We start from the raw sequence: 143,624 nt of genomic DNA on the forward strand, positions 1-143,624 counted from the left end.
TAGACAAATATTTATCTTCCCCATTTCACAGAGGAGGAAATATGCATAGGCAAGTTGTGAATTCAGCATTAATGACATACACAGTTTCAGGCAAGAAGTGATGAAACAAGATATTAGTGAGATAGGCAGGGGCCAGCTCAAAGCTATGCTGAAAATACTACCTTTTGTCCTATTCCATGGAGAGCCTTTGAAGGTATATGTATCTTCATGTAAACAATTTAGAAAATAAGCAAAAAAGAAAATTTACCTGAAATCCCCCATGTGAAGATAAAATTTCACATTGTTGACTAGGTGTGGTGGCTCATGCCTGTAATCTCAGCACTTTGGGAGGCTGAGGCGGGTGGATCACGAGGCCAGGAGTTCGAGACCAGCCTGGCCAACATGGTGAAACCCCGTCTCTACTAAAGATACAAAAAATTAGCTGGGCGTGGTGGCAGGCACCTGTAATCCCAGCTACTTGGGAGGCTGAGGCAGGAGAATTGCTTGAACCCGCGAGGCAGAAGTTGCAGTGAGCCGAGATCGCACCACTGCAGTTCAGCCTGGGTGATAGAGTGAGACTCCATTTCAAAAAGAAGAAAAGAAAATTTTCACATTGTTGAGCTCAGCATTTTGTTATATACCCTCCCAGGCTTGTCTCTACGTGCAAGGTCTCCCCTGACCCTGGGCCTGACAGGTTCTCAAAGAATAATCACAAGTTAAACCATTGTAGGTCATACCCTTGTTAAGTGCACTCTTATAAAAGTAGGGCTCCATTTTGGAAATTCATCTTTTTTTTTTTTTTTTTTTTTTTTTGAGACGGAGTCTCACTCTTACCCAGGCTGGAGTGCAGTGGCGCGATCTTGGCCACTGCAACCTCCGCCTCCTAGATTCAAGCGATTCTCTTGCCTCAGCCTCCCGAATAGCTGGGCCTACAGGCGTGCCCCACCATGCCCGGCTGCTTTTTGTATTTTTAGTTGAGAGGGTTTCACCATGTTGGCCAGGCTCATCTTGAACTCCTGAGCTCAAGCGATCCGCCTGCCTTAGCCTCCCAAAGTGCTGGGATTACAGGCGTGAGCCACCGTGCCCGGCCTTGTTTTAGTTTATTTTTGATAAGCTTTGGCAGTTTTATAAAATAAGATGAATTCCCGGCCAGGCGTGGTGGCTCACGCCTGTAATCCCAGCTACTCAGGAGGCTGAGGTAGGAGAATCGCTTGAACCTGGGAGGCAGAGGTTTTAGTGAGCCGGAGATCGCACCACTGCACTCCAGCCTGGGAGACAGAGTGAGACCTTGTCTCAAAAGTAAATAAATAAGTGAAAACCAGTACAAATGTTACAAAACAAATATAGATGAAATAATTATGTGAAAACTACATTGTAAATGTTCCTTTGGAGTGTATTTCTGAGGCATCATGGGGTTTTCCTGGTCATCTCTGTCCACTGAATTCATTCAATAAACATTTACTGAGCACATTTACTGAGCATCTTCGATTTTGCTAGGTCCTGTGCTAGGTGCCGACTGTGCCTCCCTCACAAAGCTAGTGCAAGGGTTGGCAAACAGCTGTTTTCGTATAGCCTGCAGGCTAAGGATAGTTTTTACAGTTTTAAATTGTTGGAAAAAATCGAGAGAAAAATATCTCATGACACATTAAAAATACATGAAATTCGGCCAGGCACGGTGGCTCACGCTTGTAATCCCAGCACTTTGGGAGGCCAAGGCGGGCAGTCACGAGGTTAGGAGTTCGAGACTATCTTGGCTAACGTGGTGAAACCCCGTCTCTACTAAAAAAAAAAAAAAATACAAAAAATTAGCGGGGCATTGTGGCGACCGCCCGTATTCCCAAATACTCCGGAGGCTGAGGCAGGAGAATGGCGTGAACCCAGGAGGCAGAGCTTGCAGTGAGCCGAGATCACACCACTGCACTCCAGCCTGGGCAACAGAGCGAGACTCTGTCTCAAAAAAAAAAAAAATCATGAAATTCAAATTTCAGTGTCCATTAACAGCTTACTCCTTCTTGTACGAATTGTCTACGGCTGCTTTCACACTATAGCCACAAGGGGGAGGAGTTGTGACAGAGACTACATGGCGTACAAGCTGAGGTGCCTGACAGAAACCTCACTGATGCCAGAGATAGTGAAAAAATTCCGCACTACTTGAAGGACTTCTAAACCGCGCTGAAATTTAGAGCCATCTCAAAAAGTTCCATTGACAGGATTAGATGAGTGCCCTGAAAATGACTGGGTGTGTGTAATTTTCATATGTGTTCTTCATTGTTCCTGTGCCTCTCCATTTTCACACACTAATTACCATGCTGTGAGAATGGGAGTCTAGTAATTCCACCACATCGGCAGGGAATCATTCTGGCTGCTTTCCTGTTGTCGACTGCAGTTGTTAGTCCTACACAGATCAAAGTTTGATCTGAACCGCAAAGGTGATATTTTGGGAAGGACGTACAGAGGAGAGGCACATCTCCAAGTAGAACCACAAGTTGGCTGGCGCCTCACACATACACACATGTCTACACTGGGGAGGTATTTTTCTATTTATTTCAATAAAATTTAAATGTGCTTATATTGCAGGTAGGGGGAAAGAAATACCTTTTCTTCCCATCTTAGGTTCATAGCTAAGGCCCTTATAACAAAAACCAGATTCACAAGAGAAAAGCATGCAAACTTATTTAAAAGTTTAACATGACATAGGAGCCTTTGGAAATGAAGACCCAAACAAACAGGGAAACTTGTGCATTTTTATGCTTAGGTTTGATGAGTGGACAACATGCGGAAAGGTATGACTGGACAAAGGTCTGATCTAATGGTAATAACTGGGGGAACTTGGTAAAGCCTGTTTGTTCAGACTCTTCTCTGTGGCCCTGTGTCTTCAGAGATAAGGGTGTTTCTTTCCTCCAGGTATGGGGAAGGCATCTCTCAAATGAGGGTCTTATGACCTGCTTTAGGGGAGAAGGGTGGAAGAAGGTCAGAGAATGATCTTCCTGCTTCTACTGTGTTCTCAAATGCCAAGGTGTCACATTTTGGGGTGGTAAGTCCTAAACCCTGTCACTGCACACACTATTTTTTATTCTATAAGGTGTACATGATGTTGACATGTGTATGCATAGTAAACTATAGTCAAGCAAATTATCATATCCATTATCTTCCAGAGTTACCTTTTTTGGGGTTTTTTGAGGAAAGAGTCTATAAAATCTCCTCTCAGCAAATTTTTGGGATATAATACAATGTTGTTAACTATAATCCTTATGCTGTACATTAGATCTCTAGACTTATGCATCTTTTGTAACTGCAACTTTGACCTAATTCTCTGCACATACTATTTTTAACCAAACTGCTTTTTAGAAAATTTGCACGAATATTTTCCTACATTGTTAAGTGTTCATTACTCACGTCCATATGTATTCTTTTAAATATAGCTTTTCATAATGCTTTTTTTTTCAGACTCAGGACCTTAGTATTTTTTTTTCAGTTTTCCATAATGTGGATGCACTATAAATCTAGTTGACAATTTATGTTACTTTCTACTTCCTTCACTATTATAAACAATATTGTCTTTATTATTTGATTTTTTTCACATAAATTTCTAAGGTGAAATTGCCAAGTAATTATAAGGCTTTTTGATAGAAATTGTCCTCTTAAAAGATTGTACTTTTACAATCCCACCAGATAGATATGTAAGCAGTGCTTGTTTCCCCACAGCCTTTTCAGTATGAACTGCTACCATTTCTTTTTTTCCACTCTGTTGCCCAGGCTGGAGTGCAGCGGCCGATCTTGGCTCACTGCAATCTCTGCCTCCCGGGTTCAAGCGATTCTCCTGCCTCAGCCTCCTGAGTAGCTGGGATTACAGCTGTGCACCCATGATGCCCAGCTAATTTTTGTATCTTTTTTTCTTTTCTTTTTTTTTTTTTTTTTTTGGAGATGGAGTCTTGCTGTGTCGTCCAGGCCGGAGTGCAGTGGTGCAATCTCAGCTCCCTGCAACCTCTGCCTCCTGGATTCAAGCGATTTTCTGCCTCAGCCCCCCCGAGTGGTTGGGACTACAGATGGGTGCCACCACGCCCGGCTCATTTTTGTATTTTTAATAGAGACAGGATTTCACCATGTTGGCCAGGCTGGTCTCAAACTCCTGACCTCGTGATCCGCCTGCCTCGGCCTCCCAAAGTGCTGGGATTACAAGCGTGAGATATGCACCCGGCCACTGTTACCATCATAAAAAAACATCTTTGGGAGGGTAGGGGGAGGAAGAGCATCAGGAAAAATAGCTAATTCATGTGGGGCTTAATACCTCGGTGATGGATTTGATAGGTGCAGCAAACCACCATGGCACATATTTTATTTATTTATTTTTTTTTTGAGAGAAAGTCTTGCCCTGTCACCCAGGCTGGAGTGCAATGGCACGATCCTGGCTCACTGCAACCTCCGCCTCCCAGGTTCAAGCGATTCTCCTACCTCAGCTTCGTGAATAGCTGGGATTACAGGTGCGCACCACCCCACGCCTGGCTAATTTCTGTATTTTTAGTAGAGACGGGGTTTCACAGTTCGGCTGGTCTCGAACTCCTGACCTTGTGATCTGTCTGCTTCAGTCTCCCAAAGTGCTGGGATTACGTGCGTTAGCCACTGCGCCCAGCCTATTTACTTTTTGAGACAGAGTCTCGCTCTGTTGCTCAGGCGTGAGTACAGCGGCATAGTATCAGCTTACTGCAACCCCCACCTCCAAGGTTTAAGTGATTCTCCTGCCTCAGCCACCCAAATAGCTGGGACTACAGATGCGCACCACCACGCCTAGCTAATTTTTGTATTTTTAGTAGAGACGGGATTTCACCAGGTTGGCCAGGCTGGTCTCGAACTCCTGACCTCAGGTGATCTGCCCGCATTGGCCTCCCAAAGTGCTGGGATTACAGGTGTAAGCCACCGCCCTCAGGCTCTAACATTCCTTTATTAAATTCTTTTAACTACCTAGCTTGAGGGTACCATCTGTTTTCTCTAGGACTTTTTCTTTTCTTTTTTTTGAGACAGAGTTTTGCTCTGTTGCCCAGGTTGGAGTGCAGTGGCGCCATCACGGCTCACTGCAACCTCCACCTTCCTGGCTCAAGCAATTCCCCAGCCTCAGCCTCCCAAGTAGCTAGGATTACAGGTGCACACCACCATGCCCAGCTAATTTTTTGGTATTTTTAGTAGAGACGGGATTTCATCATGTTGGCCAGACTGGTCTTGAACTCCTGACCTCAGGCAATCCACCTGCCTGGGCCTCCCAAAGTGCTGGAATTACAGGCGTGAGCCACCACGCCCGGCGTTCTCTAGGATCTTATTTGACAGAGCCTAAAGGCCCTTCATAGTCTCTCCTTATTTCTCCAATTTCCTTTACTTTTAGTCTTTCAGGTTGATTTGTCTGTTTAAAGTCCCTGGTTCTAATCCCAGCTACTCAGGAGGCTGAGGCTGGAGGATCACTTAAAGCCACAGGAGTTTGAGACCAGCCTGGGAAATATAGCAAGACCCCATTTTTTAAATTGTATTTTTTTAGAATTTAAAATAAAATTTCTTGGGGAGACAGGGTCTCACTATGTTGCCCAGGGGCTGGTCTTGAACTACCGGCCTCAAGCCATCCTCCCACACCTTAGCCTTGCAAGATTCTGCGATTACAGACGTGAGCCATTGTGCCTGGCGGTGAGACCCCATTTCTAAAAATGTATATATAAATAAAAAATAGGCAGGCGTGGTGGTACATGCCCATGGTCCCAACTCTGAGGCTGAGGCAGGAGGATCACTGACGCCCAGGTCAAGGATGTGGTGAGCTTTGATCACGCCACTGCACTCCAGCCTGGGCAACAGAGTAAGACCCAATCGCTAGAAAAATAATAAAGTAAAATAAAAATAAATAAAGTCCCTAGAATGCACCAAGTCCTTTGCTGCTTCAGGACCTTTGGCCAAGGATCCTCTGCCTGAAATATTCTTCCTCGCATTCTCTTATGCTTCATATCTCAGGTTAAATGTCCTTTTCTCCCAGAGGCCTTTATAGACCTCCATCCAAAAATAGGTAGCCCCAGTGATTCTCTCTCATACACTTTGCTGTTTTATTTCATAGTACACATCTCAGCTTGTAGCTGGATATTTGTGTTCATTTTTTCAGTGTCTTTCTCGTTGGTCTGTAATCTCCATGAGAGTGGGACCCATTGGGCTTTGTTTAGTTATAAACCTTAGCACTTATCACATAGCCTGACAAATAGTAGGTACTCACTAAATCCATAACGAATGGATGACTTTTAGTGCTGTCTGCTCACTATCCTTCAAGTCATACATTTGGACTCCAGGAAAGTTCTTGCTCAAAGGTGCCGGCAAGTCATTCTAACTCCTGCAAACAACAGCTTTTACAATAGGATGGTGGGGAAACCACTAACCAGTCCAACAAGGCACAAGAATACAATTGATTCCACCAATCCTCTCAGACACAACTATTAATACTCTTTATTGCCTATTTCACACCCCTCCTTGTAAGGATGAAACAGGAGGAAAATGCACTGGGCTCTCAGAGCCCTAAGACTCAACAAGCTGCCAAGTTGGATTAGACACCCAGGTTGGAGAAGGAGTAAAGCAGCTAGCCTATGGAACCTTGGCAAGATAACTGCTCAGATGCCACTGACATGCATAGATCGATGACTGGCTTCCCAGGGGAATGTCAACAACTGACACCCACACTGTGGTCTCCCACATGTGGATACATCAATGTTTACTTAACCATCCCCTTATTTCAACACGTGTTGAATGAAAGTCTACTATATGTCTGTTACTGTGTGCCACAAAGGTAACAAAGTCACTGCTCCTGCTGCTTTTAAAAGACATTTACAAGGAGGTACTTGAGAGACAGTTATGAAAACAAACTATTATGCAGGATAAAAATACAGTCTACACAAAGGAGCAGAGAGGACAAAAAGGATAAGGGGTATCTAATCCTGTGGAAGGTTTCACTGAGAAGGCAGCACAGAACTGACTTGATGCGTAAGGTAGGCGCCTTCCGGACCAACAAGGCACAGAGTGCATTCCAGGTGAAACATGTACATGCGCAATGGAGGGGGATTTGGGTTTTTAAGTTCTTGGAATGTGGAGTACAAGTGGGAAGTGGTGGAAGTACAACACGGACAGAAAAGCCAACCTTAGATCACATAAGACCTTGCAAAGGAGCTTAGCAAATAACTACTGGCAATGGTCAGCCACTGAAGCATTTACAGGCCCAAGAGCAGCATTAGGTTTGCCTTAATTCATTGGGTTGGCACTGAGAAGATAGAGTGGAGTCAGACTAGACACAGGTAAGGAACCATCTCCCCGTCTCTCGTCTCTCCCACTCCCTCCCGCTGGCAGTAAAGAGGCTACGCAGTGGTTGAAGAAAAGTACCAGAACCAGGGCAGAGGCGGTGCAAATGTGTGATCTAATACAGATACGTAGGAGCTACAACGTATACCAGGATCTTAGGGTGGAGGTAAGTGTGAGGGATGACTGCAGATAGAACTCCTCTCTTTGCCTTGGACAACTGGCCAGTCTTACCAAGCTGGGACAGAGATGGTGGTAGAAGAGGGGTCCTAAAAGGAAAACATGAATGTGCTTTTCATAAGCGGATTGTGAGGAGTCCGCAAGACTTACAGGTGAATGTGTCCCCTAGGGAGCTGATTTGATAGGGGTCTGGGGGTTTTGAGCTGGATCCAGGTTAGAGACACGGATTTATGGCGTCATTAGCGTGGAAGAAACTGTGCAAAGTTGAATGGGAAAATGGCAAACCTAGAAAACAGCAAATATCACAGTGCGATACCAGTGTCAGCTTTACAAAAGGCTTTTCTCCGTCCTCAGCTTGGACTGAGGAACATCTTTCATTTCACAAGAGTCTCAGGAACTACCAGTGTGAAAAGAGGCTGCGTTCAAGTTGCTGGAGGGCCAGTTCCAACTAGGAGCAGTCAAGAAGGAGGCCTGGCTTTGCGGCTTCACGTCCCTGGAAGCTCTGCACTCCAACGGTTCTGGATCTGCGGCCACGGGCCGCCTTCCCGACCTCCCCCGCGGGCTGGGCACCGCCCTTAACGTCACGATCACGCCCCCGCCAGCGCTCCTACCGCAACTCGCGAGAGCCACTGCGTTTGACGTCATCATCGCGCGCCATCCCTCCCCTTAGGTGTTTAATCTCCGCGGGCAGGCCGCGCTGAAACCCGACGGCCAGATCCCTCGCCGTCCAAGTCTCTGTTCCTTCGAATCATGTTCCCAGCCGCCCCTTCTCCGCGGACCCCGGGTCCCGGGTCCCGAAGGGGCCCCCTGGCCGGACTCGGGCCCGGCTCCACGCCCCGGACGGCCAGCAGGAAGGGTCTGCCCCTGGGGTCTGCAGTCAGCTCTCCAGTGCTCTTCTCACCGGTGGGCCGGCGTAGCTCGCTAAGCTCGCGGTAAGTGATCTCCTTGGTTGGGTCTGGCAACCAGCAGGCTCACGGGCCGCAGTGGGCCGGATCGGTGTCTTCAGAAGCCTTCGGAACCGGGGGCGGCGGAAGAGAATGCCAGAGTATTGGAAAATAGACGTTTTCCACTCTTGCAGGTCATACCTGCTTCACTTTTTGAGTTGATTCCCCACTTTGCATTTTTCGTGGATACCTTTGTGCAGAAGTGAAGTACAAACCGGATTCGCATCAATGGTTACCCACTTCCCACCTACTACCGCTGTGATCGGGCGTAAGTCACTCGTGATTTTCTTCATCTGTGAAATGGCGATAATATGTGTCACCTGAGCCAGAGGAGTTAGTATGAATTGCCACGATGCAGATGTAAGGTGATGGTGATAATGAGGACCTGCAACCCTGAAATATAATTGTTTAATGCCTAATATACCAACTGACATTAATATCTGATGATTGGTAATTGAAGGGTTTCTAGCTACGGAATTTAACTTTCTAGGTAAATTATAGGGAAAAGGCTTTACATAAGTGAGATAAGAGTACTGTGGTAATTTAGTTACTAAAACTGCTGGTTTGGAGCACCAGTAAAATCACACACACCCTTCCCCCCGCCCCCCAACACACACCATGTTCACAATTAACCTAAAACTTTAGAAGATAACGTGTTTCTGCATAGTTTTGTCTGAATTCATCTATAATAAATGAATTTTTCCCTGCAGGAAAACACCGAGTATTGTGTCTTGAAATTATGGTTAAAATTTATCTGTAAAATTTTGCAGTACTTTAAAGGATAAGTGGTTTTTAAAGAATGCACCATATCTTTGTGACTTTTCTTGGGCATATTTTGAAAAGTACAAAGTGCAGATCTTGGCATTGTTTTCTATTCCTTTAACGAAAAGTTGGAGAATAAAAGCGTACTTTATTTACTATGTATGTTGTTTTATTTAAATCTCTTCTTTCTGATGATCATTTGAATAAAAACCTTTGTTATCCTCTGTCAAGAAACAAAGCCCTCAGCCATTCTGTATGTGCATCTCCTCATTTAATTCTCATAAGACATAGAATAACTTATTCTGGTGGCTTTACAGTATTCTAAATGTTAAGAAGAGTGTGAGCAGGAAATAGTTTTTACTCTGATATCTGCTGTTGAAGACCATGTAACAGCTGATGCTCGTAACCTGTTTGATTTCTTGCTTGGTTGTACAGATCTGATAGATTTTTTTTTTAAGAGACAGGGTCTCACTCTCTGTCGCCCAGGCTACAAGCTGGTGCCACAATGCCTGGCTAATGTAAAATTTTTTTTGTAGAGACAAGGTCTTGCCATGTTGCCCAGGCTGGTCTTGAACTCTTGGTCTCAAGTAGTCTTCCCACTTCAGCCACCCAAAGTGCTGAGATTATAGGCATGAGCCACTGCCCCAGCCAGATCTGGTAGATTCTTAAAACCCTAAAGCCAAATGAGAACGTAAATCTCATCTAAGCCAATATTTGTAAAATATATTTGACCACAACATATGGTAAAAGCTGATGTTTTATATTCTGTCTTTCAAAAATATTGATTGAGATCTGCAAAACGACCCACTGTTTGAAAAAAACACTGGTCTAGTTAAGCCTTATTTCACAGCTAAAGAGGCAGAATTATAAGGAGTTTAGGTGAATACAGGCATGCATTTTATTACTAGAGCATATGGAATTGAAGCCTAGTTTTCCTAAATCCTGTCTTTTTACATGAAAAATATTACATTTAATTACATGATAAATATGAGCCAGTGTTAATTTTTTTCAGAGAACTCCTTATTGTGAAAATATATACATAAATAATTAGGATAATGGAAAATTTTAAGTTATAAGTAAGGTAATTAGACTTTTTTCTTTAGAGGAACACCAACACGAATGTTCCCACACCACTCCATAACTGAGTCTGTGAACTATGATGTGAAAACGTTTGGATCTTCTCTTCCTGTTAAAGTCATGGAAGCGCTAACATTGGCTGAAGGTAGGTGTCATCTTTCCGTTTACCTATATTAGCAATTTAGGATGGAGCCTAGATGCGGCATAGAGATTAAATTTATGTTTTCTCACGTATACCTTTATGTAAATGGAGAGAGATGGGTAGCCTCTCTAGTTTTCTTTTTTTTTTTTTGAGGCAGAGTCTCACTCTGTCACCCAGGCTAGAGTCCAGTGGCACGATCTCAGCTCACTGCAACCACCGCCTCCCAGGTTCAAGCGAGTTTCCTGCCTCAGCCTCCCAAGTGGCTGGGATTATAGGTGTGAGCCACCATGCCGGGCTAATTTTTTCTATTTTTAGTAGAGACGGGGTTTCACCATGTTGACCAGGCTGTTCTGGAGCTCCTGACCTCCGATAATCTGCCCACTGTGGCCTCCCAGAGTGCTGGGATTACAGGCATGAGCCACCACACCCAGCCACCTGTCTAGTTTTTTATTTTATTTTACTTTTTTTTTTTTTTTGAGACGGAGTCTCGCTCTGTTGCCCAGGCTGGAGTGCAGTGGCGTGATCTCGGCTCACTGCAAGCTCGTCCTCCTGGGTTCACGCCATTCTCCTGCCTCAGCCTTCCGAGTCATTGGGACTACAGGTGCCCGCCACCTTGCCTGACTAATATTTTGTATTTTTAGTAGAGGCTGGGTTTCAGTGTGTTAGGATGATCTTGATCTCCTGACCTCGTGGTCTGCCCGCCTCAGCCCCCCAAAGTGCTGGGATTACAGGCATAAGCCACGGTGCCCAGCCCTAGTTTTTTACTATAATTGAGATATATAATAAATTTGAGAAGGAGAATGAGTTCATTTGAACACAATCAAATTAAGTCTAATGGTTTTAGGTACTGTACACTAGTCCTCCATTATCTTTGAGGGATATTTTCCAAGATTCCCCAGTGGATGCCTGAAACCTTGTATAGTACCAAACCCTATATATACTGTGTTTTTTCATGCGTACACTCCTATGATAAAGTTTAGTTTATAAATTAGGCACAGTTAAGAGATGAATAGCAATAACTAATAAAGTGGAACAATTATAACAATATACCAGCACTACTCTTGTATTTTGGGGTCATTAAATAAGAATACGAGCATTGCATTACTGCAACAGTTGATCTGGTAACTGAGACAGCTACTAAGTGACAAACAGCTGGATAGTCTCAGGGGTGTCCAATCTTTTGGCTTCCCTGGGCCACACATAAAATACACTTACCCTAACAAGAGCTGATGAGCTATAAATAAATAAATAAATGGATCTGTGTGTAAATCTCATAATGTTTTAAAAAGTTTACAAACTTGTGTTGGACTGCATTCAAAGCTGTCCTGGGCCACACGTGTCCCTGGGCCGTGGGTTGGACAAGCTTGGTGTATACAGTATGGAAATGCTGCACGAAGGGTTGATTCACAACCTTTAGACAGGACAGCATGAGATTTTTATCACTTTCCCCAGAACAACATGCAATTTACAACTTAGGAATTGTTCATTTGAATTTTCCATTTAATATTTTCAGACTGCAATTGACCACAGGTATTTGAAACTGCAGATAAAAGGGGGAAATACTGTATATGCAAAATTCAGTCTTGTTTGAAGAGTTGATCAAGTTTATGAAGTTTACCGTTAAAAAAAAAACCCCAAAACTGGCACTTTATGTTATTGGGTTTAATAATATAGTAAAATCAAGTCCTACCTCTATTTCTGGATCCTATGTAGCATCCCAGAGGCTGTGTGCACAAATTTATGATGTTACCATTGTGGTGGTGTACCTTTAGAAGAGTCTGTTGGCAGAGAATTAGTGTGGAATTTTGACAGATACAATCAACACAAGCTTAGGCAACTTTAAAGATGAACAGTTGGATGACACTGAAAGAGCAAAGTTCAGAGCATCCTTAATATCTGCTGAAGTCATTTTTATTGAGGATTGAATTCTAGATCTTTGTGATTTTTCTGGAACAGTGTTTTTCAAATTGTAGGAGTGACCAAAATTTAGCGGTTCTTGACCAGCATTTAAAAAAAGAAGAAATAGAATGCATCTCATATAATGTTTAGTAAATTTTTGTTTGTTTTACTTAAATTGTATATGGGTGTATCATGATGTAAAATGTATTACACTGTGAATAACTCTATTTACTGTATATATTACTGTTGACAGTAAAAAAAAAAAAGCTGAAAGTACTCTGTTTTAGAAGAAGGAATATATCTCATCAGCTGGAACTTGCACATCTTGCCTATAGGTCCTTGGGAGCTTTAGGGATAGTTGTTTTCAGACAACTAAACTACCAACCTCTATATACATTGTTCTGTTTTAAATAAATATACATATTGTGTATATATATATGTATATTTTTCTCCTCTAAAAATTTCATTTTAAATTACATTTAAACCTTTTAATGTACTCCTGCTATTTTAACAGACTAGATTAAATAACACAGCCCCATATCTAGAAATTCAGAGTCCCTAGGAGTCCGAATATATAAAACAAAGAGATATGTCAACTTGAAGAACTCTTCCGCACTTAGAAACCTGCCAACTACTGTTAAGTCAGCCCTTAAGGGCACACCAGTTGAAGATCTGGAGTCGTTGTAGTGCTTTCAAGAAAAAGGAAATTACTGAGCAGATAGTTCAGTTGAGCAAAAAGTCCTCACTCAGCCTGGGCTTGGTTTGATATTTTCGCTTGTACATTGTGCCTTTTACTTCGCCCTTCTACCTTTCTTTAAAGAGCAAAGTTCGACTTAATAAAATTTCCAGGGCTGTTAACACGTTTGTGGAGGTTTACCACCAATACTAAGACGTATGCTAATTTAGTTTTGTCACTTAATAGAGAATGAAACTCTTTGTCTCCATATAATAAATAATTTATCATTTCTTTAAGGAGCTCTTATTTGAAAATTATGTGTGTTTGAAGGAACATTATTTTCCTTGAAATGTTTTATATAGTTAATGAGTTTATTATTTATCGATATAAATGTTGCTAAATATTTCTTTTTTGTTTGTTTGTTTGTTTTGAGATAGAGCCTCGCTCTATTGCCCAGGCTGGAGTGCAGTGGTGCGATCTTGGCTCATTGCATCCTCTGCCTCCCAGGTTCAAACCATTCTCCTACCTCAGCCTCTAGAGTAGCTGGGATTACAGGTGCACGCCACCACACCCGGCTACTTTTTTTTTTCTGTTTTTGGTAGAGACAGGTTTTCATCATGTTGGCCAGGCTGGTCTCAAACTCCTGACCTCATGATCTGCCCACCTTGGCCTCCCAAAGTGCTGGGATTACAGGCGTGAGCCACCTCGCCCAGTCTTTTTTTGTTTTTGTTTCCGTTTATTTATTTTTTGATGTGGAGTCTTGCTCTCTTGACCAGGTGGGAGTGATGTGATCATGGTTTACTGCAGCTTCAGTCTCCTGGGCTCAAGTGGTCCTCCTGTGCCTCGGTCACTCTAGTAGCTGGGAAGTGCACCACCAAACCTGGCTGGGTTTTTTTTTGTTTTCTTTTTGTTTTTTTTTTTTTTTAAAGAGATAGGGTCTCACTTTGTTGCCCAGGCTGGCCTCAAGCAGTCCTCCCACGTTGGCCTCCCAAAGTATTGGGATTTATAAGCTTGAGCCACCATGCCTGGCCTAAATATGACTTACAGGAAATAAGGTATCTGGTCTGTTTGTAACAAAAAATTAAGGAATATTAAATGTCCCAAATACAACTGTTGCCTTTAGATATATTTCTTTTTTTTTGAGATGGAGTCTGACTCTGTTGCCCAGGCTGGAGTGCAGTGGTGCGATCTTGGCTCACTGGAACCTCTGCCTCCCAGATTCAAGCGATTCTCCTGCCTCAGCCTCCTGAGTAGCTGGGACTACAGGCATGTGCCACCACACCCAGCTAATTTTTTGTAGTTTTAGTAGAGATGGAGTTTCACCATATTAGCCAGGATGGTCTCGATCTCCTGACCTTGTGATCCATCCACCCTGACCTCCCAAAGTGCTGGGATTACAGGCATTAGATATATTTCTAAAGCTGGTTATCAGAGTTAAATAGATTTGTTGTTTTTGGTGTTGATAATTTTGGAATATTCAAAAGTATTTGTTGTGAATTAGTCCTTTCTGAGTGTGCCAATTACTTTTTTTTTTGATAAAGTGTGTGGTGATAAAGATTTATACTATATGATTAGTCACTCACCTCATTTTTTCCTTTAGTCGATGATCAGCTGACTGTTAACATAGATGAAGGTGGATGGGCTTGTCTGGTGTGCAAAGAGAAGCTCATTATTTGGAAGATTGCTCTGTCACCTATTACTAAGGTAATGGCTCTTCAGAGAGCTGGAAGGAGATAGAGGAGAGGAATGCCAATTGACTTTTAATTTTTACCGTAATTTTTTTACAGTTGGAGGATAGTTAATATGAAACTACTTAGGTGTTAAGGGTTTGCATTTTCATAGTGATGTGAAATAATGAGCATGCATACACATTTGTATATTGGGAAAAAAGTTTCCCCCTTTTAAAGATCTATGTTTACATTTAATAAAATTAGAGACATTGAAATTTTCAATGAATATTGTGCTAATCCGTCTGCCTAATAAAGTATCAGACTAAATGCCACCTATATAAGCAAATGAACTTTGAGTTTGCATATTTCCGAGAAGATAGAACTATGTTTTGTTGAACCTACTGAATAATACTTAATAAAATAAGAAAATATGATACTAATTGCTAGTTAAACTTTTCACTTGTCCACTTCCAACAGTGGGTTATCATTTGCATGTCTAGTAACTTATCCTCAGCGACCTTTTTCTGTTCGTTACAGCTTAGATGCACTACTCTCTTCCACCACTCATTACTCACTTGGCCACGTTCCATTGGAACTCAGGGCTCCTGCTTACCTCAACTCTTCACTTCTGCTGAACTGTGTTACTGCTGTCTAGAAAAGGGTATATGGGGTTAGGAGTAATAGGTGAGGGAGAAGTCCTAGGGGACATACTGAGTTAGCTGAGGGATCCTGATATTTGGCTGAGAGTCTAAGAAATATTTCCTAGGTAACTTGGTATAATTACTGTTTGTTTGTGCTAATTTTAAATGTCAAATAAACAAATCAATAGTAGATTGGGAAAGTTCCATAGGAAGCCTAAGTACTTCTCTTAACCTTATTTAGCCTTCTCTTGAGTGGACTTTTCTAGCCGGGGAAGAGGTTAGGATAGTTGTTCTTCAGAGTTTGGTCTAGCTTTAAGTTTTCATGATTCAATATCTCTTAAGATACTTTGTTTTAAAATTACTGAAAGCCTGATTAAAAGGAGATGTGAGAAGAAAGAATATTTGTAGAATGGTGTTTCCAGCAATGAGTCAGAATCTAAAGTATGTAGGGAAGGGAAATCAGATGCATCTTCAAAATACTGGATTTGATGTGAAAGATTTTCTGTTTGGGTTTGTTCTACAGTTATCAGTTTGCAAAGAACTTCAGCTGCCATCTAGTGATTTCCACTGGAGTGCCGACTTAGTGGCTCTTTCTTACTCTGCTCCCTCAGGTGAAGCACATTCTACTCAGGTAGGTGACTTAAAAGCTTATTGAAATAAACTTTTTACAGTAAGGACATCCAAAGTTGAAGGAATCATCCTATTTGATTTTGAGACATAACTATAAAGCTATAGAAATCAAGACATTGCGGTATTGGCAAAGAGAGCCACACACATAGGGCAATGTAACAGAATAGAGAATACAGTTACAGATCCACATAAAGGCGCCAATTTGATCTTTGATGAAGGTGCAGAAGCAATTCAGAAAGGATGGTCTTTTACGATGACTTTTCTCTGTATCAATGCATAGTGTAGGAACATTTGTAATTTTAAAATTACAGATGACCAATTTGTATTGTATTGAATTTTCCCTTAAACCTCATACCTTGTTATAAAGATTAATTTGAAATGGGTCATAGATCTAAATGTAAAACAGTAAAACTTTTAGAAGAAAACAGGAAAAAATCATGATGACCTGAGATTAGACAGAGTTCTTGGAAATCACCAAAAGCATGATCCATAAAAGAAAAGTTTGATAAAATTAATATTAAAATTAAAGTAAAATAAAAATTTAAAGCGTTGCTTTGCCAAAGACAAGAAAATGAGGAGACAAGCTACAGAGTGGAAGAAGACATTTGTAAATCATGTATCCAGTAAAGGACTTGTATCCCGAATATTTTTTAAAATTCTAAAAACTTGATAAGACAATGCAGTTTAAAAATAGGGACTAGGACTTGAACGGACACTTTGTGAGGATATAAGGATGGTAAATAAGCACATAAAGAGATGTTCAGCATTATTAGCCATTAGAGAAATGCAAACCAAAACCCCAGTGAGTTCTTATTTCTGATTTTTCTTGATCAAATAGTAGATTGTCCTGTTTTTTCATATCAGTGTCATCAGACTCCTGGTTTTGGGGTTCTTGTATCGTGATTGCCGATTGTTATGATCTTGTTTTGAGGCTGTTGCTGTCATGGTTGCCACCAGAGAAGGATCCATCCGCTATTGGTCAAGCCTTGCTAGTGAAGATACCTACACAGAGACTTTTGTTGATTCAGGAGGTGATAAGACTTACAGTTTCCTAACAGCAGTGCAGGTATACCATGGATATTCCTTTATATTTATTGGAAAGCTGTGATTTGGCTTGGAAATGAGATTTTTATTTATTTTTTAAAATAGAGACCAGATCTCCTTATGTTGCCCAGGCAATTCTCAAACTCCTGGGCTCAAGCAATAACTCCTGCTTTGGCCTCCCAAAATACTGGGATTACAAGCATGAGCCACTGCACCCAGCTGTAGAAATGAGATTTGATGACTGAAAATGTGGAGTTTTGAAGAGACTGTAGAGACCAGGGAGGAATCAAAAAGAGACAAGGAAGAGAAGAATGTAAGGATCTATGATCTGAACAGTTAGACGAGGGAGGCTCTTCTCACAGGGCTCTAAAATACCAATTTCAGATAGTAGTTTGTGATATGCATTTCTTTTAGAAACATTTTATGAGAGTGGCTTGTTTTTAAGCCACCATCAGACACTATAAAGAATAGTTTGCATTATCTTCTTTGTAGGTTCACAAAGAAACAAAATCTGGCTGAGCATGGTGGCTCATGCCTGTAATCTCACCACTTTGGGTAGCTGAAGTGGAAGGATTGTTTGAGGCCAGGAGTTCAAGACTAGCCTGTGCCACATAGCGAAACTTTGTCTCTACAAAAAAATTTGAAAATTATCTGGACGTGGTGATGTGTGCCTGTAGTCCCAGCTGCTCAGGAGGCTGAGGCAAGAGGATCTCTTGAGCCCAGGAGATTGAGGCTGCAGTGAACTATGATCTCACCAATGCACTTCAGCCTGGGTGACAGAGCGAGACCCTGTCTCTGATAAAATAGCAGACAAAAAATATAAATAAAAATAAAATCTGATAACCTAATTTGTTGAATCTGAAATATGAGCTTGTAGTTTAAAAATCAGAATTTAAAAAACATGGACTTTTTTTCTGCTACAGAAGTTTTGTGTTTTTTTTCTTTTTTTTTTTTTCTTTTTTCAAGACACAGTTTTACTCTGTCACCCAGACTGGAGTGCAACGGTGTGCAATCTCAGCTCACTGCAACCTCTGCCTCGTGGGTTCAAGCAATTCTTGTGCCTCAGCCTCCCAAGTGGCTGGGATTACAGGTGCGTGCCGCCATACCCAGCTAATTTTTGTATTTTTAACAGAGACGGGGTTTCACCCTGTTGGCCAGGATGGTCTCAATCTCCTGACCTCGAGTGATCCACCCACCTTGGGCTCCCAAAGTGCTGGGATAACAGGTGTGAGCCACCATGCCCGGCCAGTTTTTCTTTTTTCTTAGAGAGTTTTTCTATGTAGGATTAATGATATCAACTGAATGGATTCTGAAATGTATTACTTTAATAAAATAACAACATTCTATTTTGTATTCTTTTAGATTTATTTCAATTACAATGATTTTTCTCTGTATCAAAGAATTTTTTGTTAGCTTTCTTTATCTCAGCATTAGATGCTAAACTGAACTAATCTCCTATTTTTTCACAGGGAGGAAGTTTTATTTTGTCCTCGTCGGGAAGCCAACTAATTCGGTTGATACCTGAGAGCTCAGGAAAGATTCATCAGCATGTCCTGCCTCAGGGGCAAGGCGTGCTTTCAGGAATTGGTCGAAAGGTTTCCTCTCTTTTTGGAATTTTATCTCCTAGTAGTGATCTCACAGTAAGTTTATAAAATAACTATTTTACAAGCTTATTTCTTAGTTAAATCAGTAAGTTGAAAGTATGCTCTGAAGTTAGTGTTGCCTCCATATGGACAATAGTTTATGCAAAATAGAACCTTTGATCTTTTTAGTGAACTATTTTTATTATGATGAAATGAGTTCATACTAACCTTCTCCCATAACTTGTAACACTAATATCTTTAAATCAGATTATCTCACAAGAACATTTTTGGAACTAAAACTATTATGTAAAATTTAAAATGTGTTTCTTAAAGATTAATTTGACTTTTTAGATTTAACCGGAAGCGTGTCTCTACTGCCATGCCTCCAGCTGTCTGTGTGGATGACTGAAATCTAGATCTGTTGGTTGGATTTCTCTGCCCCATACTCTAGTATAGTGAAGGGAGGATGATGGGAACTAATATTTATGGACCATCTACTCACTGCTCGGTGCTCTGTAGTTGTTATATTCATATTGTGTAATCATTGTGACAACCTGTAAGATAGTGCACTTTCCCTCCAGTTTACAGATGAGGAAGCACCCTCAGCGGGAAGGTGTGTAACTGCTGAGTGGCAGAGCTGGGAATCATACCCAGGCCTGCTCTTTTTACTGTGCTGTTTCCCTCTTGTTTCAGATAATTATCATCACCTGCTTCCTTGAATGTTCTTTAAACCTAAACTTAACATGTTTAAAAACAAATTTATTGTATTCTTTCATCTCTCCTATTGACTGCTCACCCCTATAAAACTCATTTCTCTTTTGCTCTGTTTTTGTTAAGAGCACCATCACTTTTTCTCAGTGACCCAGGTATAAAACCTTGTTATTTTTTGTGTCTCGCTCTCCTTCTATAGCAAACTAGTTATTTACCAGGTGCTGTAGATTTAACTTCTGTCTAGTCTGGTTTCCATCCCCATCTTTCTGCTTTTGATGTTATGCCCTAACCTATATTCTTGATAAATTTCACCTAAGTTCCTGGTACCTGCTCAGTTTGCTTGCTGTTGACCTTTCTGCCCCATCACTGATGGGTTTTAACACAAAGCAATCATGTATATCCAGCTTTAAAAAGCCAAATACCTATACTTCATGATTAAGCATATACTGAAAAGGCAAAATAATACTCTTGTGTATGACTACATACATTCTGCCAAATGCATTCGAACACAATTCTGTGTTCAGAAGCTATTGATAATATCTCCCTGGCTTGCTACACTTACAAATTCACATTCAACACTCTCTGCTGTATGTCCCTGATTTTTCATTATTTTTTATTTTTATTTATTTTTAAAAATAGAGACATGGTCTCACTATGTTGCCCAGGCTGGTCTCAAGCTCCTGAGCTCAAGTGAGCCTCCCTCCTTGGTATCCCAAACTGTTGGAATTATAAGCATGAGCCACCACACCTGGCCTCATTTTTCAAAAAATCCTTATTTTTGCTTCTTTTTGACTTGTCATCTACATTCCGATGTTAGAGGATGACTTCTTATTCTCTAAAGACGCTGTAACTTTCCCACCTTTCAGCTCTGCTCCTCCTGGGCCTTCCGCCTGTATCCTTCTTCCTCTAGAGTCCAACGTTGCCCTCAAACTCTATTTCAGGATCACTTCTGCTGTTGTTGTTGAGATGGTGTCTCACTCTGTCAGCAGGCTGAAGTACAATGGTGCGATCTCGGCACCTCTGCAACCTCTGCCTCCTGGATTCAAGTGATTCTCCTGCCTCAGTCTCCCAAGTAGCTGGGACTATAGGCGTGTGCCACCACACCCGGCTACTTTTTTGTATTTTAGTGGAGATGAGGTTTCACCATGTTGCCCAGGGTGGTCTTGAACTCCTGAGCTCAGGCAATCCACCTGCCTCAGCCTCTCAAAGTACTAGGATTGCCGGGGTAAGACAGCACACCTGGCCCAGGATTACTCCTTTCTTTAAATCCCAAAGGAAGAATTCTGCTAGGATTACTAATCACATATGTGAAATTTGAGTTTTAAAACAATATTTCCTTAACATTAGAACTTAATCTATGAATTTGACTTCTTTTTCTTTTCTGAATAGCTTTCAAGTGTTCTTTGGGATAGTGAGAGATCAAGCTTTTATAGCTTGACAAGTTCAAACATCAGTAAATGGGAATTAGATGATTCTTCAGAAAAACATGCATACAGTTGGGATATAAATAGAGCCCTGAAGGAAAACATTACCGATGCTATTTGGGTAAGAAACAATAATATTCATCTCTGTAATTCACGCTCTGGTTGTATGATAATGCTGGTTCCGTTAATTATTTATTTCAACACATTTCAGTGTAATAAACAACATAATGTACAGTTATCAGATTAAGTGGAAATGGGGTAGTCAATCTCTGTAAATATTGGAATGTACTGGTTTACTTAGCAATTTTTTTAAATGTATACATTATTCATTCATCAACTGAGTTATGGGTGAAGCACTTCACTAGGTGCTAGGGGTATAAAGGTGAAAATAAATCATTCCTACACTCAAGCTTACATTACTGATATTTTCATGTAGGGATCTGAAAGTAACTATGAAGCTATTAAAGAAGGAGTCAACATTCGATATTTGGACTTGAAACAAAACTGGTAAGCAATTAATTTGTCATAAAGAACATAGATAAGAGTTTGGAAAAAATAAGTTGATGTTTATTATAAAATGATGAGCAATCTCACTGCTCTTTTTTTGGAGACAGGGTCTCACTCTGTAACCTAGGCTGGAATACAGTGGCGCCATGATAGCTCACTGCAGCCATGACTTGCTGGGCTGAAGTGATCCTTCTGCCTCAGCCTCCCAGTAGCTTATACTGCAGGCGTGTGCCGTCGCACCTGTCTGATTTTTAAAATTTTTCGTAGAGATAGGGTCTCACCATGTCACCTAGGTTTGTCTTGAACTCCTGGGCTCAAGCAACCCTCCTGCCTCAGCATCCCAAAGTATTGGGATTACAGGTGTGAGCTGCTGTGCCCAGCCTGTTCTTTTAATGCTGATCTTCTCATGCTACCTATTAAGCTTTACTGAATGGTCTTGCTGTTGTTTATTGAGTGATGCTAGTTCATTTGGGAAATTGAGACATTTGTCAGCCTTAAATGGTATAATCTTACGTTGGTATCTCATTCATTAGAGACAAAGCTTTTCTGCTCTTACAAGTAGAGCTTCTCTTCTTCACTGCCAAGAGATACCTGAGACCCTGTTATTGCCCACTGCTGTGGGTGCCCCATGGTGTGATCTTTCTCTTATTGGATGTATCAGGCACATGTTTCCCACCCTCTGTTGCTCAAGGAGCTTTCGGCCTACGTTTGTGGCTATGCTGAGTTAAGGATGGGATAAGGCTTTGTCTTGTTAGTACAAATTAGAACTTTGTCATAGTTCATACTCAGAGTAAATTTCCTCATAGAAGCAGTGCTCTAAGTGGTGCATAGGATCCCGGGTTAGTCTGATAAAGCTAATTATCCCATGTTACTATTTAACTTGAATGCTCAAGGTCACATGGAACTTAAAAACCATTTGTAACATTGCTCATAATGAATCCAAATATATAACTAGTAATCCTTCAGAAGACAACTTCTCAGAAGTTGAAGACTATTTTTTATGAGTTTTAGAGTAATTTTTACTGTTCTTGTTACACGTTTTGGGTTAGTAGAACGAATTCTACTTGTTCCTTGGAGAGAGATTGCAGTTGTACTGCTTTGTGTAATTTTTCTCTCTGTTGGGCTGTTTAGACTATTAGTAGGCTCCTTTACAGTCTGGAAACCTTATAAAAGCTATCAAAGAGGTAAAAGTAATAGTACTATTTAATTTCTGTAAGCATTTTAATTAAATACAATTTACCTGTTTTTATTTGTCTTTACCAGACTTTTGGAAATGTAGGACTACTGCTAGGACAGCCCGCTGTGGGCATATAACGCAGACATTTTTCTTTTTTATTTTTTTTTTGAGACTGAGTCTCACTCTGTCACCCAGGCTGGAGTGCAGTGGTGTGGTCTTAGCTTACTACAACCTCCGCCTCCTGGTTCAAGCAATTCTCCCACCTCAGCCTCCCAAGTAGCTGGGACTACAGGTGGGTGCCACCACTCCCGGTTAATTTTTGTATTTTTAGTAGAGACGGGTTTTCACTGTGTTGGCCAGGCTGGTCTCGAACTCCTGACCTTGTGATCTGCCCGCGTCGGCCTCCCAAAGTGCTGCGATTACAGGTATGAGCCACCGTGCCTGGCCATGCAGACATTTTTCACGTAATTTTCTGAACTGGAGACATGGGGTTGAGAATGAGAAGCATGCTTAGGAATTGCTATGCAGGGTCCACCCAGGGCTTCTCTCCCTCAGTGTCATGCTGACCAGCAGGGTCCCTGTGAGGTGCAGCCCTCATCCTCCTTGACCGTCCTCTCCACTTTTACTCAAAATGATCCAGTTAGTACTCTATTATGTCTTTGAGGCTTCATGATCAGAACTGTACAGAGAATTTCTCATATGGGTCCATTTTCTTTATTTTAAGAATAGTGTCTGTCTTCCTCATAGTCACTCACACCTACTGATTTGTTGTCCATTTGGGCAGAGCTACAATCTGAGCTTATAATTTCGGTGAGTAGCTGGGCTGGGTGGCTCAGCACTTTGGGAAACCAAGACAGGAGGATTGCTTGAAGCTAGTAGTTCAAGATCACCTGGTCAACAAAACGAGACCCTATCTCCACGCAAATAAAAATAAAAAATTAGCCAGGCATGATGGCGTGTACTGTAGTCCCAGCTATTCAGGAGGCTGAGGCGAGAGGATCACTTGAGCCCAGGAGATTGAGGCTGCAGTGAGCTATGATCCCACCACTGCACTCTACCATGGGCAACAGAGAAAGACCTTTTTTCTGAGACAAATAAAACAAAAATAAATAAATAATTTTACTAGATGATTACTAATACAAAGTTTAGATATCTTCATTTTAGATATAAAGTTTGGAATTTTTTTAACCTTAACTTCATTACTTTGGATATACTTACATAAAAACTTAACTGGTCAAGCAGGAGGATCACTTGAGGCCAGGAATTCTAGGCCAGCCTGGCATTGTAGAGAGAGAGACACTGCCAACATGTTACAAGTTTGGGCCAATATTCTTTTTTTTTAAATTGATTTAAAAAATTTTTTTTATTTCAGTAGTTTTTGGGGTGGTTTTTGGTTACATGGGTAAGTTCTTTAGTGGTGATTTCTGAAATTTTAGTGCACTTGTCACCTGAGCAGTGTACACTGTACCCAGTAGGTAGTCTTTTATCCCTCACCCTCCTTCCCACCCTTCCCCTTCAAGTCCCCAAAGTCCATTATCATTCTTATGTCTTTGTGTCCTCATAGCTTAAACTCCCACTTATAAGTGAGAACGTATGATATTTGGTTTTCCATTCCTGAGTTACTTCACTTAGAATAATGTGGACCAATATTCTTGAATTCCTTTCAAGAGTCCAAGCAGAAATGATAAAGTTTGGGGAGCTGGGGGAAGAGAACCGTGAAGAAGGAAAATGAGAGCTGTGCTAGGATTGCTTGCTTTGAAGTGTCATGTCATTTAGTTACTTGCTTGGTTTCTTGTTTTTAATTGTCAGTAGAGGGTGCTTTGCCACCCTTTTAATATTTCTGAGACTTGAATGAAAGTTGCTAGTGATAGGGCTGGGCGCGGTGGCTCATGCCTATAATCCCAGCACTTTGGGAGGCTGAGGTGGGTGGATCACCTGAGGTTGGGAGTTTGAGACCAGCCTGACCAACATGGAGAAACCCCGTGTCTACTAAAAATACAAAAATTAGCCGGGCATGGTGGTGCATGCCTATAATCCCAGCTACTCGGGAGGCTGAGGCAGGAAAATTGCTTGAACCCGGGAGGCGGAGGTTGCAGTGAGCCGAGATGGCGCCACTGCACTCCAGCCTGGGCAGCAAGAGCGAAACTCTGCCAAAAAGAAAACAAAAAAAGTTGCTAGTAATAGTATTAGATGTTTTAGAAGAGCTAAAATAGGAACCATTTAATTTATTGGGGGCAGCAAGTTTGCTAGACTTAAGGGACAAATAAGCTTTAAGATGCAAAATGGTTTGTTTTTACATATACAGCAGTTTGAAATTTCTATAACCGATTGTTAAAAATCATTTACATATATATGTATATTTTTAAACATTAGAGACAGAGTTGCCCTGTTTGGTCTTGAACTACTGGGCTCAAGCGATCCTCCTGCTTCAGCCTCTCCCAAAGTGCTTGGATTAAACACATAAGCCACTGTGCCTGGCCTAAAATTATTATTATTTTTTTTTTAGTTAGAGTCTCCCACTGTTGCCCAGGCTGGAGTGCAGTGGTATGATCTTGGCTCACTGTAACCTCTGCATCCCAGGTTCAAGTGATTCTCATGCCTCAGCCTCCTGAGTAGCTGAGATTACAGGCACATGCCACCATGCTGGGTGTTTTGTATTTTAGTTGAGATGGGATTTTGCCATGTTGGCCAGAGTGGTCTCGAACTTCTGGCCTCAAGTGATATGCCCACCTCGGCCTCCCAAAGTGCTGGAGTTACAGGTGTGAACCACAACACCTGGCCTTTTAAATTTATTTTAGAGATACATGGTCTCACCGTGTTGCCCAGGCTGGTCTTGAACTCTTGGGCTCAAATGATCCTCCTATCTCAGCCTCCCAAAGTGTTGGGATTACAGGTGTGAGCCATCGCGCCTGGTGGTAAAATTTTTTTTTTTTTAATGTTTTTCCTCTGGACAAAAGCGAGTAACCTTTAAATAACTGAGTACATCAGGGATTGGCAAACCTTTTCTGTAAAGAGCCAAAAGTAACTGTTTTAGGCTTTGGTGGCCATATAGTCTTTACTGCAGGTACTCTATTTCACCAATAGTATCATGAAACATCCCTAGAAAATGCATAAATGAATGTGTATGGTTGCCTTCCAACAAAACTTCGTTTATAAAAACTGGTTTGAGATCAGTTTCACTGGAGGGCTGTACTTTGCTAATCTCTGGATCAGATAGTTGTTTTGATCTTTTTTTTAAAGTCCGGTTTATTGAGCTATAATTTATATAGAGTAAAAAATTTACCCTCTTTAGTGTATAATTCTACAAATTTTTTTTCTTCTTTTTTTTTTAAGATGGAGTGTTACTCTATCACCTAGACTGGAGTGCAGTGGTGTGATCTCAGCTCACTGCAACCTCCGCCTCCCGGGTTCAAGCAGTTCTCCTGCCTCAGCCTCCCAAATAGCTGGGACGACAGGCATGTGCCACCATGCCTGGCTAATTTTTGTAGAGACGGCTTTGCCACATTGGCCAGGCTGGTCTTAAATTCCTGAGCTCAGGTTATCTGCCCACTTTGGCCTCCCAAAGTGCTGGGATTATAGACGTGAGCCACTGCACCCGGCCCTAATTCTACAAATTTTGACAGATACATAGTTTAGTCATTTAATCACAACAATCAATACAGAACAGTTGTATAACCCCCCAGATTCCCTTGTGCCATTCTGTCATCGACCCCTCCATCCACCCTTAGCCCCTGGAGACCACTGATGTGGTTTCTGTCTCTATAGTTTTGCCTTTTGCTTAATGCCACAGAAATGGAACATACAGTTTAAAGCCTTTTGAGTCTGGCTTCTGTCACTTAGCATAATATATTTCAAATTCATTTGGTTTTTTTTTTTTTTTTTTTTTTTAACTACTGAATAGTATTCTTTTGTATGGAGATACCACCGTTTGTTTGGCTGTTCAGCAGTTGGAAGACACTGGGTTGTTTTCAGTTTTAGGCAATTATGAATAAAGCCACTACAGTCATTGGTACACAGGTTTTCGTGTGAACATAGTTATTGGTTTTTTGTTTTTGTTTTTTAATTTTCTCTTGTATAGGTATCCACGAATGGGATTGCTAGGTTATTGGAAGCGTATGTTTAATTTTATAGGAAACTCCTAAGTTGTTTTTTAGGGAGGCTTTACATCTTTATTTTTTATTGATTAGTGATGGGCTGGTGATTCTGGCAGCAGCATGGCACTCAGCAGACAATCCGTGTCTCATCTATTACTCTCTGATAACAATAGAAGATAATGGTTGCCAAATGTCAGATGCAGTTACTGTAGAAGTCACTCAATATAATCCACCTTTTCAGGTAAGATTTATGTTGGTTAAATTACAAAGCAGTAATATGTTGAATAGTTTTCTAACTATTTCAGGGTCTTATTTGTTTATTTATAGTTTTGCTCTGTCACCCAGGCTGGAGTGCAGTGCCTTGATCTCTGCTCACTGCAACCTCTGCCTCCCCTTCCAGGTTCAAGTGGTTCTCCTGCCTCAGCCTCCCGAGTAGCTGGGACTGTAGGCGTGTGCCACTATGCCCAGCTAATTTTTATAGTTTTAGTAGAGACAAGGTTTCACCATGTTGGCCAGACTGGTCTCGAACTCCTGATCTCAAGTGATTCCCCCAACTTGGCCTCCCAAAGTGTTGGGATTACAGGCGTGAGCCACGATGCACGGCCCATTTCAGGGTCAAATTTCTTGACAGATTTCATCTGCAGGGCTTGGCAATATTTTAAAATAGCTTGTTTCTAGACATTGTTGCATTTTCTTTGCCATCTCAGGCTTGTTCTTTTGCTTAGTTTTGGCTAAAGGAAAATTAGAATGGAAGCAACTAGCAGAAAGCAGTTTGTTTATTCTGCTCTAGGTCTTTGGAGGGATTGTCATCTCTGTATTTAAGTAGAAAGAAGGTATTAATTAATTTCAGGGTGAAAGTAAGGAAGAAACCACGCTGGGCATGATGAGTACATGCCTGTAGTCCCAGCTACTCAAAAGGCTGAGGCAGGAAGATCACTTGAGCCCAGGGGTTTGAGGCTGTTGTGTGCCGTGTTCACACCTGTGAATAACCACTGCATTCCAGCTTAGGCAATATAGTGAGACCCCATCCTAAAACAAGAAGAAAAAGAAAAGAAGAAAGCTGGTAGGATTTAGGGTTTGGTTTAGAGCTTTGCATATTATAGAAAAATCCCCCTTTTTACCCAAAGCAAGATTATGTTTGTATTCAGCAGTGTTACATAGTCATCAAAGTTCTTTTAAACAACTGAAAGACAGCCTTTCTAATTTTAAATTCATTAATAGCAATTAAACATGTTTAATAACAGATATTCATGAAGAAAAAGCTGAACATCTATAAATTTATTTTATTTACTCTTACATGGTATCTGATTCTGTTAAATCCTTGTTTGTTTATTTTTGAAGAGGGAAAGTCTTGCTGTGTTGCTTGGACTGGAGTGCAGTGATATTCACAGGTCCGTCAATAGTGCATGGTAGCCTCCAACTCCTGGGCTCAAGCAGTCCTCTCAGGTAGCTGGGATTACAGGTGTGCACCACCGTTCCTGGCTTAAATCTTCACTTTTTTTTTTTTTTTTTTTTTAATCCTTACTCTTAACATGACTTGTTTAATTGAATCCTGTAAGAAAATCTTTTGATTTGTTCTTTTATGTCAAACAGAAATAAACTTTATTGTGTGTTCTGATTATGCAGTGTGGAAAACATGCTCAATGTTAGAAAAAAATTCAGCCAGGGCAGAAGACTATAAAGAGAATTTGAGGATTAAAAAACAATTCTAGGACCTCGCATTTAATGTTTCTATAAAATTACTTCTTTAATAACAGCTTATTTTTAGCATATTCTATTTTTTTTTCTGCCTCTGATTTTATATGTAAACAAATCAACTAAGTTTTCTTGTCATTAATATCTTGCCAGTAAGGTAAGAACCAAAATGTTTGTTTATCAGGGATCATTTATAAAAAATTGCCAGTTCTTAATACAATGAATTAGTGCTTTCATTTTCTCCCTTGAATTTGTCATAGGCTTCTAGTTATAGTCATCATCATGGAAATGTTTTCAAAATTTGTTAATTTTGGACATTAACAAATTAGGCCAGGTGTGGTGTCTCATGCCTGTAATCCCATCACTTTGGGAGGCTGAGGTGGGTGGATCACCTGAGGTCAGGGGTTCGAGACCAGCCTGGCCAACATGGTGAAACCCTGTCTCTACTAAAAATACAAAAAAATTAGCTGGGTGTGGTGGCATGCGCCTGTAATCGCAGCTACTCAGGAGGCTGAGGCAGGAGAATCGCTTGAACCTGGGAGGCGGAGGTTGCAGTGAGCCAAGATTGCACCACTGCACTCCAGCCTGGGCAACAGAGTGGGACTCTGTCTCAAATAAATAAATAAATAAATTTTTTAAAAATAAGCAAGTTAACAAAATATATGTCTAATTGATGTTTATAAACTTTGTAACATTTTGCTAATCATCTCATGGGTAGATTTTTAGAAAGAAAATAGGTGAATTATTTTATCATTTTTATGAAATGTACAAAAATGAATTTAAAAAATCATACAAACAAATATTTTTGTTTTACTTTTTGTTAAATGTAATCTTAAATTTAACTTTCAGTCTGAAGACCTGATTTTGTGTCGGTTGACGGTCCCAAACTTTTCAAACCAGACTGCCTATCTGTATAACGAAAGTGCTGTCTATGTGTGCTCCACAGGAACTGGGAAATTTTCTCTTCCCCAGGAGAAAATTGTCTTTAATGCACAAGGTATGGTAGCAGTTTTAGAAAGCATGATTGGTGAGCTCATTAGTCATTCTGAGTGCTTTTTTTCTCTTTTCCTGAGTGTCACTTCAAGCATGCTGCCCTCAAATGTTACTCTGAGACATTTCATACCACAACTACAGCAGCTGAAGTGACAACCCTACTAAGAAACCAAAAGGGTACTAGAATTTCCAAACTATTATATTTACAGGCAAAAATAGTAACATTTGTTCCAGGAGAAGATGCCAAGAAGCAAAGAACTAATGCCAAGAGAAGTAATTGCTCATTCCTAGTTAGTAAAAGTGACTTATTCTGAGTTGATGCTCTTTAACTTTTCCACACCCCTGGATAAGAGCCTCAGGTGCTGGACTCGTGCAGGGGGGCCAGTCAGGATTGAAGAGAAACCAAGCAGATACTTAGCTGAAGGGGTTGAGCAGAGGACAGAGTCCAGGTAGGCAACAGCATAGAACCCAGGTTTAACAGCATGGAACCCAGGTTTTCTAGTCCCAGCACAAGAACCTTGATGGAGGGTGGGTAGGCTGTTACTAAGGCGCAAGGTAGGCTTAGACTTTTTTATTTTTTTTTCAGTCCCCGTTGACTGATGTGGTAAGTTAAAGTCAGAATTAAGCAAGAGAACTCCACAGGATTGAAAAAGCTCTTCTAAGTTTTGCAGAATGAATAATTTTTTTTTTTTTTTGGCTTACTAGATTGCTCTCTGGCAAGGCTAGTTTTTGTTGTCTTTAAAGCTGAAAGACACAGAGCCTGCTTCTTCAAACAGCAGCCGGTTCTTAACATTTGATTCTGGGATTTAAAGGATGAGTTTGAAGTAGGAATAATACTGTAAAGGAAAAAATGTGCTTAATATATCATCAAGATGATTTTCTGCCCAGGGTGGTAGGTTTTACAAAGCATTTTGTTGTTCTTGTTAAATGTATTTGACTCTATGTTTTTCTTTCTTTTAGGAGATAGTGTTTTAGGTGCTGGTGCCTGTGGTGGTGTTCCTATCATTTTTTCTAGAAACAGTGGACTGGTGTCTATTACTTCACGGGAAAATGTGTCCATATTGGCAGAAGACCTGGAAGAGTCCTTAGCATCTTCATTTGCTGGACCAAACAATGAGGTAATGTGATTCTATAAGATTTTGAAGTTTGTATGTTATTTATTTTTTAGAGATAGGGTCTCACGCTGTCACCCAGGCTAGAGTGCAGTGGCACAATCATAGTTCACTGCAGCCTCTAACTCCTGGCCTCAAGCAATCGTCCTGCCTCAGACTTCCCAGTAGGTGCCTGGCTAATTTTGGTTTGGTTTGGTTTGGTTTTTGAGACAGAGTCTCACTCTGTTGCCCAGGCTAGAGTGCAGTGGCATAATCATAGCTTACTGCAGCCTCACCTCAACCTCCCGGGATCAAGCAGTCCTCCCCTCTTAGCCTCCCAAATAGCTGGAACTACAGACATGCACCATCTCACCTAATTTTTTATTTTTTGTAGAGACAGGATCTCCCTATGCTGCCTAACCTGGTCTCAAACTCCTGGGCTCAAGCATCCTCCTGCCTCAGCCTCCCAAAGTGCTGGGATTACTGGCATGGAGCCACCATGCCCAGCCTAATTTTTATTTTTATCAGATTATTTTATACAAATGGTCTCAACACTGAGACAGTTTCAAAGACTTAACAATGCAGACATTAGTTCTTCTTGTCTTCCTCATCCCCTCTGTCCTCTTTGCCTGAAGCAACTACGTTTAAGCCTTTTAGTGATTTATTCTGGTATTTTTCTCCATATATCTAAGTAATGTACATATATTCCTGTCTCCTGATTCATCTGTTGATTTTCTACTATAGAAAATGAGGTTTTGGGTTACCTTATACTCCTTCCTCTGCCTTTATCATTCTAACATACATTTTTTCCATTGTAATGACAATGTGAATATTGTTTATGGTTTGCTGAGCCAAATACTGATTACATTTCCTTTATTATACAACTTTGTGTGACTCTTGGAGTGTATCATGACCTCATTTTATATTTTCTCACTTTCCTTTCATATGTGACTTAATCTTTTTACACACTCCGGGAGTTCTGTAGAGTGCCCCTCAGTGTGGTTTTTCCCAAAGTCAAGTCTCCACAAACCTTCCATCTGCACAGCTGTCATCCCGGAACTTCTCTCTTCCACGGTCCTCAAATCCTTGGGAGCTGTCCCTGCACCATGCATAGGTGGCCTCATTTCCTGTCAGTGCTGCCATTTCCTGTTCCTTCTGCTTTCTGTCTTCCTTTGTTGTAGTTAGAATCACAGATATTTCCATGAAACTTGTATTTCTGTTTCTTTTTATTCTGGGATGATTTTTTTGAGAGGAATAGCCAGGTAAAAATTACCAATTTTTTTTCCTGTTGTCTTGAAACCTGAAATATCCCATCCATGAGGTTTTTATCATTCTTTTACAGAAGACTAAAAATAATTAATACTGTTTGGGGTAATTTCCATTTGAATAGTGTATGAAATATATAGACTACCTCTATAATTCAAAATTAAAATGATTGAGTCTAGTTTTAAAGGAAAGTAACAATTTTTTACTTTTTTTTCTTTTCACAAAAAGGATTAATACTTTGGTTATTTTGTAATTGTATGGTTATTGTAATACTGTTACACATTCTGAAGCAATTTTAGTGTTCCTTTTCTTTAAAATTTTTCTAAATCCTTGTTTAAATTTGTAATCAACCATTATGCTTAGGTAGTATACACGGTGGTGAGTCGTGTAAGAGCAAACCTATAAAAAGATTCTGTTAATTGTGATGAAATCTCCAAATTGTTTTACTTACAGCATAATCCCCGAATTACCTGTACCTTTTCTGTATGACTGGTTGATCATTTGGTGCTATTTATAGTGTTTCAATAAGTATATGAATGACTGGTATAGACCAAGCTTGGTCAACCCACGACCCATGGGCTGCATGTGGACCAGGATGGCTTTGAATGCAGCCCAGCACAAATTTGTAAACTTTCTTGAAACATGAATTTTTTTTTAAAACTCATCAGCTATCATTAATGTTAGTGTATTTTATGTGTGGGCCAAGACAATTCTTCCAATGTGGCCCAGGGAAGCCGAAAGATTGCATACCCCTGGTACAGACAATATGGCAAACCGCTTGTGTATATGCAGAGTTGCTGTCATAGGATGGGTACAGTTTTTAGTCCAATAATTAAGAATATTCAGATGCCTTTACCTCTAAACTATACTTTGTTATTTTGCAGAGTATGATTTTTGAGACCACTACAAAGAATGAAACTATAGCCCAGGAAGATAAAATCAAGTTGCTGAAAGCTGCCTTTCTGCAATACTGCAGGTATAACATGTTTTTTAAGTTATGGATTATTTTATGTGTGAGGACATGTTTTACTGACATGTGCTACTTATTTATTGACTGGTGGGAGCAAGTTGGAGGAATGATGCTATCAAGAGGAGAATTTTTTTTGAGCTTTAGCACTTTAATAGACTGTTCTTCTGAATTTAGTAGCCATGGGAGGTTTCCAGCTAGCTAGGCTAGGGGAAAAAACATGGGATCTAACATACTCTCTCCACTTCATGAAAAACAACGTACCATTAAAAATGGTGATCATGAAGACATCTTGCAGGCGTCTTTTATGAATAATGTTAAGGTGCAAATAAGTTGCTTACAAAGTTTTCTTTTTTTTTTTCTTTTTTTTTTTTTGAGACACAATCTCACTCTGTCACCCAGGCTAGAGTGCAGTGGCGTGATCTCAGCTCACTGCAACCTCTGCCTCCTGGGTTCAAGCGATTCTCCTGCCTCAGCCTCCCAAGTATGCGGGACTGCATGCGTGTGCCACTATGCCTGGCTACTTTTTTTATTTTTAGTAGAGACGGGGTTTCACCATGTTGGCCAGGCTGGTCTCAAACTCCTGACTTTAGGCTGACTCCTAAAGTGCTGGGATTACAGGCGTGAGCCACCACTTCCAGCCGCATACAAAGTTTTATTGGTAATATGAAAGAATTATGGCCTGGTGTAGTGGCTCACACCTGTAATTCCAGCACTTTGGGAGGCTGAGGCAGAAGGATCTCTTGAGCATGGGAGTTCAAGACCAGTCTGGACAACATAGAAAGACCTCATCTCTACGAAGAAAAAGTTTAAAAATAATTAGTGGGGATGGTGATGCATGCCTCTAGTCCCAGCTACTCAGAGAGGCTGAGTTGGGAGGATCATATGAGCCCAGGAGGCCAAGTCTACTGTGAGCCATAATCACACCACTGTACTCTAGCCTAAGGGACAGATCAAGACCCTGTCTCAAAAAAAGCAAAAGAATTAGACCTGGCCTATTAAGTTTTGCTTTATGCAAAATCACCACAAACCTTAGTGACTCATTTAACATAGCTGATGATTCTGCAGTTTGACTCTTGGGGCTGGGCTTGGGGGGTAGTTTTATATTCTGAGTAGACTCACTCATTTTGGTCTGCTACTGGGCTGGCTGCTCTTTACCGTACTCACATTTTTGGGCCATTGGCTGACCAGCTCGCTCTCTACTTTCTGTGACATCTCCTCAACTAGCAGGCTGCCCTGGTCTTATTCACGTATCACAGGGTTCTAGAGTGGCAAGAGAGCAAGTGTCACTGCACAAGCACTCTTAAGTCTTTGCTTAGATGGCGTTTGCTAGTGTCCTGTTGGCCAGAGCAAGTCCAGTTGTAGTGAAAGCGTGCCTAAGCAGATGCGTGTATGGAGTGGGGAGTGATTGTCCTCACTTGGTCACACTTGCTGCTCTAATTCTCTTCTGGGTTTAAGGCGAATGCAGATTTCAGTTTATCTTAGACATGTATTCTGCTCATGTATTCTGGTACTTTCCTTAAAAGGTATGGCAAATTCACATTTGAATAAATAGTCAGGAAAATGGTGATCCAGCCCCCATGCGCTACCTGTTGTTAGCTGTGGGAAACTTTGGACAGATTGCTGAACATTTCTGCCATTCTGTTTGTATTTCTTCCTTTTTGAAGTGTTGAGTGGGGAGCGAGTTAGAATGGCTAAAGGATCATTAGTTTATCGTCAGATCTTTGTTTTGAAGGAATATGCTGAGTTTACTACCTTCATTTCCCCCAGTTCTCAGCCCATGATTCCGTAATCCCACTCATACTGGTATCTGAGGCATAAAGGCTCACTCACAGAGACAACAGATTCCGAAGTGCTTTTACAGTTCTAACATTCTGTGTCTCATGATCTACTGAGCTTAGTTTGTCGCCAGAAGGGGGCATCATTAGGCAAGTTTTTTGTTTCCGTTTAAAATTTTGTTCTTTTAATCTTGTTCTTTTACATGGTTCAGTCTTCAAAAATCTTGGTTGAAATGCTGAGTTTTTATCTTTCACAAGTTTATCCTGTAATGAAAATTCTTTACATTGTGGCATCTCAAAATGTAAATGATAATGCAGCAAGTGACTAGTCATTAGATTTGTTTCCTGTGGCTGCCGTAACAAATCACCACAAACCAGGAGCTTCAAACAACAGAAGTGTCTTCTCTCACAGTTCTGGAGGCCGGAAGTCTGAGAGTGAGGCATGAACAGAGCCCTCTCTCTGAAGGCTTTGGGAAAGGACCTGTCCTCACCTCTCAGCTCCTGGTGGTTGTTGGCAATCCTTGGCTTGTAGATGTGTCACTCCAGTTTCTGCCTCCATTGTCACGTAGCTGTCCTCACATTCACGTGGCCTTCTTTTTTTTTTTTTTTTTTTTTTTTTTTTTTTGAGACAGTTTCACTCTGTCACCCAGACTGTAGTGCAGTGGTGCCATCTCGGCTCACTGTAACCTCCGCCTCCCTATTTCAAGTAATTCTTATGCCTCAGCTTCCCAAGCAGCAGGTGTGCACTGCCATGCCTGGCTAATTTTTTGTATTTTTAGTAGAGACGAGGTTTCACCACATTGGCCAGACTGGTCTCAAACTCCTGGACTCGAGATCCGCCCGCCTCAGCCTCCCAGAGTGCTGGGATTACAGGCATGAGCCACCATGCCCGGCCCACATGGCCTTCTTAGAAGGACAACAGTCATTGGATTTAGACTCATCGTAATTTAACACATTGTATCTGCAAAAACCTTATTTCCAAATAAAGTTGCATTTTGAGGCACTGGGTAGATATGAATTTGTGGGAGACACTGTTCAACCTGGTGTAGTCATCTTAAGATGTTTTACAGGGGAAAATTAATTAGGCACAAGAAGGGACCCCTGATCTAAGTCCTGAGCAAGCAGTAGCCTCAAGAACAGTGTCATGGGCCCTGTAGCACAGCTGTGCTGAACTCATCCTGCCCAGCATGGGTGAAGTACTGTGGACTTAACAAGGGATGATTTCTGGGGGAGTGTCAGCTAGCTCTCTTAAAGATGTAGACTCCTTACAAACAGAATTGTGGTGCCTTTAAAGCAGGATTTCTCAACCCCATTAACATTGACATTTGAGGCCAGACTTGGTGGTTCACACCTGTACTTTCATCCCAGTACTTTGGGAGGCCAAGGCAGGCAGATCATTTGAGGTCAGGACTTCGAGACCAGCCTGACCAACGTGGTAAAACCTTGTCTCTACTAAAAAAAAAAAAAAAAAAAAAAAAAAAATTTGCTGGGTGTGGTGGCACGTGCTTGTAATCTCAGCTACTCGGGAGGCTGAGGCAGGAGAATCACTTAAACCCAGGAGGCGGAGGTTGCGGTGAGCCCAGATCCCGCCACTGCACTCCAGCGGTACAATGTAGGCTGTTTAGCAGCATCACCAGCCGTTTCCTCCTAGATGTCATTAGCACCCTTTCCCCCAACTTGTGATGACCAAAGTTATCGTCAGACATTGCCAGATGGTCCCTGGGGTCACAATTGGTAGATAACACTTTTAAGTGTTATTATCTGTTTAATTTTTTGCTAAGATAGTATTACTGTTTTTATAGCATTATTTCTTTGAAATTAATTTTTATGTTATTTCGGTTTTCATTTTACTTAGCCCAAAAAATACAAAATCTTTTGTTCATGAGAGTTTTGGGGAACTTTTTCTGTAATTTTTTATTAAATCTTGCCATAGTCACCTTTGTATTTCCATAATCTGTAGCATGACTGGGTCTCCAGTTTCACCCTGGCCTTTCATGTTTTCAAGAGTTTTTCTGCGTTTCTCCAGTCAGCTGTGTCTCCTGTTCTACCAAGGGACCATGACAGTCCTTTTCCAATCTCCTCCCACTTCCCATTTCTCTCCCACTTCCCTCAGACTTAGCAGAGGACTTAACTTCATACTTCACAGAAATCACAGAAGCCCTTGATAAGAGCTCCCTGTACCTTCTAGCTTACTAGCTATGAATGTATCTGGATCCCAAATCCTCTTCCTCTTTCCCTCCCAATAAAGTAGGAAGGTGTGCTCTTCTCCCTATCAGAGACTGCTCTTTGTTATGAAGGCCACTGTCTCCTGCTTCACTTAAGACTACATCCTTTCAGTTCTCCCTTTCCTCTGTCTTTTGACCTTTCTCGTGCTGGCTCCTTCTCATCAGCAATTAATCATATGTAGTCTGCCGTTTGTAAAAAGAACAGTCTTTGACTTTGCATCCTTTGAGCTACCACGTTATCTGTTTGTTCCTGTTAATGGCTAAACCACCTGAAAGGTTGTCTACATTCGCTATTGTCGACCACATTCCCCCTCTCTCTACTCCCTTGGTGATCTTTTCTCCTCCATGGCTTCATTTGCTGAAGAAACAGATGTACCATGAGCTGGGCCATTATATGAAAATGGAGTGTCCAGCAGCAGTATATATTTCACAGGCACCTGCATTTCAACGTATCCAAAACCGAACTTATCTTCTCCAAAGCTTATTCTTCCATCCCTACCTCCTGCTCCAGTGACAGGCACTACCATCTCTTCAGTTCAAAGCAACAATAGAGGAGTCATCCTTATACAGGCATTCCCCCTTACCCACAGGGGGATATGTCTTAAGACCCCCAGTGGAACTGCATATAGTACTGAATCATATATATACTATGTTTTTCCTATACATACCTATAATGTTTAATTTATAAATTAGGCACCCTAAGAGATTAAGAACAATAGTAATAAAACAACGATAACAATATACAATTGACCTTTGAACAACACGGCTTTGAGCTGCGTATGTCTACATAATATGCAGGCTGTTTTCAACCAGATGCAGATAAAAAATTCACAGCATGTTTTCAACCAAAAGCAGATCAGAAATTCACTTACCTATACAGAGGGCTACCTTTTTGTACACTGGAGCTCCACACAGCCAGCTGCAGGACTTGAATATGGGTGGATTTTGGTGTATGTTGGGGGTCCTGTAACCATTCCCCTACGTATACTGAGAGATGACGGTACTGTAATAAAAATATGTGAATGTGGTCGGTCTCTCCTTCTCTCTTTCTGTCTCTGTCATCTGTTTTCAGACTGCAGTTGACTTCAGGTAACTGTGACTGTGGGAAGTGAAACCATGGATAAGAGGGGGCTACTGTACCTCCGATCCAGCAGTAACCTTCTAACTGGATTTTTCTCTTTCCTGTCTTCCTTTCTGCAGTAACCTCCTAACTGGATTTTTCTCTTGTCTGATCCGACATCTGATCCCCTCTCCATATGATAGAGCAATCTTTTGGGACACTGGAACAGACTGTGACACTCCTTTACAGTGCCTGTCCATCGTCCTTGGTATTAGGTTCAAACCCCATAACATGGTTTACAAGACTGTGTCCTCTAATTTTGTGATTCATCCCTTCTCAGTATCTCTCAGTTCTTCATATGTGCCGTGGTTAATCCCCTGGTGGGTTCATGGACACCCTGGTTGTCCCCTAATCTCTCTAAGTTAGAAGATTCTGCTGCTTTTTATGGGCTCACCCTTCCTTTAACTGGTTATCCTGCAAGCTTTTTTCCAAACTCTTGCTTCCTGCGTGATCTCAGCCTCTCCCGTAGGCTCAGTTCTCTCCTGAGATAGAGGCTTACTTGCTGATGAATGTGGATGTATGTTCTGTGTGTAGCTATATACCCCTCTCCCAATTCTCCCCAGCTTTCCATGACCTCCTCTTTACCAGTTAGGAAGTTTTCCCCATCTCTGTCAGTTTTTATCACCTGTGTCATTGGTTGCTCAATTGCCTGGACTATTTTTTAAGTCTTTTTGTCTGTCTGTGTCCAGAGCCTAGCACGTTGTAAGTATTCCATGTGTATTTATCGAATTAATGATTAATGGATAATAGTTTTCTCCCTTTTAATTAAATAAATTTTATTAAAAGTAACTTTGAGCCAAAACCTATAAATGGTTTTTAGGATACATTTAACTTCACAATTAACTTTAATTTTTTTTTTTTTTTTAATTTTTATGGGTACATAGTAGATATATATGTTTGTGGGGTACCTGAGATATTTTCATGCGGGCATACAATGTGTAATAATCACATCAGGGTAAATGGGATATCCATCACCTCAAGCATTCATCTTTTTTGTGTGTTATGAACATTCTAATTATGCTCTTAGTTACAGTACAATAAATTGTTGACTGTAGTCAGCCTGTTGTGCTGTCAGATACTAGCTCTTCTTCATTCTGTCTATATTGTTTTACCCATTAGCCATTTCCACTCCCCGCCACTGCCACTACTCTTCCTACCCTTCCTACCCTCTGGTAACCATCACTCTGCTGTCTATCTCCATGAGTTCAGTTGTTTTAGTTTTTAGCTCCCACGAGTGAGAGCATGTAAAGTTGGTTACATGCCTTTCTGTGCCTGACTTATTTCACTTACCATGTCCTCCAGTTCCATCCATACTGTTGCAAATGACAGGATCTCATTCTTTTTTTTGGCTGAATAGTACTCCACAATTAATTTTTTTTCTTGGTGACTTTTGAAAATATTTTGCCTTCCTTAATACTTGTGGTTTCTGATTTTATTTCAGAAAAGATTTAGGTCATGCTCAAATGGTGGTTGATGAGCTCTTTTCCTCTCACTCTGATTTGGATTCTGATTCTGAACTAGACAGGGCAGTTACCCAAATCAGTGTCGACCTGATGGATGACTACCCAGCATCTGACCCACGGTGGGCTGAGTCTGTCCCTGAGGGTAAGAACGTTTCAATTATGGAATGGTGTGTTTTGAACATACTCTGGTTTCTTTATTAGAGGCATCTCTTAAAGCGTGTTTTTTAGCTTCTCAAACAATTTAATACTAATTCAATATTTTTTAAAATATTGTAACCTTCCTTATAGTATGTTTTGAAAAAGGCTCAGAACAGGTCTAAATAACAGAATAAGAAACTAAAGGAACATTGGGGCAAATCCTAATTGTTCTATCTGAGGCAGATTAATTAGCTTTACTTAGCTTTCCTGGCTTTTATTTCGAAAACAAAATTGGTAGCATAGGTAGACAGTTGGCACTTACCTGCCCCCCAGTTTGTTTTTGTTTTTGTTTTTGTTTTGTTTTGTTTTGTTTTTTTGAGACAGAGTCTCCCTTACTCTGTCGCCCAGACTGCAACCTCCACCTCCTGGGTTCAAGTGATCCTCTCACTTCAGCCTCCCGAGTAACTGAGATTACAGGTGTGCACCACCACGCCTGGCTGATTTTTGTATTTTTAGTAGAGTTGTGATTTCACCATGTTGCCTGGGCTGGTCTCGAAGTCCTGACCTCAGGCGGTCCACCCACTTTGACCTCCCAAAGTGCTGGGATTACAGGTGTGAGCCAACATGCCCAGCCTACTTACTCCCAAATTAAATAATTTTGGCATAATCAGTATATTTGACTAATAGAAATGGTCCATTCCCCTAAGAGCAGCAGTGATCAAATGTCAATATGTAGAAGTAGGCGAGACATGTCTTGCTGCCTATCCCAGGTGACTGTCCCTCTTACACTTCCACTTCAGCAACTTGAGGGGAACTCTGGGGTCCCCAGGTGCCAGGGAACTGTCTCAAACATGTTTATCTCCCTAATTATCCTACTTCTTAGCAAGTTCACTAAGCTGCATTAGAGATTTAGGAAGGAAACATCAGAGTTCATCTCCTTTCTTTGACTGTTTTTGTTGGTGCTGTCAAGCTTAAATTGTTATAAATGATTAAACTAAAAATAACATATTTTGCCTTTTGAATAAATACAGTATGAATTATATCAAACCTCTAGAATTTTCTCCTAAATGTTTAAAACTCCTGAGTAATGTTATAAATAATTGTATTATGAGGTCGATAATTTTCTTTTGTATAGACTTTCTTAACTTCTTTTTTTTTTCCTTTTCTTTTTTGAGACAGAGTCTTGCTGTTTCGCCAGGCTGGAGTGCAGTGGCGCAATCTAGGCTCACTGCAACTTCTGCCTCCTGGGTTCAAGCGATTCTCCTGCCTCAGTCTCCTGAGTTAGCTGGGACTACAGGCGCATGCCACCATGCTCAGCTAATTTTTGCATTTTTAGTAGAGACGGGGTTTCACCATGTTTGCCAGGATGGTCTTGATCTCTTGACTTCGTGATCTGCCTGCCTCAGGCTTCCAAAGTGCTGGGATTACAGGCGTGAGCCACCACGCCTGGCCTTAGCTTTGTATTTTAATAGCAGTTGGCCACTAATATTAAAATAGCATAGTTGTAAAACCACTATGTTCTATGTTTAAGTTTTATCACTATGTTTTAACAGAAGCACCTGGGTTCAGCAATACGTCACTGATTATCCTTCACCAGCTGGAAGACAAAATGAAAGCTCACTCTTTCCTTATGGACTTCATTCATCAAGTAAGAGCCCGCGGTGTCCGTCTGCTCTGCCTTTGTCAGTCTCTCCAACACAGTAGGAAGTCCCTTCTCTCTATTTTGAGGTGTTTCATTGGTTGGGGCATGACTAGTGTTTTCCATTTTCTGTGCTAATTTAAAAGTCCATAATTCCTGGGCTGGGTACAAGCCTGTTAATCCAGGTATAAGAAGCAGGACTTCATTCGGATTTCCTGTGTGCATTTGTGGAAAAAGTTTTCATGAGTTGATTTTGTATTTGACAGATTTTTACATACGACTTTTAGTTTTGAGGTGCCATTAGAATCAAATGCTCATTTAAAGTATTCCTTTTCTTTTTTGTGTAAAGATTATCCTCATATATATTGTGCCTTAATTAGAAAATGTTTTTGCTACTGGACAGAATTGTTACATAAATTCACCCATTCTTGTCTCATCATTAAAAGTGACTTGCAGACATATTACATAGCCAAATGAATGAATTTCAACCTGTTTTGGATTTTGTTTATTTTTTGAGACAGGGCACTCTGTCGCCCAGTCTGGAGTGTAGTGGCACAGTCTTGGCTCACTGCAGCCTTGACCTCCTAGGCTCGAGCGTCCTCAGAGCCTCCTGGGTAGCTGGGACTGCAGGTTTGTGCCACCATGCCCATATAATTTTTTATTTTTTATTTTTATTTTATTTATTTATTTATTTTTTTGAGACGGAGTCTCGCTCTGTCACCCAGGCTGGAGTGCAGTGGCCGGATCTCAGCTCACTGCAAGCTCCGCCTCCCGGGTTCACGCCATTCTCCTGCCTCAGCCTCCCGAGTAGCTGGGACTACAGGCGTCCGCCACATCGCCCGGCTAGTTTTTTGTATTTTTTAGTAGAGACGGGGTTTCACCGTGTTAGCCAGGATGGTCTCGATCTTCAGCCTCCCAAGGTGCTGAGGTTTACAGGCATGAGCTACCAGTCTCTTCCCTGATTGTTTTTCAAACTCGGTAGTGCCTACTCACTACTACACCTGGCTAATTTTTTATGTTAAGGAGATTCTAGTGAGTGCTGTCCAATCCAGTGCTTTCTGTGATCATAGGAATGTTCTCCTAGTGTGACGTCTAGTGGGACAGCTGCTGGCCACGTGTAACCTGAACAGTTGAAATGTGACTAGCAACTGAACTGAATTTTAACTTATTTAAACAGCCACCATGGGCAGTGGCTACCTTAATGGACAGTGCAGCACTAGATAATTTCAGAAATGACTGATTGTTCCTAATCCCACATTCTTTTTCAATTTTGTGCATGGTTTGTCTCCTGTCTACTCTTGTATCGTCTTGGCAAGGAAACTAATCATTCATTTAGTCTCTCTCTTTTTTTGTTGGTATTTTAGGTGGGATATGGATTAATGAGGAAAAAACACATTTTCTCCCGATATGGTCGTTTAATTAGCCAGGTGTATCAGTTAACTATTGCTGCCTTATAAACCACCCCAAAACACGGTGGCTTAACACAATTCTGTGGGTTAGTCAGGCAGTTCTTCTGTTGGTTTCACCTGGAATCACTCGAACTCCATTTAGGATGCACTGAGCTGGAGAGTCTGCCTGCCTCTTCCCGCTTTCTGACAGTTGGTTCTGTCAGCAAAGGCTCTGTAGTTCTCCTCCATTTAGTTGCTCATCCTGCTCCGAGCTGGACTGGCTTCCTGTGGTCTCAGTGGATGAACATAGAAGCTGTAAGCTTCTTAAGGGCTCATCTCAGATGTCACATAATGTTACTTACAGTAAAGTGACATTGGTCAAAGCAAGTCACAAGCTCAGCTGGGATGAAAGATTAAATAATTGATTATACCTCTTTTTTTGTATGTGTGTGACAGGGTTTCACTACCACCGCCCAGGCTGGAGCGCAGTGGTGTAATCTCAGCTCACTGCAACATTTGCCTCCTGGGCTCAAGTGATTCTCCTGCCTCAGCCTCCCCAGTAGCTGGGACTACAGGCGCATGGTGCTGAACCTGGCTAAATTTTTGTATTTTTTGTAGAGAAGGGGTTTTGCCATGTGGCTCAGGCTGGTCTCGAACTCCTAAGCTCAAGTGATCTGCCTGCCTCTCCCTTCCAAAGTGTGAGATTACAGGTGTGAGCCACTGTGCCCAGTGTGATTATACCTCTTGATGGGAAGAGTGGCAGAGTCATTCTCATTGGAAGAGGATGTGCATATTGGGCCGGGAGGAACTTGCTCTGACCTGATTTGGCACACTGAGAGCATGGATGTATCAGAGGCCCGAAAGCCATGAGGGCGTGAGCACTCATGGCTCAGCCTTCCTGGGTTCCAGAGAACCCTGACAAAGTCCCACGGCTGCTGGTAGCAGTATCTGTCCCAAGGCAATCTGTAGCTAGTTCTGAAAACCCCATTCCAGCCATGCCTTTTATGTTTCTATTTCCTTTACTATTTAGAGCTCATTTTACTAATCGGGAAGAATTTATGTTAATAATCAGGAAAGCCGGGTGCTGTGGCTCACACCTGTAATCCCAGCACTTTAGGAGGCTGAGGCGAGCAGATCGCAAGGTCAGACCATCCTGGCTAACATGGTGAAACTCCGTCTCTACTAAAAACATTAAAAAAAAAAGTTAGCCAGGCGTGATGGTGGGCGCCTGTATTCCCAGCTACTTGGGAGGCTGAGGCGGGAGAATGGCGTGAACGCAGGAGGCAGAGGTTGCAGTGAGCCGAGATCGCACCACCGCACTCCAGCCTGGGCGACAGAGCAAGACTCCATCTCAAAAAAATAAAAATAAATAATAATAATAATAATCAGGAAAAAGAATAACTAGATACTTCTAAGGAAAGTTTTTTTGGATACAGGGTCTCTATTGCCCAAGGTGGAGTGCAGTGGCACTATCGCAGCTCATTGCAGACTCAACCACCTGGGCTCAAGCAATCTTCCCACTTCTGCCTCCCCAATAGCTGGGACCACAGGCACTCACTACCACGCCCGGCTAATTTTTTTATTTTCTGTAGAAACAGGGTCTCATAATGTTGCCCAGGCTTGTCTCAAATTTCTGGCCTCAAGTGATCCTCTTGCCTAGGCTTCCTAAAGTGATGGGATTGTAAGCCTGAGCCACTGCACCCAGCCCTAGGGAATACTTCTGAATATAGAGAAGTATTCCTTTTCTCCTTGAGCCAAACTTGGCATCTGCGGGGCCATATCCTCATTCTGAAGGGAGTGGAAGTAACACCAGTGCCTCAGAACAGTACCCTCGCCTCTAGTTTTCTGATGTTAAGGGAAGCCTCTGTGTTCATACATTGTATCTCCATACAATACAGAAGCAGGGAGGTAATCTGATCATATTCACTGTGTGACTAGAATGAATTTTTTTTTTTTTTTTTTAGTTTTTAAATTTTTTTGAGACAGGGTCTCACTCTTGTCATCCAGGCTAGAGTGCAGTGGCATGATCATAGCTCACTATAGCTACAGCCTGCCTGGGCTTAGCTGATCTTCCCATCTCAGCCTCCCAAGTAGCTGTGACTACAGGCATGTGCCACGAAGTCAGCTAATTTTTGTATTTTCTGTAGAGACAAGGTTTTACCACATTACCCAGGTGATGGCCTGCTTCTGCCTCCCACCAAGTGCTGGGATTACAGGTGTGAGCCACCGTGCCTGGCCTAGAGTAGTTTTAATCTAGAACTGTTGCTTCCCTGTCAGTGCCACAATCAAAGCAAAGTAGAGCAGGCAATTGGGATAACCCTGCGTGAAAACTACACCAAAAATTTTTTTTTTTTTTTTTTTTTTTTTTTTGAGATGGAGTCTTCTCTGTCACCCAGGCTGGAGTGCGGTGGTGCAGTCTCTGCTCACTGCAAGCTCCGTCTCCTGGGTTCATGCCATTCTCCTGCCTCAGCTTCCAGAGTAGCTGGGACAACAGGTACCCGCCACCACGCCTGGCTAATTTTTTTTTATTTTTAGTAGAGACTCCTACCTCAGCCTCCCGAGTATTTTTATTTTCACTGTGTCAGCCAGGACGGTCTCGATGTCCTGAACTCGTGATCTGCCTGCCTTGGCCTCCCAAAGTACTGGGATTACAGTTGTGAGCCACCACGCCTGGCCAACTACACATAAAATATTTTTGAGGGAACCAGGAAGTAAATTCAAGTCAGGAAAGACCATGTAACTTTTATTTTAAAATAATAAGGTGAACAGGTTGAATACATTAGGATTCAGTGAAGTATTCCACAGTCATTAAAAATAAAGAAGAATATCTAAATGTGTTATAAAAAATACGATACTATCAAATAAAACAAGGTACAGAACAATATATATAGTGTGACCCCTTTTGTATTATAAAAAAGATATCTCCTAGCATGTAAATACTACAAGAGCATGCAGAAAATGAAGGATAAGAAAATCAGATCACTTATTAACAAAAGAGAATTATACTTAAAATGTGAAAAAGTATTCATTATTTATGCCTGTCTTTTGGCTTCTTCCGAGTTCAGGTTATTGTAATGTCGTATGCAATGAGAAAGCTTAGGAAAACCCCTAGAAGATCATAACACAGCACAGATGGGCACCACGCAACTCAGTAGGAGATGCAAAGGGTTGAAGACGTCTTCACCCTCCCGGCAGCGTTAGGGGTATGGAATCAATCCTTGAAGGTGGAGGTTGCTGAGTTTCTGATTCCCGAAAGTCTGGAATCTAGGGGAGTTAACTGATACAGCTAGCAAAGGGCAATGTGAGGCTAGGTGCAGTGGTTCACACCTGTAATTCCAGTGCTTTGAGAGGCCGAGTCAGGAGGCTCACTTGTGGCCGGGAGTTCAAGATCAGCCTTGCAGAGACCCCCATCTCTACAAAAATAAAATGTAAAAATTATCCTGTTGTGGTGGTGTGCTGCTTGGGAGGCTGAGGTGGAAGACGGCTTGAGTTGAGGGTTCAAGGTTAGGGTGACCTGTGATTGTGATTGTACCATTGCACTCCAGCCTGGGCAACAGAGCAAAACCCCGTCTCAAAAAAGGCGAAAAGAGCAGTGTGACTGTTTTGATAACCATAAACAATAATTTGGGAAACATGATATGTAGAGACAATAGTAGTGGACAGAAGCCCTGGAGTGAGTGACCCTGCTCTTAGAACAGGAATGTCTGCACTTCCTTGTGGGTGTTACTGGCCTGGCTGAAGTGTGTCTGTGTGTTAGAAACAGCTAAAACAAGAGACAGCTGGAGGGACTTGCTGGGGGAGAGCTGGGGCCAGTGACTGCCCAGGGTGCTTCTGGGGAAAATACAGCTATGGTATTTTGCATGTTACCATATTGCTTTCTAAGAATATATGTTTGCCTTTTTGCAAGGTTGGCTTATTTGGACGTCTAGGCAGTTTTCCAGTTAGAGGGACACCGATGGCCACTCGATTGTTGCTCTGTGAGCATGCCGAAAAGCTGTCAGCCACCATTGTTCTCAAGAACCACCACTCCCGGCTTTCTGATCTCGTCAACACGGCCATATTGATTGCTTTGAACAAGAGGGAGTATGAAATCCCATCCAACCTGACTCCTGCAGATGTCTTTTTCAGGGAGGTATGATGAGTCCTCTTTCATGTGGCTTTGTAGAACTGTGCCATTTAGTGATCATGCCCTAGGCAGGAAAGAGGGTGAGGACAAGTTAAATCACAAAAGATCTCACTGAAATGTTAAATTGGACCCCAGATTTTCTGGCTAAAGTATCACTCAGAAGTATCATTTACCAGTTACCTATAAAGAAGAGCTTGCAAAGTTGACTGAGAAGTGCTCCCTGTTGACTTTTTTTCCCGTTAGTAACTATCTCCAAGTACCTATTTGCTTTGGGTGCTGATCTTCCCTTTTTTTTTTTTTTTTTTTTTTTTGAGATAGAGTCTCACTCGGTTGCCCAGGTACCTCCACCTCCCGGGTTCCAGCGATTCTCCTACCTCAGCCTCCTGAGTAGCTGGGATTACAGGTGCCAGCCACCACGCCTGGCTAATTTTCATATTTTTAGTAGAGGTGGGGTTTCGCCATGTTGGTCAAGGCTGATATTGAACTCTGACCTCAGGTGATCCACCCCTTCAGCCTCCCAAAGTAATGGGATTACAGGTGTGAGCCACTGCGTCCATCCTGATCTTCTCCTTACTTTGTCTCTCGATCTACTGTTTTTTTTTTTTGAGACTGAGTCTCGCTCTGTTGCCAGGCTGGAGTGCAATGGTGCAATGTCGGCTCACTGCAACCTGTGCCTCCCGGCTTCAAGCAATTCTCCTGCCTCAGCCTCTCAAGTAGCTGGGACTACAGGCCTGTGCCACCACACCCAGCTAATTTTTGTATTTTTAGTAGAGACCCTGTTTCACCCTGTTGACCAGGCAGATCTACCCTTGACTGTGCCACAGCCAAGTAGCCTTCCTGAGTGGGCTCCCTTGCCCTCCCACTTCTGCCAGGTCAGATGAATGGGAGGCCCTGCCAGAAGGCCGGAAGTTGTAGTAGTTATTCCCCCAGCTTTCTTCCTTGCCTGTGCCCACTTTACATTGGCTGTGCCCCTCTGTCAGGGACCATGCCTCCTGTCCAACTGCTTTCTCTTGTTTCCAGTAGCTGCCCCTCCTCTTGCCTCTTCAGGCCGGAGGTTGATAATGCCTCATCCTAGGGTGCTGCCCCATCCCCTTTTGGACCCCTTAATCTTGTCCACACCTTTGCAAACAGTCCCTTCACTGAACTCCTCAGCTACCTCCTAGGATCCTGTTGCTACACCTTACTTGTAAAATCAGATTTATTTTCAGAGAAAAAGTAAAGTCTGCTACAAACTTCAAAGACAGAAATGGTTAAGATGCTGGTCAGCCAGTGACAGCTGGACATTGTGGAAATAGTGGCACAGTCCTCACGGTTTTGTGAAGCTTCACAGCCTATTGAGGCAGCAGGGTAGACTTCGCTGTCTCCCTTTAAAGGTGTGACATTAGGGCTTAGACCTATTGTCTTAACTGAGACTGCAGAATGATCTAGTTTTAGAAACAGTGCCAACTCTTCCCTCAGCTCAGTGAAATTTGGAATTCCTTATGCATTTGAGGAGCTTCAAACTCTATTTGGTGTCTCAGATTTTGCTTCCTTCCTCCTATAGCCTAACTGTATTCTAGCATGTAACACATTATGCCAACAGGTCTCTTTTTCTTAATGTTTGATGTACTGTAACCTAAGTTCAGTCTTCTGTTGATTCCATAAATGCGTTTAGTGTGAATTCTTTGTTTTTATACGTTTGTGTTAGTAGGGAATGGAAGGAAAAGTGCTTTGTTATGTTTTGTTTTTAATCTAGACAGTATGCCAGAAATCTGAAAGAAAAACAAATCACCTCAAGTTTCATGATCTAACAAATCAAATTGTTGTCTTTTTTGTGTCCTTTTTGGTGTTTATTCATACATAGTTTTATATGATAAGGCAATGAATTTTTAAAAATTAATGACAGACTGCTTGTAAGAACTGAGCAAGAGCCTGGTTTATTATTCTGCATTTGTATCAAAGGGCAAAGTGTAATTGTCAATGCAGTGTATGTACATGTTTCAGTTAGCTGAATTATTAGAGAAGGGTCTGGAAATTATCAGTTGGATACATAATATAGAATAGTATTTTAGGACTATGATACAGCAAAACTAAAAGTGTGATTGGCTCCTCAAAAGAATGTTCCATATGAAAAATGGTAATGTTTAGGACTGTTCACGTCACTATTTATCTTCATTTCTCATGATGTTCATTGGTCTTCAGCTTCTCTGGGGTGTAGTTCTAAAGGTTTTCTCCCCTGTCATAATCATCATGAAAAGAGAATATAATAGCTATGTACATATAGTAGTTTTTCTTTTTACCTGTCCTTTCCCTTGGGGGTGACAAAGTACCTTTCTAAGGAGTATTTGTGTTTTGGGATGAGCTGGTTAACCAAAATCAATCTCTGATTGGTGGGCCATATAGAAAAATATTTTGACTTGGCAGCCCTGATAGAAAGTAAAACAATACAGAGCCTGCCTGAGGGTGCACTCTCCACTTTGCCTCTGTCTCCAGTTTGGGAAGGCCTTGTACCTCCCAGAGCTCTGGAAAAGCAGAGCTTACTGCTTAAGAAACAGACTATGTTGACACGGCATATGAGCAATATTTGAAATCACTGAATATATACATGATAAGATAATTTAACAAGTGTTTTGGCATTTTATGCACTTTTATTTTCTGTCTTTTATGCTTTCCTTTTTTTTTTTTTTTTTTTTTTTTGGAGACATAGTCTCGTTCTGTCACCAGGCTGGAGTGCAGCGGCACAATCTCTGCTCACTGCAACCTCCGCCTTGGTTCAAGCAATTCTCCTGCCTCAGCCTCTCAAGTAGCTGGGACTCCAGGTGTGTGCCACCACGCCCAGCTAATTTTTGCATTTTTAGTGGAGACAGGGTTTCACCGTGTTTGCCAGGATGGTCTTGATCTCTTGACCTCGTTATCTGCCCACCTCCAAAGTGCTGGGATTGCGGGCATGAGCCACCGCGCCTGTCCATTATATAGGCTTTCATTGTGTTTTTCATGTTAACAATGTAAAATATTCTTATGCTTAATCTTACAAATTAAATATGCTGAAGATTTCTTGCCTGGGCTGTTAGAATGCCTTTGGCTAACATCAGAAATGCAAAAGGAAGAACAAGGTTTGCAAAAGGGAGGGATTTTGTTTGGGTCATGTTTTATCTGTGACTGTGTGTCTTGTTCCTTCAGCCAGTTTGTGAGGTCCTTGAGGGCAGCTGATCTGATTTTTCTTTCCTATTATCTCCATTGCTATGCAAACTCTAATAACGGGGGCAAGCTCAAATGCAGACTTGAACTTGAAACAGGAGTTTCAGTGCCTGATGGTATTTTTGCATTGTTACCTCCATGTATTAATTAATGACAAAGGAAGAGTTAGAAGTTATGTATTTAGTTCATTATTCTCTTATGTTGCTTACTTCTATTCTGCAAACATTTCTGTTATGTCTGAAGAAGGGGAATTCCTCAAAGAAAGAAATTAGCAAGTTCATGTTTTGAGGTCATTATTTTAGTCTAGTAGTGCATTAGTTTGGGGTATGACATTGTAAAGTGACGTCATCTGTAACCTAGTGCCATTTAAAGGTGCCTGGAGCAGAGTAGCTATAATAAATAATGTTGTTTAAAGAAAAAAATCTACTTGGTAACAATCCAGAATTTGCCTGTTTATAAGACTTACTTGGGCACTCTTAACTTTTAAAAGTTAGGAGATCTGACTTTTCTTGATTTTTGAATTTATTTTTACCATCAACTGTCAATAAATTTTCTTCCATCTATAGGTCTGAGGATATGGCTTAATGAGTAAAACTCACTGGGTAGTTGTTACCCATCACCATAATTTTTGTTGAAGTCATTGACTTCTGTGTATTCTCTCAGGTGTCCCAAGTAGATACCATCTGTGAGTGCTTACTGGAGCATGAGGAGCAAGTCTTGAGGGATACACCTATGGATGCCGTTGAATGGGCTGAAGTGGTGATCAATGTGAACAATATTCTCAAGGTACAAAAATATAGTAAAGGTTTCAGCATTTCAAAGCCCAGAGCATAGATAGACAAGGAAGTGGTTTCCATATTCCTACTCTGTATTGCCAATAATTTATAAGGTTGTAGACATTTGTTAATCCCAAAAAAGTTAGAAAAATGTCAGTCATCTTATTATTAATCAGCTAGTGAATATTTTGAATGTTAACCTGGTGCCTATTAATAAATTCCTATAATCCTGAGTTTCTATTTGGTAGAATAGTAAACCTTTCATTTGGGAAGATGTGTTTGTATCTTTGCAGTTTTTTTAGTTGGTTTTTTTTCGGAGAAAAGGTCTCACTGTCACCCAAGCTGGAGTGCAGTGGCACCATCATAGCTCACTGTAACCTTGAACTCTTGGGCTCACAAGTTCCTCCTGCCTCAGCCCCCAAGAGTGTTGGGATTACATACCTGAGACACCATGCCTGATTGCAAACGTATTATTAATGTAACTGTCTAAATATTTCTCATTTCTATTTTTTTAATTACTCAAAACCTTGCTACTTTTACTGTTGACTAAAGTGTTGCATTTAATTTTAGCTAGTGGACTTATAGTAATGATTTTCCTACTTTGGTAACTATCGTTTGCCAAAACTTGAAGTTAAATTACGGAGTAAAACAAACTTCAGAAGCAGAAAGAACCAAAAAGTAATCATGCAGATCTGTGCTGACTTTTTTCTTTTATTTTCTTTTCTTTTTTATTTTTATTTTTTTTCATTTTTTCATTTTTTTTTGAGACATGGTCTCACTCCATTGCCCAGGCTGGGTTTGCAGTGGCTTGATTATAGCTCACTGTAGCCTCCACGTCCTGGGCTCCAGCAATCCTTCTGCCTCAGTCTCCCAAGTAGCTGGGACTGCAGGTGCACACCACAATGCCCAGGTAATTTTTAAAATTTTTTTGTAGAGAGGGGCTCTCACTATGTTGTCAGGCTAGGAGCAATCCTCCTACCTCAGCCTCCGAAAGCACTGGGATTACAGGTGTGAGCCAACATTTCTGGCCCCTGAGTATTTTTTCTTACTAATTTACTTTGATGTCTTAAATTATCTTCAGAAATACTGTGATCCATCACCTTTTGCGTGTGATAACACATTAATTTTTTTTCCAGGATATGCTGCAGGCTGCTAGTCATTATCGCCAAAATAGAAACTCTTTGTATAGAAGAGAAGAATCACTAGAAAAAGAACCTGAATATGTTCCATGGACGGGTAATATACTGATTTATTAACGGTTGTTCAAAATACATTTCTAATGACCCATCATTTTTAGAAGTTGTGTTTTTCCCCTAGTGTAGGTTTGTAACTGAAATGAAAAAGTGCCATCTCCAAAATGAGCAGCTCTTGTCAAAATCACTTTATTCTTCCCTTGCTCTTATTTATTGATCTCTCTATAATGTATGTATTTAACTGGTACTTTTGCATTTACTAGGTTTTAGTTCAAATAGTTATTCATAGAAGCAGGTCCTGCCCTCAGAGGTATGAACTATATTTTGTGTTGATTTAATACAAGAAAGTAAGTGGAGTAGTGGAGTTGCATTAAAGGAATTTAGATGGAAGAAGAATCATGTTTACCTGGCTTTGCTGAAGAAATCTCTTTAGAGAAGATGGGGTTCAAGCAGGGCATTGACAGGTATCACCTGAATCCCTGTTTGATTTAATTTTCCAGCAGTGATGAAGAGGCATAATTTTTATGCAATTAGTCTTTCCTTTAGCCGTCACTAGAACCCTTACTTAACCATATTATTTTGTGTAATTTCACAGCAACGAGTGGTCCTGGGGGCATCCGAACGGTAATAATACGCCAGCATGAGATTGTCCTGAAGGTGGTTTATCCACAGGCAGACAGCAACCTCCGAAACATCGTGACCGAGCAACTGGTAGCCCTGATCGATTGCTTCCTGGATGGTTATGTTTCTCAGCTTAAGTCGGTGGATAAATCCAGTAATCGGGAAAGATATGACAATCTGGAGATGGAATACCTACAGAAAAGATCAGATCTCTTATCTCCTCTTCGTAAGTTCATGATACTTGGCAAGAGTTTTAAATTTGCTGAATGGATGAAAGGATCGAATAGTTAATGCAATATATTCAGTGTAGTCATGTTAATCCAACTGTAATAAAGAACTTAAAGCAAATATGCGCAGCTTTCTGTTCTCATTTATTCAACTTTTTTTCCAGTACTATCTAGGTATAAGTACCATAGATGATACTGAAGATGATTAATGAATACATAAATAAACAGTATGTGGAGACTACCCTTAAAGAGCTTAGCATCACAGACCTTTACATGAGTAACTGGATTGCAAAGTACAGCCTAATGAGGGCTGCTTGAGGGGGACAGATAAATAGTATGGCTCTTCAGCCAAGGACACATTATACTCCAGGCTAGGATTGGGAAGAGTTTGCTTTACTCTTACACGAAGGAAGGGAATAGCGTTTTGGGGAGGCAGTGATGAAACAAGGGTCTGAATTTGCATCTTTTTTTTGTCAAGGCAGAGTATCACTCTCTCGCCCAGGCTGTAGTGCAGTGGTATAATCTCAACTCACTACAGCCTCTGCCTCCTGGGTTCAAGCAATTCTCCTGCCTCAGCCTCCCAAGTAGCTGGGATTACAGGTGTGTGCCACCACACCTGGCTAATTTTGTATTTTTGGTAGGGACGGGGTTTCACTATGTTGGCCTGGCAGGACTTGAACTCCTGGCCTCAGGTGATCTATCCACCTCACCCTCCCAAAGTGCTGGGATTGCAGGTGTGAGCCACCACACCTGGCCTGAATTTGCAGCTTTAAGGAATTGATGTGAATTGTGAAACTAATTGCCAGTAAGTGGGAAGGTTTCCATTCCCTTAATGATTCTTGATTTATAATAGGAATAAAGATAACATTTCAAGTCATATTTTTTATTACAGATTTTAAGTTTTGTTAACAGGATTTTTTCCCATCTGTTCTCATTCCCACAGTTACACTAGGCCAGTACCTGTGGGCTGCTTCTCTAGCAGAGAAATACTGTGACTTTGATATCTTGGTACAAATGTGTGAGCAGACTGACAACCAGAGCCGACTGCAGCGCTACATGACCCAGTTTGCTGATCAGGTGATGAGTGTTGGGTGTGTGGCCACTGAGTCCTTTAGTAATCAGGGCTTTTGGAATCTGATACGATCTTTTTGTAGTTAACTTTGATGAGAAAATACTAATTCGTATGTTGTGTTTCTTTGTAAATTTTGTGCAGTAGCGAGATCACAGCTCACGACAGCCTCAACCTCCTGGGTCCAATCACTTCTCCCACCTCACCCTGTCCCACACCTCCTGCCTTCCAGTTGATGGGACCACAGGAGCTCGCTACCACGCCTGGCTAATTTTGTTTATTTTTCAGTAGAGACAAAGTCTCACTATGTTGCCCAGGCTGGTCTCAAACTCCTGGGCTCAAGCGATCCTCCTGCTTCAGCCTCCCAAAATGCTAGGATAACAGGCTTGAACCATCGCCTGGCCACACAATTCTTTATATATAAATATTACTGAAAGATTCTTTGACCTTCGGAAAATATGTTATAACTTTCATTTCTGTTTATATATTTTCTAGTTATTATAAAAGTATTTAGGTATATGAATGTTGATAAAGTTCTTAAAAATTGGATAGAAGATATTCGGGAGCATAGAACACTACTTTAAGAGAGCTTAGCTTTACATACACCTAACATTCTCATTTTCCTTGAGGGATATTATGCTTCCTGTTTAAAAAACAAAGTTCCCAGCCAGCCTCAGTGGCTTATGCTGTAATCCCAGGACTTTGAAAGGCCAAGGCAGTAGGATCACTTGAGGCCAGGAGTTTGAGGCCAGCCTGGGCAACATAGTGAGACTCTGCCTTTACCAAAAAAAAAATTTTTTTTTTGAAACATGCCAGCACACGCCCATGGCCACACCTATTCAGGAGGCTAAGGTGGGAGGATCATTTGAGCCCAGGAGGTCAAGGCAGTGAGCCAAGATTGTGCCACTACACTATAGCTAGGTGACAGAGCAAGACCCTATCTTTTAAAAAAAAAAAGTTTCCATTGTGACACTATCTGAAGTGAATTTAAAGTTGTTTCTTAAAGCCAGTCTAGTCAGTTGATTACTATGAAAAGCTTATTTTTTTATTACTGTAAAAGTGACACTGTATAAAATTTAGAAAACCACTATAAACAGGAAAGATAAAAATCACTCAAAATGCCACCACCCAGAGAGAACCTTTTAAACATTTGGTTTATATTTTCAGTCTTTCCACTCTATGTATTATAGACAAACATGTTTTGTCAATTGCTTTTTTCACTTGATACATTGTAAACATTTGTTCATGTTATTAAATATTCTATAGCAGCATTTTTAATAGCATTATAGAATTTCATTGACTGGGTATGACTTACTTGATTAACGATCAGTTGGGCTGGGTGCGGTGGCTCATGCCTGTAATCCCAGCACTTTGGGAGGCCGAGGTGGGTGGATCACCTAAGGTCAGGATTTCGTGGCTGGAGGTTGAGGCAGGAGAATCACTTGAACCCAGGAGGAGGAGGTTGCAGTGAGCCGAGATTGTGTCACTGCACTCCAGGCTGGGCAACAGAGCAAAGACTCCGTCTCAAAAAAAAAAAAGTCGTTGTACATGAACTTATTTAGTATTTCAAAACATTGCTAAATAAATATTTTTTGCACTGATCATGATTTTAAAATTATTTTTATGGATTTTCTTTCTCTTTTGACATTTTGATGCATTTTTGCATTTTTTCTTATATTTTCCTTAACATGTTTAAATGTTATTTTAAAGTCCTTTTGTGCTTACTCTGATCATCTTTGAGTCTGTTTCTGTTGCCTGCTTTTATGTTGCTTGAATCATATTTTTCTGCTTATATCTGGCAATGTTTAAATTGTATTTTAGATATTGTATATTTTTAAAACTCCATAGTATGGAAATCGATGTTATTTGTTCCCTAGTGGATTTTTCTTTTTCTGTGTTAGGCAATTTAGAGGAGAGGAAGATTACTCAGTCCATTAAGAATAGAGGTGGCCCAGGACTCAGTCTCAGCTTTTTTTTTTTTTTTTTTTTTTTTGAGACGGAGTCTCGCTCTGTCGCCCAGGCTGGAGTGCAGTGGCGCGATCTTGGCTCACTGCAAGCTCCGCCTCCCGGGTTTACGCCATTCTCCTGCCTCAGCCTCCCGAGTAGCTGGGACTACAGGCGCCCACAACCGCGCCCGGCTAATTTTTTGTATTTTTAGTAGAGACGGGGTTTCACCGTGGTCTCGATCTCCTGACCTTGTGATCCGCCCGCCTCGGCCTCCCAAAGTGCTGGGATTACAGGCGTGAGCCACCGCGCCCGGCCTCAGTCTCAGCTTTTGTAATATTCATTTCATTTCTGGTTTCAGAAGTCTTTCATGGCAGGATCCCTGCTTTAGGGGAAGTCTCTTAAACACTGTGAGACTGTAGGACGTCTTGGTCTTCCTCTCCAGCTCAGCCTCCACACCACCCCAGCACTCCACAAACAGCCAGTGAGGAAAACTGGCTGGGCATTTGGGCCTTTCTAGATTCTGATGTATCGTGCCAGCCCATGTGGCCAGCTGGCACATAATTGTGGAATGTTACAGTCTCAATGCTGTCCCACAGAACTTTCTGTGATAATGGAGCTGTTGATATTTGCTGTCCAAATGGGAGCCACTGGCCAAATGGGGCTACTGAGCACTTGAAATGTGGCTAATGTACCTGAGGAACTGAATTTTAAATTTCAATCTAATTTTTGATTTAAGTTGCTACCATATTGGCCAACGCAATCTAGAGTCTGCCATTAATCTTGTCAGTGATCTTGAGCGAGGTGCCCTTTCTGAATGTGAATGTACACATTTGTCAAATGAGATGATTGAATTAAGTGATCCTACAATATAGGAAATCATTGTTTAGAACAGGTTTTCTGTTTTGGAGGCCTTTAGAACAAAGTTATGTTTTGTTATCAGAAATGTATTTTTTAAAACTATTATGAATAAATTATATGTTCTGTTATTTGTAGAATTTTTCAGACTTTCTCTTCCGTTGGTATCTGGAGAAAGGAAAGCGAGGCAAATTATTATCTCAGCCCGTTTCTCAGCATGGACAGTTGGCGAATTTTTTGCAAGCTCATGAACATCTCAGCTGGTTACATGAAATTAATAGCCAAGAATTAGAAAAGGTAAGAAGGATTTTTATATGGAGCAGATGTGTGCAATTTAGGTAGTTTTAATTAGTTTTGTTTTTAGTAATTAAAATACTGTTTACTGTCATACACCTGAGAAGGGGTTACTATCCAAAATATATATAGGAGCTGGGCATGGTGGCTTATACCTGTAATCCCAGTACTTTGGGAGGCTGAGGCAGGTGGATCTCTTGAGTGCAGGAGTTCAAGACCGGCCTAGGAAATATAAATAGAAAAACATTAGCCAGGTGTGGTGATGCACACCTATAGTGTCAGCTACTTGGGAGGCTGACGCAGGAGGATCACTTGAGCTCTGGAGGTTGAGGCTGCAGTGAGCTGAGATTGCACCATTGCACTCCAGCCTGGGCAACAGAGTGAGGCCTTGTCTCGAATGAATGAATGAATGAATGGCAAAAGACCTGAATAGACATTTCTCAAAAGAAGACATGCAGATGACCAGCAGATGTGTGAAAAAAATGTTCTGCATCACTTATCATTAGGAAAATGCAAATTTATACCACAATGAGACATCACCTTACATTTGTTCAAATGGCTATTATCAAAAAGGTGAAGGTAACAAGTGCTGGAGAAGACACGGAGAAAAGGGAACTCTGATGCACTCTTGGTGGGAATGTAAGTACAACCATTATGGGAAACTGTATGAGGGTTCCTGAAAAAGTTAAACTTAGAAATACCATATGATCTGGCAATCCCACTTGTGAGTATATATCCAGAGGAGTTGAAGTCAGTATGTTGAAGAGATACCTGCACTCCCATGTTCATTGCAGCATTTTCACAATAGGCAAGTTATGGAATCTACCTAAGTGTCCATCAATCAGTGTAAATGATAAAGAAGATGTATGTAGAATACACAAAGCAGTAATAGCCTTAAGAAAGAAGGACATTCTCTCATTTGCAACAACATTGATGAAGCTGGAGGACATTACACTAAACCAAATAAGCCAGACACAGAAAGGCAAATACCACATGATCTCACTCATATCTGGAATCCAAAACAGTTGAACTCATGGAAGCAGAAGAACGGTGGTTGTCAGAAGGGTGAAGGGATTTTATATACACACACATACACATATCCATATATACATATATAAGGAACTCAGCTCAATTGCAAGGAAACAAATAACCCAATTTAAAAATGGGCAAAAGGGCCAGAGAAGTTGGTCAAAGGGTACAAGTTTCAGTTAGGAGGAAGAAGATTATTTTTGTTTTTGTTTTTTAGAGACAGGGTCTCACTGTGTTGCCCAGGCTGGTCTCGAATTCCTGGGCTCAAGCGATCCACCCACCTCAGCCTCCCAAAGTGCTGGGATGATAGGCATGGGCCACTGCACCCAGCCAGGAAGATTTTTTAAATACATTGCACAGTATGGTGGCTAAAGTTAATAATAGTGTATTGTACATTTTAGAATTTCCAAGAGAACAAATTTGAAATGTTCTCACCATAATAATAGGTATTTGAGGTGATGGGCATGTTAATTCACTTGATTTAATCATTCCACATCACATACATATAACATTACTTTGTATCCGTAAATATATACAATTATAATTCGTCAGTATACAATAATTTTTTTAAATTTTAAAGCATTTATTATGGATTATTTAGAATGTGTACTCCTATTCTCTCACATAATTTGCATAAAACGTTCTTAATTTGTGATGATATTGCCATTACGTCTAATATCTCAATGAAAATACGCAGTCCAGGCTGGGCGTGGTGGCTCATGCCTGTAATCTCAGCACTTTGAGGGGCCAAGGTGGGTGGATCGCTTGAGCTCAGGAGTTTGAGACCAGCCTGGCCAACATGGTGAAACCCCGTCTCTACTAAAAAAACAAAAATCAGCCAGGCATGGAGGCACATGCCTGTAATCCCAGCTACTCAGGAGCCTGAGGCAGGAGAATCACTTGAACCGGAGGTGGAGGTTGAGTGAGCTGAGACTACACCACTGCACTCCAGCCTGGGTGACAGAGTGAGGCTGTCTCTCAAAAAAAAAAAAAAAAAAGTAGTCCATCATGATTTGACATCACATTAAAATCACAAAAATTTTAATGATGTGTCTGTAACAGTCATTGGCCTTTTTGCAATGAGCATATTGTTGTAATAAATATGCAAATTATGAGTAAAAACACACACATTAATTTTAAAATTTGTTCTTGACAGGATGTTCAGGTGAATATGTAATTGTTTTAGAGCAAATGTTTTGTACATGTCTCTTTTCCCAATGCTTAATGAGGATGGTTGATATTTTGCTGTGTGATTACTCTCAATGTTATGGTACTGCTCAGTTTTTAGGTTTGCTAACTGTTGACTTTTCATTCATTGATATGGCTTGGGGAGAAAAACAAGTTTGGGGTTTACTTACCTTTGTTTCAGCTTGAATTGGTACTCAGTATGTTACAATGGTTTGCATATTTTATTGTAGGCTCATGCAACACTTCTGGGTTTGGCAAATATGGAAACTCGTTACTTTGCAAAGAAGAAAACCCTTCTTGGCTTGAGTAAATTGGCTGCATTAGCTTCAGACTTTCCAGAGGATATACTGCAAGAAAAAATTGAAGGTGAAAGAATTTAAACAGAAAGATTTACAGATTGGTCATGCCATCAATTAACTCATGATGTATTCCTGTCATCAGTTAGCAGGATCTGTCTGTTAGAAACAGGACCTGTCTCTAAGAGGAATGCATTTAGTTAATGTCCAGGTGTAGTTACTCAGTTATATACTTGGAATTTTTTTAGAGAAAAGTTATTTGTATTTTAAATAAGAATTCCTAAAGAATAGATTCAAATGGTTTTGAATGGAGAGGTCTGATTATGTACCCTTAGTGATACATATTCCAAGGTCAAAAAGAACTACAAAGCAATCTTGACCTTTACACAGTGGGTTTGTTGTAGGTAGTGTGGTATAGGTGCAATAATTCTGAACTATTTTGTGTATATTATAGATGAAAACTATTACATGTAGTACAGTTGACCCTCCATATTCTTGGATTCCACATCTGCAGATTTGACCAAACATCAAACATACTTGGGGAAAAAAAGAATTAAAAATAATTCAACAGCAGTTAAAATTACAACAACAAAAAATTAAAACAACAAAAATAATGCAAAATTGAAACAAAATAGTGTAAATTTTTAAAAACCAGTACAGTATAACAGCTATTTACATCGCATTGACTTTGTATTAGGTATTATAATCTAGAGGTGATTTAAAGTATATGGGAGGATGTATGTGGGTTATGTGCAAGTAACTACCATTTTTATATAAGGGACTTGAGCTTTTTGGTATTCCCAGGGGTCCTAGAACCAGTTGTCAGCGGATATTGAGGCATGATGGTATTATTTTCTGAACCAAGGAGAAAGGAGATACAAAGAGAAAGACAGTGAAGAAGAACTCTGTATTACTGAATTTGCATTGGAAATACCAGATAGAATCTGATTTTTAAAAACAATATATTTTCTTGTTTGAGGTGATGGATATTCTAATTACCCTGTGATCATTACACAATGTATACATGTATTGAAGCATCACATTGTACCCCATAAATATATATAATTATTATGCATCAATTAAAAAAATACATTGGCTGGGTGTGGTGGCTCACGCCTGTAATCCCAGCACTTTGGGAGGCTGATGTGGGAGGATTGCTTGAGCCCGGAGATTGAGACCAGCCTAGGCAACTTAGAACTTGTCTCTACAAAAAATTTAAACTTAGCCAGGTGTGGTGGTGTGCGCCTGTAGTCCCAGCTGCGGGGAGGCTAAGGTGAGAGAATCACTTGGGCCTAGGAGGTCGAGGTGGCAGTGAGATGTGATTGTGCCACTGCCCTCCAACTGGGGCAACAGAGTAAAAACCCTGCCTCAGGAAAAAAAAGTAAGTCTCTCTCTCTCTCTCTCTCTCTATATATATATATATATAAATAAAATATATATAATATAAAATATATATATAATGTAGATATAGATAGCAAAATGTGTGTATATATAATAAAATTGTATGTATATATACGTAATACACATATATATGCATTTTATTATATATACACACACACATCTTGTCTCTTGCAGTGACACACCAGTAGCATGAGTATACCTAGTTCCGTATTTTGGTTTCTGAGTACTATTTTCCAGTAAAAGAAATGAGGGCTAATTGAAGAAATCTTGGAGAGTCTTATTGGGCCAGAAAGCAAGGTTAATGTACAGATACTAAAAGAGTACAAGAGCCTTGAACAGCTCCCACTGTTCAAGTTTGGGGACAATTTTAATATCGAAAGAAAGGTAGTAAAGGGTATATTCCACAGTCTATAAAAGAAGAAAATTCATGAATCTACAGTGATTTTCAAAAAGGGAAAGGGTCAGTGAAATGCTTCTTTACAGGAGAATGCCAACTAATAATTGTGGAAAGAATGGCAGAAGTCACTATTACAACCACAGTGAATAACTGTCACCAAAGGGTACTGAGACCATTGAGTTTAGGGGCTAGGGGAACAAGATATTCCCGTGTTTTTGGAGTATCAGTAGACAGATCTGATAGACCCTGTCATCAACCACAAAACAAACCCACATTGTGTACTTCTGAAGCAGTGTACTACCATCACCTGTGTCCTGTTCTTGCCAAAATGTTCACCATGATTCTAATCACACAAGAACAATCAGACATAACCTGCTGGTGGGACATTGTATAATACAGTTGCCCTAGACTCTTCAAAAATTTTACCAATATGAAATGAAAGACAAAGACAGAGGCTCTTTTAGATGAAAGGAACCTAAGAGCCATGACACATAAGCAAATACAGGGTGAGATTCTCGATCCTGAATCACCCTCAGAATAACCATAACAGTTATGGTGAATGTTGTGGAAACAAGTGGGAAAGTTTGAACATACTTAATATTAGGTGATATAACTGAGTTGATGTTAAATTCTATAAGTCTGATAATCATATTGTGGTTGAATGTCCTTGTTTTTAGGAGACGATGCTGAATATTTAGAAAGGAAATGTCATGATGTCTGCAACCTTCATATGCTTAAAAAAAAAATTACCTATATACATAGTTCACAAAAGGGACAGAGTGTTAGCAACAGATGACTCTAGCTGGAGGATATAAAGTGCACATTGGCATTTAAAATTTTTTTTCTGTAGATTTGGACTTTTTCTGTTTTATTTATTTATTTATTTATTTATTTTCTTTGAGACAGGGTCTCACTCTGTTGCCCAGGCTGGAGCACAGTGGCACAATCATGGCTCACTGCAGCCTCGAACTCCTGGGCTCAGGTGATGCTCTTGCTTCAGCTTCCCCAGTAGCTGGGACTACAGGTGCATACTCCATGCCCAGCTAATTTTTGTATTTTTTTGTAGAGATGGGGTTTCACCATGTGTACCCAGGCTGGTCTCAAACTTCTGAGCTCAAGTAGTGTGTCCACCTCGCCCTCCCAAAGTGCTGGGATTATAGACGTGAGCCACCACACCCAGCCTGGAATTTTTCAAAATAAAAATTGGAGTGGGGAATCTCAGCTATGTGGTTTGGATCAAGTATATGCAGATATGGATATCTGGTTATGTGACTTATCCACAGAGTCCAGCCTAAGATCTGGGTTTAAAATTTACTGCTGTCATTTTTTTCCTTTTGAGGGAGTGGATATAGTAGAAAGAATTGGGATTTCAAATATTTTCTCCAGAACTTACTAGCTTTGTGACCTTGGATAGTTGATTTATGCTCCTTCATCTGAGTTTGTTCATCTATAACAAGGGTAGTTGTAAGGATTGAGGACACTGTCTTGAGAAAAATGGCTTACATACATTAAGTACTCAGTAAATTCTAGATATTAGCCCCTTTTATTATTAAAATTATTTTTCACTGTTTGGGATAATCTTCCTTCAATCTTTTTATTTTTTGCACTAGTAGTGTCTCTTCTAAAAAACGTGTGTTTATATTCTATAGGACTGGCTGATAGTCTGAGAGGGGAAGCCATATTTTAGCCTGGCCACCAGAGATAGATCATGTTAATCAAAGTATTTTACCACAGGGCTTTCCTGTTTCTTCTTTCTCCCTGCTTTGCATTTGATCACTTCTTAGCTTTTACTTCTTAACACAATGGGAACATTTGCAGGTCTCAGTGATTCTACGGACTGTTAGCACAGTGTATCTAATCGGAGGGGATAGGCTTTTTAAAAATAACTCTTGTGATTAAATAATTCCTCATGGAAAATGTGTAAATTATAGAAAAAATACAACAGGAAAAATACGTCGTGTATAGTCCCACCTCCGCAGAGATAACCACTGGTACTGTTTTGTAGGTATCCTCCCAGTCTGTTTTTCTAGGTATAGAAATGGACAAAAATGTTCCATTTAATTTTTCCAAAACCAGGATCATGGGAAATGCTGCCAGTATTTGAATGAAAGTATCTGTGCTTTGGTCACTGTTTTGCTGTGAATGCTACCTATTATGAGGCTACCTAGCAGTTCTCACCCTTTCCTGCAACTTGGCACATTCCCTGGGGTAGAGCCAGGTCATGGGCTGCAACCTGGGGAGTTTATGGCAAACAGAAGCCCGTTACCTCTTCCAGTGGAGATAACCCTTGCTACCTAGGATATGTGCTGTATATTCTTCCAGGTCTTGTTTTTCTTGATAGACTCATGGTAGCTTTTATATCATTTCCATTTGTGAATGAAACTGCAGTTAACCCTTGAACAACATGGGTTTGAACTGCATGGGTCCACTTACATGCAGATTATTTTCAATCAATATATTTCAGAGATTTTCAACAACATGAAAACACTCATAGATATACACCATGTATAACCGTGTAGCCTAGAAATACCAAAAACAAACAAACAAAAACAGAAAAAGACAGGTTATGAATACATAAAATATGTAGTCTATTTTATCATTTACTACCATAGAACATGCACAGATCTGTTATAAAAAGTTAAAATTTATCAACACACAAACACAGACCTCACATAGCACCATTCACAGTGGAGGCAAATGTAAACAATGTAAATACACAGCGTTAAATCACAACTGCCTGAAATTAACTGTAATACTGTCCTCACCATAATAATTTCATAGCCATGTCCTGTTGCTATTGTGGGCAAGTGTCCGCTTGTTCAAGTGTTACCAGTATTCAATTAAAACCCCAATTAAAGTGATGATCCAGTTAAAATGATTCTGATCATCTCTGTGTGAGAATTTTGTTTACACTCCAGTAAACTGCCTATTGCAGCAAGAAGTAAATTTCCTATTGCAGTAAGAATTGATTTCTCATAGTCCTCAAGTATTTTTTCCTGTGTTTAGTGCAATACCATAAACCTTTAATAACATCTTGGGACTCATATGAAGTGCCACTAAGTGATGCTTGGCATGCTCCCAAGAAGCATAGGAGAGTCATGACATTACAAGAAGTGGAATTGCTTGATAGGCACCTCAGATTGAGGTCTGCAGTTTTGGTTGCCCCCATTTCAATATAAATGAGTCTTCCTTAATGACCATTGTTTAAGAAAAAAAAAAAAGAAAATTTATGAAGCTGGCAGCAGCAGTTAAGTTTTTGGGAAGTCAAAAGTTACCCTCCCAGCACTTTGGGAGGCTAGAACAGGAGGATCACTCAAGCCCAAGAGTTTGAGACCAGCCTGGGCAGCATAGCAAGACTCCATCTCTTTAAAAAGTTTTGCTGGGATTTTTGACAGCACAGGAGCTTAGTGGCCCATCCTCCTTGTTATTTAAGGGCCAACTATATATTAAAAATTCCAGTGGGAAAAATTTTACTGAATTATAAAATATGATTGAGAGATCTCCACATTTAGGAAGTTTATACCTCATGAAATAGCTATCTGCTGTCCAACTTCTTCAAGCAGTAGAACGTATTTCCTTACCTGTTCTCTCCCCTCCTATTTCTCGTGGCTGCGATAATTTATAAGACTTTGATCAAACCATGGATATGTTGTAAACATAACCAGCAATCAAGAATAAGAATTAAAAGCATTCTAAGATCATTGAATAACGATGGGATTACCTCTGGAGCTATTTTTTTCTTTTAAGATTCAGATTTGTTTTATGACAGCAAAAATGAGAGCAAAAATCAAAGTTCCATCATTTTCTCTTTCCCTCTCTCTCATTTGAATACTAGAAATGGCTGAGCAGGAGCGCTTTCTACTGCATCAGGAGACCCTACCTGAACAGCTGCTAGCGGAGAAACAGCTACATCTCAGTGCGATGCCAGTATTGACTGCACCACAACTCATTGGTGTATGTGCTTTTCAAATCCTTAACACTGTTTCTTAAACTCAAAACATTGTTGGTGTTTATTGGGCCGTGTAGTATAGTTCCTAAGGGGAGTTACCATTCTACTTCCTACCTTCCAGAAAACTCTCCTAGAAAAATGTTTTTGGAAGCTGTTTGGGAACAGAAAGTTCATTAGAGAACAATTCATCAGCTTCTGCCTCCCCATACATTCCACCTAAAGGTGCTGTATCTAGGCGACCAGGAGAAATTACTGATATTTTACTTTTCTAGTGTAGGACAAATAAGTACCATGAGATAACTTTTATTTCCCCCACAGAATTATTTTTCAAGCTCTTCTATAAGAAAAAATAAATTAAGGAACTCAGTTTACATGGTCTGGCAGCGCTGTCCTTACAACTTTCATCTGCAACCCAACACATCCCCGAGGGCAGAACCGGAGTACGGGCTGCAGCCTAGAGAAAAAGCATCTGTTTGCCAGAATGATGTTGTAGGATCACCTTAAATTTGTCCTGTCTGTATGAAAAAGAAAGCAAACAATTAAAAAACGTTAGCATGTTAGCCATTATTAGTAGCAGATTTCCTGTTGTAACTGAATTTACAACAGCCCTTCCTGATAGAATATATATTTAATTTAGAAATGTAAGATACTATCTATTGCAACTCACCATTATATATCACTAAGAAAAAAGTAGTGCCAATTTTACTCTGATACATAATTTTAATACCACAGTCCAATTTCAGAGATGGTGGGGTAAAAAGGATGTTTAAGAACAACAAAATAGTATTTTTTGACTGCTGTAAGACAATGAAAACAAGCAGATAGCTTTTTTTCTGAAATGGTCTGAGTGTTGTTGCTATTAAAGGATTATATATACAATTTTTTAAAAATTGAATTATAAATAGTTTTTGGAAAAGGAAGACGGGAAAAATTCAAATTGATATTTTTAATAAGGCAAGTATTTTTCTGACCATAAAAATTACAGGAAATTTGAATACAGAAATGAATACGCGATCAGCTGTAATCTAACCAGGGATAAGTGTTGGCAACATGTTGATGTGTTTTTTTACATTTTAAGTAAATATAGATCAACTGTACACTTTATTGTAGGTCTCAATTTTTTTTCTTTTTTTTTTTTTTTTTAGAGACAAAGTCTTGATGTTGCTCAGGCTGTCAGGCTGGAGTGCAGTGGCACTGTCACAGCTCACTGTAGTCTTGACCTCCCAAGCTCAGGTGACCCTCCCACCTCAGCCTCTGGAGTAGTTGGGACCACAGATGTGCACCACCATATCCAGCTAATTTTTATACTTTTTGTAGAGACAGCATTTCGCCGTGTTGCCCAGGCTGGTCTCAAACTCCTGTTCTCAGGGAATCTGCCTGCCTAGGCCTCCCAAAGAGCTGGAATTATAGACATGAGCCACTGTGCTGTGCCTAAAATACGCGTTTTTTAAAAAGACAGTTTAAGGTAGATGCAATTCAGTTTCCAAATATGAGACTGTTTTTACTATAAAAATACAACTGGCCAGGCGCAGTGGCTCACACCTAAAATCCCAGCTTTTTGGGCCAAGGCAGGCAGATCACTTGAAGTCAGGAGTTTGAGACCAGCCTGGCCAACAGGGTAAAACCTCTTCTCTACAAAAAATACAAAAATTAGCCAGGTGTGGTGATGGATTCCTGTAATTCCAGCTACTCAGGAGGCTGAAGCAGGAGAATCACTTGTACCTGGGAGGCAGAAGTTTCAGTGAGCCGAGATTGTGCCACTGCAATCTAGCCTGGGTGACACAGCAAAAGTCTGTCTCAAAAAACAAAACAAACCGAAAAACTACAACTTCCTTACAAGACATAATGACTTCTTTTCTCCATAAATGTCTCTAGTATTAGTTATATGATTGTATACAGTAATCTTCTACCTTATTTTAAGACATAATGATTTCTTTTCTCCATAAATGTCTAGTATTAGTTATATGATTGTATACAGTAATCTTCTACCTTATTTTAAGACATAATGACTTCTTTTCTCCATAAATGTCTCTAGTATTAGTTATATGATTGTATACAGTAATCTTCTACCTTATTTTAACTTGTCATAGCTATATATCTGTGAAGAAAATAGAAGAGCTAATGAATATGATTTCAAGAAAGCTTTGGACTTGCTGGAATATATTGATGAGGTAAGTAAAACCACTTGAGATGATCTCAGGCAACTGAATACATTTATAAAAAGAGGGAGATGCCTCTTCTAGTCAATCATGAAAATGAATTAAGCAAAAAAGACTGTATCTGGTTCAACTACCTTTAATCCATAGAATGTATATAACTCTTGAGAAAAGCTGTCAAAGTCAAGAGACTCCTTTCGTGATAAGTCTCACACGTTCCTGGATATTTTTTTTTTATGCACAAATACTGCTTTTAAAAGTCCTGAGATTTTTTTTCTGTTTCATTTATTAAGTCATTAGTTTCTGAATCTAATATATGACTCTATCAGTTTATTCTGGCTGGGTGCAGTGGCTCGTGCCTGTAATCCCAGCATTTTGGGAGGCCGAGCCAGATGGATCACCTGAGGTCAGTAGTTCGAGACCAGCCTGGCACACATGGTGAAACTCCACCTCTACTAAAAATACAAAAAAAAAAAAAAAATTAGATGGGTGTGGTGGCACACACCTGTAACCCCAGCTACTTGGGAGGCTGAGGCATGAGAATTGCTTGAATCCAGGAGGCAGAGGTTGCAGTGAGCCGAGATTGTGCCACTTGTACTCCAACCTGGGTGACTGTCTCAAAAAAAAAAAAAAAAAAAAAAAAAAAAATATATATATATATATATATATATATATATAAAATCTTCATAGTATTAATCCTAAGAGTAGCTGTTTCTTGTGTTTCAATAGGTTATAGTGAAAATTCTGTAGGATAAGTAGTTCTATTACCTGTCCATGCAATTGAAAGTAATTTGGTAGCTTCTATAAAACATAATATGTTGACTTTTACATTACCTTATTTTAAAATGTTACCCCTCTCAGGCCGGGCGAGGTGGGTCACACCTGTAATTCTGTACTTTGGGAGGCCAAGGTGAGCGGATTGCCTGAGGTCAGGAGTTCGAGACCAGTCTGGCCAACATGGTGAAACCCTGTCTCTACTAAAAATAAAAAAAAAAAAACTAGCCGGGCATGGTGGCGTGCACCTATAGTCCCAGCTACTCGGGAGGCTGAGTTAGGGGAATTGCTTGAATCAGGGAGGCAGAGGTTGCAGTGAGATGAGATCGCGCCACTGCACTCCAGCCTGGGCGACAGAGTGAGACTGCGTCTCAAAAAAAAAAAAACACACAACTCTTAACCCCTCTCAAGGTTGCTGATAAAATCATCACAGAGTAACCTGAAAATAATTCATAGATATTAATTGGCTTCTATGTATGTAGTATTAGCATAATGAAAATTTAAGCACGTATTTCTTTCAAAGCCAGGATTTAATCAGGATTTTTTGTTTTGCTGTGAAGGAAGAAGATGTAAATATAAATGATCTCAAACTGGAAATCCTTTGCAAAGCTCTTCAGAGAGATAAGTAAGTGCTCATGGCATCGCTTCTTTGGAAAGTATAGAAACTGCTTTTCCTCTGCTGTCACCACACGACAGTCAATACAGAAGACTTCTGTGACCAAACGTGTTGGGATTTCCCGCCTCCCACACTGGGCAACCAGTGAGTTCTGTTGGTGGACACCTGCTGAATGTCCTTTAATTTAGTTCCGTCCTGACACTGTCTACAACCACAGGTTGAGGGCTCAGACTGCCCCCGACTTCGATGCCAGTCTAAGCCCCAGATGGTTTTGCCTGTGCTTCTCACCGACCAGCTATAAATTGGGGTTCCCACAACCCCCCCTTTGGGTTTGATTAATTTGCTAGAGCAGCTCATAGAACTCAGGAAAACGTGCCCACCGATTTATTATAAAGGGAATTGTTACCAGAAAGGGGTCCCGATCCAGACCCCAAGAGAGGCTTCTTGGATCTCGTGCAAGAAAGAATTTGGCACAAGTCCACAGAGTAAAGTGAAAGCAAATTTATTAGAGAAGAAAATAAAAGAATGGCTACTTCTTACACAGAGCAGTGGCATGGGCTGCTTGACTTGAGTATACTTATGGTTATTTGTTGATTATATGCTAAACAAGGGGTGCATTATTCATGAGTTTTTCTGGAAAAATGTGAGACGTTCCCAGAACTGAGGGTTCCTCCCCTTTTTTTAAAATTTTTATTTATTTATTTTGAGACAGAGTTTAGCTCTTGTTGCCCAGGCTGGAGTGCAGTGGTGTGATCTTGACTCACTGCAGCCGCTCCCGGGTTCAAGCAGTTCTCCCGCCTCAGCCTCCCAAGTAAATGGGATTACAGGCATGTACCACCACGCCTGGCTAATTTTGTATTTTTAGTAGAGATGGGATTTCACCATGTTGGTCAGGCTGATCTCAAACTCCTGACCTCAGGTGATCCACCCACCTCAGCCTCCCAAAGTGCTGAGATTATAGGCATGAGCCACCTCGCCTGGCTCCTCTCCTTTTTAGACCATATAGGGTAACTTCCCAACGTTGCCACGGTATTTGTAAACTGTTATGGCGCTGATGGGAATGTCTTTTAGCATGCTAATGCGTTACAATTAGTGTATAATGACCAGTGAGGACGACTAGAGACCACTGTCTTGGTTTTGGTGGATTTTGGCTGGCTTCTTTACCACAGCCTGTCTTATCAGTGGGGTCTTTGTGACCTGTGTCTTGTGATACCAGTCCTGCTGACCTCCTGTCTCATCCTGTGACTAAGAATTCCTAACCTTCTGGGAATGCTGATTCTAAGGCATCTGAAAGCCTCACATAGAATACAAATGAAGAATTCATAGGGTGAGGTATGAGGGAAGGGGCTTGGAGCTTCCAAGACCCTCTCTGGCCCTCCACCTTCCAGGAACCTCCACCTGTTCAGCTATTAGGAAGCCCTTCTAACCCTGTCCTTTTGCGTTTTTATGGAAGCTTCGTTATGTAGACATGATTGATTAAAGTTGGTGACCAACTTAACCGTCAGCCCCTCTTCCCTCCCTGGATATTGAGGAATAGGACTGAAAGTCCCAACTCTAATTATGCTCTTTCTGCTGACCAGCCCCTATCCTGAAGCTAGCTGGGGGCTGCCAGCTATCAGTCAACTCATTAGTATTAAAAAAAAAAAAAAAGACATCTCTGGAGAGCCTAAGGATTTTAGGAGTTGCAAAGCAGGGAGTAGGGTGAGGAAGAAGACTAAATACATATTTCACAGTATCACAGGAAGATTATGATATTATATGTCAAATGGTTTTATAACCTAAGTATTGTAACGTATATTATGACAATTTTAATGGTTATATTAGTAATATTTATTTAGCTTTGGTCTTCTCTATTTTAATAATTAAGAATAACCTAAAGACTTAGGACCACTGATATAATAAATCACTACTTTTGATTTTAAAATTTAGATTATCAGTTTGCATAGAAATACACATCGCTTATTTTCTTTATTTTTTGTGGTGGGGTTTCACTCTTGTTGCCCAGGCTGGAGTACAGTGGCACAATCTCAGCTCACCGCAACCTCCGCCTCCTAGGTTCAAGTGATTCTCCTGCTTCAACCTCCCAAGTAGCTGGGATTACAGGCGTGCACGACCATGCCTGGCTAATTTTGTATTTTTAGTAGAGATAGGGTTTCTCCATGTTAGTTTGGTCTCGAACTCCTGACCTTGTGATCTGCCTGCCTCAGCCTCCCAAAGTGCTGGGATTATAGGCGTGAGCCACCATGCCTGGCCACATCCCTTATTTTCACAGAAGCAAGGTTTATCATGCCAAACGAGACTTGAAGCTATGATTTTGTTTGTATTTATTTTTATTTTTATTTATTTATTTTTATTTTTTATTTTTTTGAGACAGAGTCTGGCTCTGTCGCCCAGGCTGGAGTTCAGTGGCACAATCTTGGCTCACTGTAAGCTCCACCTCTCAGGTTCACACCATTGCCTCAGTCTCCCGAGTAGCTGGGACTACAGGCACCTGCCACCACGCCTGGCTAATTTTTTTATGTATTTTTAGTAAAGACCGGGTTTGGCCGGGCGCGGTGGTTCACGCCTGTAATCCCAGCACTTTGGGAGGCCGAGGCGGGCGGATCACAAGGTCAGGAGATCGAGACCACGGTGAAACCCCGTCTCTACTAAAAATACAAAAAATTAGCCGGGCGCAGTTGTGGGCGCCTGTAGTCCCAGCTACTCGGGAGGCTGAGGCAGGAGAATGGCGTGAACCCGGGAGGCGGAGCTTGCAGTGAGCCGAGATCGCGCCACTGCACTCCAGCCTGGGCGACAGAGCGAGACTCCGTCTCAAAAAAAAAAAAAAAAAGACCGGGTTTTACCATGTTAGCCAGGATGTTCTCAATCTCCTGACCTCGTTATCCACCCGCCCTGGCCTCCCAAAGTCCTGGGATTACAGGCTTGAGCCACCATGCCCGGTCTATTTTGTTTCTTATGTTACTACAACTTGAGGGTCAGTGCCCTTTTCTAAGGCATTAAGTACTACTCTCTCTTTTTTTGTTGTTGTTTTGCTTTTTGTTTTTTGTTTTTGAGACAGTGTCTGGCTCTGTCACTTAGGCTGGAGTGCAGTGGCTCAATCTCGGCTTGCCGCAACCTCCGCCTCCCAGGTTCAAGCGATTCTCCTACCTCAGCCTCCTGAGTAGCTGGGAATACAGGCATGCGCCACCATGCCCAGCTAATTTTTTGTATTTTTAGTAGAGACTGGATTTCTCCATGTTGGTCAGGCTGGTCTCCTGACCTCAAGCGATACGTCTGCCGCGGCCTCTCAAAGTGCTGGGATTACAGGCCACCTCTCCTGGCAAGTACTACTTTCTCACTATCATATCCTTTCTGCAGAGGAGGACTTCCACCTATGGAAATGGTGTTTATGTTACGATTCAATGGCAAAGACTAAGAATAATCAGTTGAAGGAACGAATTCTTTCCAGGAAAAGAATTTTAAACAAAGCATGACTTGAATGCTAAAAGCCTTCTTCTACTCACAATTTTCCTTTTTCCTGTGGTAAAATATTATAGAGGAGCTGTTTTTACTAAACCATTTCTTCCCTCCTCTCATCACTCCAAAATAGTTAAAATTGCTGTTAAGTTTAGTCTTAGAGGTCACTCCCTGAAGCTTCTAGCTTTATGCCTACTTGATTGTTTTGTCCCTTCCCAGTCGTACAAAAGGATGCTATCATTTTGATTAGAATTCCTTGTCTTAGTTTCTTGTTTAAAAATTTTAAAAGTATCATGTCCATTGATTACAGAGCAGTGGTTTGGTATTTTTAATTTAGTAGTAGATAGTCACAACTACATAAAGAAAGCTTCTGGTTGGGTCCAGTGGCTCATGGCTGCAATCCCAGCACTTTGGGAGGCCAAGACAGGAGGATTGCTGGAGCCCAGGAGTTCAAGACCAGCCTAGGAACATACCGAGACTTTGTCTGTACACAAAAGTAAAAAATTAGCCAGGCACAAAGTGGTGCATGCCTATGGTCCTAGCTACTTGGAATGCTGAGGTGGGAGGAACGCTTGAGCAGAGGAGTTCGAAGCTACAGTGAGTCATGCTTTGGGGTCCATACTGAATATGTTACTTACTAATTGAATTTTCTTCAGAAAGATACCTCACTACTTAGTTTTTGAAATCAAATACATAAGAGTTATACTGAGTCAGTAGCTACCTTGAGTGTAACGTCTTTTTTTAAATGTATTTTCCTTGGCTTCTCTTGCATGTTTCCTAGAGTGTAACATCTTATATCTAATGTAGAAACTGTCAGTGTATTCAACATGTAAAGTGCCTTTATTTAAATGATTTGAAACAGTATCACAAAACTCAGATTCTCTATACCCCACAGCCATCAAAATAAAACCATGATAGCAAGCAAATCATTTATTTCAGCTATATCAGTGATTTCATTTTTCCCTCATAATGATTTTGTTTTCTAGCTGGTCCAGTTCTGATGGCAAAGATGATCCAATTGAAGTATCTAAAGACAGTATATTTGTGAAGATCTTACAGAAACTTTTAAAAGATGGTAAGTGGTTTGACTATACTGTTGGAAATTACAGTGTCACTCTTCAGTTTTTTGGGTTTTTTGTTTGTTTGTTTTTGAGATGGAGTACTGCTCTGTCGCCTAGGCTGGAGTGCAGTGGTGTGATCTCGGCTCACTGCAACCTCCACCTCCTGAGTTCATGCGAATCTTCTGCCTCAGCCCCCGGAGTAGCTGGGACTACAGGCCTGCGCCACCAAGACTGGCTAATTTTTATGTTTTTAGTAAAAGCAGGGTTTCACCATATTGGCCAGGCTGGTGTCAAACTCCTGACCTCGTGATCCACCTGCCTCAGCCTCTGTCTAAAGAATAAAAAAACCAAGAAGCTTTCATTTGACGTCTATTCACATTGATCTCCATGCGTTAGTTTTCAGATTTGTAGCTTCCATTTGTAGCTGTAAAAACGCCACAGACTGAATTGTGTCTAAGTATCTAGCGCTAATATTTAAGGGCAGCTTTGCAGTTTTTGTTATTCTTAGTGGATTATAAAACAGGTGAAAAACAGGAATGGAAAGTCATAATTTCATAAAGGACAAGAATAGTAGAAACTTTTTTTTTTTTTTTTTGAGATGGAGTCTCATTGTGTTGCCCAGGCTGGAGTGTAGTGGCTCAGTCTCGGCTTACCACAACCTCCGCCTCCCAGGCTCAAGTGATTCTCCTGCCTCAGCGTTCTGAGTAGCTGGGATTACAGGCACGCACCACCATGCCTGGCTAATTTTTGTATTTTCAGTAGAGACAGGGTTTCACCATGTTGGTCAGGCTGGCCTCGAACTCCTGACCTTGTGATCTGCCTGCCTTAGCCTCCTAGAGTGCTGGGATTACAGGCATGAGCCACCGTGCCCAGCTGAAATTTTTATTTAAATAAAAATATAGGCAGGTGCAGTGGCTCACACATTGGGAGGCCAAAGTGAGAGAATCACTTGAGCCCAGTAGTTCAAGACCAGCCGGAGCAACGTAGGGAGATCCTGTCGCTATATTTAAAAAAAAAAAGAAAAAAAGAATTAGTTGGACACAGGGGTGCATGCCTGTGGTTCCAGCTACTGGGGAAGCTGAGGTAGGAGGATTGCTTGAGCCCAGGAGATGGAGGCTGCAGTGAGCTGTCATGGTGCCACTGCACTTCAGCCTGGGTGATAGAGTGAGACCTTGTCTCAAAAAAAAAAAAAAATTATATATGTGTGTGTGTATTATATATGTATATTTTACCTATATAAGTCGTGTGGTTTTTTTTTTTTTTTTAAGAACAGGACAAATGTATTTTTAGAACCTTCTTAATAATATGGCTTTCATGCACAGTAGTGTTTTTAAAGGACAGATTCTGAAGGTAGGGAGATACAGATAACCTTGCGTTATATTTCATAGGCATTGACAGTGCAACAGCTACTTCAGCCTGTGCATTCGTCCTGCAGACATATTTCAATTACCCACAAGGTTTGTTTTTACATGTTACCTGAAATACATTATACATATAGAACAAAATGCCTGTCTCATTAAATGAAGTTTAAATTTTTTTCTACTTAGTCACCAACATTTAATAGTTGAGAATAGTGTTATGAAAGTCTTATTTTGCCAGGTGCGGTGGTTCATGCCTGTAATCCCAACAGTTTGGGAGGCCGAGGCGGGCAGATCATGAGGTCAGGAGATCGAGACCATCCTAGCTAACGTGGTGAAACCTTGTCTCCACTAATACTACAAGATAATTAGCCGGGTGTGGTGGAGGGCGCCTGTAGTCCCAGATACTCGGGAGGCTGAGGCAGGAGAATGGTGTGAACCCAGGAGGCGGAGCTTGCAGTGAGCCGAGATTGCACAAATGTACTCCAGCCTGGGCGACAGAGCGAGACTCCGTCTCAAAAAAAAAAACAAAAAGTCTTATTTTTCTGGCTTCACTTGAAAATCAAAGATTTGCCTATATGAGACTGAAACTGTTACACTTAGCAGTCAGCTTGGGCTGAAGAATGCTGCCCTCCTGCAGCCAGGCCATTGGCTTAAGTTTACCAAGATGCCCTATGGCTGCCTTCACTCATACAGTCTGTTACCTACCAAGCTTTTGCAAGCATTTGAGTTTTAAAAGTCAAATAAAATGTTACTTTTTAAAGAGAATTTATCTTTTACAAATTAATGTGGTATCTTTACAAGTATATCATTTTACAGAGAAATAACTTTTATTGAAAGTGTGTTTGTTAATCATAATAAATGATATACAAATATTTTGTTTGGATTTAGTCTCATAACACTTATCAACTCAGATTTTTCTTGTATAACAATTAAGTACCAGGTGTGGTAGCTCAAACCTGTAATCCCAGGACTTTAGGAGGCAGAGGCAAGAGAATCCCTTGAGCTCAGGAGTTCAAGACCAGCCTGGGCCACATAGCAAGACCCCACCTCTACAGAAAAAAAAAATTAGCCAGGCTTGGTGGTGCATGCCTATAGTCCCTGCTACTCAGGAGGCTGAGGTGGGAGGATCACTTGAGCTGGGAAGGTCAAAGGGTTGAAGTTACAGTGAGCTATGATCGTACCACTCCACTCCAGCCTGGGTGAGAGTGGAGACCTTATCTCAATAAAAAATAAAAACTACAATTAAGAACCAAAAAATAGGCTGGGCACAGTGGCTCACGCCTATAATCCCAACACTTTAGGAGACTGAGGTGGGTGGATCGCTTGAAGTCAGGAGTTCAAGACCAGCCTAGCCAACATGGTGAAACACCATTTCTACTAAAAATACAAAAAATTAGCTGGGCGTAGTGATGGGCACCTGTAATCCCAGTTACTGGGGTGGCTGAGGCAAGAGAATCATTTGTACCCAGAAGGCAGAGGTTGCTCTGAGTTGAGATGGCACCATCGCACTCCAGCCTGGCCAGCAGAGTGAGACTCGGTCTGAAAAAAAAAAAACAAAAAACAAAAACTGATGCAAGACCCTTTGAGGATTTTTTTTTTAAACCAGTATTTGATTTTGAGAATCTTATGGTAATGTAGCAAATTATAAAATACTATTGGCTTATTATTTTGAAAATTTTCATCCAGTTTTCTCTGTCAAATGAGAAAATTGTATATGCTTGTTTGTAACTACACAGATGTCAGACAATCCATTTAGTTCATGTTCATTGGCTTTTCAGCTCTATGGATGACTTGTGAGGAAATGATTCTTTTGCCTATCTAATTTTAGATTTATACTGTAAATACATTTTGAGATACTATAGCTGGCATTCATAACAGTGTTTCTACTAAATTATTCCCTAAATAGGGGATCCTATAAGTGTTTGAAATACTTGTTTTCAAGCTTGGGAATACATGAAAACGTTTCAGATCTTACTAAACACTTTAAATAGAATGGCTCTTTTGACCACTGGAGGGAAAAACACTCAGGCAGCCCCTGTGAAGAGTAAGTATCACATTGTTAGACTTGAAAGTATGTTTGACAGATGGAAGGAATTTAGAAGAGAGTATTTCCCAACAGCGAAGTGACATTATATTTAAATAGAAGCACAGGTGTTTTTGTCATCAATCATCTGAATTCATTTGAGAGTTTTATAATAATTGAAAAATGACTTCTTGTGTTTGTGTTTATAGGCATTCAGCTCAGTGAGTACTTACCGGAGGTGAAAGACCTGCTGCAAGCAGATCAGCTTGGAAGCTTAAAGTCCAATCCTTACTTCGAGTTTGTTTTGAAAGCAAATTATGAATATTATGTTCAGGGACAAATATAACTTTTTCTAAAAATGGCCATTGTTCATGAAATTTGTGTAAGTGTGTCCTTATAAAAATTTTAGGCCATAAACAAGTATAAGTTTGTACAATTTCAGAACATGTATAGCTGAGTTTTTACACTTTATATGTAGGAAGCTAATATAAAATAGTTATGTAACTGTGATTTTGGTTTTCAGTTACGTGACTTGTTTTTTCCACCTGAAATGTGTCAGTTGTTGTTCCTGTACTCGGTGCCCTTTCTTCTTCCTCTGACATGGCCCCAGGTTCTAGAGTTCTGGTCCTGGTTCTAGCTACTCACATGCACAAATCACTTGTAGGCCTCAGTTTCTGTGACCATGAAAATTACTAGATTGCACTAGCTTGTCTCTAAAATTCTGTGATTCCAGATACTTTGCACCAAAGAGAATCTAGGGTGTTTGGTATCTGTTTCACTTAGGGCTAATGGGAAATGTCCAGTAAGATAAGTGTCAACTTTGCTGACTTATTATGAGATGAAAAACAAAAGCAGAGCAGGCCTAACTCATGTGAGCTTGATAATTATGAACTCACTGGGAGCATTTTAAACTTTTCTACATAAATAATAAATGAGCACTAGTGAAAGTATTTTAGTGAATGAAACATTTACGTGGTTTTCTAACCTGTCTATAAATTACTGTTAATGTTTAGTTCTTTCAGTATGGGGATTCAGTCAGCCTCATGTATTTTCAGAATGACTTTCATGAATCTTGACCACAGTCGGCCTAGTTAGTCAAAAGCATGAATGATACTAGAAACCATTATAGGCTGTCCTAATATGGCAATCGATGTGACTAAAAGGTACTGTTCTCTCTGAGCTTTGTCCTGACCGGTGTCATCACTCACTCGGTGTTTATCTGAGTTTTAAATAAAGGCCAGAGGTTGGACAGGGAGTTGCTGGCATGTCCGCGCCTTGGCCCAGTCGAATGCCCACTAACCAGCTTGCTCCAGCATCTGAAAAGGTCAGAAGTTAAACATGGTGAAGAGTCCAGTTCCTGGATTCACAGAGCCCAGCATCAGGCCTTCTCCCCCGCAGACTGCAAGGCCAGCCCTTGAGTATATTTGGAAGATCAGGTTAATGGAACTGTTTGTAAATCAAAGAGAAGAAACTAGCAGCCTGGTCTTTTTCTCTTTGCAGCTCGTGTGTCAGGACAGCATTAGGGTCTGGGTTGGGAACATGTTGGAAGGTACTAGGAGAAGTTGGGAAGAGCAGCTTGTCAGATGGCCGGTAAGAAACCGCTGAGTACTTGTATTGTAAGATAAGGCTTTGTTTTTACATGGAGGTCAGCTGTCAGTGTTCACTTCTCACCTGTAGGACTCTGTCAGGTGATAATGTGCTCTGGGACACACAGGCTCCCACCACCCTCCTTTGCAGCTGCAAACCTAGTGATCCCTGGTGGATGGGACGGTACCACAGGAAAGCCGATCTGATCATGCCCCAGAACCCACTGATTGTGTGGATGTAAAACGACTGCTCTTATGGTGTGAAGTGGAGCATCCTGCCAAGGGAGGAAAAAGCTCACTCTTCTAATCCTCTTTCTCTCTATCTCATAGTTAGTGGCTATTACACTCAAATGGTTGAGTTTTTAAAAATTATTTTAACAGGGAAAATGAAATTAAGACCTAGGATTTTGAATAATTTTTTCTCTAGAATTTTAAAAAGTAGTTTCACAGCAGAGTCTTCATCAAAGAATTATTAATGGTTTTTGTATAAAGTAGCTGATAATTATACAGGTGCTGTGTGACATTTCTATGGAAAGAGACACTTTACTGACTTGGAAAAGGTTTGTGATCATGCCTGTCTTTAAGTGCTGCCCTGAGAGTCCCAGCTTGGGACCTTGACAGAATACAAGAGGAAAGTGTTGTGTGTGGTCGTGAGCAGAGGGGAGTGTGCGCAGGCGTGGGGACTGGCATGTCTTGAGAATTTGTGAACAGAATGGTGTCAAGGATTACGGCAGACCTGGAGACAGACAGTAAAAACTTGCTGAACTCCTGAGTGAGGTTAAGGCTACTGACACCTCTCTTTGAGGGCTTTCATTGTTTGTTTTTTTTGTTTGTTTTGTTTTTTTTGAGACGGAGTCTCTCTCTGTCGCCCAGGCTGGAGTGCAGTGGCGCGATCTCCACTCACTGCAAGCTCCACCTCTTGGGTTCACACCATTCTCCTGCCTCAGCCTCCCGAGTAGCTGGGACTACAGGCGCCCGCCACCACGCCTGGCTAATTTTTGTGTTTTTAGTAGAGCGGGGTTTTACTGTGTTAGCCAGGGTGGTCTCGATCTCCCGACCTCGTGATCCGCCCATCTCGGCCTCCCAAAGTGCTGGGATTACAGGTGTGAGCCACCGCGCCCGGCCGAGGCTTTCGTTTTTAATGATTGAACTGTGTTTCTTTTTTTACTTCAGAGGCTGAATTGTAGTTTTCCTAACATCACCCACCTACATCCTACACACCTGGACATTTTGAGGCTAACTTTAAAAACAGTGTAGCCTGTTCCTGACATGTTATCCTGAGGATGCCTGGGGAAAAAAAAAAAAAAAAAAAATATATATATATATATATATATATATATATATATATATATATATATACACACACACACACACCCGTGTAAACAAATCCACTGATTAAAAGCCAACATACATTAAAAAAAAATAATACTGGGTCAGGCATGATGGCTCACATCTGTAATCCTAGCACTTTGGGAGACCAAGATGGGAGAATCGCTTGAGCTCAGGAGTTCACAAGCAGCCTGGGCAACATAGCAAGACCCTGTCTGTACAAAAAAAAATTACAAAAATTAGCCAGGCATGGTGATGTGTGCCTGTGGTCCCAGCTACTTGGAAGGCTGAGTTGGGAGGATTGCTTGAGCCCAGGAGTTTGTGACTACAGTGAGCCATGATCATACGACTGTACTCCAGCCCGGGTGACAGATTAAGACCCTGTGTCAAATAATATGTAATTCTAAATTTTAAGAAAAACACTGTAGAAAATGAATTAATCACCCCTCCTGAGGAGCCTTTTTAGACAGTTTTTCCTAATCACCTCCCACTCCAAAGAAAGTGTAATACCACACACCTACTATATATCATTCATTCGTTCGTTCATTCATTTATTTATTTGGAAATGGAGTTCTTGCTCTGTCACCCAGGCTGGAGTCCAGTAGCATGGACTCAGCTCACTGCAACCTCTGCCTCCTGGGTTCAAGCAATTCTCCTGCCTCAGCCTCCCCAGTAGCTGGGATTACAGGCACTCGCCACCACGCCTGGCTAATTTTTGTATTTTTAGTAGAGACGGGATTTCACCATGTTAGCCAGGCTGGTCTCGAACTCCTGACCTCAGGTGATCTGCCTGCCTCGGCCTCCCAAAGTGCTGGGATTATAGGCGTGAGCCACCACACTTAGCCGACTATCTTTTAAATATACTGTGGCCTTTGGAAGCCGCAAACCTTTGTACTAGCTGAATTTTTTTCACTCCCTAAGAACCAAGTTTTCCCCCTTTGAGAATGCCCATCTTAATTATTCTTTAGAATACAATTTTTTAAAATGCGTGATACTTTACCATATGGCAGAACCATAATTAACGTAACAGCCCTTACCCTCTTGCTGTATCTCTCTCTCTCTCTCAAAAATTAAGACACACAGGGTTTTGTGTTTTTTTTTGTTTTGTCTTGTTTTGACCATTTTAAATACTAGAATAAATCTTTGTACAAAAATCTTTATGCCCTCCAAATACGGTGAACATGACATTGACTCTCGCTGCTCAGTTGTGACATTGATGTGTGTATACTGAGCAGGCCAATTTCTAATATTCTTTTCTCGCCTTTCCTGCCACTGCACTGTGTGCATCTGCCCCAAGCCCTTAGTTATTGGAAGCAAGACATGGCATCATGTGCTGAATGTTTCATATGTCTCAGGTACTCACCTAGTTTGTTGTTTTGTTTGTTTTTGGTTTTGTTTTTGTTTTTGTTTTTTTTGAGACGGAGTCTTGCTCTGTCCCTAGGCTGGAGTGTACTGGCATGATCTCAGCTCACTGCAACCTGTCTCTTGGGTTCAAGAGATTCTTCTGCCTCAGCCTCCCTAGTAGCTGGGATTACAGGCACCCGCCACCATGCACAGCTAATTTTTTTGTATTTTTAGTAGAGACCAGGTTTCACCGTGTTGGCCAGGCTGGTCTCGAACTCCTGACCTCAGGTGATCTGTCCACCTGGGCCTCCCAAAGTGCTGGGATTTCAGGCGTGAGTCACCACACTCAGCTCTCCCCTACTTTTAATCCTCAAATCAGTCTTAGGGAGTATCATGAGTTGAGAATGCTTTCTGGAAAGTCGCTTGTCCAAGATCACATAGCCAGTCAGAGGGGAAGGTAAATGTAGCTCTGCTTGACTCCAGAATGCAAGCTCCTAACCAGTTCTTGATATTCTGGGTATAAAGGAGGTTGAAGAGTAGGCACTGCTCCAATGAATCAACAGGCTCTTGGAGGTGGCCATGAGTGCACACACCACCAGCTTCAGGAGGAGGAAAAAGGAGAAAATCCAAGCCCTTTTTTTGCGACTGCCAGGAGTCGACCCAACCTTTTTTTTTGTTTTTGTTTTTGTTTTTGTTTTTGAGATAGGGTCTCTGCTGCCCAGGCTGGAGTGCAGTGGTAGGATCTCGGCTCACTGCAACCTCCACCTCCCAGGTTCAAGTGATTCTCCTGCCTCAGCCTCCCAAGTAGCCGGGATTACAGGCGTGCACCGCCACGCCTGGCTAATTTTTTTTTTTTTTTTTTTTTTTTTTTTTTGAGACGGAGTCTGGCTCTGTCGCCCGGGATGGAGTGCAGTGGCCGGATCTCAGCTCACTGCAAGCTCCGCCTCCCGGGTTTACGCCATTCTCCTGCCTCAGCCTCCCACGTAGCTGCGACTACAGGTGCCCGCCACCTCGCCCGGCCAGTTTTTTGTATTTTTTAGTAGAGACGGGGTTTCACTGTGTTAGCCAGGATGGTCTCGATCTCCTGACCTCGTGATCCGCCCGTCTCGGCCTCCCAAAGTGCTGGGATTACAGGCTTGAGCCACCGCGCCCGGCCTGATTTTTGTATTTTTAGTAGAGATGGGGTTTCACCATGTTGGCCAGGCTGGTCTTGAACTCCTGACCTCAAGTGATCCACCCGCCTCAGCCTCCCTGAGTGCTGGGATTATAGGCGTGGGCCACCACACCTGGCCAACCCGACCTTTTTAAGTAGCTTGTAAGGAGAATGAGTTTGTCTTTGTCTACCCAGTCCCTGGAATGTCTCTAACTTGGAGTGCCCAGCCAGCCCCTCAAAGCTGAGTTTCTGGGGAAGCCATGACTTTTCATATTAGGATGGCTTTGGCTCATTACTGGGAAAGATCCCTCAAGGGCCTGTTGTGTTTTGCACTGTACTCAGTGTTGGGGAAGATTAGAGAGAAGCCGCAGTCCTTGCCCTCCCTGGCCACTGGCAGTAGAAGGAAGGACAGCCCAAGCCTGTCTCCTCCACTGGCTGCTGTGGAACCTGGGGTGTGTTTTAACTCATTAAGCCTCAGTTTTCTTTTAAAAAAAAAAAAACTGGAATGAGTAATACCTATCTTATTTACCTTAGGATAGTTAAAAGGTTAATTGAAACATAAAAGCATATTATGAAGTGTTTTACCAATTCCTGTTTAAATTGATAGGAAACACAGTAGGGAAGACTGGGACTGAGCGAGATTGGGGTACGGTTGAGTGGCACGAGTGGAGAGAAGGGAAGTGCGAACACACTGGCGTAGTGGTAGCAGAAGGGCCCCACCAGGGTATGAAGAGCTGAGACTGCACCTGAAAACTTAGAAGCAGGAACTCCCTGTCAAGCACACCCTACATGGCTGACCTTTACTTAGTGACAGTTCTCAAAATGCTGTGCAGGGCGCTGCTGCGCTCCCCCAAAACATACATGTATGGAGACGTGGCTCTGCCACCCACCGTTCAGTCTATTCTCTAAGCCAATGAGAATGCAACAAGACCAGAATGGGACTGAGGGTGGCCTGTGGTGACCTGTCAGGGACTATTTAAACCAGCTGCAAATCATGTGGGCAGGGAACAGATGCCTGAACTGGCCACTTCAGGGGCCATCTCCCACAGTTTGCTGTACTAGCAGGTCTCTGTTCGCTTGTGAGTGTTTTTAATCACGGTCAGCATTTAGTGTGGGTTTGAATGTAACAGACTGAGCTTAGAAAAGCTTTCTGTAAGGAAAGGTAAGAGTTGGACTGAGCAAGAGTTTTGAAAAATAGTGACAGTCCCATTCTCCTTTGGAATGCGAACAGATATTGAGGTATCCAGTGAACGGCAGCAAATTTCCTACTTTCAAGGCCTAAATGTAAGCTAGTCCCCTTATGTTACATGCAACTCATTTGCCAGGTGGTTTTTTTCAAGTACCTCCACTACTCGCTGACACAGGAGGACACAGGATATTAAAAATGAAATACAGTTCTGTCAGTTATTCACTTATTCTCCAAAATACTTGGAAGAACTAAATATGATACCATAGGAGCCTTTATACTCACCACGTAGTCCCTATACTAGCCAAACTCCTTATTTTTTAATTGATTGTTTTTAGGAGGGTAGTATTTTATTCACTAAAACATTTTTGTTAATACTTCTTTATTTTTAGGATGAGCTGCCATGATGTGGGCTACAGAGGAGGGTCACATATGCTTCTATCCCCCTTTTAGAGAATCCGCACCTGTCCCAGTTGCTGATTTCCACTTCCAAATGTGAATTGCAACTATTTTAGGAGCACTTAAGCACACCAGAAAAATGAGTGATTCTGTTCTGGCCCACACCGTATCACTGATGTACCCCCTTAAAGCATGTCACTGAGTTCATCACAAAAGACTGCTCCTCCTGTGCCCTCCACAAGGTTAGAACTGTCCTTGTCTTGGGGAAAAGAGAGAGAGAGAGAGAGAGAGAGACAGGCACCAGCTGGGTAACCTCTGCTGACCCCCACTGTACTTTACCATAAGTAGCTCCAAATCCTTCTAGAAAATCTGAAAGGCATAGCCCCATATATCAGTGATATAAATAGAACCTGCAGCAGGCTCTGGTAGGTGATGACTCTAAGGTGGACTGGGAGGCAGCCCGGCCTTGGCAGGCATCATCCTCTAAATATAAAGATGAGTTTGTTCAGCCTTTGCAGAAGGAAAAACTGCCACCCATCCTAGAGTGCTGCGTACTTGCCCCCCTCTCCCCCCGCCCTTTATTGGCAGGAAGGACCAGCAAAGCCTCATCTAGGAAGAGCCCCTCACCCATCTCCACCTCCATTCCAGGTCTAGCCAGTCCCGGGTTATGACCCTCGTCTTTCAGCCCCAGGAGAGGGACACACATAGTGCCACCGAAGAGGTTGGGGGAGGGCCTCAGCCCACCAAAACCTGGGGCCAGTGCGTCCTAGAGGAGGGGAACCCTCACCCCTTCAATCCCTTTAGGAGACCCAAGTACTCTGCGCGTCCCTGAGGCGGACAGCTCCGTGTGCCCAGGCTTTGCGTCTGACGGGCCTATCCCCGGGAGCCCCCGCGCCTCTTCCCCGGCGCTCCGCCCTCGCCTACCCCCCCGCCAGTTGTCTGTCCTGCGACAGCTGCGCGCCCTCCGGCCGCCAGTGGCCCTCTGCGCGGTGGGGGAAGGGGTCGACGTGGCTCAGCTTTTTGGATTCAGGGAGCTCAGGGGTGGGAAGAGAGAAATGGAGTTCCAGGGGCGTAAGGGGGAGGGAGTTCGCCTTCCTTCCCTGCCTGAGGCTCAGGAGTGACGGCTTCTCCAATCCGCCCAAGCCCACCACTCCACACGTCTCCCTCCTCCCGGTAGTCGCAAGTGGGAGTTTGGGAATCTGAGCAAAGAACCTGAAGAGGAGTTGAAATACTGGAAGTTAGCAGTCAGGCACCTTCCCGAGCTCCCAGGGCGCTCAGAGTGGGCATGGGTGGGGAGGCCTTTGGAACAGGTGTGGTTCCCGGAGCGCAGGCGCACACATGCACCCACCGGCGCACGCGGTGACCCTCGCCCCACCCCATCCCCTCCAGCGGGCAACTGGGTCGGGTCAGGAGGGGCAAACCCGCTAGGGAGACACTCCATATACGGCCCGGCCCGCGTTACCTGGGACCGGGCCAACCCTCTCCTTCTTTGGTCAACGCAGGGGACCCGGGCGGGGGCCCAGGCCGCGAACCGGCCGAGGGAGGGGGCTCTAGTGCCCAACACCCAAATATGGCAGGAGAAGGGCAGCGACATTCCTGCGGGGTGGCGCGGAGGGAGTGCCCGCGGGCTATATAAAACCTGAGCAGAGGGACAAGCGGCCACCGCAGCGGACAGCGCCAAGTGAAGCCTCGCTTCCCTCCCGCGGCGACCAGGGCCCGAGCCGAGAGTAGCAGTTGTAGCTACCCGCCCAGGTAGGGCGGGAGTTGGGAGGGGACAGGGGGACAGGGGAATACCGAGGGGAACCTGAAGGACTCCGGGGCAGAACCCAGTCGGTTCACCTGGTCAGCCCCAAGCCTGCGCCCCGAGCGCTGTGCCTCGTCTCCGGAGCTACATGCGCTTTAAAAAGGAGACAAGACAGACTCTGGAAATTAGACGTCTCCAGATTTTTCTCTAGCCCCTCTGGGCTGCTTTATGCGGCATGTAGGATGTGCCTAGGGAGATAAACGGTTTTGCTTTAGTTGTCGCCAAGGCAGTTCCCTTCCGAACTAGCGCTAGAGCTAATGAGCGAGCAGCCAGGACCACCCATGCTCCGTTTCCAACAGGAAAAAGGCCCTTTCTGAGTTTGAAATGTCATAGGGTTCCTAACAGGTCACTCTTCTCTGGATGGGGTGCCAACGCCTTTCCCATGGGCATCTCCTTCCACCCTCACGCTGGCCCAGCGAGCAGGCAGTGCCCAGGCCTTATCTTCCTAGGTGACAGATGTGGTCAGGGAGGTGCAGAGAGCATGGGCACTAGCGTCCAGCTCCTGGAGCAGGTGTCAGGCAGGGAGGGCAGACAGGTCTTGGGGGACATGTTCCCCTGGCTGTGTGGACAGAGGACTTCTCAGTGTGGTCTCACGACCCTGTGCCCCTTTTCCTGGTGCAGGGCAGCCCTTAGCCAGGGGCAAAGCTCAGGAAGAGAACCCCTGGTCGCCGCCCTGGCAGAATTTGAGTGGTTCTGGCAGGGGATATCCCTAGGTTCCTGGGGAGGGAGGACGTCTGAGCCGGCCAGGCCTCCCCCGCTGCCGCTGAGACGTCTGCGCTGATGCACCGCGCCTCTTCGCGGTCTCCCTGTCCTTGCAGAAACTAGACACAATGTGCGACGAAGACGAGACCACCGCCCTCGTGTGCGACAATGGCTCCGGCCTGGTGAAAGCCGGCTTCGCCGGGGATGACGCCCCTAGGGCCGTGTTCCCGTCCATCGTGGGCCGCCCCCGACACCAGGTCAGGCTGCCGCTCTGCGGAAGGAGCCGGGTCGGGGTCCCCGCGTAACCCAGTCTGGTGCCACCCGGAGCGGCGTTAATGGGTGCGTGGTGTCTCGGATCCGCAGGGCGTCATGGTCGGTATGGGTCAGAAAGATTCCTACGTGGGCGACGAGGCTCAGAGCAAGAGAGGTATCCTGACCCTGAAGTACCCTATCGAGCATGGCATCATCACCAACTGGGACGACATGGAGAAGATCTGGCACCACACCTTCTACAACGAGCTCCGCGTGGCTCCCGAGGAGCACCCCACCCTGCTCACCGAGGCCCCCCTCAATCCCAAGGCCAACCGCGAGAAGATGACCCAGATCATGTTTGAGACCTTCAACGTGCCCGCCATGTACGTGGCTATTCAGGCAGTGCTGTCCCTCTACGCCTCCGGCAGGACCACCGGTGAGTGCCCGCTGCGCCCAGGCCCCTCTCCCGCCCCCGCCCCCGCCCCCGCCCCCGCCCCTAGCGCTGAGCGCCCAGCCTTGGCCTCGCCCCCAGCGACTTACTCTCTCCCGCGCGCACAGGCATCGTGCTGGACTCCGGCGACGGCGTCACCCACAACGTGCCCATCTATGAGGGCTACGCGCTGCCGCACGCCATCATGCGCTTGGACCTGGCGGGCCGCGATCTCACCGACTACCTGATGAAGATCCTCACTGAGCGCGGCTACTCCTTCGTGACCACAGGTGCGCGGAGCCCCGACACCCCGGGAGGGAGGGCCGGCGGCGGGCCCTGAGTGAGGGCTCCTCTCCTGCTTCTACCCTACGCAGCTGAGCGCGAGATCGTGCGCGACATCAAGGAAAAGCTGTGCTACGTGGCCCTGGACTTCGAGAACGAGATGGCCACGGCCGCTTCCTCCTCCTCTCTGGAAAAGAGCTACGAGCTGCCAGACGGGCAGGTCATCACCATCGGCAACGAGCGCTTCCGCTGCCCGGAGACGCTCTTCCAGCCCTCCTTCATCGGTGAGCCCCGCGCGCCCGCGCCCCCTACCCCAGGCCCCGCCGGCCCCCGGCGCCCGGAGCTCCCGCTCACGCTCCCCTCCGCGGTCCCCAGGTATGGAGTCGGCGGGCATTCACGAGACCACCTACAACAGCATCATGAAGTGCGACATCGACATCAGGAAGGACCTGTATGCGAACAATGTCATGTCGGGGGGCACCACGATGTACCCCGGGATCGCTGACCGCATGCAGAAAGAGATCACCGCGCTGGCCCCCAGCACCATGAAGATCAAGGTGGGCGGCGGCCTGCGCGGGCTGTCGGCGGGGTGGGCTCTCGGGTGAGGTCTCCCCACCTCACGCTCTGTCTTGCAGATCATCGCCCCGCCAGAGCGCAAGTACTCGGTGTGGATCGGCGGCTCCATCCTGGCCTCGCTGTCCACCTTCCAGCAGATGTGGATCACCAAGCAGGAGTACGACGAGGCCGGCCCTTCCATCGTCCACCGCAAATGCTTCTAGACACACTCCACCTCCAGCGCGAGACTTCTCAGGACGACGAATTTGCTCAATCGGCTGGCGACTGACCAGCCACCCCGCATTCACTTTCTTTGTAACAACTTCCTTTGTTGCCATCGTAAACTGACACAGTGTTTATAACGTGTACATACATTAACTTATTACCTCATTTTGTTATTTTTCGAAACAAAGCCCTGTGGAAGGAAATGGAAAACTTGAAGAAGCATTAAAGTCATTCTGTTAAGCTGCGTAAAGTGGTCGTGTTTATTTGCTTGGGGTGGGAGTGGAGCCAGAAGAGGGATTCCCATCCCCCCACATCCTCCTTAATCACTTTTCACAATACCCCAAATGAATGGGCTCCCTGGAAGACAAAAGTTACAACTTCCCATGCTCCCCTGCCGGTTTCCCCAGTGGATCAGATCCATCCCAGATCACTGGCAGCTGTTGGTGGCCTGACCTGACCCTCTGGGGCGTGGTGAGGCAGCTTTCTTCCTCTGCGCAGCGCTCCCAAGAGTTGCAGCCCTGCGGCGGCGGCCTCGGCTGGTGGCCCTGGGCCCCTCTGGCAGCGGGCGCTGACCATGGTGCTGGGGCCGGAGAGCTGTTTCTCAGAGGGCATCTCAGCTCCGCCTACGGTGTTCCCTTACTGAATCTCCAGATCTGAGAGGGGGCTGTGTTCTGTATTTAACAAGTCATTTTGTTTTTGTTTTTGTTTTTGTTTTTAATAGAGACAGGGTCTTGCCCCTGTCGCCCAGGGCGGAGAGCAGTGGTGCACTCAGAGCCCAACTGTATCCTCTAACTGAGCTCAAGGGGTCCTCCCACCTTAGCCTCCCCAGTTGCTAATATTTTCGTATGTGCCACCGCGTCCAGCTAATTTTTTATATTTATTGTAGAGACAGGGTCTCAGGATCTTGTTATGCTGCCCAGGCTGGTCTCGAACTCCTGGCCACAACCAATGCTTCTGCCTCAGCCCCCCGAGGTTCTGGGATTACAGTTCTGTGCCACTATGTCCAGGCTTAATAAATGAGTTTTAATTTGCAAGTGAAGACCGTCACTGTCTGTCTCCAATTGGAAGGCCTTTCCTTCACACCAGGTGCTGCTGGTAGAAAGAAGTACCCCCTCCTGCAGGGCCTGGAAAGGAAGCAAGGAAGGGCCAAGTGAGAGCTCCACAAAGAAGGGCAGCAAAGAAGCGTCGCAGGGTGGGAAGCTGAGGCTGGCACTGGAAGATGGAGAGGTAAGCAAGGGAAGGAGGTACACCCTCCCCCTCCGAAAAAAGTTTTAAAGGCACCAAATTTATCAACAGTTTGAATTTCTGTGGGAGAGTGCAATACCTATTCCTTAAAATGAACTTAAAGTTTCCTAGTCAATGTTCTCAAGAGCAGTGGCCCCTAAATACAACAAATTCAGACTCAAAGTAATAAACTCGTTTGTAAATAAGTTTATAGCTGCAATTGACAAAATAGCTATGTTATATGCCACATAGTCATATGTTTAATCCCTCATTTTCTGGCTTATTGAAAAACTTCAGAAATCTTTGAGGCCTCCAAGGGTGTGGTACTGTCAAATCCAGATATCAAGAGAATTGACAATAATCCTAAAATTTAAGATTTTAATAAAACAATTATATAATACCATGTTCATTGAAAACCTTGTATTGTCCCACTCGGGGTGGATGAAGGTTAAAAATGGGCTAAATACTAGTCTTTCAGAGAGATACCGCTTTTGCTGATAATATTAACCACTATAGACATATCTGATATAATAATACACCAGCATATTAGTAATATTGAATATGGAAAGGCATATCTGAGCAAACACAACCTATAAACACATAGCTTAAATATTTCATTCGTGGCCAGGTGCAGTGGCTCACACCTGTAATCTCAGCACTTTGGGAGGCTGAGGTAGGAGGATCACTTGAGGCCAGGAGTTCGAGACCAGCCTGGCCAACATGGTGAAACCCTGTCTCTATTAAAAATACAAAAATTAGCTGGGCATGGTGGTGTGCACCTGTAGTCCCAGCTACTGGGGACGCTGAGGTGGGAGAATCACTTGAGCCCCAAGAGGCAGAGGTTGCAGTGAGCCAAGATTATGCCACTGAACTCCAGCCTGGGGGCAGTGAGACCCTGTTTCATAAATAAATAAATAAATAAATTCATGCAGCCATCAGCCTGGTAAAATATCACTATTACATGTGTTAGCTGACTGTCATGCTAATGATGTTTGAACTAGAAACCTAAATCAACTGGGATTTAAGTAAGATATATAAGGCCTATTTCTCCTATCATAATCTGTAAATGACTCATAATAGTTTAGAACTGACAGAAGTTTTCAATATACTGTGATAGTATTTTGTCAAGCACCAATTTTTAAAACCCATTACTGACATTACTGTTTTACCAAAATAAGTGCAAAAATTATAAATTACATGTTTTCACTGGAAATGCACAAAATCTAAAAAATGTCATTTATTATTTATTTATTTTGAGATGGAGTCTCGCTTTGTCGCCCAGACTGGAGTGCAGTGGCTCGATCTCAGCTCACTGCAACTTCCGCCGCCTGGGCTCAAACAATTCTCCTGCCTCAGCCTCCCGAGTAGCTGGGATTACAGGTGCGCACCACGCCTGGCTAATTTTTGTATTTTTAGTAGAGACAGGGTTTCACCATGTTGGCCAGGCGGGTCTCGAACTCCTGACCTCAAGAGATCTGCCCGCCTTGGCCTCCCAAAGTGCTGGGATTACAGGCAAGAGCCACCATGCCTGGCCAAAATGCCATTTCTCTTCCAACACTTCTCCAAAAGGAAACAAGCATCTTGCATTTTATGAGTATTCCATATCTTTTCTGCTCTCATATTGGGTTGTGGCTATAGATATTTTGTAAATTGTGTTACCAGTATTAGGCCCGAAAGAGGAGTTTTTTCTGTGGTATGGTGTGGTCAGGAATGAATCTTTAAAAACAATCCAGAACATATACAAATATTTATACTATATGAGGACAAAAATAACTATTTTCTGCAGCTACACGGTGTTTGTGGTAACAAGAACCAAGACCCTGTGTGGCAACACTGTGCTGGGCCCTGCAGAGGGGATTATACCACAGCAGACTTCCCACTGAAAAGCCCTCTCAGAGAAGCCATTTAGAGCTATGATAGAAGTGAAGGCCACAGAGATTCCCCCCACCTATTGCTTATCGTGTTTCCTTAGACGTGGCAAAAGGACTCATCAAGGATCTAACTGGACTTATTTCCTTCTCATAAAAGCTCATTAAGTTGCCATTAACATTTTCCCCACTAAATCTATATTACTAGTGCACAGGAGGAGAAAGATAGGGGAAAGAAGAAAATGGAAAGAGGAAAGGTGTCAGGATTAAAGCGTGGGACTAGGATTGAGAAAAAAGACTGAAAGGTCTCAGGACTGGGGCGCACCCTGGGCTCTCTCATTTAAACCTTTGAAGATTAGAATTTGGGGGTATCAAGGTCCTTCCTGCTGCATCTGTCCCAAGGCCTATCACATTCACCTCAGATGTGGCCGAATGTACAAAGGGTTAGTGAACTATTGTATTGCTCAGCTTCTTGGTTTTTTGTTTTATTTTTCTGCAGACAGAGTCTAGCTCTGTTGTCCAGGTAGGAGTACAGTTATGTGATCATAGCTCACTGCAGCCTTGAACTCCTGGGATCAAATGATGCTCCTGCCTCAGCCTCCCAAGTAGCTAGGACTACAAGCATGTACCACCACACCGGCTAATTTTTATTTTATTTTATTTTTGTAGAGATGGGGTCTTGCTATGTTGCCGAGGCCAATCTGAACTCCTGGGCTCAACTGATCCTCCTACCTTGGCCTCCCAAAGTGTTGGGATTGCAGGCGTGAGCCACCATGCCTGGACATATTGCCCAGTCTCTATGAGCAAGGGGTACAGAGAAGGCCAAGATATGTCCCATCCTTAGGAGTCTGCTGCCATGATCCTTACCACGACTAGCCTCTCATGCCTTGGCTCTTCCTGTTAGAATTCATTTTTATTTTTTATATTTTAGAGACAGGGTCTCACTCTCTCACTCAAGCTAGAGTGCAGTGGTCCAGTCATAACTCACTGCAGCCTTGATCTCCTGGGCTCAAGCGATCCTCCTGCCTCAGCCTTCCAAAGCACTGAGGTTGCAGGTGTGAGCCACTGTGCTTGTCCCTTTGTTAAGACAGGGTTTCACTATGTTTCCCAGCTGGTCTAGTAGCTGGGATTATAGGCATGGGCCATGGCACTAGGCTCTTCTTGAGTCTCTTTTTGGCACAGAGCACACTGGGGGCTACTGGTGGAGAGGAGGTGGGGGCACACCCTGACTGTGAACTGTGTGGATTCTGTGGGTTCTGTGCTGTTTCTCACTCTGTTTAGTTAGCTGTGGCTGTGAGGCTGCTCCACGGCACAGTATTGCTTTCTCACAAGATGGGCTGAGTTCCAGATCCTGGTTCTTGTGGAGGAAACACATCCCTTATTGTGCTCAAGAAGGCCTGCTTCTCTCCCTGGCTCCAGGGACACAGAAAGTGGCATGGCCTCATCCAGCAGCGCCTCAGCCAGAAGGACTGGAGGGAAATGAGCTCTGCCCATGGGGCCAGCCTGCCTGCCTGCCTCTGCTCTTTGTCTCCCTTTCTGTCATTTCCATTTCCTTTCTGTCCTGCTGTGTCCTCTGGAAAGCATTCGTTTTGCCACTGTTGCTATGTCCCAGGGCTTTTGAGGAGCTACCATGAACTTTTGAGCTTCAATGTGGCTCTCAAAAAGAAGCTGAGGAAGCCTGCTCTGTTGTTTAGACAGGTGGCATGGTGGGAACACGGGGGTCCCATGTCCACCTGCATCCTTGTCACTCCCAGCCAGAGCCCTGTTCAGGCAGGCCATGAGCTGCAACTTCCAAAAGGGGTGTGAGGTGGCAGAAGCAACTGCAGGGTAGCTCGTGGGAGAAGGGAACATGGGTGGCTCCCCCAAGGCCATTCATATCACATAGGAAGCTGGAGGGCCTATCACTGGGTGAAGGATCCCCAAGCCCTTGACTGGCCCTGCCTTCCTTGTCAGTTTCTTAATGGCTTATTCTGATATTGAACCATTTCTGGGGATGGTGAGTGAGGGAAAGGGAAATTTTGAAGGGTGCAAAGATGATATTGGTGGTTCTCATGGGTGTGAATAGAATCAGGGTTGCCTTTTACCACCCCATTTTCTCCAGTTTCCTACGTGGTGCCTGTGTTCTGTTTTGGGTGCTGTAACAAAGTACCACAAAATGGGTGGCTTCAAACAACAGGAGTGTATTCTCACAGTTCTGGGGGCCAGGAGCCTAGAATCCCAGTGCTGGCAGGATAGGTTCCGTCTGAAGGCTCTGAGGGAGAAACTTTCCATCCTCTCCCAGCTTCTGGTTGTTGCCAGCAATTCTTGGCATTCCTTGGCTTGTAGATGCATCACTCCAACCTCTACTTTCATCTCCACATGGTCTTCTTCCCCATGTGTTTCAATGTATCTCTGTGTGTTCACCTGGCTGCCGCCTTCCTCCTCGCCCTCCTCCTCCTCCTTTCCTTCCCTCCTCTTCCTCTTCCTTCTCTTTTCTTCTTCCTCCTCCTCCTTCTTTTCTTTTCTTCCTCCTCCTCCTCTTCTCATCCTCCCTGCCTACTCCTCCTCTTCCTCCTCCTTCCCTCCTCCTCCTCTTCTTCTTCAATCAGAAATCTTAATTTTTTTACACCTATTATGCCACAATTTCATAGAGAATAGGTTCCAGCAGCTCAGGCTTCTTCGGTTCTCATGAAGTGTGCTGTTCCAGATGAGGTAGGCTGGTGTTTCAGTTGAACCTAGGTAACTTTCTCTTTGGCTTCTTTCTTTTACTGATTTTTTTTTCTTTTTTCTGCCTTTCTTTTTTTTTCTGAAACGAAGTCTCGCTCTGTCGCCCAGGCTGGAGTGCAGCGATGCCATCTCGGCTCACTGCAAGCTCCGCCTCCCAGGTTCAGGCCATTCTACTGCCTCAACCTCCCGAGTAGCTGGGGCTACATGTGCCTGCAACCATGCCCGGCTAATGTTTTGTATTTTTAGTAGAGACGGGTTTTCACCGTGTTAAACAGGATGGTCTCTATCTTCTGACCTCGTGACCCACCCACCTCGGCCTCCCAAAGTGCTGGGATTACAGGCGTGAGCCACCGCACCCAGCCATGATCTTTTTTTTTTTTCAATGTGTTTTAGGAATTTATCTTGTGTGCCTAATATTCTCAATAACCACATTTATTATCTCCGCAAGAATCTTGTCCTTAACTTGTTTGTTTGTAACAATGTCAACAGCATGCTGGGTAACGTTGTATTTGTGGGACATTCCCCCCACCCCTTTTTTTGAGGCGGAGTCTCTCTCACTCTGTCATATAGGCTGGAGTACAGTGGCATGATCTCGGCTCACTGCATCCTCCGTCTCCTGGGTTCAAGTGATTCTCATGCCTCAGCCTCCTGAGTAGCTGGGATTACAAGTTCCTGCCACCACGCCCAGCTAATTTTTGTATTTTTAGTAGAGACGGGGTTTTGCCATGTTGGCCAGGCTGGTCTCATACTCCTGACCTCAAGTGATCCACCCACCTCAGCCTCCCAAAGTGCTGGGATTACAGGCATGAGCCACTGCTCCTGGCTGACATTCCCTTTTGAACAGTGCCCATTCCCTTGATGTCATCAGAAAGATTCAAAATAAAAGATATATCAGACATTCCTATACATCCATGATTATGGCTAAAATTAAAAAGACTGGTAACACCAAATATTGGCAAGCATGTGGAGTAACTGAAATTCTCATACTCTGTTAAGTGGTAATATAAAATGGTACAACAAGTTTGGAAAGGCATTTGGCAGTTTCCTATAAAACTAAATATACAACTATTCTAATACCTGAGAATTTCACCCCTACAAATTTACCCATGAAGCATGAAAACATATGTTCAAACAGAGACTTGAGCAAGAATGCTAATAGCAGCTTTATTCATAAAAGTAGAAACTGGTAACAGCTTGGGTATCCATCAACAAGAAAAAGAAGAAACAAACTGTGTGTAGGCTTATAATGAATACTACACAGCAATAAAAAGGAACAAACCGGCCGGGCGCGGTGGCTCAAGCCTGTAATCCCAGCACTTTGGGAGGCCGAGACGGGCGGATCACGAGGTCAGGAGATCGAGACCATCCTGGCTGACACGGTGAAACCCCGTCTCTACTAAAAAATACAGAAAACTAGACAGGCGAGGTGGCGGGCGCCTGTAGTCCCAGCTGCTCGGGAGGCTGAGGCAGGAGAATGGCGAGAACCCGGGAGGCGGAGCTTGCAGTGAGCTGAGATCCGGCCACTGCACTCCAGCCTGGGCGGCAGAGCGAGACTCCGTCTCAAAAAAAAAAAAAAAAGGAACAAACCATGGATACACAAAACAACATGATGGATCCCTAGAATATGCTGAGTAAAAGAAAATTTACACAGAGAAGTATATACTGTAATATTCCATGTATATGAAATTTGAGAATAGGCAAAACTAGGAAAAAAAAATTAGAACTGTGGTTGCCTCTGGAAAGTAGAGAAGGAAATTAAGAACCGGCATTATGAAACCTTTGGTGGTGATGAAAATGTTCTGTATCTTGATAAAGGATTGGGATATACAGGTTAAATTCAGGACTATACTCTTAAGATGTGCATTTTACTTTACATGCCTTTTAATAGAAGCAAATTTTTTTGTAAGCAAAAACTAGGATGTCAGAACTTCCTGATATTCTTTACATTTTATTTAATTTTTATTTTTTATAATTTTTTTTTTGAGGCAGGGTCTTGCTCTATAATTTTTTTTGAGACTGGAGTGCAATAGCATGATCACAGCTCACTGCAGCCTCAAACTTGGCACAAATTATCCTCCCACTTCAGCCTTCCAAGTAGCTGGGACTACCGTTATGCGCCACCACACCCAGCTAAAAAAAAAAAAAAATGTAGAGACAAAGTCTTACTATGTTTCCCAGGCTGCTTACATTTTACAACTTTACAACTTCTCTTCTGTATTTTTATTGGGGGGTTTGGCTGAATGGCATTGTAGGTAATTTCCTCCAGCTGATCTTCCAGTTCACTAACTCTTCCTTTAACTTGCTTAATAGCCTGTTTACCAATATCATTGGGTTTTAAATTTCTAGTATTAAATTTTTTTGTTTTATAAATTGTTTTGTTATTTTCCAAATCAACTGGGTCACATTCTTATAGTTTTCTGTTCCCTGAAAAAATTTATTACTTTATCTTTTACTTCTTTAACAGAGCAAGCATAGTTTCTTAATAATACAGATATGAGGCCAGGCACAGTGGCTCATGCCTGTAATCCCAGCACTTTGGGAGGCCAAGGCAGGTGGATCACCTGAGGTCAGGAGTTCGAGACCAGCCTGCTCAATATGGTGAAACCCCATCTCTACTACAATACAAAAATTAGCCGGGTGTGGTGGCACGTGCCCATAATCCCAGCTACTCAGGGGGCTGAGGCAAGAGAATCACTTGAACCCGGGAGGCAGAGGTTGCTGTGAGCTGAGATCACACCACTGCACTTTACCCTGGGCAACAGAGTGAGATTCAATCTAAAAATAATAATAACAATAATAATAATAATAATAATAATAATAATACAGATATGATAATCCCAGTGGCTGAAATCATTGTGTTTGTTTCTGTCATTTCTGCTTTAGTTCTTACTCATGCTTCCTTATTTCCATGTGCACTTAAATGTGCCACGTTCATTGTCCTTGAAGAATTACTTGTGGGACACTTAGAATAAAGGTGACTCTCCCCAGAGAGGGTTTGAGTTTGCTTCTCCCAGAAAAACGCTTCTAATCCAAGACCATATTAAAGTAAATTCAAAGCTTTAGGACTCTTGGTCCCCCAGGTGATATGAATTATCAATCTGTCCTGCAACTACACATGAGAACTGAGTTTGTATTTACCATTTCCTAGAAGTTTGCATTCCATCCCATACCACGACCATCAGCATCCCATACCATGAGCATGCGCTCACTGCCAAGACAAGTTGCAAATTCCCTGAGTGTAGCTCTAAGGTAGGGTTAGCTTATAGTTCACTCCTATAAGCTTACCCAATGGTGTAGACTTTCAGGGTCTTAGTTTCCTGTAAGGAGATCACAGGCTTTGCAAAGCTGTTAAACCCCAGTGCGAGGTAGTTGGAATAAGCAAACACTCTCTGAACAACAGCTATTTCTAGGATCCTTGCACTTATAGCTTTTCTTAAATTTTGGCTAATTCTTTTTTTGGTCTGAATTTTTAAAAAATATTTATTTATTTATTATTTTTTAGAGACAGGTTCTCATTATGTTGCCCAGGCTGATCTTGAACTCCTGGGCTCAAACGATCCTCCTGCCTCAGCCTCCTGAGTAGCTGCCACTACAGGCACATGCCGTAATGCCCCACTCTGGCTTAGTAATTCTTTACCATCCATCAATTCTTCAGTGTTTATAAGAAGATTAAAAAAATATCTTAGGCCAGGCATGGTGGCTTATGCCTATAATCCCAGCACTTTGACTTTGGGAGGCTGAGGCAGGAGGATCATGAGCCCAGGAGTTCAAGATCAGCCTGGGCAACATAGTGAGATCTTGTCTCTACAAATATATATATATATATAATTTTTTATTTTTTACTGTAAATTCTGGGATACACGTGCAGAACATGCAGGTTTGTTATATAGGCATACATGTGCCATGATGGTTTGCTGCACCTATCAACCCGTCATCTAGGTTTTAAGCACCGCATGCATTAGCTATTTGTCCTAATGCTCTCCCTCACCTTGCCCCCCACCCCCTGAAAAGAAATTTTTTTTTTTTTTTAATTAGCGGGGGTAGTGGCATGCACCTGAAGTCCCAGCTACTCAGGAAGCTAAGGAGGGAGAGTCATTTGAGCATAGGAGGTGGAGGCTGCAGTGAGCTGAGATTGTGCCACTTCACTCCAGCCTGGGCAGCAGAATAAGACCCTGTTTCAAGAAAAAAAAAAAAAAAAGTTGTATCAAGCATTTTTAGTTGGTTTCAATAGAAGTGTTAGTCCCAAGAATTTAACCCACCATATCCCTAAAAATAGACCTCAACGTACCCTACTTTGTCTTTAGCCACTCCTGAAAAACATCTCAAATCTCACATGTAGGCTTTGGAAAGTGTGCCCCAAATTCTGATGCCTTATTTTAAAGCTGTTGCCTTTTTCCCGGGCCTAAAAATGCACTGAATCTGAAAATTTTCCCAGGATGACAGGCCACCAGCTGGGAGGCCGAGATGCCTGGAGTCCTTGCAGCCCAAAGCTAATGTGCCATGTGGCAACAGGGATCAGTTGAACCATGAACATAAAAAATAAATAAATAAATAAAAGAACGAAGGGCGAAAGGGACGAAGAAAGTAGGTCAAAGTGATAAATCACCATGACAGCTTCCGTGGGTGGAAGAGCGGGGGATTTTTTTCCTGACCTTTTTGTACCTCAATGTTTCCACCAATGTCATATTTTCAACAAATACGTGTTATGTTAACATTAAAAATATTAAATCAAAAGGCACAAATGAATAATTAAACAGAAAAGAAAGGCTCTACTAGTCCAGCAGCCCAGAATTCTCTTTCCAGTAGCAGAGACAAGTTTGGGCGGATCCATTCACAATCCTGCTGATGACCAGAGGCCAGGCTTCTGCGACAGATGGAGGAGCTTAGGGGCTTGGGCTGGGCAGGGGATCAGAGGATCATACACAGTCATACACGTGTATGACACACGGGATCATAGGTGATGCAAGGCGGCACCTGCTGGAAGGAGCTCAAGTTGCTGCTTTCATTGACCTGCCCTGTGCACCAGAGCAATTCTGGATGTACTCAGCAGACATCCGTGGAAAGAGAACACTTGGAGTTCAGGAGACTGAGTTCTAGTCCTAGCTCTGCCTAGCCCATTGGGTTTCCCCCTCCAATACCATTCTGCCATGGGAGAGGGAGGAGCAGATTTCTGCCGGATGAGGGAGCAAGCTAGAAGTGGGAGAGTCACATTTTTCCAATGGCACGTTCCTTGAAAGCTTCGAAAAAGGCTCCACTGTACTCTTTCTCCTTCCAATGCTACAGAGCTCAAGATTCTCCCCCACTTTCCTCCCTCTCTTTCGTTTTGTCCATTCATCAACACATACTTATGGAGTATCTCTACCATTGCAGGCACGGAGAGGCACAATATGGAATATAGTTATATGGAATAACTTAGCCCTACTTGAACTTCTTCTCAAGTAAATGCTTCAAAAGGATGCCTGTCATCCCTGGGCACATGTCAGGGCGCATGTCATCTGTTTCTAGAATCTGGATTTTCCACTAATGTTAGTTTCAGCCTCTAGGGCTCAGTGCAAGGCAGGCAGGTGGAAGCAAGTCCATGCAGGTACAGCGAGGCCCCAGGAAGACGCATGCTCAGATCTCCAGGTGCCCTGGGGCGGAACCTACCAGGGTCATTCTCCCCGGGTTGGGGGATGGGGGAGCTGCATGTGTTTTCCCACACCACGCTGGAACTGGAGACCAGGAATTTGAAAACCAGGAAACTCAGCATCTCTGAAATTATCATGGGATCTCTTCCCGACATGGGCAAAGCAAACACTGGTTCAGGCCGGGATGAGGATGAGATGAGAGGCCCCGAATCCGCACGTGCACTTGTACCACCAGCACAGAGGATGCGCCTCACTCCCCATACCTAGTCCCAGCCCTGCACTAGGTGGCTGTAGTTTTTCCAAGGGGCAGCCCTGGGCACCATGAGGCAAAGCAAATTGTTCCAGGCTACAGGAGAGCACAGGCACCGTGGCCCCCAGCCAGGGAAGTGTCTGTGTCCTTTTTCCTCCATGTACTTTCCTGGTTATGGGACTACATGGGAGGGAGCTGTGCTGCTCCTCAGCCTGAGAAATTATGCTTCAGCTTATTTTCCAAACGGATCCAGAACCCCCTCCCTTGCTATTGCCCTTCTTATTGACACCCACTCCAATCCTCCATTAATTCACCGATTTATTCAACCGACACTTGCTTAGCACCTACAAATCAGTGCCTGGGCCCTCAGGGAGCCGGCAGTCTACCTGAGAGGTGGATATTGATCAAACAGCAACATGGGCTGAGCGCAGTGGCTCAGGCCTGTAATCCCAGCATTTTTGGAGGCCAAGGCAGGTGGATCACCTGAGGTCAGGAGTTCGAGACCAGCCTGGCCAACGTGGTAAAACCCCATCTCTCTCTCTCTCTCTCTCTCCTCTTTTTTGAGACAAAGTCTCACTCTGTCATCCAGACTGGAGTGCAGTGGCGCAATCTCGGCTCACTGCAACCTCCGCCTCCCAGGTTCAAGCGATTCTCCCGCCTCAGCCTCCTGAGCAGCTGGGATTACAGGCATGAGCCACCACGCCCGGCTAATGTTTATAGTTTTAGTAGAGATGGGGTTTCACTATGTTGGCCAGGTTGGTCTCTGTCTCATATGTCCATGTGAAGAGACCACCAAACAGGCTTTGTGTGAGCAACAAGGCTGTTTATTTCACCTGGGTGCAGGTGGGCTGAGTCTGAAAAGAGTCAGCAAAGGGCGATGGATTATCATTAGTACTTACAGGTTTTGGGATAAGCGGTGGAGTTAAGGCGCATGTTTTGCGGGCAGGGGGTAGATCTCACAAAGTACATTCTCAAGGGTGGGGAGAATTACAAAGAACCTTTTTAAGGGTGGGGGAGATTACAAAGTACATTGATCAGTTAGGGTGGCGGCAGAAACAAAGTACAATGGTGGAATGTCATCAGTTAAGGCTATTTTCACTTTTTTTGTGGATCTTCAGTTGCTTCAGGCCATCTGGATGTATATGCACAGGTCACAAGGAATATGATGGCTTAGCTTGGGCTCAGAGGCCTGACAATCTTGAACTCCTGACCTTGTGATCCGCCCGCCTTGGCCTCCCAAAGAGAAAGGATTACAGGCATAAGCGACAGCGCCCGGTCCATCTCTCTTAAAAACACAAAAATTAGCCAGGTGTGGTGGTGGGTGCCTGTAATCCCAATTACTCGGGAGGCTGAGGTGGGAGAATCCGTCTAACCCAGGAGGCTGAGGTTGCAGTGAGCCGAGATTGCGCCACTGCCCTCCAGCCTGGGCAATACAGCGAGACTCCGTCTCAGACAAACAAACAAGTAATAGCAACTTGGACCTCTGTGCACATTTCACACATGCTACAAAGGAGGGGTGTGGCATGAGACAGCATTGACCGAGCCTCAGGTCAGGGAGGGCTTTCAGAGCAAGTGCAGCTCTGAAAGGCAGGTTGAACGGCTCTAGCAAGGTCCTGAAGGGAGGTCCGTGTAGCTGTGAGAGAGGGTAGGGGTGGCGTGGGGTTGTGGAGGAGGCACAGGTGGCAACCCAACCCATGCAGACCCTCCACTGCTGAATGTACATATAATTTTTATTTGAAGAGCAATGGAAATCCATTGAACTGTTTTAAGGAGAGAGAGGGAGAGAGAGACACACATGCACGTACACACACATACACACACATACACACAGAACCGGGCCTCGGTGGGTGTAGGAGGGAGAACTGAATGACAGCTCTCAGGTCTCTGATTCACACATTTGGATGCTCGCCGAGGGCACCTTCCTTTGGGAGCTTTGACTGGTGTGGGGAACCAGTCAGAATGGGAGCCCTGGAGATGGCGTGCCTAGTGGGGAGAGGAGGGCAGGCTGGGCCTGAGATTGCGGGATGACCTGGGTCCCAGGCTTTTTACTTCCTCTCAGTCTGTTGGAGCCTTGGGGCTAGCAGGGAGGGTCATTAGAATATTCTCTGCAGAAAACTCAAAAAGCCCACAGGAGAATGAGAGTCTGTGCTATTTCAGCATTCCCTCCCATTTGACTCACTGCCTCAAGGGAATGTAAATGATAAATGAGAAACCTGCTCAAATAGCCTGGCTGGACCCAGGGTCTGTTCGAAGGCCTGTGCTCTGGTGCTGGAAAGGGAAGGGGGGAGGGGAGAGGGAGGAAGGAGAGATGAAGGAGAGGGACAGGAGAAGAGAGAGGGAAAGGGGAGGAAACGGAAGGAAGGGAAGGAAGGGAGAGGGAACTAGGAGGGGAGGAGAGTGGAGGAGAGGGAGGGGCGGGAGAGGGGAGGAGGGGACAGGGAGAGATAGGTGAGGGGAGGAGGAGGCCGAGGGGGAAGGCAGAAGGCCTGCAGCTGTCTGCAGAGCCCCACGCCTGCCACACGGTGAGTCACAGTGCCAGCTCCCACTGCCTGCCTCTATTTTTATATCAGCGCCTGCTCATATCTGACTCGTTAACTAAGCCTTCCAACTGGTGGAGGGGAATCTGGTGGCAGAGGATGAGGGCTGAGGGAATAATTTAGAAGTCTACATAGGAATTATAAAGCGATCCCTCTCTCTTATCAGGAGCTCTTCGCCTTTTTAATAACCAGGCGCTTTCAGCTGCTGCTCTAGAGGGCTGTGGGGAGTTGCCAGCCCTCCCAGCAGTAATCAGGGTTCTGGGAAGGAGAACAGAGTGTCAACCAGAGCAACCGCCTGGGCTTTGGCACCAAAGGGTGGTAGCAGCTGCAGGAGGGGCTCAGGGAAGCTGTGCTAATAGGCACTTACATGTGACACCCACATAATAAGGATCCTAAACAGATGGTGGGGGGCTGCTGCTATCGTGCGGTGCACATAATAGATGATCAGAGCGAATGACAGGCACGAGGCCTGGGGCTACCCTTCTGCAGAGGGTTGATTCAAATGGGTTGACACCTGCTGGCTTAGGCAGGCATCCCTTTCCTCCCTCACTGCTCCATGTGAATCTCTCCTGAAGCTTCGTGCTGGCTGGAAGAGGAGGATCTTCTCTGACAGAGGACAAATGTTCTGTGGTCAAGTGTATACCATTCCCTGCTAGAACCGCGGACAAGCTCAAACCAGAAGGTGAATGGTGAACATGGACATCCTGCTGCCTTCAAAGTACTCAGAAGAGGAGAATTCAGAAGAGGATAATTCAGGTTTTCTTTTGCTAAGAGAAACTTGGGGTGAGCTGGGAGCTCTGCGGCACCGCCCTTTCTGCAATGCTCAGAGAGAGATGGGCAGCCAGAGCTGATGTGTGCTCCTGTGTGCCTGGGATGGATGCCGGCCCTGCTGTTCTCTCCCAGCTCCTGGGTTTGGTGGAGAAGAGGCATGGGCACATGTCTGATCTGTCCTCAGGAAGAATCCCCGTGTTCAGAGCAAGATGCTGGAGACGCAGGTTCCCAGGGCCTAACTGCATGCAGAAGCAGAGTCCTGGCCCCAGCATAGCTCCAAGGGCCCGAGGACCATGCCTAGAGTGGGGACATCTGGCCATGTCACAGACCTCTCCTTTCTGGAGGCTCCTGGGTGTCAGCTGTCCTCTCCTTCCCACACTCTGCCTGAACATAGAAGGAAGAAGAGGGCCTCTGACAAAGGGCTTGTTCTTTCCCCCAGCCGCTTTGACAATAAGCACAGCTTTAAACCCAAACGTAAGAGCCAGGAGAGCGGCTCTGGTGGGCATCTCCCCAGGGTTCTCATGCTCTGGGGGAAAGACAAGAGCATCCAGACCCTGCCTGGGAGCTCCCTGGGCCCACGGCCCCAGTGCATACCCTGTGCTCTCCTGTGCCACCCTCCCCCATCCCCTGCACCACCCCGCCCTTCTCTGCACTTTGGTCCCTTCTCAGGGACATTGTCTCTCAGTGCCTCAGGTGCCTGGCTCCAGGGAGGCCTGGGAGCTCACTTCACACTGTGCTCCCCACCCTTCTGATCAGGAATTCAAACTGCTTTGCCTTTCCTCCACAAGCACACGGAGCTGTGTGCGTGGGGTCCGCGACTCTGGGCAGAAGGTAGCCTTGAACTGCTTGGACACCCTCCCTCAGCACCAGCTTTCTGACTTACGTCTTGTTAATCTCAGGTACTCCTTGAGAGCAGTGACCAAGTGTCCTTTATAACGTGCCCCTTAGGAGCCCATGTAGGTCCTTACACCCAGGGCTGGCTCAGGGAGGGCCTGGTGACTGATCAGCGAGTCTCCTGGCATCTCTGTCCACCCTGAACTGGGTGAAAGGATCTTTCCTCCGGGGCCAAGAACTTAATGAGCCGCCTGCTTGGGAGGAAAGCTAGACGTATTCCCATTGAGTAGCTTTGAAAAACAAGGCTGATGGTTGATCATAAAGTCATGGAGCCTGTGTCTCTAGTGTCACGGAATGTTCGGAGGGGATGTGGTGGTGGGGATGGTGGGCAAGTCTGGGGCATGGAAGCTCTCAGACTCCTTCCTGGGTGGGAGATAAAAGGGAGTGTTTCCCTCTAGATCCCGTCAGTCAGAGCCAGTGTTGAGAACGGTACCCTCCACCTTCCATAAGCAGGTTTTTACCTTTGCTCGCCTCTAAGCGACCTCGACCTCCTCATGTTTCCTTTCACAGGCTCCCCATTATCAGGCTGCATTTATTCCCCTTCCCCTCCCTACAGCTGCCTGGTCCTCCTAACTAGGCTGACAGTGCCTGAGCTGGTCTGACCGCAGCTCCTCTGCTGGCTCCAGAGCCTGGGACAGGAAGGAGGCTGTGGAGTGGGAGAAGCCTGAAGCAGGCAGCCGGGGCGGGCCCACGGGGCTGTGCTCACTGTGACAGCTGGGCCACATGCCTGCCATTCCCTGCAGCATGCTCATCCTCTTGATATAGGGCGCTATTGGCTGCCCAGCCAGTGAGTCCTTGGGCTCTGGGACCAGACGCCCTGCTGCTTTTAGGGCAAGCCAGTGGGGACAGGCTAGGACAGGCGTCAGCTTTCTTTCTCTCCTTGCATGGCCAGGGCCTGCGGCCCGCTTTCTGATTTGTGTGTATAATTAGGTCCCAGGGATTCCTGCAGCCTGGGTGAGCCTCAGTGGGTGGGGCCCACCCGGATTCCCACCCGGATTCCCACCCCATTCTGTGGAGGAACTGTATCGGGAACCTGAGCTCTGTCCAGGGTCCTCAGCCCGGCTGAAAGAGACCTGGCCCACTGCCTGCTTCCAGGCAGAATGAAGAAGGTGCCACTTCTCATCCCCACTGTCCCTGAGGCCTCATGCGGCCTGCCTTGCTCAGATGTCCCTCCGGCACCCTGCACCTGATGGATCCTTTCTGTTCTCTAGATTATCTTAGCTCACGGCTGACAAGGGTCTAACAGCTTTCTCCTCTTGGTAACATACGGGCAAGTTTACCAGGGTGGATAATGTCGGGACCTACTGCTCCTGGAGGGGTCGGGGGGGGGGCCCATCCAGGGCAGAGGCCACCTGGCGCCACAAGTAGGTCCCTGTTAGGCTGAGCTTCGGGCTGGGAGGAAAGCGAACTCTCCCGCCCTTTCCGAAGCCTCAGGACCATTGACTGGAGGGAGAGGGGCCCTGCGTCTTTGCACGGGGGATACGGGCAGGGCCCGGCGTATTTAGGCAAGTGAACCCCCTTCATTGACTGCGTTTAGCCAGGGGAAGCGAGCCCTTGCCCAGGCCCATCCCAGGGTCGTAGAGGTAACGCTAAACAGGGCGCCTTGGAGCTGATCCGGTGGGGCGGGTTCGCGCTGCCTCGGCCTCTCCCGCCTCTGAGCGGGAGGGTGGGGGCTTAGGGCCCTGGCCAGGCCTGCAAAGCAGATCTGGTTGGTTCTGATCGCTCCTCACCTTGGTTCGAATGTTTGTGTGAAGAGCTGATTGCCCTGGAGGCGAATTCCCGAGAAGCCGCTGGAGAGCCGCGTGAGTGCGCCCAGCTGGGGCATCCCAGGGCGAATCCGGCTAGGGTGCCTTTCCTGCGGCGCGGAGCTGCAGCACCACAACCCGCGTGGGGCTGCGATCGCCCGCCCTCCCTCCACAGACCGCTTTCCCCAAAGCAGGCACCCGTCAGGCCAGGCTCATCTGCGTGCCCTCTCCACCCTAGGGTGTCACCTCCCCGCGGTAACCCCTCCGCCGCGCACGCCAGATGCTCAGTCCGCGGGGCGCTCCGGGCAGGGCCTGCTCCCCCTCCCCACCTCGCTCCCTCCCAGGACAGCCCCTCAGGAACCAGGGCTCCCTCTCGGGCTTTATCTGCCACATTTGTAAAGCAAGGGGCACGTTAATCACTTCCAGGATCTCTCTTTCCCCCCAGCTCTGAGCTCCTGCCTCAGTTGCCGCTCCACAGCTCCGGGACGCTCAGGTCCCCGAATGCCTGTTTCGATGGGGGCGGCCTTCAGATCCCAGAGGACGCGCTCGCTCTGCGTCCCCGACTGGCGGCGCGGTGCCCCCCTCGCCTATGCAGCAGAGTTAACTCGGGGCCTTTTTTGTGTGCAGGAGTTGTTCACGCCGTATTTTGCCTGTTGAACTCCAGACTCAGGGCACGTCTCTTCACTGTGGGGAAGAAAGGACACTTGTGAAAAACTTCTCCCCCGTGGCACGGACTGCGTAGGAGACAGTGGATGAAAGAAGCGACCAACCTCAGCATGAACTAAACCTAGAGACCAGGGCGGGAGGGGAGGAGAGAGGGGGGAGGGGTCAGAGGCCAGGCTCTCTGTCTGGTGGAGAAGCCCAACCACTGCTTCTGAAACAGCAGAGACAACTGATACACACAGAGGTCTTTTGTGAATGGCCTTTGTTTGGTTTTGGGGAGGTGTGTGGAGGACGCAACACTTTTTTTTGATGGTGATCAGAGCAGGGGCTGAGACCAACCTTGGTTGATATGGTGCCGACCACAGGCTATAAACACGAGCTGAGAGGTAAGATAGTAAGTGGAGGAGAATGTCCGGCTGAGCCAGACAGCAGCCGAGGGGTTACATGTGATAACAATACCACAATGAGGAATTAACATTTGTGCTGCACTTGGAACAGTGCCTTGAGCAGGTGAAGTTCTACATGTGAGTTCATTGAATGCATTTTTTAAAGGATACATTTTTTAAAACCTCAATTAGAGCTTGAGCTTTTATTCAAATAAACTTTTATTTTGGGCAAATTTGAGATTTGCAGAAAAATTTGAAGTTGCCCTGGTAGGACATAGGTTTCCACATATCCTGCACCCAGTTCCCCTTGTTGTTAACACCATATGTTACCTTGCTATAGCCATCACACTAAAGAATCAGTTGTGGTGAATTCTATTTGTTTGTTTGTTTGTTTGTTTGTTTTTGAGATGGAGTCTTGCTCTGTCGCCCAGGGTGGAGTCGGTGGCACAATCTAGGCTCACTGCAACCTCCACCTCCGGATTCAAGAGATTCTCCTGCCTCAGCCTCCTAGGTAGCGGGGACTATAGGCATACACCATCACGCCCGGCTAATTTTTGTATTTTTTAGTAGAGACGGGTCTTCACGTTATTGGCCAGGCTGGTCTCGAACTCCTGACCTCAAGTGATCCACCTGTCTCGGCCTCCCAAAGTGCTGGGATTACAGGCATGAGCCACCCTGCCTGGCCTATTTTTTTAATTATAAAAAAATTATTTGTAGAGAGAGGGATCTTGCTTTGTTGTCCAGGTTGGTCTATGGACTCCTGGCTTCAGGGGATCCTCCCACCTTGGCCTCTGAAAGTGCTTTGATCATAGGTGTGAGCCGCCATGCCCTGGCACATTCACATTACTTAAACTCCAGGTTTTACTTGGATTTTTCCTGTTTTCCCATAGAATGCCCTCTTTCTATTCCAGGATCCCGTTGAGAATGCCACGTTATACATAGCCATCATGTTTTCTTATTCTCCCTGGTCTGTAATAGATTCTCAGTTTTTCCTTGTTTTTTGTGACCTTGACCATTTTGAGAAGTCCCGGTAAGACTCCTTTGTAGATGGAGATTTGCAGAATGTCCTCAATGTGGATTTTCTCTGATGTTTCTCTCAATGATTAGTCTGGGGTTATGGCGTTTGGAAAGAACACTAAAGAGGTGGAGTGCCAGCCAGGCACGGTGGCTCACGCCTGCAATCTCATCGCTTTGGGAGGCTGAGGCTGGTGGATCACAAGGTCAGGAGTTTGAGACCAGCCTGGCCCACATAGTGAAACCCTGTCTCTACTAAAAATACAAAAAATTAGCTGGGCGTGGTGTGGTGGCGGGCACCTGTAATCCCAGCTACTTGGGAGGCTGAGGCAGGAGAATTGCTAGAACCCGGGAGGCAGAGGTTGCAGTCATCTGAGATCGCACCACTGTACTCCAGCCCAGGCGACAGTGCAAAACTCCATCTCAAAAAAAAAAAAAAAAAAAGAGGTAGAATGCCCTTCTCCCGGCATCCTAGCAGTGGGTACGTGGCATGCCATCCCTGGTAATGTTCACACTACTCATTTGGTTAAGGTGGTGTCTGCCAGACTCTCTACTCTTAAGTCACTATTTTTCACTTTTTCTACCACATTCTTTGGAACCCAGGCTTGTTGGGGGTGGGGAGATTAAACTCCACCTCCTGGATCAGGATGCATCTAATATACTGTTTGGAATCCTTTGTAGGGAGAAGCCACCCCCTCTCACTATTCAGTCATAATTTATATCAGTATAAACGTATATATATTTATTTTGTACCTTGGGTTATAATTCAATTATTTGTTCTTTATTTTGTTGCTTAAATGGTTCCAGCTTTGCCCATCTGAAGCTCTTTTGGATTGGCCCCTCTGTTCTTTTGACATGCCCTAATACTTCTGCTTATCCAGCACTTCCTTACTAAGGGTGTTGATCTGTCTCTCGGGCTGCAGTGCCATGGTGTGATCCCGGCTCACGGCAGCCTCAACTGTTCGAGCTCAAGCCATCCTCCCACCCCAGCCTCCCGAGTATCTGGGACCACAGGCATGCACCACCACACCCAGCTAACATTTTAAAAACTATTATTTGTAGAGATGAGCTCTCCCTATGTTGCCCAGGCTGGTCCTGAACTCCTGGACTCAAGCAATCATCCCATCTCGGCTTCCCAAAGTGCTGGGATTACAGGCATGAGCCACCACCACACCTGGCTGCTTATCTTATTTCTATCTCAAGAGGACATATGACCCCAGAGGACAACTAGATTACAGAGAGGACATCTGATTACTCTGTATTTTTACTTTTCACCCAGTTGCCTGCCAACATATAGCTACCAATGGAGTCAGACTGAAATGGCACATCCCCACAAAATAGCCCTCATGCCAGAGCCAGCTCTGGTAAGGATGGGAAGGCGTCCTTTCCTCATGCTCTGGCCTTTGTCTTCTAGGCATCCTTTCTCTGGTCTCTGGGTGCCACCCTTCCCCCTTACTATGCTGGTAGCTGCTTGGCCACTTTAGAGCTGATGCTGGCACCTCCTGCTGGATGGGGTGTCCTTGCTCAGGAACCTCTAGGTGCCCTGGCTGGATCATTAGAGTCCAAGGGTTCCCCTTTCCTGAGGGGGAGGCATGCCCACAGGTGCTGCTTTGGCCACATGGACCATGAGAAACCTGGTCTTCGCTCCTGCAGGAAAAGGTCATTCTAGTCTTCCTCCTTCGCAGCACAATCTCCTCCCACTGCCAGGTGCTATTGGCTTCCTGGTCCTGCAGTCCGAAAGTAGCCCTGAATTTAGTGTCATTGCCTGAGCTCTGCCTCCACCTTTGGGGCCAATGGCAGTGACTGGCCACTGCCCCCACAGCCTGTTTTAGAGGAGTTTGTGGTCAGGGTGGGAGCGGGCCCCGGCTCCCTTTCACCTGTCCCTGCTCTGCACCAGGGCAAAAGGGTCGTGTCACTGGAGCTTTGGGTCTCGCTCACTCGGTAAGTCAAAGACACAGAAGACATATCCAAGGGACATACAGGGCTCATAGATCCCAGACGCTTCTGGATTAAAGGAGAAAGAATCTTGGCTGAAAGAACCCTGGAGGATGAAGCATGAAAGGTTTTATGAGGACAGGCTGTGTGGAGAAGACGTCCTACTCTTCCTTCTGCTCAAGACCTTACTGGGTGGGGCCGTGCTGAGGGCATGTGGGGTGTGGTGCTTAATATGTACTCCATCCTGGTATGTAAATCTAAGGCAAGTAAGTCAAGGAGATAGGCTTTAATTGTGCACCCACTGTGTACCCAGCACTCTTGCTGGCCACCGGGGGAAATAACAGGGCAAGGGGAGACCTTGCTCCTGTCCCGAAGAGTTCATGGTCTTCAGGAGAAGGTAGGATGTGCAGGGACCACCCTGGGATCATGGGTCCTGGTCATGCAGTTCAGACGTTCAGGGCCCATGTGACCTCTGTGGGCTGGCACTGCTTGACAAAGGCTTCCCATAGGCTGGGGATTGGGAGGGTGGAGAGCGGGTCGTGTGTGGTGTTTAGGAGCAGATCCTGAGTCTGATGGTTATTGAATCTGTGTGATCACTCCCCAGATGTGTGATCTTGGGAGCTCCACCTTGCTCCTCCAAGCCTCTACTTCCTTGTCTATAAAACAAGAGAAATATTTGCAAGATTGTTGTGAGGATAAAGGTGATGTTGTCTACATAATGCTCAACTGGGTGTGTGGCACACAGTAGCCGTTCAGTTACTGGTAGTAGCCGTCATTGTTATTTAGAAAGAAAGGGCCTTTCTAAAAGGGTGTCGAGGCTCACACCTGTATTCTTAGCACTTTGGGAGGACAAGGTGAGAGGACTGCTCGAGCCTAGGAGTTCGAAACCAGCCTGGGCAACATAGCGAGACCTCTCCATCGCTACAAAAAATTACAAAATTAGTGGAGCATGGTGGCATGTGCCTTTAGTCCCAGCTACCTGGGAGGCTGAAGTGGGAGGATCACTTCAGCCCAGGAGTTCAAGGCTGCAGTGAGCTATGATTGTACCACTGCACTCCAGTCTGGGCAATAGAATGAGATCCTGTACAAAAAAAAAAAAAAAAAAAAACCCTAAATAAATAAAAAGGAAGGCCAAGTCCAAGGCCACCTGCTCCAGCTACTCTCATCCTCCACACTCTCGATGCTGCATCTTCCATGACGCTCCTGGAAGAACAGAACCACAGCCTTCTACGCTTGCCTCAGATTGGAGCAGGCACAGCAGTCTCCTTACCTGTTCCCTTGGAAGCAGAAAAGGCTACAGTTGAATGGTAGACACAATAATGGCCCCCAAAGATGTCCATGTCCTAATCCCTGGAATCTGTGAACTTGTTATCTTAATATGGCAAAAAGGACTGGTAAGGACCTCTGTAGGTGGGAGACCATCCTGTATTTTCTGAATAGGCTCAGTTTAATCACAAGGGCCCTTATGAGAGGGAGGCAGGAGGGTCAGTCAGAGAAGGAGGTGAGAAAATAGACACAGCGTTGGAGGGGCAATGGCAGAAGGAGACCATGAGCCCAGGAGTGCAGGTGGCCTCACTCCTAGGCTCATGGATTCTCCCCTAGAACACAGCCTTGTCAACACCTTGATTTGAGACCCATTTCAAACTTGTGACCTCTAAAAGTATAATACATTTGTATTGTGGAAGCCACTAAATGTGTGGTAATTTGTTACTGCAGCAATAGAAAACGAATACAAGTGTGTTATGAAAAATGACCCTTTCCTAGGCTGGTTTTCCTCTTCTTGGGATGGGCCAAACCTTCTGCAGAAGCTAAATAGAGACCATGTTGCAAAGGGGCATGTTTTTCTTTGGGATCCGTGTTACAAACTTGTTACCCTGGGGTAATTAACACTGACACTTTCATTTCCATCACTTCCACATCAAAAGCAAATTTGTTATATGCATCAGTCCTACTTGGATGGAGGCAAACTCGGTTTCCCTTCTTTGGAGTTCTTGCCAATTCTCCTTGGAAGGCAGTAACGATCTGCCTTTGCTATTTAGAGCATCTTCATTTCCTGAATATCAGGATGACAACAATATCCTATAGATAGATCCTCTGCAACCTGAAGATTTATTTTCACGGGTTGCTTTTTCTTTCCAAATAACAAAGCGTCTCCAAGGGAAAGGTAGCTTCCTGGAGCTGGGCATGCGGGACGGTGGAGTTGGTGTGTGTGTGTGCACGTGCCTGTGAGTGTGGGGGCTCCATGTGTTCTCAGCCCTTCCAGAAATAGATGGGCTGAGCTTTCAGTGAGTTTGAGGAAGCCTTGAAAAAAAAAAAAAAACCTGCTCTATTCTTTGGCATTGTAAAGCTGGTTTAAGATTAAACCAGAAATATGTCCCTTGATGTAAGGTTCCTCCGCCAGCCAGCAGGACTCTCCACAAATAGGAGTCCTCGGTTATCTCACAGACGTGGCCAGTGAAAAAACTGGCAGAACCTCAGTCCTTCATCTGGAGCTCATGAAGCCACGTTGAAATGGCACTAGGGAGTTTATGTAGCAGCACTTGCACATGTATAATCTCAAACCTATGAGGTAGATGTTATTATTCCCTTTCATGAAGAATAGTTCCTCTTTTTTTCCTTGTTTTTTTTTTTTTTGAGACAGGGTCTCACTCTGTCTCCCAGGCTAGAGTGCAGTGGTGCGATCCTAGCTGACTGCAGCCTCAAATCCCTGGGCTTAAGCGATCCTCTCATCTCAGCCTCCTGAGTAGCTAAGACTACAGGAACACACCACCATGCCCGCCTAGTTTAAAAATTATTATTTTTAGTAGACGCAAGCTCTTGCAATGTTGCCCAGGCTGGTCTCAAACTCCTGGGCTCAAGCAATCCTCCCACCTCAGCCTCTCGAAGTGCTGAGATTACAGGCATGAGCCACCGTGTGGCTTTTTTCCTTTTTCTTTTTTGAGAGCTTGAGATTTGGCAGGGCCTGTGTTAGGCTCCTTGCTTAGTTACTTAGTACAAGTACCTTATTTAATTAGTACAAGTTGAGCATCCTTAATCTGAAAATCCAATACCCAAATGCTCCTGAATCTAAAACTTTTTAAGCACTGACATAATGCCACAAGTAGAAAATTCCACGCCTGATCTGGCACGGTGGTTCATGCCTATAATCCCAGCACTTTGGAAGGCTGAGGCGGGTGAACTGCCTGAAGTCAGGAGTTCAAAACCAGCCTGGCCAACATGACGAAACCCCGTCTCTACTAAAAATACAAAAAAATAGCTGGATGTGGTGGCACACACTTGTAATACCAGCTGCTTCTCAGGATGTTGAGGCAGGAAAATTCCTTGAACCTGGGAGGTGGAGGTTGCAATGATTGTGCCACTGTACTCCAACCTGAGTGACAGGGAGACTCCATCTCAAAAACAAGAAAAAAAAGAAAATTCCACACCTGACCTCTGACCTCATGTGATGGGTCACAGTCAAAATGCAGTTGCACTACACAGAGTTTATTCAGTGTCCCCGAGGGGGAAAAGGCCTTCCCAGTCCCCTTTGGCTGCAATATGTCTTTTCCACACATGCCCAGATCCCCCATGCAAGCATGCTCACAAAGAGTAATGAAATAAAAGCTTTGTTTCATGCACAAAATTTTCTAAAACATTGTATACAATTGCCTTGAGCCTATGTGTATAAGATGTATATGAAACAAAAATGAATTTCATGTTTAGAGGTGGGTCCCATCCTCAAGAGATCTCGTTATATAATATATGCAAATATTTCAAAATTCAAAAAAATCTGGCTGGGCACAGTGGCTCACACCTGCAATCCCAGTGCTTTGGGAGGTTGAGCTGGACAGATTGCTCAAGCCCAAGTTCAAGGTTGCAGTAATGTATGGTGGCATCACTATACTCCAGCCTGGGCAACAGAGCTAGACCCTGTTTGAAAAGGAAAAAAAAAAAAAATTCCACATCCAAAACACCTCTGGTCCCAAGTATTTCAGGTGAGGAATACCCAGCCTGTATAGTGTTTGGGAGCCCAGACGTGGGAGCCAAACTGCCTGGGTTTGAGTCCTGGCTCCCACTCTTACCAGCTGCATGGCTTTGCTCTCAAACTTCGTCACCTCTTAGTTCCTTCGTTCCCTCCTCTGTTAGGTATCCTGGAGATGGCTGTGAGGATGACGTGAGATGATATTTGTAGGGTGCTCAGAATGGTGCCAGGCATGTAAGAGATGCTCACTGTATCCTTTCAAGGCGGGTATTTGTAGCTGGCGCTTAGGTTCCAGTTGGACTGAACTCACTTCGGTGTCTTGCTGGCCTCTCCAAGAAAGACTTCTTTCTCCCCATCAGAGAGAGAATTTCCTCCTATGTTAGGTTGTTTGGCTGTGAGGCAATAACTCTAACAGGATTAGTCTGAGTCTTGTATAATCTGTGATGACCAGTTGATTTTCAACAGAGGCGCCAAGACAGTTCAATGGGAGAAAAGAATGGTGCGGCTCCTTTGGAAAACAGTTTGCAGTTCCCCCCAGATTAAATATAAACTCATCATAGGACCCAGAAATTGCACTCTTAGGGATATGCCCCAAAGAACGGAAAGCACGGACTCGAACAGATATTTGCACACCCGTGTTCATACCAGCACTCTTCACAATAGCCACAAGGTGGAAACAACTCAATTGTCCCCACCAGATGAATGAATGGACAAAATGCGGTCTGTGCATACAATGGAATATTATTTAGCCATAAAAGGATTGAAGAGCTGATACACACTGTACCGTGGATGAATCTCGAAAACATCAGGCTAAGTGAAAAGCCAGACACAAAAGGCCACATATTGTATGAGCCCTTTTGTATGGGATATCCAAAACAGGTACATCCCCGCAGACAGAGAGCAGACAGGCAGCTGTTCAGAGCCCATGGGAGGAGAGGAATGGGGAAGAACTGTCCAGTGGAGGTGGGGTTCATTTGGGGTGGATGAAAATGTTTTGGAACCAGGGGTAGATGGTGGCTGCACAGCACACAACACTGTGAATGTACTAAATGCCACTGAGTAGATTGTTCACTCTAAAATGGTAAATCTTATCTTAATTTCATCTCAATAAAAAATTAAGGAGGGAAAATCGCTTGAACCTGGGAGGCAGAGGTTGCAGTGAGCCGAGATTGCACCACTGCACTCCAGCCTGGGCAATAGAGCAAGACTCCATCTTAAAAAATAAATAAATAAGACAATGATTACTCATGGGAGGATATGATGATGGAAAGAGGACAGCGAAGGACTTCCAGGTTGCCAGTTACGTTCTGTTTCCTAATTAGGGCGTGGAATATACCAGTGCCTTCACCGTGTGTGAAAATTCATCAAGCTATGCACATGATCTGATGCTTTGCTGAATGTATATTATACATCTATAAAAAAGTTAAAATGGAAAAGAAGTGCCCAAGACAGTGCCTGGAGCATATGAGGGCTCCACAATTCTTCATCTCCACCCCCGCCCCCCAGCTCCCTCACCAGTCCTCCTCCCTCACCTGTTGGTCTTCCTGATTTCTTTCAGAAGTGCAGTTTGGAGAGGAAAGAAGCCTGTCTCAGTCCTCTCACCAATAGCTGATGTGATCTCAAGACAGTTGCATTGCCCACAGTGGAGACTTCACACATCACAGCTAAATCCTCCAAGAGGACTCTGTTGTGGAATCCTAATGAAGAATGCAATAGGTAATCTACTGAGGGAAGAGTTTACTAGACTCCAGATGGCAAGAAAAATGGGCATGAACGTTTAATATTTGAAAGGTTCTTTCTGCTTCAATTATTAAACACCACGCTAACTGGTACAAAATATTCTCTTAAATCATTTTCATGAAAGTTTCAAAAGAATTTTCTCCTATGTCAGGTTGCTTATGAGCAGGAGCTCATGCAGTTCCTCTCCAGAGGTGGAAGGCCGAGAGCCCTGCTCGGGCAGTGGTGGGTGGCGTGAGCAGCTCCCAGTGGAGCCTTAGGAGGGCATTCTGTGTGGATTTGTATCACCGCTTTTTTCATCAATGACGCCAAGAAGGAGCTGTAAGTGCCACAGGCTTCCAGATCTTCAGGTGTGGCCTGGGACAGTGTTGCGTGCCCGTAGTCTCAGCTACTCGGGAGGCTGAGGAGGGAGGATCACTTCAGGCCAGGAGTTTGAGGCTGCAGTGAGCTAGTGTCACACCACTGCATTCTAGCCTGCGTGACAGAGACCTCACCTCTAGAACAAACAAACAAATAAAACACTTGTGGAGGATGCGCCTGCTGGTAGCTCCCTGTCCACCACATTCTGCCCACTGGGGTCTCTTTCAGACCCCCAACCAAGCAATCTCCTTCCTGACCTGAGGCCTTTGCACAGCTGCTCCCTCTGCCTGTGAGTCTCAACCTTCCTCCTTTCTGGGCATCCTTCCCACCCTTCAGAGATCAGCTGAAGCATTTCCTTGCAGAGAAGCTGTTTTAAGCGGACCCAGGATTTGTTTCCTCAGGTCTGGTGAGACACATGAGCACAGGAATGACTGTCACGAAGGAGGAAGTTTATATGCGCAGGTCCCTAGAAACAGGAGGCCCGGCACGCCACTCAGAGCCGCACGGGGAGGTTCCAGGTAGGTCAGGAGGCAGAGGGGGAGTGAGGGAGCAGTGGGCAAGAGTCTTTGCTGTGATTTCCATGGGAAGGAAGGAGGGGGCAGGATAAGCGGGCTGAGGATGGGCTGCTTTGGATCATCTGAGGGCTGTGGGGCTTAGGGACTATACATAATTGTCTGGCTAGGGTGATTAGGGCAGGAGAGAGTGGCCCAGAGTGTGACAGCCCCACAGAGGAGGTGGTTGGGGTGTTGGCTCTGGATGGGTTGGTTTGCATTTGAGAGGCTTGTTCACTTGCAGCCGAGTTGTTTACTCTCTCTAGGAATTGACTCACCCTGGGAGGGGCAGTCCCTCCAGGATCAGCAAGACCCCAGAGAAAATGCATCAGAAGTATCACAAATAAAAGGCATGTGTAGTCCAGAGACCTTCCCATAAGCACTCCATGTCTCTATGATGTTTATCGTATTTCCTCTGTCTCCTAGAGTTTTGTCAGCTTCCTTCACTAGAACACAAGGTCTGGGGAAAGGGGCCGCATGTTGTTTTCTAGTGCATCCTGTGTCTAGCTAATGCCTGGAACTTAGTAGATGCCTAATAAATAGTAGGGAATTAATGAATAAATAAATGAAATTATATGTTTGCTTTGGCAAATTCTGCATTTTTTTTTTTTTTTTTGGAAACAGAGTCTTACTCTGTTGCCCAGGCTGGAGTGCAGTGGTGAGATCTCAGCTCACTGCAACCTCTGCCTCCCAGGTTCAAGCGATTCTCCTGCCTCAGCCTCCCGAGAAGCTGAGATTACAGGCGTCCACCACCAAGCTCGGCTAATTTTTATTTTTTATTTTTAATAGATACAGGGTTTCACCATGTTGGCCTGGCTGGTCTCGAACTCCTGACCTCAAGTGATCCACCCACATTGGTCTCCCAAAGTGCTGGGATTACAGGCGTGAGCCACTGTGCCCAGCCAATTCTACAATTTTAAAGGCTATTCTACTAAACCCCTAATTGTGTGTGCGGTATATTTTTTAAGTTGGATATGCCAGTCTCAGCTGCTGACAGCTCTGAAATGAAGCATATTCTTTCCCTGTTGTTGCTCTGCCCTGAGTGCTGTCAAATTTCCCAAGTGTTTTGACAAATCTTCCCACCCATGACTTCAGCAATGAAGTGCTGCCTGGAGGGGAAAGTGAGGGAGGAAGTAGACTGGCGCACCTGTAGCCCATGTCTTATTTTCTTTCTTTATTTGTTTTTAATTTGCATTTTGTATTTATTTCTTTGAAACAGAGTCTCGTTCTTTTGCCCAGGCAGGAGTGCAGTGGAGTGATCGTAGCTCATTGCAGCCTTGACCTCCCAGGCTCAAGCGATCTTCCTGCCTCAGTGCCCCTGAAGCAGCTAGGACCGCAGGTGCGCACCACCATACCAATGGCCAGGTTAATTTTGTAATTTTTTTGTAGAGACAGGATCCACTCTGTTGTCCAGGCTTACTATTTAAGAACTTTTTTTAGGGCCAGGCACGGTGGCTCATGCCTGTTATCCCAGCACTTTAGGAGGCTGAGGCAGGCAGATCACGAGGTCAAGAGATCAAGACTATCCTGGCCAACATGGTGAAACCCCGTTTCTGCTAAAAATACAAAAATTAGCTGGGCATGGTGGCATGTGCCTCTAGTCCCAGCTACTCGGGAGGCTGAGGCAGGAGAATTGCTTGAACCCGGGAGGCAAAGATTGCAGTGAGCTGAGATCACGCCACTGCACTCCAGCCTGGTGACAGAGTGAGACACCATCTTAAAAAAAAATTTTTTTTTTTCTTTTAGAGACAAGGTCTCGTTGTATTGCCCAACTTAGTAGACGAGGCTGGAGTACAGTGGCTATTCACAGATATGAAAATTGCACACCACAGCCTCAAACTCCTGGTCGCAAGTGATCTTCCCACCTCAGCCTCCGAGAAGCTGGGACTACAGGCATGCACCATGGCACCCAGCTCTCCTCTTTTCTTTTTGAATTGACTTTTTTTGGGAGTGGGACCCTGAAAATGGCAACAGAGAGTGGGAAGGTGACACTATTACCAAAAAGGTGTGTTAGGTGCACAGTCTCCAGCTAAATTTTTTTCTAAACCAAGTCTATACTGGGAAATAATATTTGTTCTAGTTCCTGTAGAATTAACTCTCTGACCACACAATTCTCCAAAGTAGCCTAATGTGTGGCTGGCATTTTCCAAACATAGATGAATTCCCTTTGGCTGTGGAGCCAAACAAGTGACTTCCTGGACCAGAAGAAAGTGAAGACTCAGGGGAGGTGGGCTGCCAGCCCCTAGCTGCACAAAAAGTGTAGAAAAGAGTCAATCAGTAAAACAAAAAGGGGGGCGGACATGGGAGTGGTGTGAAGGGGCCAACCCATCCCAACACTGGTTATTATCATTGTTTGGACCTTGAGAAATCCAATGTGTGAAAAAAATGTAATTGTTGACTTCACTTGTGTATTTCTTTGTTTACTAGTGAAATTGAACTTTACTTTTCTTTTACTTTTTTCTTTATTTTATTTATTTTTTTGAGACAGTGTCTCCCTCTTGTTGCCCGGGCTAGAGTGCAATGGTGAGATCCCAGCTCTCTGCAACCTCTGCCTCCCGGGTTCAAATGATTCTCCTGCTTCAACCTCCTGAGTAGCTGAGATTACCGGCTCCCACCATCACGCCCAGCTAATTTTTGTACTTTTTAGTAGAGATGGGGTTTTGCCTTGTTGGCCAGGCTGATCTCGAATTCCTGACCTCAGGTGATTCACCTGCCTCGGCCTCCCAAAGCACTGGGATTACAGGTGTGAGCCATCACGCCCAGATTATTTTATTTTATTTTTTAAGTTCTGGGATACATGTGCAGAACATGCAGGTTTGTTACATAGGTATATATGTGCCATGGTGGTTTGCTGGACCTATCAACCTGTCATTTAGGTTTTAAGTGCCACATGCATTAGGTTTTTGTCCTAATGCTCTCCCTCCCTTTGCCTCCCACCCCCCGACAGGCCCCGTTATGATGTTTCCCTCCCCGTGTCCATGTGTTCTCATTGTTCACCTCCCACTTATGAGTGAAAACATGAAGTGTTTGACTTTCTGTTCCTGTGTTAGTTTGCTGAGGATGATGGTTTCCAGCTTCATGCATGTCCCTGCAAAGGACATGGTCTCATTCTTTTTTATGGCTGCATAGTATTCTGTGGTGTATATGTGCCACCTTTTCTTTATCCCGTCTATCATTGATGGGCATTTGGGTTGGTTCCAAGTCTTTGATATTGTAAATAGTGCTGCAATAAACATATGTGTGCATGTGTCTTTATAGTAGAATGATTTATAAACCTTTGGCTATATACCCAAGAATGGGATGGCTGGGTCAGAACTTTATTTTTTGTGGAGTGTGTGTGGAAGATGCTTATTGGCCAGATTTTTTCTCTGGTGACTTGCCTGTTTGTATCCTTTCCGCATTTGTTGAAGGGCATGTCCATTTTCCTTATTAGTTTGTAAAGACTATTTACATTCTAATATCCAGGCCGGTCTGCATGTTGTACATTGTTTTTTCTGGTTCATCAGTGCCAGGCAACTTCTTTCTGAATGGCCACGTTGAGGTGGATGTGCAGTTATTTACACACTATCAGTCAGCGTAGGTGTGCATTTCTATGGTTGGAGCCAATTTTTGGATTGCATGCTGGCAAGGAAAACTCTTGTCACTAGGGATGATAAATTTGCTTCCCTCAAGTGTCTATGAATGAATGGGGCTGAGAGTACTTCATGGGCTTTACCAGCTGTTAAGACACTCTTGCTTGTTGAGTGTGAAAAGAAATATTGGGTGGTTCAAAGCCCTGGGTGACAGGGAGAATAATGATGAGGGCTTAGACTGGGAGATAGAAGCCTCGTAACTTGCAATGAGATCCTGGCAAGAAATGGAATTTCTCCAGGGCTCTTCTAAAAAGTAAGGCAGTGACGTTTAGGGGGTTCAGCTGGAAGTCTGCAGCAGTTGCCTTGGGGAGACCAGCGGGTGTGGAGAGCAGATATGAAAGGGAACTTGTACTGTTTCCTTTCTATACTTCTGTTCCACTTGAGTTTTATTTTATTTTTTTGAAATTGACTCTCACTCTGTCACTGCTCACTGCAACCTCTGCCTCCTGGGTTCAAACAATTCTCCTGCCTCTGTCTCCTGAATAGCTGGGACTACAGGTGTGGGCCACCACACCTGGCTAATTTTTTTTTTTTTTTTTTTTTTTTTAGTAGTGATGGGGTTTCATTGTGTTGACCAGGCTGGTCTCGAACTCCTGACCTCAGGAGATCCACTTATCTCGGCCTCCCAAAGTACTGGGATTACAGATGTGAGCCACCATACCTGGCCCTTGAGATTTATTTATTTATTTATTTATTTATTTATTTATTTATTTATTTTTGAGACAGTGTCTCACTCTGCCTCTCAGACTGGAATGAAGTAGTAAGATCATACCTCACTGCAACCTCAAACTCCTGGGCTCAAACGATCCTCCCACCTCAGCTTCCTGAGTAGCTGGGACTACAGGTGTGCATCACTGCGCCTGGCTAATTTTTAAAATTCTTGATTCTTGTGGAGATGAGGTCTAGCTATGTTACTCGGGCTGGTGGTCTCGAACTCTTGGCTTCAAGCTATCTTCCCATGGCCTCCCAAAGTGCTGGGATTATAAGTGTGAGCCACCACACCTGGCCCACTTGAGTTTTTATCACCTGCATGTATTTGTGAGTTTTCTCAATATTGTATTATGAAACATTTCAAGCAGACAGAAATGTTGCAAGGATTGTATACAAGCATCCTGCACTCAGCATCCAGAGTCAACTGCTGACATTGGCCACACTTGCTTTATCACCTATTTATCCACCTGTCAGCCCTCTACCCACTGATATTTACATGCATTTTAAGGTAAGTTGCAGGTATATAACTTGTCCAGATATTTTTGAAATTAGTTCCTCAGTCTGTTCATAAAAAGAAGTGTTTAAATGAAATGATCCTTAAGGTTACGTCTGACTTCAAAGATGGCAAATACGGCAATCTTTCAAGAAAAAGATTTCAGGCCCCCCCTCACTGAGGAAGGTATTTTTTCTTAATTTCTTTTTTATTACTTATAATTTTTAAAAAATGTCAGAAAAAGGCCGGGCTCAGTGGCTCACGCCTGTAACCTCAGTACTTTGGGAGGCCAAGGTGGGAGGATCAACTGAGGCCAGGAGTTTGACACCAGTCTGACCAAAATGGTGAAACCCCGTCTCTACTAAAAATACAAAAATTAGCCTGCTGTGGTGGCGCACGCCTGTAATCCCAGCTACTTGGGAGGCTGAGGCAGGAGAATTGCTTGAGTCTGCGAGGCAGAGGCTGCAGTGAGCCGAGATCATGCCATTGCACTCCAGCTCGGGTGACAAAAGCAAAACTCCATCTCAAAAAAAAAAAAGAAAGAAGGGAAGCAGAGAAGGGAAGGAGGTAGAGAGAGACAGGTGAGGGGAAGGAAGGGAGAGAGAGAGAATCACAGAGATCACAGAGTAAGTCCTCCTAATTTATTTGATATAAGTAATGTGTGTTTTTGTTGAAAAATGAGAAAATAGAGGCAAAAAAAAAGTGGCAATCACTCAGAGATCTGATTTTACTGTGTTTAAGTGTAGATTTTTTCTAGTGCAAGTAAATATGAGTAATTAAACAAATGGTATCATACTTCTGTAACCTTATCCAAAATAAATGATGAGATTGTGGATATCTTTCCACGTGGCTAGAGACATGCCTGCCACGCTGTATGTGAACCTGATTTCTTATGGCAACCTATTGAGCTAAGTGCCTCTTATCGTCATCCCTGTGTGAGACACGAAGAGGCTGAGGCTGGGAGAGGTTAAGAAACTTGTCCAACATCACCCAGCAAGTAAGTGGCAGAGCTGGGGCTTGGATTCAACTCTGACTTAATACAAAGCACATACGTTTAGCTATTATATTTATTTCCAACCAAAAAGAAATTGGCATTCCTGTACTTGTACTAAGAACTGGTTGGGTGCGGTGGCTCATACCTGTAATCCCAGCACTTTGGGAGGCAAAGGCAAGAGGATCACTTGAGCCCAGGAGTCCGAGACCAGCCTGGGAAGTAAGACCCCTTCTCTACAAAAGAAAAAAAAAAAATAGCTGAGCATAGTGGCAGGCACCTGTGGTCCTAGGTACTTGGAAGGCTGAGGTGGGAGGATTGCTTGTGCCCAGGAGGTTGAGGCTGCAGTGAGCTATGATGGTGCCACTGCCCTCCAGCCTGGGTGACAGAGTGAGATCCTGTCTCACCAAACAAGAAAAAAAGAGAAATGGATCAATGTTTTTGGGTTATGCAGATTGCTTTCAGCTATTTAATTAGTATTTGGAGGTGTTTAGCTACATGAAGAGAAGGAGGTATGTTAGAGATTTGATAGTGAGAACAGAGAAAGTAGCCCAGCTGGCTTCAGCAAAGCGGGGTGGGTGGGAGCCATGGTGAGGGTGCGGGAGGCCAGCCTCCAGCACTGGCCTGAGCACCGCTCCCCACTGCTGCTTTCTCTTGCCACATCTGCTCTGTTCCTCCCTTTGTCAGGTGGTTTCCTGGGCTCCTCCAGCCTCCCTTAGGGAATGGGAACCCTTCAGTTCCAAATTCACTTCCAGGTCCAGTCAGACACAGAGCTCAGCTGTCTCTCAGTTCTAGTTGATGATTCCAGGAATAAGAAAATCTAGCTGGAATCAAGATTCTGTCCCTGGTCCAGTAAGCAATGGCTGGGGAAGGGGATTCCCTAGCATAATGTGGCCGACGGGAGTTTGCTCTCACAGATAGAAGGAGGAGAAGAGAAAAGCTCCCAAAGAAGAGGGTCACTGGCCTGTGGGTGGGCAGGCACTCCAACAGATAACCCTCAAAAGAATGGGTGGAACAGATAGTTCAGCAATCCAAAGCCAAGAGACGCCACAACCTACCCACCCCACACAGTGCTGGATTCCTCTTCACCTGTACTGGGATGAGGGGGGTCCGTGAAGTCTTTGGTGGATGCATAGACATTAAAACACAATGGACTTCAGTCTGCTCAGGGCATCTGACATGAGACAAAGGGTTTGAAGGGCTCGAATTGGTGCCTGTATTCAATGTCTGAGGCTGCCGTAACAAAGCACCACAGACTGAGCGCTCTAACAACAGAAATGTATTGTCTCAGTTCTGGAGGCTGGAAGTCCGAGATGGAGGTGTCAGCAGAGTTGGTTTCTTTTGAGGCCTCTCTCCTTGACTTGCAGGTGGCCTTTTTCATCTTCACAGGACATTCTTCTTCTCTGGATGACTGTCTCCAAATTTCCCCTTTTTATAAGGACACAGGACATATTGGATTAAACCCCACCCTAAATTAGACCAACTTCATTTTAACTCCACTACCCCTGTAAAAACCCTAACACCTAATAAGGTCACACTCTGAGATACAGGAGATTGGGGTTTCAACATGTGAACTTGAAGGGAGCACAATTCAACCCATAACAGTTCCCCTCTGAGTTCCCCTCCAAATTAAGTGGAGGCAAGTGGACCAGATAACACAAAGCAAGGGTAGTATCCCCATTGGCATCACATTCAGAGTGAGCCCAAAATCTGTTCCTGAATGTTCCATGAGTGTCAGGGAGCTAAAGTCAACCCAGCTCAATGTCTCTATTTTGGAAGGGGTGAAATAGATGCACCACAACTATGTGTTCAGTGAATGAGTGAAAAAGGCCAGCAACGTCTCAGAGGCTCCAGGAGCCATGGTGCAGAAACTAGGATCGAAGTTGAGTCTTCTTGGCAGAGCAGGCCCTCAAGTCCCCACGTGGAAAATCTTTCTCTCCTCCGAAAGTGGTAGGAAAACAGGCTAAGCATGAGCCCTTCCAAAACGCTGTGTGTGTGCTCATGTATGCGTGTGCAGGTGCACGTGTGTGATCCTTTTGCCCGGAGTCTTCTTGTGAGATTTCAATACCCTTATTATTCGCAGGTAAGGCAGGTGCTTGCAAACAAAGATGCTGATTTTTGAAACTCTCTCTGGTGTGGGTTTTAGGAGCCTGGTTTCGAAGTCAAAGTGAGCACACACACACTCTGCCATCTCTCAGTTCCACCTCTTTAATATGAGAGTCATAGGGTGGAAAGGAAGTTCCAAGAATAGTGCTAATTCCAGATATTCTTCTGCTTCGGTAAGATCAACAGATGTAATGACTCATATGTCTCAGACTGTGTTCAAGGAATAAGAAAAAATCTGAAAGAACCAGAATTAAGCAACCTTGGTATGACGGTCTCAACTTCTCTAATGCAGAATGACAGATGTCACTTTTGTTTAAGTCACTTTTCCGTATGGTCCCATGAACTTCCAATATGAGTAGAAGAAAAAGGTGTCCTCTTAGGAATGACACTGATTTTGATTATGTATTTGAAGGGGCTGAAACGATATTGCAATGAGAAAAGAAATGGGTAAAAATGTAAACAAATGATTCATCATGTTGGAAATCGGCACGTGGCTCAGCCCTTCTTACAATGTGTGAGCAGATCATTTTCCACAGACAGGGATTAAAAAACACTTTGTGCCTTTATAGAAAACAAAAGTAATACCGCCACTCTGTCCAGCTTGGGTTTCCAAAGAACAAAATCTTGAGCATTTCCTGTGAGCCTGGACTCCCGAGCAGAAACCACCTCATCTCCGACTTTTGCAGGGTTGATGTTGGAGGAAGTAACACAGCGTTGTGCATGATAATTATGAGAGGACTTGGTGTTTGTCCACCATGAAAAGGTGGGTATAAACATGGTGATCTTGCGGGCTTTAGACACAAAACATTAAGGGCAGGTGCGGTGGTTCACGCCTTTAATCCCAGCACTTTGGGAGACTGAGGTAGGTGGAGCACAAGGTCAGGAGATCAAGACCATCCTGGCTAAGATGGTGAAACCCTGTCTTTACTGAAAATACAAAAATTAGCCGGGAGTGGCGGCACATAGTCCCAGCTACTTGGGAGGTTGAGGCAGGAGAATTGCCTGAACCCAGGAGGCAAAAGCTGTAGTGAGCCGAGATCACGCCACTGCACTCCAGCCTGGGCAACAGAGTCAGACTCCGTCTCAAAACAAAACAAATCCCAAAAAACGTTAACTACTTGTTGGACTTTTTGTTGGATGAGCTAGTCTTAGTGAAGCCTAGTTTTCTTCCCCTTTTTTGCCCACAAACTTTTCTCCTTTTGAAAGACTTTGTCTCTGAATATTCCCTTGTCAGATAAAATAAATGTTATGATCTGAATAGTCATACTTCTTCCAAATTCATATGCTGAAACCTGAATCCCTAAGGGGATGGTATGAGGAGGTGAGGCCTTTGGGAGGTAATTAGGTCGTGAAAGTAGAGCCTTCATGATGTGATTAGTGTCTTTCTAGAAGAAGAAGCAGTCCAGGTGCAGTGGTTTAACTTCTTGGTCTGCCTCTCCATCTGCTCAGATATCTCCAACCAGCTACCATCACTGTCCTGGTTGAGCAGAAGAACATAAACCGGGGCCGGGTGTGGTGGCTCATGCCTGTAATCCCAGCACTTTGGGAGGCCTAGGCAGGAGTTATTGCTTGAGGTCAAGAATTCAAGACCAGTCTTGGCAACATAGTGAGACCCTGTCTCCCCAAATAGTTTTTTTTTTTTTTTTTGAGATGGAGTCTCGCTCTGTTGCCCAAGTTGGAGTGCAGTGGCGCAATCTCCACTCACTGCAAGCTCCGCCTCCTGGGTTCATGCCATTCTCCTGCCTCAGCCTCCCATGTAGCTGGGACTACAGGTGCCCACCACCACGCCGGGCTAACTTTTGTATTTTTAGTAGCGACGGGGTTTCACCGTGTTAGCCAGGATGGTCTCGATCTCCTGACCTCGTGATCAGCCCGTCTCGGCCTCCCAAAGTGCTAGGATTACAGGCGTGAGCCACCGCGACCGGCCCCAAACAGTTTTTTAAAAATAGTTGGGTGTGGTGGTATACACCAGTAGTTCCAGCTACTTGGGAAGCTGAGGTGGGAGGATCACTGGAACCCAGGTGTTTGAGGCTGCGGTGAGCTGTGTTTGTACCACCTCTCCCTGGGCCACAGAGTGAGACCCCAAATTGAAATAAATAAAAAAGAAGAAATGAGAGAGCTTGCTCTCTCTCTCTCTCTCTCCATCATGGAGGATACAATGAGAAGATGGCCATCTGCAAGCCAAGAATGGACCCTCACCAGACACCAGATCTGCCCATGCCTTGATCTCGGCCTCCAGAACTGTGAGACATAAATATCTGTTGTTTGGAGCTGCCCAATTTGTTGGTTTTGTTATGGAAGCCTGAATAGATGAAGACAACTACCATTCCCGTTTCTCCAGAGATCTCTTTAAAGAAGGAATTCCTACTCACCCCTAAAACTTGCTGTTACATTCCAGGACAGAGCTATTTTCAACTAAATGTGTAACAAATACCCATTTATGACTGTACAATAGGAGGTCACGTTCATGACCTAGCTGCAATGCCTCTTTTTTTTTTTTTTTTTTTTTGAGACAGAGTTTCACTCTTGTTGCCCAGGCCGGAGTGCAATGACGCCATCTCGACTCACCACAACCTGCGCCTCCTGGGTTCAAGCAATTTTTCCTGCCTCAGCCTCCTGGGTAGCTGGGATTACAGGCATGCACCACCATGCCCAGCTAATTTTGTATTTTTCAGTAGAGACGGGGTTCCTCCAAGTTAGTCAGGTTGGTCTCGAACTCTTGACCTCAGGTGATCTGCCTGCCCCGGCCTCCCAAAGTGTTGGGATTATAGGCAGGAGCCACTGCTCCTGGCCTGCAATGCCTTTTTTATGAGCTGCAGGATGTTGTACTGTGGGGTTCATGATTATTTCTTATAAAATTATCGTATGTCTTTTTTCATAAGGTGCAAATCCTCGCAAGAGGCTGCAATGTTTTTCTTCTTTGTTTATTTATTGATACATTGTCTCATTCCAGGAAGGATTTATGATAGTTTATACAAGATTATAGAAGATAAAATAAGAATAACTAAGTGAAGAAACGGGATATAGAGATTGGAAAGCTAAGATGCATCTAGGAGTGGATTAGTGGTACACAGGCAGGTGCAGAGTGAACCATAAATTTGGTTCTGAGATTATTAACAGCTATGCTGAGAGGGACATACAAGCAGGTTTATGACTGATTTATCTTTGTGTGTGTGTGTGTGTGTGTGTATGTGTGTGATCGAGTTTCGCTCTTGTTGCCCAGGCTGGAGTGCAATGGCGCAATCTCAGCTCACCACAACCTCCGCCTCCCGGATTCAAGCGACTCCCCTGCCTCAGCCTCCCGAGTAGCTGGGATTATAGGCACCTGCCACAGGCCTGGCTAATTTTTGTATTTTTAATAGAGACAGGGTTTCGCCATGTCAGCCGGACTGGTCTCGAACCCCTGACTTCAGGTGATCCACCTGCCTTGGCCTCCCAAAGTGCTAAGATTTCAGGCATGAGCCACTGCTCCCGGCCAATCATGACTTTCTATTCTGATGCTTAGACATTTTGGGAGCCTTACTGACCCTGGAAGACTGTCCTCCCAGGGTTGGCCAGTTTCCAAAGATAGTAAAGGGCTAGGACTCTCAGCATGCCCTTCAGAAGCAAACCAACTACTCCAGAGCCCACAGCCCCAGCCACCTTCTCTGTGGGGCTGTCATCCTCTGGACCACTCTCCCTTACCCAAGTCACCGCAGGGCTGGCTACCAGACAACCGGGGACAGTTTCTATGTCCCAGAGTCTGCTGAAATAATAGACACCAGCCAAGCCCAAGCTTGCATGTGTTGCCTTTCCTTCCCTAGATACCACAGTCAAGGCTCTTCCCCATCGTCCTCTCCTGCTCCTTCCTCCTGACCCACGCTGGTGCTTCCCCAGTGGCCCTGCATCCTGTACCCTGCCTCCTGTTTCTGCGGACCTGTGGCATACGAACGGCTTCCTTCCTGACAGTCATTTCTGTTCCTGTTTTTCTTACCATCGCTGAGTAAGATAATCCAGGTACAGTTCGCAATAATTCATGGTGTCCAGTGAGAAAAAGAAGCCAATTGCTCAGAAGTACAATGGTTCATAAAACTGAGGCCAGATGTCACTGCCTCCTGTGAGCCCTCTTAAAGAAAGTGTCATGAAGTAAGCAACGTCCTCAAAGCCACATCCATAGTGGAGCCCCTCGGGACCCATTAGAATGCTTCCTCAACGAGGAATAGAAACTGACTAAAAGGGACTTAAACACGAAAGTTCAGAGGTAGAGTGGTTCCGGGGAATTTACAGCTCCAGTGGAGCTTGGCTTGTTTAGGATTTTTTGGTTTTTTATTTGTTTGTTTGTTTTTGCTTCACCCCTGAGCACTTTCTGATACCTAATAGATCTGTTTAACTTAATGTTATGGGAAAATACTCCCTCTGTCCCCCAGACTGGAGGGCAGTGACGCCATAATAGCTCATTATAACCTCGAACCCCTGGGCTCAAGTGATCCTTCTGCCTCAGCCTCCAGAGTAGAAGGATTGGGAGGCAGGAGATGAAACCCCTGCAGAAGGGCAAGTCAGGCAGAGGTGGACTGAGGCCAGCACCTGCTCCCTAAACCTGCAGCATTGCCTGAGTCTCCCAGAGTCTCCACACATCCCCAGGGCACAGCAGGGTGAGGGTGGGGGAATAGCTCAATTTAAATCCTGAAACAACTTCATCATTAATCATTTAATGGAGTTGGTATGGAAATAACACGATTATTTGCTCTTGGGAGAAAATAGGGGCTCAAAACAAAAGTAAAACTTGATTATAGAAAAATCCGGGGCCGGACGCGGTGGCTCAAGCCTGTAATCCCAGCACTTTGGGAGGCTGAGATGGGCGGATCACGAGGTCAGGAGATCGAAACCGTCCTGGCTAACATGGTGAAACCCCGTCTCTACTAAAAAATACAAAAAAAAAAAAAAAAAAAAAAAAAAGGCCGGGCGAGGTGGCGGGTGCCTGTAGTCCCAGCTACTCGGGAGGCTGAGGCAGGAGAATGGCGTAAACCCGGGAGGCGGAGCTTGCAGTGAGCTGAAATCCAGCCACTGCACTCCAGCCTGGGTGACACAGCGAGACTCCATCTCACAAAAAAGAAAAAAAAAAAAAAGAAAAAAAAAATCTGGTTTTGTTTTTGCATGGTTGAGCCCTCAGGTTCCAGGGAAGCTCGGCGCACAGTATTTTGGCATTTGCTGTGCAAACAGTTGTTTCGTGCCCACTAATACCCAGTTCTGTAGCTGTAGGCAGGACTCAGGATGAGCCTCAAATTTTCTTTTTCGTTCTATAGGAAAATAGTTTGTCTATATTTCTTCATTTTTTGACAATGTGCATTATTTCTGTGGCATTTATTTGGTAAGTAAACACTCCTGAGGCACCGTTCTAGTCAGTGGGCACAGGTGAGTGAATAAGGCGGAAAGTGTGCACCCTCATTGAATCCTCACACGTGCATGAGAAATAGTGTTTTAATCCCAGCTCAATCATTTACTAGCCGTAGAACCTTCGGCAAATTATCAAATCCCTCTGTGTCTTGGTTTCCTCATTTGCCAAATAGGAAATGGTAATAATCAAAATTTGTTGTTTAGAGTGAGTGAGTTACTATCATAACAGTGTCTGTTCTGTAGTAAGGAGGAATGAATGCTAGCTATTATAATGTGTAATCTTACGGCCAGGGGTAAATTTATTTGTGTTTTATTGGAAAAGTGTCAGATGATTAGGGATATTGTAATCCCTAATGGCATGGTACATCAGTTTGGATTAGATGCGACTGCGAGTAAGAGACACTGTTAGTGACAAGATATAAATGTATTTCTCCTTCCTATAAAAGTCTGGCAGTAGGTAGTCCAGGGCCAGAATTGTGAGTCTGCTCCACAGAGTCCTCAGACACCCAGGTTTCTTCTATGTTGCTGTCCATCATCTCAATTCATATGGTTGCCTCTTGGTCCAATATGGTTGCACAGGTCCAGTCATCACACAAACATTCCAGCCAGAAGGAAGGAGGAAGGGAAAGGACATGAGCGGCTGTCCTTATGGAAAACTTTTGGAAGCTGCCATGGGATACTGCCACTTACATCTCATTAGTCAGAACTTGGTCATATGACCATATGTTACTTCAAAGGCGACGAAGAAAAGTAATTTTTATTCTGGGGGTGCATATGCTCAAATAAAAAGTGGGGATTCAATGAAGATGGAAAAAAGGAGGGTGGTTTTGGATGGCAACTAGCAATCTCTGATGAACACAGTAGTTTAGGTATATTTTATGTATGTCCATTTACTTAAAAAAACATTTACTGAGACCAGCCCTGGGCAACATAGTGAAACCCATCTCTACAGAAAATACAAAAATTAGCGGCCGGGTGCGGTGGCTCATGCCTATAATCCTAGCACTTTGGGAGGCGAAAGCGGGTGGATCACCTGAGGTCAGGAGTTCGAGACCAGCCTGGCCAACACGGTGAAACTCTGTCTCTACTAAAAATACAAAAAAATTAGTCGGCATGGTGGCAGGTGCCTATAATCCCAGCTTCTCAGGAGGCTGAGGCAGGAGAATCGCTTGTACCCGGGAGGCAGATGTTGCCGTGAGCGGAGATTGCACCACTGCACTCCAGCCTGGGCAAGAAGAGCAAAACCCCGTCTCTAAAATAAAATAAAATAAAATAAAATAAAATAAAATAAAATAAAATAATTAGCCGGGCATGGTGGAATGTGCCTGTAGTTCCAGCTACTCAGGAGGTTGAGAATTGGGAGGATCACTTGAGCCCAGGAGGTCAAGGCTGCAGTGAGCTGTGATGGTGCCACTGCACTCCAGCCGGGGCAACAGAATAAGACCCTGTCTCAAGAAACAAACTTACTGAGTATCTAGGCAAGGTGGGTCTTAGAGGTTCCCTTCTGGGCAGTCTTTCCTTCAGTCTCTCATGAATGATCGAGGCAACATTTCCCATCTGATTTGCTTTTGCAGACAAATTTGTTTGTTTATTCTTTTTGGGGAGGTCATGCTAATCTTCTCCATATCGTTTCAATGTTAGTATATGTGCTGCTGAAGTGAGCATTCCGAGACAGATTTCTTAAAAAAAATTTTCCACTAGCGATGTTATCTGATGCTGAACTCTGAGGGTAAATCATTCCGTTTTACTTGTCTGATACTTTGATTTTTGCTGGGGAGTCACCCTTAGCCTATAATTACCCCTAGGCCTTGAGTGAAAATAATCGACCAATATTAAATTTCAGCCAGATGCCGTGACTCATGCCTATAATCCCAGCACTTTGGGAGGCCAAAGGGAGTGGATCACTTGAGTCCACGAGTTCAAGACCAGCCTGGGCAACATGGCAAAAGCCCATCTCTACAAAAAATACAAAAATTAGCTGGGTGTGGTGCTGCCTGCCTGTGGTCCCAGCTACTCAGGAAACTGAGTGGGGAGGATCACCTGAGCCTGGGAGGTCGAGGCTCCTGTGAGTTGTGATCACACCCCTGCACTCGCGCCTGGGTGAGAGTGAGACCCTGTCTCAAAAAAATATATATTATATTATTATATATATATTTAATATATTATTATATTAATATAATTAATAATTAACATATTAAAATAATAATTAATATATTAACATAATATATATTATATATTATATATAAATTTAATATATATATATTAAACCTCTCTGACCCAGAATCACAGAACCTTAAAGCTGGAATGGCCTACGAGAGCATTCAGCCCCTACCCTTCCTTGTTCACACGCTGAGAGAGGCAGTGGCTTCCCGGGGCTCCTCTTGCTAGTGCTAGGGGTGTGTGGCCCCATCAAAACCCCTCTGCCTCCTGACACCAGGGGAAGGGTCAGCAATCAGGCCGGGGCCAGCAGGCCTCAGTCACGAGGCACCAGGCTGCGCTCAGGGAGGTTGCAACTGACGCTTGATTCTCCCTTAATCCCCCAGGGACCTGTTCCAGTTCCACAGGTACACATTTCTGAGCCCTGCTTGAGGCAAAACTCCGCTTTGAACTTGTATCCTTTTGCTCTCTGAGCATCTCCTCCTCCTCCCTCCAGCCGCCCACTCCACTGTCTGCCCCACCGCACATGCCAACCTGTCATTGTACCCATCCCTGGGGGTGGGGAGGAATTCCATGCCCTCTGGCCAGGTCTAGGTGCTCCGAATAGCTGGATTGCCTGTAGTCTGTTGCCCTAATAGTAACCAATCCAAAGTGATTAATAGTAACAATAAACCATCTGCTAATGATTGAGCCTGTGTCTGATGGGTTAAGATGGTCCCTCGATTGATGCCATTCTGACTCGCATTCTAACTTTTTCAGGGTGGGCCAGAACGGCTGGAGTTAGCCTGGCACTGGCATCCCTGGACAGGCTGTCACAGAGGGGCACTCCAGCCTGCCTGGGTGACAGAGTGAGACCCTCTTCTAAAAAAATTTTTAAAAAGCAAATGTATGACCTGTTCTTAGAAAAACAACAGTTTTATAGTTACCCATGCTCCCAGTTAAAATATAACTCTATATTTAGAGTAAAAATATAACTCTAATGTAATTCAAATAAAAATACTAACATTAATTCCTTTTTGGGGAAAAAAAAAAACCCACTCTGGTTTGAACCATCCTTTAATGCATGGGGCAGGGAGGGACCTGATAAATGTGGGAGGAGAGATGGTGTCTATTTTGATCCAGAATGAGGTGGCGAAAGTGCTGCCTGATACGCTAGAAGCTCTTTTCCTCCACCTGCTGCTTGCTGTGTGTGTCAGCCCAGTGAGGGTGGTGTTTCCTGATGACTGGGCCTCAGGCCGCCTCATCAGAGTCCCCTAGGGCAGATGGGAGCATGCAGATTCCAGGGCTCCCATCCAGTCAGCAACTAGGGCAGGACACCTGGACCCTGCAGATTATCTAAGTCCTGGATGATCCTCAAGTGGATGAATGTTGGTGAATGTTTGCTCCAGGGAACAGAAGTGTCCCATCCCCAGCAGAGCCTAGGTTGCTAAGGTCCGTGGGCTTGTACTGCTGCTGTAGCCCCAGGTCTTGGCCTCCTGACTCCTGGAACTGGGAGATGTGCTTCCTAGGATGGCTCTGACAATTAGCACTTCAGATCTTGGGATAAGGAAGGCCTACAGGCAATGCTGCCTTAAGGAAAAAACAACTCAGAAGGGCCCGATGCGGGGACCAGATGGGGAGGGCCCTTCATGAACATCGCTTATAGTTCCAGTATTCGTCAAAGAGCAGTTACTCATGCGGGACACAGGCGGCAAGGCGGTGGCCCCTGCAGAGCTGGCAGGCAGGACCCTGGATGCTAACCCAGGATGCAGCATTGATGTCCTCTGAGGTGGCGGGTGGCAAAGTCTCCCAACAAATCCACCTTCAACACTGCAAAGAAATGCGTTTTAGCATGGCAGGCTCTGCTCCTGCCTAGCCCCTGGCGGGGCATTGTCTTGTGACACCCCTACGCCCCTAGGTGTACACACACTCTATCCTGTGCTTGTAAAATGTGGGTGACATGTCATATACAGATCTAATCACAGGCCCCCCAGAGAATCATCGAGCAGATGGTGTGGTCCCCTTGACATTCACACCTGGTGGCTGCTGAAACCCTAGAAAGAGAGTGCAATTAGCAAACAAACCACCTTGGCTTCATATATTCGTTTCTCTTGCCAAGTGAGAAATTTCACCCTTCAAGAAAGATTTTTCTTCCATGAAGGTTGTGTTTTTCTGCCTGCTCAGTGTGAGACTTTACAGATGGCTCCTACTTTAATTTTAAAGTAGATGATAGTAACAACCCCAATATGACCGCTGCCGCCAACAGCTACTAAGATGCCCTGCATGGGTAGAAGGACTCACTTTGCAAAGCACTCTTCTGTAACGCAAAATCTATAGAGACAGGGAGCAACCAGTTCTGCTCCCTCCCCTCATTCCTTCTGCAAATTTGCATTGCGTGCCTACTATGTGCAAGTGGGCTTTGCAAAGAGAAGAAATCCAGCTCCCGGTGCCAAGCCAGACACAGCATGTTGGCAGGACAGAAGCAAGCAAACAGTGCACGCCACTGTGATGAGGGCAAGGAGAGAGGTGCGTGTGGACAGAGGGAGACTTCCAGAAAGGGGCACTGCCTCCAGAGAGCCCTGGACATGGATCAGTAGCTTCACAGGGAAACATACTGAGCATAGAAGGTTTCTCACCCAGAGATCTGTGGATGTTCAACACAGCATTGCTGGAGCTTAGGCTAAGCGTGGGCTGGAGGAGATGGGGATGGAAAGGCAGGCAGAGGCCAGAGCGGGAAAGGTTTTTTGTATCCTGCCAATGGGTTTGGCTTTCCCTCCGCAGGAGCTGCCTAAGACCTTAAGCAATGGGGCACCTTAAGTAAGGTTGCTGAGGAAGATGCTGGAGGAGGCGTGTGCAAGCCTCATGCACAGCTGACAGCCAGAAAGAAAGACCTGGCAGATGAATTCGTTCTGCACTTGATCCAGTAGAGGGAAGTTTGCAGACTTAAGTGTCCGTTATGGATCAGTTTGCCCACTACCCTTCAGGCTGTGTTTCAAGAAAGATATCAGTGTCCTGGATAGATCTATTGCACGAAGACATCCCTCATGCCTGAGACAGAGGTGGCAGGACTGACAGAACCAGCCACCAAATTCATCTTCAAACAATCAATGGGGAAAACACTTGCCATAATCTGAGAGACAGTCAATATATTCCTACCTGAAGAAAACACAAAATTAACCTTAAAAAGACCCAAATAGAAAAGCAAACAACGGACATATGTAAACAAATAAGAGCTTCAGGTAAATAATATATAGAAGCACTGGGAACATAAAATAAGAAATCTCTAAATCAATGCACATGAAGAATATTTAACACTAGGAGTGACCGAGGTAGTGATCATCTAAGCAGCTTAATCAGTCCTTTCACAAATCAGATTGACAGACTAAGAACCAAACACAGACCTCTGAGACGTGCTGGGGAGCTGCAGTGAGGTGGGCCCTCCCTCACACTGCTGGGGGTATGGAAATTGGAAACGTTTCTAGAAAGCAATTTGGAAAATGAAAGCCAAAAGCCATAAAAATGTCTTATTCTGTGTTCTTACTTTCAGAAATCTATCTGAAGGGAATAATAAAGGAGGCAGCAAAGATGTGAATCTGAAGACAATGAGCGTCGTGCTGTTTATGCTAATCCTGAACTGAGTAGGAAGTGATGGGTCATGTAAGGATACAGCGTAGCATGATGGTTTATGGCCTGTGGTCTATGATGTACTGCTGTGTGGCCACTAGAGGCATATACTCAAAGGTTTTGAAGTGATATAGGAAAACGACTGTGACGCCATATTCTATAAAAAAGCAGCACATTACATCATAAAATCAGCATGCTCCCAATTTTATTTTTTAAAATGTGTATAAGCTGGGTGCAGTAGCTCATGCCTGTAATTCCAGCACTTCGGGAGGCTGAGAGCAGAGGATCTCTTGAGCCCAAGAGTTTCAGACCAGCCTGGGCAACAACATAGCAAGACCACATCTCTACAAAAACCAAAAATTAAAAAATTAGCCAGGTGTGGTGGTACAGGCCTATAATCCCAGTTAGAGGCTGAAGCAGGAGGATCACTTGAGCCCAAGGTTTCGAGGCTGCAGTGAGCTATGATCGCATCACTGCACTCCAGCCCGGGGGACAGAGCAAGACCCCTGTGTATCTTAAAATACATAAATTAAAATTTAAAAATAAAAAATAGGTCGGTGGCTCATGCCTCTAATCCCAGCACTTTGGGAAGCCAAGGCGGGCAGATCACCTGAGGTGAGGAGTTCAAAATCAGCCTGGCCAACATGGTGAAACCCCGTCTTTACTAAAGATACAAAAATTAGCCAACTGTGGTGGCCGGCACCTATAATCCCAGTTACTCAGGAGGCTGAGGCAGGAGAATTGCTTGAACCCAGGAGGCAGAGGTTGCAGTGAGCAGAGATCTCGCCGCTGCACTCCAGCCTGGGCGATAGAGTGAGGCTCTGTCTCAAAAATAAATAAATGAATAAATAAATAAATAAAAATAAAAATAAATAAAATGTGTATGAAATAAACTTAAATAAATACTAGAAGCACATGTCTCCACGTGGGGAGGTTATGAGTGTTTTCTTTTAAAGGAATGTTTCTATTTCTCTACATTTTGCCAGTTTTCTTTTTTCTTTTTCCTTTTTTTTGAGATGGAGTTTCGCTCTTGTTGCCCAGGCTGGAGTGCAGTGGTGCGATCTCAGCTCACTGCAAACTCCGCCTCCCGGGTTCAAGCGATTCTTTTGCCTCAGTCTCTTAAGTAGCTGGGATTACAGGCATGTGCCACCACACCCAGCTAATTGTGCCTTTTTAGTAGAGATGGGGTTCCTCCATGTTGGTCAGGCTGGTCTCAAACTCCTAACCTCAGGTGATCCACCCGCTGTGGCCTCCCAAACTGCTGGGATTATAGCCATGAGCCACCGCGCCCGGCCTTTGCCAGTTTTCTACAATAAATATGACCTCTCTAATAATTATTTTAAAAAACTTAACCTAAAATGCATTTTTACCACACTCAAGTGGCCCTGGTGAGTCCCTGAAGGCACAGCAAGCTGGTGCCGCCTTCAGCTGCGGTTGGGCCAGATGGAGTGTCGTGGGCTCTTTGGTCGGCCAGGCGGGGAGAGGGTTCTGCCCCTGCAGAGGGCCTGCGCAGAGGTGGCCACTCAGTGCTCCCCCATGGGTGAGGGAGAGACTGCCCTTCTCCCTGCAGGGGAGGCAGGGGCTTGGGTGCAATTATACCGCATGGGGCAGGTTCTCTGGGCCCTCTTGCTTCCTTTTCTGTACCCATCCCTTACTCCCTGCACCCTCTCCTACCCCACAGGCTGGCTTCCAGGGCCTTCATGATGCCACCTGGCTGAGAAGCACCCTCCTGCGTGTGCACCTGTGCCACCTGTGCCGCAGTGAGCCGGTCTTAATTTCCAATCACAGAGAAAAGGGAGCGGATTATACTCGCTCTGGAGAAGACATAAATGATAAATTGACTGACTTTACTAAGCCAGGGATTCCTTGTATTTTAGAGTGTTTCCCAAAAAACACAAAGGTCATGGTCTTAGTCCCTATAGGTGACTATAACAAAATACCACAGACTAGGTTGTTTATAAACAACAGAAATGGATTGTTGACAGTTCTGGAAGCTGGGAAGTCCAAGGTCAAGGTACCAGCAAATCTGGTGTCTGGTGAGCGCTTCTCTGCTTTACAGATGGCGCCTCCTTGTTGAGTTCCCACACAGCAGAAGGGGTGGACAGGCTCCCCTGGGCCTCCTCATAAGGGCACTGATCCCATTCATGAGGGCAGAGCCTATTCATGAGGGCAGAGCCTACTTCCCAAAAACCCTGGCTCTCAATCCACCACATTGCGGATTCGATTTCAACAGATGAATTTTGCGGGGACACAAATGTTCAGACCAGAGAATCATCTTTATGGAAGTATTTTAGGCCATGGGACGGGCCGATGAGAGCTATTTTGGAGCTCGGGCTGTGGGACAGTAGCTCATCACTCACCGCAGAGGACTGGAGGGAGGTTTCTCCTTACCTTTCTGCCCTGCAGCAGAGGCAGGAAGGCTGATGTCAGAGTGGACTCCTTACCTTTCTGAAGGGGTGAGGGAGTAGCTCTGAAAGCCTGATCCAGCAGGATAGTTTGAATGTTTGACCCTCCAAATCTCATGTTGAAATTTGATTTCCAGTGTTTGAGATGGGCCTGGTGGGAGGTGCTTTGGTCATGGGAGCGGATCCATCAGGAGTGGCTTCTGCCTTTCTCACAGTAATGAGGAAGTCCTCATTCTTAGTAAAAGAGCCTGGCACCTCCTCTTTCTCTTTCTCTCTCTCTTTTTTTTTTTTTATACAGAGTCTCGCTCTGTCACACAGACTGGAGTGCAGTGGCACGATCTCAGCTCACTGCAACCTCCGCCTTCCAGGTTCAAGCTATTCTCCTGCCTCAGCCTCCCAAGTAGCTGGGATTACAGAGGTGCGCCACCACACCCAGCTAATTTTTGTATTTTTAGTAGAGATGGCGTTTCACCACGTTGGTCAGGCTGGTCTCGAACTCCTGACCACAAGTGATCTGCCCGCCTCAGCCTCCCAAAGTGCTGGGATTACAGTCGTGAGCCACCGTGCCTGGCCTTTCTCTATCTTTTCTTTTCTCTCTTGACGTGTTATCTCTGCACATGCTGGCTCTCCTTCCCCTTCTACCATGAGTGGAGGCTCCCTGAAGCCCTCACCAGAAGCAGATAAATGGACTGACTTTACTAAGCCAGGGATTCCTTGCTTAGTGCCATGCTTCTTGTACAGCTTGCAGAGCCGTGAGCCAAATAAGCTTCTTTTCTTTATAAACTACCCAGCATCAGGCATTCCTTTACAGCAGCAGCACAAACAGGCTAAGATACCCAGTGACCCTGGGATGCTGTTGGGATTAGCCCTGGACCGCCCTGAGAAGTTGACTCTTATAGGGTGCCATTGGGTTTACATTAACAGTCATGAGGTGTCTGCCGAGTGGCAGCATTGTCACAGGCATTAGTAGTACCTATGGGCAGCTGTCTTTTCTGTTTTGCTCACTAGCTGGAAGAACGTCTGCAGAGTGAACATACAGTGACAGTCATATCCAGCTTCCACAGGCTCACAGCACAGACAGTTTTGGAGGGCTGCTTCTTCTTCGTTTTTTTTGATATGGAGTCTTGCTCTGTCACTCAGGTTGGAGTGCAGTGGCACAATCTCAGCTCACCGCAACCTCTGCCTCCTGGGTTCAAGTGATTCTTCTGCCTTAGCCTCCTGAGTAGCTGGGATTACAGTCACGCGCCACCACACCCGGCCAAGTTTTGTGTTTTTGTGGAGATGGGATTTCACCATGTTGGCCAGGCTGGTCTTGAACTCGAGACCTCAGATAATTCGCCCACCTTGGCCCTCCCAAAGTGTTGGGATTACAGGCGTGAGCCACCACACCTGGTCTGGAGGGCTTCTTTAAGAAAAGGAGACTGGGCGCAGTGACTCATGCCTGTAATCCCAGCACTTTGGGAGGCCAAGGTGGGTGGATCACAAGGTCAGGAGTTCGAGACCAGTGTGGCCAACATGATGAAAACCTGTCTCTACTAAAAAAATACAAAAATCACCCAGGCATGGTGGTGTGTGCCTGTAATCCCAGCTACTTGGGAGGCTGCGACAGGAGAATTGCTTGAACCGGGAGGCAGAGGTTGCAGTGAGCAGAGGTCTGGCCATTGCACTGCAGCCTGGGCGAAGGAGCAAGGCTTCGTCTCAAAAAAAAAAGTTTCAAAATAATTTATTTAGACTGAAAAATCATAACAATTGCAGATTTTAAAAAGCCTTGCAGGCCATGTTATCCTAAGATGTAGGACAATCACATATTTTTTATGAATTAGTTCACTTGCCTGTCTCCGAAGTGCTTGTCTGCAGACTAGCTTCTGGCACCATTGATTTCCACTCTGTTGTGTCACCTTTGCTCACATGCCCAGTGCTGGGCTCAGTAGGGGACATTCAGGCCATGGCACAGCTCCTGTGCTGCACCGTGGCCTCAGGGTGCCCAGGGAGTCAGCGCAGTGGGCAGGAGGAGGTGTGGGAGCTGTACCCGAGATGGCTACATGTGGAAGTGACTATCACTTCCTGCTCATCATCAGACAGCCCGCCAGACCCAAGTTAAAGGATCTCCATCCCAACACCCCTCTAGCTAGATCCTGAATCCCCCGTGGCTACCCCTATCCCATGTAGAGGGAAGTGTAATCCAGGGAAAGTTGTAGGAAAGATACCTTACTTTTGCAAACTTTACCAAAACCTGACCTTTTACATAAGCATTGAAAAGTTCCTCCCAGGGTCTTGATAGGTACCTGTGCAAATAAGGGTCCCTAAAACTGAAGCTTAATTAGCTTTACTATACAGTCACATTGGTGAATATTTGCTGCAAATATTTGTTGAATTGAGTAAAAGACATGGGCCCAGGCTTTGAAAAGCTCACACCACGGTGCAGAGACCCAAACTTGCAGAACCCAGGACATCTTGTCCCCAGCTAGGTTCCTGAGTCTACCTGAGCACGGCCTGTGCAGCAGACCGCAGAGCCAGAGAAAGCCTGGATTTGGCCTGACCGCTTAGAAAGTCAAACACTATTCACCCTTCTAGAGCCTTCTTTCATAGTGTGTCTTCATACTCAGATATCAGGACCCAAAGACTTGAAGCTGAGGGCTGCCGTGGAGAACAACAGGACCACTTGTCCTAGTTTCGCAAACAGTGTGTTTTTAAGCAGTTTTAAGGCGTAGACCACAGAGGGGGCCAGCAGTTTTGTTCAGAGGACTTGGTAAAGTGGCTTGTGTTTTTCCAGATGTTCCCTAAAGTGGCTGAATAAACCTACGCCTCAGTCCCTCATTTTGGTGGTCAGGTAATGTGTGTCATGTTTCAAACCACAGCCCTCGGTGTTCTATGAGCTGTGGATGGAAGCCGTCTGCCCGGGTTTAGGTGGAATACAACCAGGTAAGGATGTTTGTTCTCTGAATCACTTCTGCCGGGCACTCTCCAAGTAGACTCCATTCCTGTTTCTCGGAGAAGCCGGATCTAGACCTTTGTCAGTGGTTGTAAGAAGATGTTGTTGAGCTCTCCACTGATGTGTTGTGAGAGGACTGGGCTGAATGTAATAGCAAATCAGAAAGCTTAGAAAGGGGCCAGACACAGTGGCTCATGCCTGTAATCCCAGCACTTTGGGAGGCCGAGGTGTGTGGATCACTTGAGGTCAGGTGTTTGAGACCAGCCTGGCCAACATGGCAAAACCCCATCTTTACTAAAAAAAAAAAAAAAAAAAAAAAAATACAAAAATTAGCCAGGTGTGGTGGCACACACCTGTAATTCCAGCTACTTGGGAGACTGAGGCAGGACACTTGCTTGAACCCAGGAGGTGGAGGTTGCAGTGAGCCCAGACCACACCACTGCACTCCAGCCTGGGTGACAGAATGAGACTCCATATCCAGAAAAAAAAAAGAAAGAAAGAAAGAAAAGAAAAAGAAAAAAGAAAGAAAGAAAGCTTAGAAAGGGTTTCCAGCTTCTCAAACAAATTAGGTCATCAGTGTCTTTAGGAACTAAGTCATATATTAACATTCTATTTCGCATCTCAATTCTTTACATCTTCCCCTCAAACTTAGTTCCCCAACCTCTAAGGAATTTTTCCATCACGTGCTGACTAAGCCATTATTGTCATAAAACCCAAAATCCGAATCCCAAAGAAATTAATCGGAAAATCCTTGATTCTGTAACGGGCTTGGTTTGCTACTTTCGTTTCATGCAAACTGCCTGCCGAAAAAGAACTGTAAAATCTCTCTCCTTTCTTATGCAGCCAGCGCCCTTTTTTTGTGTCTGCGGGAAGCCTCCTAAGCTACTGCAGAGAAGTGGGGAGCTATTTATAAATGCAGCACACGATGGTGCTGGGCTCGGCAAGTGCATCACCCAGAACCGGACGTTTAGGGAGGAGGACATGGTATCATTTACCCTCTAATCTGCCCTGGCCTGCTGCCCAGGGAATGCCATCCGAGCCCTTGAGGGAGCCCCACGGGAAAGTTCAGTCCCTGAGGACCCCAGCTGGTTGGTTTGAAAATGTCTGCAGCTGTAACTTGCACTGGGCGTGGAGAACTCACTGGCACTCAGTTTTCTGTGTCAGTTCATACCCCTAGAGAAGTTCTCATGAGTTACAATGGAGACTGGAGTTTCCCACAGCCCCAGCATCCTGCGCTGTCCTCTGAGGTAACAGCAGAGTGCAGGGCAGAGCGGGATGTTTTAACGGAGCTGCAGACTCCAGGCCCAGATGATCCAGAACTGGGCTTTCCTATGGTGCTCCGTGCTCCTGGATATAATTTGAAACTTTTTTTTTTTTTTAATGATTTTTAATGCATCACAGAGAATGGTAAAAGCACCGAAAAGATTAGAATCAGGTAAGCATCTCTTCCTTTTTTTGAGAAGAAAAATAGAGTAGATCGTAAGAAACTGTTGGGTTGCTTGACGTAGCTTCCTGAGCACTCCTGGGGTTGATTGTTGAGCATATGATTTATGAACATTAGGAAGAAATACAGATTGCCAGGAATCTGTGCTAGTTCAGAAGAGCAGGCCATGCCAAACTCACACTGTTCCTTGTTTAGAGGGTAGTCCTTGGTTCATACCTCAGAAGAATCCCATAGAAAGCATATTTTAACATTTTATCAAGCATTTGACATAAAATCCCATGTATAAAATAAAGAAATATGGTCTTGGTGGTAGCACAATTGGACAGGTGAAAGATCAATTGATTGAACATCTACATTAAAAAACCTGCACTGTCCCAATTACCCTGATTTGCTCATTACACATTGTACACATGTATCAAAATATCACATGTATCCCCAAAATATATACATCTGTGATATATCAATTTTAAAAATAAAAAATAAAATACGAGAGGAAAAAACCCTTGAAGGTAAGAACATGGATCATGTTTAAGGATCTCTTGATGTGGTTGCATAAGAGATTTTAGTTTGGGGTAGGTTAAATTTTAATCACTAAATTCCCTTCCAACCATAGAACATCTATTCACAGTGTAAATTTAAAAGGAGAAAACCACCTTGGGACTTTCAAAAATACTGCGATGTGGTTAGAATCCTAGAGTTCTCAGATTTAAATATGTCTACCCCATATGTCATTTCCATGCTCCTTTTTGAAGATTTGCTGTATTTTTATTTCTCACTAAATTTGCATGGGGCTAAGTGTAATTATTTGTATGTAATAAATTATGTAATACAAGAAAAAAACTGGATCAGTATTATCCTGGAGAATGAAGTCGTCTATTTTTGAATTTCAATGTTCAGAAATATTAAACTTGCTGCCAAATCTGTCAATAATAAAAAACTTACAGGGAAAGCTAGTATGTCAACAACACAATTCAACTTAGAAGCTTGACAGGCCTGGAATGATGGGCTCAGACCAACAAGTCAAACGAGAGCCCGGATAAATGTCAAGTTTGGATTTAGATTTTTAACCATGGGGGAAACATCTTGGCAATTCATGTGAAAAAGAACTGGGGAGTCAAATATAAAGAATTTTTTTTTTTTTTTTTTGAGACAGGGTTTCACTCTGTCACTCGGGCTGGAGTGCAGTGGTGCCATCACGGCTCACTGCAGCCTTGACCTCCTGGCTGAAGGGATCCTTCCACCTCAGGCTCCTGAGTAGCTGGGACTACAGGCGTGCACCACCATGCCTAGTAAACTTTTAAACTATTTTTGGTAGAGATGAGGTTTGCCCGTGTTGCCCAGGCTGGTCTCAAACTCCTGGGCTCAAGTGATCTTCCTGCCTTCGCCTCTCGGAGTGCTGAGATTACAGGCATGAGCTACCACGCCAAGCCAGAAACATTTTAATGTTTAAAACATATGTATGTTTTTAGTTTTTTACTTTAAGAAAACCAACAAAATGCATATTATAAAAATCAGGAAAAAATAAAGAAGCAGCGGAGAAGAAAATGCCCATATTCCCACCAAGGAGAAGCCATTTGTAAAGGAGCAAAGATGAGGCTGGGGAGGCGAGAAGTGAGCTTGGCCAGGGCTCAGGGGCACGGATTTGGCTTCTGAGGTTCCATTTCCTTATCGCTAAAGCGAAGGGATTGACTCGATGATCTGTTAGGACCCTTCTCATGTTAGGAATGAATGACTTACTGATAGGATATGGCTGTTTGCAACAGCTGAAAGGCTCTGAGGCTATCAAAGGAAGCAGATTAAGCAATGCTGTTCTGAATTTCAGAAGATGAAACCCCACAAGTGGGTGAGGTGATACTTAAATTAACCAAGAAAACTTTACTCTGTATTTCCAGAACTAGAGAGGGCTACTTGTGCTATGGTTTGAATATGGTTTGTTTGGCCTTGCCAAGGCTCAGGTTGAAATTTAATCCCAGTGTTGGAGGTGGGGCCTGGTGGGAGGTATTCATGATCAGGTTGGTGCATCTGACCTCACAGTAATGAGTGAACTTTCCGTCTGCCAGTTCCCACGAGAGTTTGCCTGAGAGCAAATTGTTAAAAAGAG

The 143,624-nt window shown here is 44.1% G+C and overlaps 2 protein-coding genes and 2 long non-coding RNA genes across 5 annotated transcripts; all 4 read left to right on the forward strand.

Moving 5' to 3' along the window:
• The first annotated feature begins 8,104 nt into the window (after positions 1-8,104).
• On the forward strand, positions 8,105-76,751 carry NUP133 (nucleoporin 133). 2 transcript variants are annotated; one of them, XM_015125805.3, is made up of 26 exons: positions 8,105-8,396; positions 10,274-10,392; positions 14,565-14,668; positions 15,799-15,906; positions 16,837-16,971; positions 18,419-18,589; positions 20,633-20,788; positions 21,104-21,174; positions 26,539-26,686; positions 28,990-29,137; positions 30,094-30,251; positions 32,375-32,466; positions 39,022-39,185; positions 40,735-40,829; positions 46,116-46,340; positions 50,175-50,297; positions 51,424-51,523; positions 52,076-52,327; positions 53,272-53,405; positions 56,338-56,496; positions 58,941-59,076; positions 64,640-64,758; positions 66,844-66,924; positions 68,244-68,308; positions 72,742-72,830; positions 76,410-76,751. In XM_015125805.3, the coding sequence occupies exons 1-26, from the start codon at positions 8,215-8,217 to the stop codon at positions 76,544-76,546; spliced, it is 3,471 nt and encodes a 1,156-aa protein (XP_014981291.2). In that variant the 5' UTR covers positions 8,105-8,214; the 3' UTR covers positions 76,547-76,751. The 2 variants fall into 2 exon arrangements, with proteins under 2 accessions (XP_014981291.2, XP_014981294.2); XM_015125808.3 differs by lacking the exon at positions 76,410-76,751 and adding an exon at positions 74,205-74,444.
• A 7,422-nt stretch (positions 76,752-84,173) lies between these two features.
• ACTA1 (actin alpha 1, skeletal muscle) lies at positions 84,174-87,697 on the forward strand. The gene is made up of 7 exons (XM_002802127.4): positions 84,174-84,949; positions 85,820-85,960; positions 86,067-86,391; positions 86,514-86,675; positions 86,760-86,951; positions 87,043-87,224; positions 87,303-87,697. Exons 2-7 carry the CDS (start codon positions 85,832-85,834, stop codon positions 87,444-87,446), a joined length of 1,134 nt encoding a protein of 377 aa, XP_002802173.1. The 5' UTR covers positions 84,174-84,949; positions 85,820-85,831; the 3' UTR covers positions 87,447-87,697.
• Positions 87,698-101,544: 13,847 nt separating this feature from the next.
• On the forward strand, positions 101,545-103,602 carry LOC106994974 (uncharacterized). The gene is made up of 2 exons (XR_001441679.3): positions 101,545-101,644; positions 102,235-103,602. It is a non-coding gene; the product is annotated as an uncharacterized LOC106994974 (long non-coding RNA).
• Positions 103,603-104,325: 723 nt separating this feature from the next.
• Positions 104,326-106,485, forward strand: LOC144340236 (uncharacterized). Its single transcript, XR_013416077.1, has 2 exons — positions 104,326-104,583; positions 105,697-106,485. It is a non-coding gene; the product is annotated as an uncharacterized LOC144340236 (long non-coding RNA).
• Positions 106,486-143,624: the final 37,139 nt, after the last annotated feature.

The sequence above is a fragment of the Macaca mulatta genome, chromosome 1 (assembly GCF_049350105.2).
Source record: "Macaca mulatta isolate MMU2019108-1 chromosome 1, T2T-MMU8v2.0, whole genome shotgun sequence".
In the NCBI taxonomy this organism is placed as follows: domain Eukaryota; kingdom Metazoa; phylum Chordata; class Mammalia; order Primates; family Cercopithecidae; genus Macaca; species Macaca mulatta.

What these genes read in the sequence shown, in the direction of transcription:
- NUP133 (XM_015125805.3), top strand. Translation starts at nt 8,215, where the DNA reads ATGTTCCCAGCCGCCCCTTCTCCGCGGACCCCGGGTCCCGGGTCCCGA. An exon ending in CGTAGCTCGCTAAGCTCGCG is followed by an intron (nt 8,397 to 10,273) that starts GTAAGTGATCTC and finishes TTTTTTCTTTAG; the next exon opens with AGGAACACCAACACGAATGT. An exon ending in ATGTGAACAATATTCTCAAG is followed by an intron (nt 50,298 to 51,423) that starts GTACAAAAATAT and finishes TTTTTTTTCCAG; the next exon opens with GATATGCTGCAGGCTGCTAG.
- ACTA1 (XM_002802127.4), top strand. Translation starts at nt 85,832, where the DNA reads ATGTGCGACGAAGACGAGACCACCGCCCTCGTGTGCGACAATGGCTCC. An exon ending in CTACTCCTTCGTGACCACAG is followed by an intron (nt 86,676 to 86,759) that starts GTGCGCGGAGCC and finishes TACCCTACGCAG; the next exon opens with CTGAGCGCGAGATCGTGCGC. An exon ending in CCAGCACCATGAAGATCAAG is followed by an intron (nt 87,225 to 87,302) that starts GTGGGCGGCGGC and finishes TCTGTCTTGCAG; the next exon opens with ATCATCGCCCCGCCAGAGCG.